Consider the following 117,209-nt stretch of genomic DNA (forward strand, 5'->3'; position numbering starts at 1 on the left):
TATGAAAATTCCACCACCGTTACCTTGTCAATATAAGAATGACAGATTTGTCCTCACATAAATTGCGTAAAACAATGTCAGTACATTGTGTCAAAATACCTGTTTATACCTGGTGTTAATATGCCTAATGTGTCCTGATCTTGTCCACATTCTGATTGTGCCCCATGTTTAGACAGGTGGCAATTAAAATACGGATTCTGATCTTGATCAGTTCTCTTAGACAGTAGTCAGGCACACGTGTCTGGATATCTTACAAGTGTAGACAGATCTGGACAGTAAAACCATTTAAAATCATTAACCCGCCCTCAAATCATTGATAAAGTGCATATTTTGCAGTTAAGGCACACTAAAACATGACATAATAGAACACAGAACATCAGTGTGAATAAATGTATTAAATATAGTCACCATTATTCATTCACAGCCAGTCTTGGTATACGCTTCACTTTTATTAAATGTTGTCATTTTCAGATGACTACTTACAGCAGATAATAAAATAATAAAAATAAACTACTTGAAATCAACATTATTTGAGGCTGTGCTTTTAAAGAACAAAAAAAAAAAAAAAATGCTTTTTTTTGTTTTACAAACCATTTGTGAATGTAGACCAAAGCAGGAGTAGCTTACAAAAAGAGTAAAACGTTGAGACATTGAGAAAAAAAAGAAAAAAGATAAAGTAACACAATTGTCAAAAAGCCTCCACTGGAACTAATGAAGGTTCTTCACATTGAAGCTTACAGTCAAGTTCTTTCATTCCTAATAATGAGAGCTCGCGGGTGCCAAGAAACGTTACTGGTACCACATTGTCTCCAAATTTTGAAAAAAGAGCTTTCAACCTAAAAGACCAAGTGTCACTACACCGCGTCTCTCTTTTAGATGGAATCAGTATCAAGTAATCAAACATATTTTTTGCTGAAAATACATTTCCAAATGGGTCAGGGAAATGCAGAGAAATAGGACTACTTTCAGAACAGCTCCACTCGGGAACACCTAGAGGAAATAAATCCTTTAACAAAAGCTCACAAGAAAGATGGTAAAATACACAGATTAAAGAGACTTATCAAAAAAGTGTAAGAAGTGAACAAGAAAAATCTTTACAAACTTTACACAAAGTCACAGAAGTACTGTCTAGCAAAAAGAAGAGAAACGAAACAATAGGAAAACGCTGGCTATTAAAAATACAGCGTTCTAACCAATGAGTTATATATAATACAAGACATCACTGATGTCAGACACTTTACACAAACCTCAGGGACAGACACTCCCCATTAGTTCATTTCTTGCAATTAAAATGTTTCCATGGTCAGGGCTACGTTCAGTACGGAAAAAAAAAAGCAGTGCAACATTCAATTAAACAGAAACGGTGCTGTTCTGAACGGCCAGCTCAAAAAAAAAAAACCAAGAGAGGTTGGGGATCAGCATGGCCGCTGCTCGTTAAATATGTCCCCCCATTGCTTCAAGCCACACCCGCCAAACGGAGCAAACGTACCTCAAAAGTCCATTCAAAGAACATTGGAATGTTTTTGGGGAAACGTGTCGTTCAGTACAAACCGTTACGCAACATAGCAAACTTCAATCGAACTGAACACACCACAGGTTTCAAATAAGCAATGATGTCATGCAGCAGTGTTGCTTTCTCTCCACTCGATCACCAAAGAAAGAAAAACAAAGGGTGAAAGTGCAACATAAGCCCCGTTTATACCTGCTTCTCAGATCACAATCAGTCCTTTGTCCGGATTTTTGATTTTAACCCTTATTTTACCAGGTAAGTTGACTGAACACATTCTCATTTACAGCAACGATCTGGGGAATAGTTACAGGGGAGAGGGGGGACAAATGAGCCTATTGGAAGCTGGGGGTGATTAGGTGGCCATGATGGTATGTGGGTCTGATTGGGAATTTAGCCAGGACACCAGGGTTGACACCCCTACTTTTACGATAAGTGGCATGGGATCTTCAGTGACCACAGACAGGACACCCGTTTAACGTCCCATCCGAAAGACTGCACCCTTCACAGGGCAATGTCCCCAATCACTGTCCTGGGGCGTTGGTATATTTTAGACCAGAGGAAAGAGTGCCCTCCAACACCACTTCCAGCAGCATCTGGTCTCCCAACCAGGACCAACACTGCTTAGCTTCAGAGGTAAGCCAGCAGTGGGATGCAGGGTGGTATGCTGTGATCTTGTCCACATTCTGATTGTGCCAACATTTTTTGGACAGCTGTAGATGATTAAAAGACAGATTGTGAACAGATCTTCCTGACCACCTCCGGAGAGAGTCAGGCACCCATTGTGTTTGGATATCTTAAAGTGTAGACAGATCTGGACAGTGAAAACGTTTAAATTATTATCCCATTTTAATACTATGTGTAGATGCATATCTGAAAATCTAGCCACAATCAGAATGTGGACAAGATCAGAATAAAGAATGTATGTTAGCGCCAGGTAAAAACGAGGCTTTAGTGTGCCTGCAACAGCGCCAGTCTGCCTGCATATCGATCGTCCCGTCGAAGACCGAGACCCTCAACATCGCCCCTTTCATGTCTTTGTTTCAAATGGCTTGGAAAGCAAAATACCCATCAATAATAGTACATTTATTGAAAAAATATATACATATTTTTCAAGTAAAAAAATACCACAGGAGATTTTTTAAATTCTAATACAAATAGGGGAAAAAACATTTTCTTTCCGTAGAAATCTTCGAGATCGGTCTCCAAAAAAGTGAATAAGGAGAATAAGTAGAAGAATCAGCATGAATTATAATGAGGTGGTAGCAGGTAGGGGGAAGGGAGGGGGTTCAGGAACTGTGGTACTTTGGATGTGTGGAGTGTTGGAGGTTATGCTGGATGGGGGACGAGGTTTTGCTGGATGGGGGATGAGGCAGGGCTGTATGTTGTGCCCCTTTACAATCAGGCCGCTGCCTTCCCTCCGTTTGCTGGTGTGGCCCAGCCGTGTTTGGTTGGTTGGTATAGGTCGTATTCACTAGGCCCGAAACGAGAAAAAAAAACAGACCAACAGGGATGGACTACCTGAACTTGTCCAATAAGAAAATCTAGTTTTATTTTTCTGTTGCAAAACGTTTTGCTGCGGTGTGCACTAATGAATACAACCATGTTATTTTTTTTAGGTTTGGTTCTGTGCGCTTTGACCTCTCTGAGAAGGGGTCATCATTATCATTTGTCCTCTTGCTGGAGGGTCGTCAATGTTCTGGAGGGTTCTGGTGGCTCCGCTTCTGTCCGGCACCTCTTGGCCGGCCTGTCATCGTAGTGACTGTTGCCACAATGGGGCTCCAGGGAGCCGTTCCTGTTGTGGCTGGGAGTGGCGGCCACTGCCTCGCAGCCACTGGACTCATTGTCCGAGGTGGTGGGAGGAGGGAGAGCGTCCAGAGACGGGTGGGGGGCAGGAGGGAGAGCCTCCAGAGAGGGGTGGGGGGCAGGAGGGAGAGCCTCCAGAGAGGGGTGGGGGGCAGGAGGGAGAGCCTCCAGAGAGGGGTGGGGGGCAGGAGGGAGAGCGTCCAGAGAGGGGTGGGGGGCAGGAGGGAGAACATCCAGAGACGGGTGGGGGGCAGGAGGGAGAACATCCAGAGAGGGGTGGGGGGCAGTGGGAGGAGGGAGAACATCCAGAGAGGGGTGGGGGGCAGGAGGGAGAACATCCAGAGACGGGTGGGGGGCAGTGGGATGAGGGAGAACATCCAGAGAGGGGTGGGGGGCAGTGGGAGGAGGCAGAACATCCAGAGAGGGGTGGGGGGCAGTGGGAGGAGGGAGAACATCCAGAGAGGGGTGGGGGGCAGTGGGAGGAGGGAGAACATCCAGAGAGGGGTGGGGGGCAGTGGAAGGAGGGAGAACATCCAGAGAGGGGTGGAGGGCAGTGGAAGGAGGGAGAACATCCAGAGAGGGGTGGGGGGCAGGGGAAGGAGGGAGAACATCCAGAGAGGGGTGGGGGGCAGGAGGGAGAACATCCAGAGAGGGGTGGGGGGCAGGAGGGAGAACATCCAGAGAGGGGTGGGGGGAGGTGAGCCCGTTGAACTGGACGGATTCTGCTTTGACTTCGTTCGCCACCGTGGATGACTGGGAAGCTTCTCCCGAGCCCAAGTTGTGACTCACTAAACCTGTTGGAGGAAAGATAAAGAGCTGTGACTCACTCAACCTGTTGGAGGAAAGATAAACCGAGTGAGCTGAGACGTCATGAATCATGTAAGGTACTGTCACTAGAGGCACACAAGGGTCTCCACTAGAATTCACATGAGAAATGTTCATTAGTCATTCTAACAGCACTTCATGTAGCTACTCGAATTGATGTTCCCTGAGTGTATTTCTCCCTTCCACAATCGCTCAGGGATTGTGTGTGTTCCCTTACCATTGTGGCTGCTACTGCCGTCCTCCCTCTCAGAGTGGCTGGTGCTGCTGTTGGAGGTGGTGGGAGGGGGCGAGGCCGCCCGGCTGGACGTGGCGCTCTCCGTCTCGTCCAGCAGCCGGTCCATGTAGTCCCTGAGACACACAGGGATAAGATAAATAACATTATTTTAAACAATTCAGTCAGCACTAACTACAGCCTGCCAGTTTAGCCCGTACACTAATCACAGCACATGTATACCCTGTTCACACTACTGAGCCATACTGGGCTGGTCTGGTTACGACCTCCAGGACCATGTGAAAAGAAAGACCGCATAGTACAGATCAGCTTGGCAAGATGGTGATAACAGGGTACTAGATTCACACCCCTGGAACATAGTGTCAACAGTAGCTATGGTTCCCAGAACAAAGGTGATCACACATACTGAGTGTGTATTGGTCACAGGGAATACACGTTCATGACAAGTTACATTTCATTTAAATAATATTTGTTATTCGTTTAAAAAAAGGGACAATCAGAGTTGCTACATCGTTTTTTGGGACTTGTAAATTAATGATATGTACACAATAATTTTTTAAAGAATATATAAGAATATAACCGATGTTCAACAGAACCCCAAATATAAGCTTGTTTTACTCCAGTGTTTGTAAACAATGTAACCAAACACCGTATGGCCTCAAAACATGGTTAAAACTATACATCTGGTATCATGGATGGTCAGTTTGCATGCATAGCTCGGTCTATGAATTTGAGAAGGGTTACATTTCTCCAGCCCCATCCCTCAGCTTTTTACCGAAACGGGGCGGGGACTACGCTTCATTTTGTCTACTGCTGATTGCCATTTTAAAATACATTTCAAAATCAGGTAAGCAAATATCTAGAATATATATATAATTTTTATATATATAAAAACATTTGTATAACATAACATATTTGTTGACGGAATTCAATATGCAAAACAATTAGCTTGGTCTTGTGAAAAGAGACTTACGTGACCCCAGGGTGAAGGCTGTATTTCCTTTTCCCCAGCCTGGTTTGCTGTGCAAAGAAATCATAACGCTCAGACTTCTTCCACATGTAATAAAAGGCCACACATTCTCCTACTGACCTAGTTCTCACCTGAAAAATGTAATATCAGCAGACAACGAGAGACATTATTACCATCGCCTTCTAGAGTTGAACTCAATTCAATTTGAACTCCCCAGTCAAGTCTACGAGGGATGAGACGAAATGCAATTTGTGAATTGAAAAATATTTTTTTTTTTTTGCTTTTCAATTCATGAACTGAATTTCAAATCCTCACGAGATTTGGAGGGTAAAATGGAACTGACCCCAACCCTGATCGCTTCAAAACACATGCTAAATCAACATAAATATTCAGAAAATAAAACATACTTTTTAAATCAGATACCATACTATTTAATACAATCTGATATATAATACAGTGTTTCCCCTAGGATTATTTTCAGCAGCGGTGGAAAGGTTAGTGTGGGAGGGACTTGGTAGTGGGCATGGGCAATGTCGTGGTCTTGTCGTTTTAAAGCTAATTTCCTGCAATTCTACACATTTTGCCATGGGCAGAGAGACATTTTCAAAAAATAAATAAATATATACAATGCATCCGTAAAGCATCCAGACCCTATAACTTCCACATTCTGTTACGTTACAGCCTTCGAAAATGGATTAATTAATTTAACTCATCAATCTACACACAATACCCCATAATGACAAAGCAAAAACAGGTTTAGAATTCTTTGCAAATTTTGATGAAAAAAATCCTGAAATGTCACATTTACATAAGTATTCAGACCCGTTACTCAGTACTTTGTTGAAGCATCTTTGGCAGCGATTACAGCCTCGAGTCTTCTTGGGTATGACGCTACAAGCCTGGCACTAGAGGTCAATGCCGATTAATTATGGCCGATTAATTATGGCCGATTAATTATGGCCGATTAATTATGGCCGATTAATTATGGCCGATTAATTATGGCCGATTAATTATGGCCGATTAATTATGGCTGATTTCAAGTTTTCATAAATCGGTAATCAGCCTTTTTGGATGCCGATTACATTGCAATTCACGAGGAGACAGCTAGCAACTTACCTTGACAACATTAAACTTCTTATAAAAAAAACAACCAATCTTCACATTATCACTAGTTAACTACACATGGTTGATGATGTTACTAGGTTAACTAGCTTGTCCTGCGTTGCATATAATCAATGCGGTGCCTGTTAATTTATCATCAAATCACAGCCTGATGGCGCATTCGCGAAAAAAGCACAATCGTTGCACAAATGTACCTAACCATGAACATCAATGCCTTTCTTAAAATCAATACACAAAAGTATATATTTTTAAACCTGCACGTTTAGTTAAAATAAATTCATGTTAGCAGGTAATATTAACTAGGGAAATTGTGTCACTTCTCTTGTGTTCAGTGCAAGCAGAGTCAGGGTAGCAGTTTGGGCCGCCTGGCTCGTTGCGAACTGTGTGAAGACCATTTCTTCCTAACAAAGATCCTAATTAATTTGCCAGAATTTTACATAATTATGACATAACATTGAAGGTTTTGCAAATGTAACAGCAATATTTAGACTTAGGGATGCCACCCGTTAGATAAAATACTGAACGGTTACGTATTTCACTGAAAGAATAAACGTTTTGTTTCTGGATTTGACCATATTAAATGACCAAAGGCTCGTATTTCTTTGTGTTTATTATAATTAAGTCTATGATTTGATATTTCATACAGCAGTCTGATTGAGTGGTGGTAGGCAGCAGCAGGCTCGTAAGCATCCATTCAAACAGCACTTTACTGCGTTTGCCAGCAACTCTTAGCAATGGTTGAAGCACAGCACTGTTTACGACTTCAAGCCTATCAACTCCCGAGATTAGTCTGGCAATACTAAAGTGCCTATAAGAACATCCAATAGTCAAAGGTATATGAAATACAAATGGCATAGAGTTGGTCGACACGTCATAATTCCTATAACTACAACCTAAAACTTGTTAATTGGGAATATTGAAGACTCATGTTAAAAGGAACCACCAGCTTTCATATGCTCTCATGTTCTGAGCAAGGAACTGAAACGTTAGCTTTTATACATGGCACATATTGCACTTTTACTTTTTTCTCCAACACTGTGTTTTTGCACTATTTATTTGTTTGTTTGTTTATAATATGTTCATTATTTTCCAATAAAATGTTGACATTCACTGCACTGTTGAATGGGATGGCCAATTTAGAGGACAAAACAAAACTTAGCTCACACATACACAAAATAAAACTAAATCCTATTAGGTGGTGCATGTATAAGAAGACAGCATATAGTCATTACAAGCAGTGTAGTTCAGCCAAAAATCAATATTGAGTGGAGTACAGCACAGAGTAGCAGCCGATCGTCAACCCAGTTAAGAAGTGGGACTAGATCATTTATTCCAGTATCGGCTGACATATTTTGTAAAACATTGGACTTCTATTGGAGGTATTGTATCGAATCTTTTCCATATGTATTACATTCCCAAAGGTAGGTACAGTCATCATGTTTTTGCATTATTTAAAACAAATTGAACATGTTTCATTATTTGAGACTAAATGTATTTATGTATTATATTAAGTTAAAATAAAAGTGTTCATTGTTCATGCAGTATTGTAATTGTCATTATTACAAATACATATATATATTTTTTTAAATTGACCGATTAATCGGTATCGGCTTTTTTTGGTCCTCAAAAAAAAAATAAAAAAAATAATTGGTATCGGCGTTGAAAAACCATAAAGATCGGTCGACCTCTACTTTTCACACCTGTACTTAGGGAGTTTCTCCCATTCTTCTCTGCAGATCCTCTCAAGCTCTGTCAGGTTGGATGGGGAGCGTCGCTGCACAGGTCTCTCCAGAGATGTTCGTTCAGGTTCAAGTCCGGGCTCTGGCTGGGCCACTCAAGGACATTCAGAGACTTGTACCCATAGCCACTCCTGTGTTGTCTTGGTTGTGTGCTTAGGGTTGTTGTCCTGTTGGAAGGTGAACCTTGCTCCAGTCTGAGGTCATGAGCGCTCTGGAGCAGGTTTTCATCAAGGATCTGTCTGTACTTTGCTCCATTCATCTTTCCCTCGAGCCTGACTAGTCTCCCAGTTCCTGCCACTGAAAAACATCCCCACAGCATGATGCTGCCACCACTATGCTTCACTGTAGGGATGGTGCAAGGTTTCCTCCAAACTTGACACTTGGCTTTCAAGCCTAGGAGTTCAATCTAGGTTTCATCAGACCAGAGAATCTTGTTTCTCATATTCAGAATCATGTAGGTGCCTTTTAGCAAACTCCAACCGGGCTGCTGTCATGTGCCTTTTACTGAGGAGTGTCTTCCGTCTGGCCACCTGATTGGTAGAGTGCTGCAGAGATGGTTGTCCTTCTGGAAGGTTCTCCCATCTCCACAGAGGAACTCTAGAGCTCTGTCAGAGTGACCATCGGGTTCTTGGTCACCTCCCTGACCAAGGCCCTTCTCCCCGATAGCTCAGTTTGGCAGGGCGGCCAGCTCTATGAAGAGTCTTGGTGGTTCCAAACTTCTTCCATTTACGAATGATGGAGGCCACTGTGTTCTTGGGGACCTTCAATGCTGCAGACATGTTTTGGTACCCTTCCCCAGATCGTTTCCTCGACCCAATCCTGTCTCAGAGCTCAATTTCTTCAACCTCATGGCTTGGTTTTTGCTCTGACATGCACTGTCAACTGTGGGACCTTATATAGACAGGTATGTGCCTTTCCAAATCATAGACTCCAATCAAGTTGTAGAAACATCTCAAGGATGATCAACGGAAACAGGAGGCACCTGAGCTCAATTACGCGTCTCATAGCAAAGGGTCTGAATACTTATGTAAATAAGGTGTTTCTGTTTTTTATTCATCATTATGGGGTAGTGTGTGTAGATTGATGCGGGAAAACATTGATTTAATTAGTTTTAGAATAAGGCTGTAACGTAACAAAATTGAGAAAAAGTCAAGGGGTCTGAATACTTTCCGAATGCACTGTTGGTTTTACATATATTTTGGAGTGGCGGCAATGATTTAGCTGCGGAGGCCTGCCGCTGCTAAATTAATATAGGGTAAGCACTGTATAAGATAGACATAGCTTACCTTGTTGGCTTGTATTGAATGAAAGTCTTTCCCATAACCTTTTAGTCCTTGCTCAAAATATCTACATTCGTCTTCTGTCCACACAGACAGCTCTTCTGTGACAGAGGGCAAAGGGTTATTAAGTTCCACGACCACTACTCCATTCAAATATAATACAACTATGACCGTATTACAGGTCCCAGACACCACCAACAACACAGACACAAGCCAGGACCCATATAAGTCAAGGACAGTTTTTATCATCAAAATACACAAAACATGACTGGTTAACTATTGAGAGAAAATATGCCAGATATGAGTGAAATCAAGAGCGAAAGTCAACACTAGTTCACTGCAGGTGTTACCTCTAGCTGCCTTCACATTAAACTTCAGTCTTCTTAAAGCTTCCTCTGTGTCAAATTCACACCTGACCAACTCATAAAGTGCCTGTGGAAAGACAACATTGAGATTGTGAAGAAGACGGTTACAGACAAAAGTGCATACTACAGTCTTTACGGTAATGGCTTGTGTTCAGTAGGTGGCATTTTGAAACAGTGAAATGTGGAGGTACTATACTACAGTCTTTACGGTAATGGCTTGTGTTCAGTAGGTGGCATTTTGAAACAGTGAAATGTGGAGGTACTATACTACAGTCTTTACGGTAATGGCTTGTGTTCAGTAGGTGGCATTTTGAAACAGTGAAATGTGGAGGTACTATACTACAGTCTTTATGGTAATGGCTTGTGTTCAGTAGGTGGCATTTTGAAACAGTGAAATGTGGAGGTACTATACTACAGTCTTTATGGTAATGGCTTGTGTTCAGTAGGTGGCATTTTGAAACAGTGAAATGTGGAGGTACTACTTGAGCATATGAAAACAAGTAATACCTAACTCTCAAAGTCATCCTGACTTCAGAGTCTGGAATGGCTCTTTGATCATGCGGCACAATGCGTCAACAATGAAGGGTGCTGTGCTTTTACTGGTTGACTCTCCTCTGTCTGTCTCGAACACCTACAGCCACACAGTGCCACCCTCTTCCATTACAATGGTTTTCAAATCCAAAACAATGTGTTCTCAACCCCAGAGGAAAAAAATAAACCTTTGAGAGAACCAATCAAACCCGTCGCACAATTTCTGAGCGAATATTGCATTAACAAACTGCCTCCAGGCTAACTGAACACAACTCTGGACGCCAGTCTGTTTGAACACTGATCTGCTCGACTGTGTTGGTCTTCATACCTGCTCATTGTCTTTGATATGGGATCCCTCAGGGATGGCATCCACTCCTTTCTCCTCTCCTGTTCGTTTTGACGCCTGAGATAAAAACTCCACAACCTTGCCCTCGGGAAGGAACTCGGGGTCCCATAAAAGCTGGTCATCGTTTTCATATACTGGAAGGAGAGAGGAAAAAGGAGCGAGAGGGGGGGAAAGCAGAGAGAGAAAGTCATTTTATTTCCTATTTACCTCTGTGATTGGAAGATATTTCACTTCAACTTAATTTAGTGCATCACAATTGCAAACAGAATGCCTTACCTTTCTCATAGTCTTTATATTTACAAAGGCCAGGCGGTGTTTCAGCCTGATACATGGACCCAACCATGATTTCCTGTCCAGATCAAACACACACTTTATTTAGTTTCACAAATAAATCAAAAGTGTGCTTCAAATGAATAGCATGTCTTTAAGGTTAGAACTACCCAGTTGCGACCCATCATTCAGGGCAGAGCCCCACCTGTTTAGCTAAAAATGAAATAATCCCTTGAGTTAATAAAGCCGCATACAAACATGGTATCTTGAGTAAAGCAGCACCAAAATGCAGGTGTTTCAGCCTAGCTCAGTGCTTTCTGTGGTGGAGGGGCAGCCAGCGAAAACACATAGTTTTGGCGTTGGCAATCTTCTCTAGTTGCACCGTGGTTGGCTCAATGTTCTGTCACCCATGGGGACACTACATTACTGCAGAATCAACAGGGAGAGCTAGGCAGTTCAAGACCCTTTGGGTGCTGCCATAGATTTACATTACATGCCCGTCCAAGGTGGCTCACCGTCATTGGCCACAGATAAAATGATATAAAGTCACGTAATATCTACCGTAGTTTTGATAGCTAGCAAGTTAAACAAGCAGTCATCCTCATGAATCACGTCGACAATCTACTGGCAAATCCTTAGTGAAATTATATACTGGGTTGTTATGGTTACACGTGGTCTGCGGTTGTGAGGCCAGTTGGATGTACTGCCAAATTCTCTAAAACGATGTTGGAGGCGGCTTATGGTAGAGAAAGGAACATTCAATTCTCTGGCAACAGCTCAGGTGGACATTCATGCAGTCAGCACGCCAATTGCACGCTCCTCCAAAACTTGAGACATCTGTAGCATTTTTTGTCTGTCACACAACTGCACATTTTAGAGCAGCATTTTACTGTCCCCAGCACAAGGTGCACCTGTGTAATGATCATTCTGTTTAATCAGCTTCTTGATATGCCACACCGTTCAGGTGGATGGATTATTTTGGCAAGAGAGAAAATATCACTAACAGGGATGTAAACAAATTTTTGCACAAAATTTGAGAGAAATAAGCTTTTTGTGCATATGGAACATTTCGGGGATATTTTATTTCAGCTCATGAAGCACGGGACCAATACTTTGCATTTATATTTTTGTTCATTATAGATAAAACAGCCCGGTGCTCATCGACCATAAACATAAAACGAGTCGGAAATAACAAATTCAACAATTAGTGGTTTGCAAGGAATCAGCAAGCTATTGTGCTTCCCTTGCCTGCTATTTGGTGGAGAGGGTGTGTGGTCCAAGTCTGGGTTGAAGGATTTAAAACATAGGTCTGAAACGATCTCTTGTCCAACCTTAAAAGAACAAACATTCACACCATGGGCCATAAACAGTGAGTCCAAAAATATGTCTTGTATACTTCTTCCAACAATGATGTAATATGCCAGGGAGATATGTATTCTGTAGCTAAGAAAGCAATACTAAGTGTATGTTGTGTAGTAACTGTTAGTAGACCAAGTGTTTCACCCTAAGAATTTGGTCCCGCACCCCCTCAGACCTTAGCTTACTGTTCTGACTTGGTGGTTGCACATGTAGCCTGTTTTGGAGAAATGTCATCATCGAATAGTGTAAGAGCTTTCATTGTCTGCTTATATGCCTCCGTTATTTATCCTACAGTTCTGACTTGGTGTACAGGGAGAACACTAAGAACGGCCCATGTTCTGAATTCCGTCGCTGTCCATTTCAAAAGGGCTGAATAAATAGGCATATCGACTATGTCCGGCTTCACTCGCTCATTAATGTCTTAATCAGTATCTTAGTTATCTTTTTAGGTGATGTTGGAATGATGCATTTCATTGTTTCTAAATTTGCTCGTGTGCTTTTCTCCACGAGGGGATACCATAATAATGCGACAGTCTCTTCACATTCATTTTCTTGTAATTATTTGTCTACAAAAAGTTTAGTAGACCCGTGTAATTCCAGTTGACAAGGGTTGTTTTGTTTGCGCAATACGCTGTCTGTGCGTTTGGTATTCTGTCTATTAAAGTGTATCCTCGTGATTGTATTTTCCTTATTTTTTAAAACAACATAGCCCTAATAAAATAGTTAATGGTAAGGCTATCCGCATCTTTCTTGTGCTCTTCCTCTGTGGTGTCTTAACAGAGTAAAGTTTAGGTCTCACCATCTTGCTGAATGTATCTGAACACCCATCTGAATCTCTGGTCGGTGTCCATTTTGAAAGTGCTGAACGATGGCCTACCTCGTCGCAGCTCGTTTGCTTGCACTTGCTTATAATTAGGAGCTACAGCACCAGTCAAACGTTAGGACACACCTACCTCATTCAAGGTTTTTTTTTTTTTTTTATTACATTGTAGAATAATAGTGAAGACATCAAAAACGAATAAAGTGCTAAATAAATATATTTGAGATTCTTCAAAAATTGAAATGCGTGAAACCTCATGAAGCAGGTTGAGAGAATGCTAAGCGTGTGTAAAGCTGTCATCAAGGCAAAGGGTGGCTACTTAAACAAATTATTCTAACACTTTTTTGCTTACCACATGATTCCATGTGTTATTTCAATGTAGAAAATTGTAAAAATAAAGAAAACACCTGGAGTGAGTAGGTGTCCCCTTTATTTTTGACTGGTACTGTAACTGTTTATTTATTTTTTATTTTATTTTTTATTTTACCTTTATTTAACCAGGTAGGCAAGTTGAGAACAAGTTATCATTTACAATTGCGACCTGGCCAAGATAAAGCAAAGCAGTTTGACAGACACAACGACACAGAGTTACACATGGAGTAAAACAAACATACAGTCAATAATACAGTATAAACAAGTCTATATACAATGTGAGCAAATGAGGTGAGAAGGGAGGTAAAGGCAAAAAAGGCCATGGTGGCAAGGTAAATACAATATAGCAAGTAAAACACTGGAATGGTAGTTTTGCAATGGAAGAATGTGCAAAGTAGAAATAAAAATAATGGGGTGCAAAGGAGCAAAATAAATTAATTAATTAAATACAGTTGGGAAAGAGGTAGTTGTTTGGGCTAAATTATAGGTGGGCTATGTACAGGTGCAGTAATCTGTGAACTGCTCTGACAGTTGGTGCTTAAAGCTAGTGAGGGAGATAAGTGTTTCCACTTTCAGAGATTTTTGTAGTTCGTTCCAGTCATTGGCAGCAGAGAACTGGAAAGAGAGGCGGCCAAAGAAAGAATTGGTTTTGGGGGTGACTAGAGAGATATACCTGCTGGAGCGTGTGCTACAGGTGGGAGATGCTATGGTGACCAGCGAGCTGAGATAAGGGGGGACTTTACCTAGCAGGGTCTTGTAGATGACATGGAGCCAGTGGGTTTGGCGACGAGTATGAAGCGAGGGCCAGCCAACGAGAGCGTACAGGTCGCAATGGTGGGTAGTATATGGGGCTTTGGTGACAAAACGGATTGCACTGTGATAGACTGCATCCAATTTGTTGAGTAGGGTATTGGAGGCTATTTTGTAAATAACATCGCCAAAGTCGAGGATTGGTAGGATGGTCAGTTTTACAAGGGTATGTTTGGCAGCATGAGTGAAGGATGCTTTGTTGCGAAATAGGAAGCCAATTCTAGATTTAACTTTGGATTGGAGATGTTTGATATAGGTCTGGAAGGAGAGTTTACAGTCTAACCAGACACCTAAGTATTTGTAGTTGTCCACATATTCTAAGTCAGAGCCGTCCAGAGTAGTGATGTTGGACAGGCGGGTAGGTGCAGGTAGCGATCGGTTGAAGAGCATGCATTTAGTTTTACTTGTATTTAAGAGCAATTGGAGGCCACGGAAGGAGAGTTGTATGGCATTGAAGCTTGCCTGGAGGGTTGTTAACACAGTGTCCAAAGAAGGGCCGGAAGTATACAGAATGGTGTCGTCTGCGTAGAGGTGGATCAGAGACTCACCAGCAGCAAGAGCGACCTCATTGATGTATACAGAGAAGAGAGTCGGTCCAAGAATTGAACCCTGTGGCACCCCCATAGAGACTGCCAGAGGTCCGGACAACAGACCCTCCGATTTGACACACTGAACTCTATCAGAGAAGTAGTTGGTGAACCAGGCGAGGCAATCATTTGAGAAACCAAGGCTGTCGAGTCTGCCGATGAGGATGTGGTGATTGACAGAGTCGAAAGCCTTGGCCAGATCAATGAATACGGCTGCACAGTAATGTTTCTTATCGATGGCGGTTAAGATATCGTTTAGGACCTTGAGCGTGGCTGAGGTGCACCCATGACCAGCTCTGAAACCAGATTGCATAGCAGAGAAGGTATGGTGAGATTCGAAATGGTCGGTAATCTGTTTGTTGACTTGGCTTTCGAAGACCTTAGAAAGGCATGGTAGGATAGATATAGGTCTGTAGCAGTTTGGGTCAAGAGTGTCCCCCCCTTTGAAGAGGGGGATGACCGCAGCTGCTTTCCAATCTTTGGGAATCTCAGACGACACGAAAGAGAGGTTGAACAGGCTAGTAATAGAGGTGGCAACAATTTCGGCAGATAATTTTAGAAAGAAAGGGTCCAGATTGTCTAGCCCAGCTGATTTGTAGGGGTCCAGATTTTGCAGCTCTTTCAGAACATCAGCTGAATGGATTTGGGAGAAGGAGAAATGGGGAAGGCTTGGGCGAGTTGCTGTTGGGGGTGCAGTGCTGTTGACAGGGGTAGGAGTAGCCAGGTGGAAAGCATGGCCAGCAGTAGAAAAATGCTTATTGAAATTTTCAATTATGGTGGATTTATCAGTGGTGACAGTGTTTCCTATCTTCAGTGCAGTGGGCAGCTGGGAGGAGGTGTTCTTATTCTCCATGGACTTTACAGTGTCCCAGAACTATTTTGAGTTAGTGTTGCAAGAAGCAAATTTCTGCTTGAAAAAGCTAGCCTTGGTTTTCTAACTGCCTGTGTATAATGGTTTCGCAAGAACAAACATTATGAATCTACTGAAAAATAAATGGAATGTTTGTGTATTGTTCAAAAGTCAAAACTCATGTCGACATTCATTATTATTATTGAAGGACAATGCGTTTTTTACCGTGTTACACAAATCCACAAGGAGTCAGCAGAAACCATATATCAATAAGCCATTCAGCCAAATCAGTTATATATATTTTTAAAAGCAGTAAATGAGGCTGAATGAACTGTTTCTCTGCCAGACAAGGCTCCGCTGATAGCCAGGTGTAGCGGTGGTAAGGATTCACTCCACAGTGAATTAACTGTTTCTCTGCCAGACAAGGCTCCGCTGATAGCCAGGTGTAGCGGTGGTAAGGATTCACTCCACAGTGCTGAAAAGAAAGCTCTACTGTTGGGACGGCTTTATGTAGGCCCTAACAGTTTTTGGGCAACGTTTGTCACCGTTATAGTGCAAATAATGTATTGTTTAGTGTTGTATCATGCAATGTTCCCTCTAATCTGCACAAGGGCACGCAGCAGCCCCGAGACTCCCACGCAGAAGCAACTTTGGTTTTAGAAGTGGGGGGGACATAACCTGGCGGTGGGTCTGGGAGTCCTCCCCCCCAGAATTGTTTTGGCCATCTAAAGCTAATTTTCTGCATTTCTACACAATCCAATATGCCATCTCTATTTAGAACAACAAAAAGTAAGTAAAAATGCCCACAGTCATAAAGCTAGGAAAGAGATGATTAAATATGTTTAAGTGATTGATAAGACTGAACTAGATCAATGATAATTCAATAATCAATATGGTGTCTCACCTTGAACCAATAGCCTAACAAATGAACTCTTAAAAAACACAGAATTAAAAAAAAAGAGACTTTTGATAGTTTTTATTAAGTCATCCTCGATATCAAATTTCAGCCAGGACGCCCAGCCAGCCCAAGCCGCCTGCACGCCCGAACCCCACCAGTCTAGAACATAACTTAACTCTCCCAACAAGCCCCCCCCCCCCCCCCTTTTTATTCCCAAGGGAAAGGCTTGGAAACAAAAGTACAAATAACATAAAAAAATAACACATACACCTCAAATATATATTAACAGACAAGCAGCAAATCCTCCATATAATTAATCTCATAGACCTAAAGGTACTGTAGAGCTCTTCTTACTTGCACACAATATAGCTGGGTTGCCCCATCCTGTCTCTAGGGGTCCACAGCCCTGTATCGCCCCAACCCAACACACCCCACTCAGCTTTAGTATCTTAGAGAAACATTCATTATTGGTTTCAGGTGTGTTAGGTTAAGTCCAGAGTAACAAGAGTACAGCAGACCCCCAGGGCCAGGCCTTAGCAAGCCCAGCGGCTAGGGTTTGACGTCGTAATGTTTTCAATACAGACTACTTTTGTCGAACTGTATTCCATATGCGGCATCCAGACATAGTTTTAAATTATTTTTTTAAATAGTAGGCCACTCTGGTAGACCTACATTATGATCAAATAACCACAGTAGCCTACTCTGCCACTGTTAAAAGCAGTTACAGCCTCAGTGTTCACAGTAAACGCGCACTGGAAGTTCAACAGGATTTTCACAACGTTCATGTTTGCCCTCAGAAGATCTGAAATTTGCTCAGTGCCCCCAAATAATTAGGTGGGAACATTGGTGTAGTGGCTTTGCTGGCATCTAAAAACAAAAAGTTGAGTTCGCCACATTGAGATTTACATGCTAAAATCGCCACTGGAACTACCATATCTAACGAATGATTAAACAATATATTTACCTTTTTCCAATCCTCAGAAGGGACATAATTTTCATCTTCTTCCGACTCTTCCTCTGCATCCTTATCTGAAATAACATTTGGCAGTTTGACTCTGTCTCACCGTTTCCACACATCAGTTCTCATTTTGAACCACTGGGTTAAAATGCATAAAGTGCATTCAGAAAGTATTCACACTCCTTGACTTTTCCCAAATTTTGTTGTCTTACAGCCTGAATTTTAAATGGATTAAATTGAAATTGTGTCACTGGCCTACACACAATACCCCATAATGTCAAAGTGGAATTATGTTTAGATGTTTTTTTTTCATACAAATTAATAACAAATGAAAAGCTGAAATGTCTGGAGCCAATAAGTATTCAAGCCCTTTGTTACGGCCATCTTAAATAGGTTCAGGAGTGGGGGAAAAAAAAAAAAAAAAAAAAAAAAAAAAATCGGCCTAACAATTCACATAAGTTGCATGGACTCACTGTGCCAAATAATAGTGTCTAACATAATTTTTTAATGACTACCTCATCCCTGTACCCGACACATTAAATCATCTCAAGGTCCCCCAGTCAAGCAGTGAATTTCAAACACAAATTGAACTACAAAGACCAGGGAGATGAGTAAAAAAAATAATAAAGCAGACATTGAATATCCCTTTGAGCACGGTGAAGTTATTGATTACACTTTGGATGGAGTATCAATACACCCAGTCAATACAAAGATAGACGTCCATCCTAACTCGGTTGCCGAAGAGGAAGGAAATCGCTCAGGGATTTCACCATGAGGCCAATAGTGACTTTAAAACATGTTACATAGTTTAATGGCTGTGATAGGAGAAAACTGAGGATGGATCAGCAACATTATAGTAACTCCACAATACTAACCTACATGACAGTGAAAAGGAATATTGTACAGAATAAAAATATTCCAAAACATACATCCTGTTTGCAATAAGGCACTACAGTAAAACTGCAAAAAATGTGGCACAAAAATGTAGTTTATGTCCTGAATACAAAGGGTCATGTTTGGGGAAAATCTAACATCACAGAGTACCATTCTCCATATTTTCAAGCATAGTGGTGGCTGCATCATGTTATAGGTATGCTTGTCATCAGCAAGGACTAGGGAGTTTTCTAGGATAAAAAGAAATGGAACAGAGCTAAGCACAGGCAAAATCCTAGAGGAGAACCTGTTTCAGTCTGCTTTCCAACAGACTCTGGTAGAAAAATACACCTTTCAGCAGGTCAATAACCTAAAAGTTGCTTACCAAGATGACATTGAATATTGTACAATCCAGGTGTGCAAAGCTCTTAGAGACACAAAAAAAACCTCTTAGCTGCAATCGCTGCCAAAGGTGATTCTAACATGTACAGAGTAAGGGGAGTGAATACTTATGGTACCAGTCAAAAGTTTGTACACACCTACTCATTCAAGGGTTTTTCTTTATTTGTACTATTTTCTACATTGTATTATAATAGTGAAGTCATCAAAACTATGAAATAACACATGGAATAATGTAGTAACCCCCCCAAAAAAGTTAAACAAATCCAAATATATTTTAGATTCTTCAAAAGTAGCCACCCTTTGCCTTGATGACAGCCTTGCTCACTCGACATTCTCTCAACCAGCTTCATGAGGTAATCACCTGGAATGCATTTTCAACAGTCTTGAAGGAGTTCCAACATCTGCTAAGCACATGTTGGCTGCTTTTCCTTCACTCTACGGTCCAACTCATCCCAAACTGTCTCAATTGGTTTGAGGTCAGGTGATTGTCGAGGCCAAGTCATTTGATGCAGCACTCCATCACTCTCTTTCTTGGTCAAATAGCTCTTATACAGCCCGAAGGTGTGTTTTGGGTCATTGTCCTGTTGAAAAACAAATGATAGTCCCACTAAGCCCAAACCAGACAGGAAGGCGTATTGTTGCAGAATGCTGTGGTAGCCATATGCTGGTTAAGTTTGCCTTGAATTTTAAATAAAATTCAGCAAAGTACCCCCACACCTCCTCCTCCATGCTTCACGGTGAGAACCACACATGCGGAGATAATCCGTTCACCTACTCTGCATCTCACAAAGACACGGCGGTAGAAACCAAAAATCGCAAATTTGGACTCAGACCAAATGACAGATTTCCACCGGTCTAATGTCAATTGCTCATGTGTCTTCGTCCCATCAACTATTTTCTTCTTATTGGTGTCATTTAGTAGTGGTTTCTTTGCAGCAATTCAACCATGAAGGCCTGATTCATGCGGTCTCTTCTGAACAATTGATGTTGAGATGTGCTTCACTTGAACTCTGAGGTGCAATCTGAGGTGGAGTTAATTGCTGATTTCTGAGGCTGGTAACTCTGGGTCTTCCTTTCCTGTGGCAGTCCTCATGAGAGACAGTTTCATCATAGTGCTTGATGGTTCTTGAGACTGCACTTGAAGATACTTTCAAAGTGCTTGACATTTTCCTTGTTGACTGACCTTCATGTCTTAAAGTAATGATGGACTGTCATTTATCTTTGCTTATTTTAGCTGTTCTTGCCATAATATGGACTTAGTCTTTTGCCAACTAGGGATATCTTCTGTATACCAACCCTACCTTGTGACAACACAACTGACAATGTCTCAAACACATTAAGGAAAGAAGTCCCACAAATGAACTTAAAAAGGCACACCTGTTAATTGAAATGCATTCCAGGTGACTACCTCATGAAGCTGGTTGAGAGAATGCCAAGTGTGTAAAGCTGTCATCAAGGCAAAGGGTGGCTACTTTGAAGAATCTAAAATAAAAAAAATATATATATATTTTGATTTGTATAACACTTTTTTGGTTACTACATGATTCCATATGTGTTATTTCATAGTTCTGATGTCTTCACTGGAGAAAATAGTAAAAAAATAAAGAAAAACCCTGGAATGAGTAGGTGTGTCCAAACTTTTAACTGGTACTTTATGTACTTCATTTTCAATACATTTACCAACATTTCTAGAAACATGTTTTCACTTTGTCATTATGGGGTATTGTGTGTAGATGGGTGAAAATATATTTAGTCCATTTTGAATTCAGGCTGTAACAACAAAATGTGGAATAATTCAAAGGGTATGAATACTTTTTGAAGGCTCTGTAGAACAAGATCTCACAAACTATCCAATATAAAAAGCGTGTCTCGGTGATGGAAGCAAAGGTGCATACTTTCGAAGTACTTGAGGGTCTGTGATCCGCGTATCAGCTCTGCCGTGCCGTGGGATTTGACGGAGCGCGTGCGACCCTCGCTGGACAACAGGTTCTCGTTCCCCATTCCTGACGAGATCTTCACCCTCTCGGTCTGAACACACACAAACCCCAAAGCATTACACACAATTTCCCCCCCCCAATGGTACATTCAAAGAAGCCCCTTTGCAAGGGTGTCCACCCACTCTGCCCAGAGTGGGAGAAAACACTTTCCCTTCCTTATGTTATAAACTATAAAAGGGGCACTAAAGAAGGCAGTGATGCCGAAACGTTGGTGATTTACCCAATAAATGACTGAGAGTTTATATATATATATATATATATATATATATATATATATATATATATATATATATATATATATATATATATGCGACAATTTTTATAGTTTATTCACCGTTAGTCAGCAACTCCACACAAAGTAATTTTCTGGGTGGGCGCCAGCTTGTTTTTTTATCCTTATGTTATAGAATACATTTTACCAAGACAAATATGATTCTAAATTATCTAAATCTCTAACAGTATATCCAAAAAGTCTGATTTCATAACCTAATAAACTCAGCAAAAAAAAGACCATGTCTTTCAAAGATAATTCATAAAACTCTAAACAACTTCACAGATGTTCATTGTAAAGGGTTTAAACACTGTTTCCCAAACTTGTTCACTGAACCATAAACAATTAATGAACATGCACCTGTGGAATGCTCATTAAGACACTAACAGCTTACAGACAGTAGGCAAATAAGGTCACAGTTATGAAAACTTAGGACACTAAAAAGAGGCCTTTCTACTGATTCTGAAAAACACAAATGGAAGATGCCCAGGGTCCCTGCTCATCTGCGTGAACATGCCTTAGGCATGCTGCAAGGAAACATTGAGGACTGCAGATGTGGCGAGGGCAATAAATTGCAATGTCCGTACTGTGAAACGCCTAAGACAGCGCTACAGGGAGAAAGGACGGACAGCTAATCGCCATGGCCAGCGTAGAGCCCGGATCTCAATCCCACTGAGCATGTCTGGGACCTGTTGGATCGGAAGGTGAGGGCTAGGGCCATTACCCCCAGAAATGTCCGGGAACTTGCAGGTGCCTTGGAGGAAGAGTGGGGTAACATCTCACAGCAAGAACTGGCAAATCTGGTGCAGTCCATGAGGAGGAGATTTACTGCAGTACTTAATGAGGCTGGTGGCCACACCAGATGCTGACTGTTACACATTATTCAATTTCTGTTAATCACGTCTGTGGAACGTCTTCAATTTATGTCTCAGTTGTTGAATCTTATGTTCATACAAATATTTGCTGAAAATAAACAGTTGACAGTGAGAGGTCGTTTCTTTTTTTGCTGAGTTTACATCCGATAATAAGCACCAAGCTCTGTTGACAGAGATACAGTGGGCCAAAAAAAGTATTTAGTCAGCCACCAATTGTGCAAGTTCTCCCACTTAAAAACATGAGAGGTCTGTATCATAGGTACATCATCATAGGTACACTTCAACTATGACAGACAAAATGAGAAGAAAAAAAATCCAGAAAATCACATTGTAGGATTTTTTATGAATTTATTTGCAAATTATGGTGGAAAATAAGTATTTGGTCACCTACAAACAAGCAATATTTCTGGCTCTCACAGACCTGTAAGTTCTTATTTAAGAGGCTCCTCTGTCCTCCACTCGTCCACTCCACCTGTATTAATGGCACCTGTTTGAACTTGTTATCAGTATAAAAGACACCTGTCCACAACCTCAAACAGTCACACTCCAAACTCCACATCATGCTTTGGGGCTGTTCTGGGTAAAGGAAAGAATGAATGGGGCCATGTATCATGAGATTTTGAGTGAAAACCTCCTTCCATCAGCAAGGGCATTGAAGATGAAACGTGGCTGGGTCTTTCAGCATGACAATGATCCCAAACGCACCGCCCGGGCAACGAAGGAGTGGCTTTGTAAGAGGTCCTCAAGGTCCTGGAGTGGCCTAGCCAGTCTCCAGATCTCAACCCCATAGAAAATCTTTGGAGGGAGTTGAAAGTCCATGTTGCCCAGCAACAGCCCCAAAACATCACTGCTCTAGAGGAGAGCTGCATGGAGGAATGGGCCAAAATACCAGCAACAGTGTGTGAAAACCTTGTGAAGACTTACAGAAAACATTTGACCTCTGTCATTGCCAACAAAGGGTATATAACAAAGTATTGAGATACATTTTTGTTATTGACCAAATACTTATTTTCCACCATAATTTGCACATAAATTCATTAAATATCCTACGATGTGATTTTCTTCCTCATTTTGTCTGTCATAGTTGAAGTGTACCTATGATGAAAATTACAGGCCTCTCATCTTTTTAAGTGGGAGAACTTGCACAATTGGTGGCTGACTAAATCCTTTTTTGCCCCACTGTATGCTTGTTTTTGTGATAAATTGTACACACAAAAAAATACCATTAATATGAAGTGTATACTAAAATATAAAAATACTAGGTCATGTCTCAAAATCGATATCTATCTTACCTCAAATGTTTTATATCCTCTGGATTTGAGAAGAAAGAGGAGTTCAACGGTGAGCCTGTCAGTTAGCCTTAATTGTAGCACAGCATCCAGCCTACCTGACAATGCTATTGTCCAGATTTTTGACCAAAAAAAAATTCTTGCCTCCATTGATTTAGTCACCCCAATTTTAGCCATCCTACAAGGCTAAAAACTTTTTTAGATTATGTGTATAACTAACATATTACCCATTGGTCAAAATATGTTTTTGATTGGACATCCTACCCTTTGAAACAACAAAATCAACATTCATTACTCATGTATGAAATAGAGGCATCAGCATCAACGCTGACTAGATGTATCTATCATCAGCAAATTTGTAACAACTATACATTTCTGACTGAATGTGTCAACCATGTTGGCTGTAAAATATGTAGTGATGCTTTATAACAATCAAATTAGAACAGTAAGGTGCAAACAAGCATTCCTTCTTTATGACTGTGTTGGTTGATATCCTGTTACTTCAGGAGATTCATGGCACCCACCTTATTCCTCTTCAGCTCGCCAATGTTTCTACTGCTTTCATCATTGTCCACATCCTCCTCTTCCTCCTCTTCCTCATCCTCCAACTCCTCTTCATCCTCAAAGTCTTCCTCCTCCTCTTCTTCATCCTCTCCATCTGCAGGTGAGCCGCCGCCACATCCGTACATACTCAACAACTCATGAATGGGCATCTCTCCCTCCTATGGCACAAATGGAACAACAAAAAAAATCCCTTTTGTTACACACTGAATTTAGTGGATTACCCTTAAAACAGACGAACATAAATCACTGGCAAAACGGATCAAATAGTCTATATATACAGTACCAGTCAAAAGTTTGGACACCTACTCATTCAAGGGTTTTTCATTATTTTTTACTATTTTCTACATTGTAGAATAACAGGGAAGACATCACAACTATGAAATAACACACATGGAATCATGTAGTAACCAAAAAATGTTTAAAAAAATCCAAATATATTTTATATTCTTCAAAGTAGCAACCCTTTGCCTCGACAGTTTTGCAGCTTCATGAGGTCGTCACCTGGAATGCATTTCAATTAACAGGTGTGCCTTATTAAGCGTTTGAGCCAATCAGCTGTGTTGTGACAAGGAAAGGTTGGTATACAGAAGATAGCCCTATTTGGTAAAAGACCAAGTCCATATTATGGCAAGAACAGCTCAAATAAGCAAAGAGAAATGACAGTCCATCATTACTTTAAGACATGAAGGTCCGTCAACAAGGAACATGTCAAGAACATTGAAAGTATCTTCAAGTGCAGTGGCAAAAACCATCAAGCACTATGATGAAACTGGCTCTCATGAGGACCACCACAGGAAAGGAAGACCCAGAGTTACCTCTGCTGCAGAGGATAAGTTCATCAGAGTTAACTGTCTCTCACGAGGACCGCCACAGGAAAGGAAGACCCAGAGTTACCTCTGCTGCAGAGGATAAGTTCCTTAGAGTTAACTGTCTCTCACGAGGACCGCCACAGGAAAGGAAGACCCAGAGTTACCTCTGCTGCAGAGGATAAGTTCCTTAGAGTTAACTTTCTCTCACGAGGACCGCCACAGGAAAGGAAGACCCAGAGTTACCTCTGCTGCAGAGGATAAGTTCATCAGAGTTAACTGTCTCTCACGAGGACCGCCACAGGAAAGGAAGACCCAGAGTTACCTCTGCTGCAGAGGATAAGTTCCTTAGAGTTAACGGTCTCTCACGAGGACCGCCACAGGAAAGGAAGACCCAGAGTTACCTCTGCTGCAGAGGATAAGTTCATCAGAGTTGCCAGCCTCAGAAATGAGCAAATAACTCCACCTCAGATTGCAGCCCAAATAAACACTTCACGGAGTTTAACTAACAGACACATCTCAACATTAACTGTTCGGATGAGACTGCGTGAATCAGGCCTTCATGGTTGAATTGTTGCAAAGAAACCACTACTAAAGGACACCAATAAGAAGAAGATACTTGCTTGGGCCAAGAAACACGTACAATGGACATTAAACCTGTGGAAATATGTCCTTTGGCCTGATGAGTCCAAATGTGAGATTTTTGGTTATACGCTGTCTTTGTGAGACGCAGAGTAGCAGGGATGAGGGCCCAAAAATTTGACTTTTTTTTGGTTGCACTGAAACATGCAAAAAAAAATCCCTGCTAGGGGGAAATGCAGGTTTTAAGTAATTAAACAACAAAGAATATGACATACATGATCAGTCTCTGTGTGTAAAATAAAAAGTGGTTAATGTGAACCTAACTCACAGCTAAAAAATGTTTAAAAAAGTAATCCAATGTTATTTGTTGCCTAAACTTTACTGCAAATGACACAAGTCCTGAGAAAAAAAACAATACAGTAATATTGCAGTTACCATGACAGCCTTTATAATAGAATGTTGATAATAGAATGCTTGTGACATCACACATCTAACTATTGCACGTTGGGAAAACAAATTCTTAAAGTAGAAATATAATGAAAAACAGGCATTCTATTTTTGCTCTATTATAGTGGCCACTAAAGTAGACGTCGATCAAGTGCACAAGGCTACATGTGTGCAAAAACGTTCAACGTGTAAAAAATGAAATAATCCCAACTCACTCACACGTGTTACTGTCAAGTTCAACGCAACTAAAGCAATATCTTTGGGCTACATTGCACATTATTACACTTTCTGCCTGTGGACATCTGTTCTACAATGTGCCAGTAGAGCACGATACCCTTTGTTGGCATAATTGATCTCTTTCAGGCAGAGAGTACATGGTAGCATCCATCTTAAACCAAGCCCAGCTCCAGCTACACTTCATCCCTGATTCCACTTGTTTAACAAGCAACACCTCCTCTTCACCTAATTCTCTCATTACAAAAATTAACCACATAGTGTAGAGGGAAACCATTAGTTCACAGATAGGAGTTAGTTCATTGGCTAGTTAACATTTCACACAGACTCCCAGGGTCCAGTAAGCAACTAACGCGTTATAACTTGAGGAACGGCAAGGAGTCGTATACCAGTGAATACTATAGCGAATTGGTTGGGTTACTAACATTAGAGCATCTGATGCTATAACGTTAGCTGTGTGTCTTTATTAGCCAGCTAATTTTCACACCATAAACTAAATGATATGATCAGTTAAGTTGGCCGACGTGAGCAAGACCTTTAAACAGGTCAACACACACAAGTCTGCGTGGCCTGACAGATAACCAGGACACCTGGCAGGTGTCTTCACTGACATTTTCAACATGTCCCTGATTGAGTCTGTAATACCAACATGTTTCAAGCAGACCACCATAGTCCCTGTGCCCAAGAACACAAAGGCAACCTGCCTAAATTACTACGTAGCACTCACGTCCGTAGCCATGAAGTGCTTTGAAAGGTTGGTAATGGTCAACACCATTATCCCAGAAACCCTAGACCCACTCCAATTTGCATACCGCCCAAACATATCCACAGATGATGCAATCTCTATTGCACTCCACACTGCCCTTTCCCACCTGGACAAAAGGAACACTTAGCACCCTCAAAGCTCATCACTAAGCTAAGGATCCTGGGACTAAACACCTCCCTCTGCAACTGGATCCTGCACTTCCTAACTGGCAGACCCCAGCCACCCCAGTCATAGACTGTTCTCTCTATTACTGCATGGCAAGCGGTACCGGAGTGCCAAGTCTAGGACAAAAAGGCTTCTCAACAGTTTTTACCCCCAAGCCATAAGACTCCTGAACAGGTAATCAAATGGCTACCCGGACTATTTGCTTTGTTTTTCTATAGGACCATGACCCAAAACACACCTCCAGGCTGTGTAAGGGCTATTTGACCAAGGTGAGTGATGAAGTGCTGCATCAGATGACCAGGCCTCCACAATTACCCGACCTCAACCCAATTGAGATGGTTTGGGATGAGTTGGACCGCAGAGTGAAGAAAAAGCAGCCAACAAGTGCTCAGCATATAGTTATGTGGGAACTCCTTCAAGACTGTTGGAAAAGCATTCCAAGCGACTATCTCATGAAGCTGGTTGAGAGAATGCAAAGAGTGTGCAAAACTGTCATCAAGGCAAAGGGTGTCTACTTTGAAGAATCAAAAATATTTTTGATTTGTTTAACACTTTTTGGGGTTACTACACGAGTCCACGTGTTGTTTCATAGTTGTGTGTCGTCACTATTATTCTACAATGTAAAACATTGCACAAATAAAGACACACCCTTGAATGAGTAGGTGTGTCCAAACTTTTGACTGGTACTGTATATAACTAACAGGTTACTGTCCACAGGGCAATATATTCATTAGAGCATGAATACTGTAGCAAAAAGGTTTGCAACATAAAACAAAAACAAGTGTTTCATCTTGGACACAATCAGGTAGTCTCTCCCCGTTTCAGTTAATCTTCTTCCAGTGCATGAATACAACCCAGGATAACTTTCAAACCACTAAATGAAATGATTTTGAGACGCACCCGGGCAAGGTCGTCGATCTCATTGCTAAAGTTGGTCTCTCCCTCGAGCCTCTCCTCCTCTTCCAGTGTGCGTTCGTCGTCAAAGTCGTGGACGAGCATATCTGCTGAAAGATCAAACTCATGGTCCTCTGCTGAACCTCCTGAGGAAAAACACACCAGGAAATTTTAAGAGGAGATAGTCAATGAAATAGTGCTTCATGGTTTATAACGAAAATATTATTATGGACAGTGGGATTTGTTCCAACCAATTTTACTTCATAAGTGTTAATGTTCTAATGAGGATTTTTTTTTTAAATAGCACATTCATTAGAAAACACACAATAATATTTACCTGGGCTCGTACTCCCAACGGAGGGCTAAAACAAAACTCAAGATTAGTCAGAACCACATACACAAGTACAACACACGTAGCTGTAACTTTGCTGTAACTTTTCGGTTCAGAGATACTTTCAGTAAATGATGCGGTTTTCTGGACGAGGCCAATGTCGTCTACAGACAAAAGGCTTGAACAAAAACATAAATAGGAACCACGATACAGTAAACGGATCATCCGTCTGCTAACGTTAGTAGGGTAGTGGATGGAAGGCAAAGTAAAAGCGCGCCTGAAACTTACTACTGGCTCCTCGTTGGCTAACGCCGACGTAAACATTTATATCAGTGACAGTAGTTTTTTTGGTGGTTGTAAACAAGGAGACCTCTGATGATCAGGCCAGCATTGAAACAAGTCAAATCAGACATTTCAAGTGAGCGATAATCAAAATGGATTGTTCTCTCACAATGTGGACACTTTGAATGATAGATAGCTATTTGCTAACCCACTGCCTCAGTTAACTAATCACATAATGACTTAGCTACATAGTGTCGCTTTCAGTACGCAGAATGCCACCAGGTCAACAACAACAGATGCAATAGCATTCGAGAATATGAACTTTGATCCTTTTCGAGTGAGTAACGTTAACGCTCGTAGTCAGCCAAGCTTTCCCAACAATAGCTACGTAGCTAACTTAGCATAGCCATCGCGCTAACTAGCCAGGCATCATCGCTAAAACTGAAGTTTGCAAAATAGAATTTATGGAAATGAGACAAGTTTAATATTTTAAAATGTATATCGCTTCTCCGTATTTTAGTACATATTTATCGCTTCTCATTTGGGGCCTGTGCACCCGACAGAATCAACTCTATAAACCTAAAAACATTCTTATTTTCCCGAATATTTATTGGACTTTGCGTCCTACCTCCGCCATGTTTGAAATCCTGTAGGGTCACACTGGGGGTCAGCGATTTCCCGGATAGACTTGTGCTGCAGGCCGTGCTATCTGTGCTATCTGGGATCCTTGGGACGTCCCTCCCCCATTGAAGTTGGAATTTAAAATGGTTAAGGTTAGTGTAAATGTAGGAGTTAGAGTTACTATCTTGATTTACAATCTTCTTCCCGAGAGAGTATAAGAAAAATAATGTAGCTACAAACGTTGGTGTAATTTAGCTATCACCAAAATTAGCAGACCATAACTTGATGTTATACTGATAGGGCTTCACATAGACTGTTACCTTTTTGGAGGAGAAATACAAGTTTATTGCTTTTGTTTTTATTGAAACTTGATTTAACTAAAACTGTGAAATAGTGGTAAAGGGGACCGTTTTTCACAGAAGTGTGGTTGTCATAATTTCAAGGGATTATAGTTCTACCTATGTTTCATATTGCTATGAAAATGTAATTGCCTACAATTACCTGCATCTAATTGAGGTAATAATTGAGGAGCAAACATGAGTAACTCAGAAAACAGACCAAATATTGTGAGATCCAAAAAATGATGTCAAGTCCTTTCTTGGAATTGTTGACATTGTGATGAGAAAATTGCCACAAATACCACTATGTTGCTATGTGGAAGGCCATTGCCTGAATCTGTTTTTACGATGGCCGGATATCTATATCTGTATCTATATCAAGATACCCTCATTAAGGAACACTTTACCAGAGCATGGCAATAAACTGTCTCTCACTATCAAAAAACAAAATCTCATCTGCAGATGATGATTACCAGATGGGAGGCACATCACCATCATAGTACGTATGACACATCTGAAAAGACTGTAGGAAAGCATGACTAGAGAGCCTATATAAAAAGGGAGACCACACAGGTGTCTTCAGAGAGACAGAAACGGTGTGTATTGAATCAACAATCTACAGCATCTTGATCCACGGAGCCACCATGAAGTCCCAGTTGTTCTCTCTGCTGCTGCTGTGTGTGCTGTGTGTAAGGGAGGTTCGATTGGAGGACGCTGCGACTGTGAGAGCTGTGCGGCTCTGTGGACGGGAGTTCCTGAGGGCCGTGGTGTACACCTGTGGAGGGTCAAGGTGGAGAAGGCTTCCAGTAGAGGACATAAATGGTCAGTATCACAGAATTATATAGAACTGCATGATATTCTATCTCTATGGTCGTACTCATTATTTGAAAATCAGTGGCATAGTAGTAGCATCTGTTACAAAATTAGAAATATAACTCAAGTCTTTTGCTATATGCCATAACGTAAACTTGAATGATAAATCATCATTCAACCTGCAGCTATGATGTGTGCTAAATGTTTGTGAAGTTTTATAATAGTTTGCCAGAGAATGAAGCAAGAACAGACACTGGTTGCCCATTGCAGTGTGTACATTAACAGTTTAGAATATTATGAAACATTAATAACAGTTGGTGTTCTGGTTGTCCAGGAAGGGTGGACCAGAATGGTCTGAAACCATGGGGGGCTGAGCCTGTGATGGACCAGAGACGACGAGACTTGAACGAAGCCCTGACCACCGTGTGCTGTCAACTGGGCTGTCGGAAGAGCGACCTTACAATCATGTGCTAGGGGCCAATGCGCAGGCATTGGCGACTTGGCGTTAATGTTTGTTGGAAAATAGTCCTTATTCAATATAGTTGTTTGGCTTCAATGGATGTCAGCTAAAGATATCATTACTTCCAAATACTTTCATTTACTTTTATCATGACTTTCAATGAAATTCCCCCATTGATCTTATCAGCAATAAAAACTGGACTTGTAACCATTATGATATCTCCTCAGATTTCTTTATTATGGTTGACCTGACTTTTATTAATTCAACAAGAGGCAATACATGTTGTACAATGGGCCATTTTAGCTAACCAAAGAGAATGGGTTACATTCAGCAAGTAGACATTTGACTGGACAACTGTACAAAATCAATAATCTATTCAGAAAGTTATGACAAGAAGAGCAAATTATTTCAACAAGTTATGACACTGAAAACCCATATGAGTCATCAGTTCAATAACACTTCCACTGAATGAGAATTCTCTGTATGAGAATTGAACAGACTTTGCCTCTCAGGATGAAACTTAGACTATTGTTTTTAGTCTTCAGTTTCTTAAAAATATAAAACATGCTCTACAAAATCTGAGAACAATATTCAAAATATGCTAGAAGACAAGACAGTGTGTGACGATGTGCCACAGTGATTGCAAAAGCTATTTGAGATTTAAATGATCAAGAAATGCTGTATTATACAGTATTTATTTGTACATTATTACACAGACAAGAACATATGTAACCAAAATTAATCATTTCCAGAAAGATATTCAGACTATGGTATGAACTTATTTCCTTTTTCCTGAGACTATATTGTTATTGCCTCTGATACTTCCTTGATTATGTACAGTCTGTTTGATAAAACCACAATGCTCTAGGCATGACCTTCATTTCAAGGTTTCCCAGCACTTCCACACAACCATTCTCCATGATGTGCAAATGAACATCATACACATGATAGACCATTTAGAATACCCACAGTCTATGGTACGAACACAGAAATAGAACATAGGTCATTTGGTACACTTTACTTGAAAGCTCGGTCATAGGGATTACATAAGACAGTCGTGACAATGACATTACAGTGGGTGTCACTTTATGGCAATCGACTTAACACTGTCACGACACAAGCCAGTTGGCTAGCTTTAAGCTTGCCCAATTAGCCGATCGAAACATTATTTGAGTCATCACAGTTGTCATAAACAGACACCAACAGTCGTGATTTTTAAAAAATCAAATCTATTATGTCATGCTTATAACACTGTTATGTAGCCCTTATGACAGACTACATAAGACTATATAGGACTTGATTACCTACAGTCCAAGACAGTGATCTGTGACCATGGGTGATGACTCACTCAAAGTAAACAGCGTAGACGTTGGCCACGGCGAAGAGAGAGCTGTTCTTGAAGGAGTGTGAGGAGAAGGTATCGTTGGAGGAGTCCCACAGGCAGCGGCTCCCGATGCGCATGTTCTGGTCACTGAGCTGTCCGATGCTGATCAGAACAATGATCTTATAACGGGGAACCATCAGATCCTTCACCCTGGCTTTGATCACCTACAGGACAAGGAAGAGTCACAGACTGAAAGGGAAAAGGGAACTCTAGCAGCTATTTAAATCTCAGCCGGACTATTTTTGGCAAGCGGGTGTTTTTTGTGGCATGACTGTGGCCATATACACTGTAAGGTGTATCAGAGAGCTGTTGATTAAGCTATTTCTATGTTAAGATCAACCATACATGACAATAAAAAAAACTCCATGGAAATTCAAGCCAAAAGATGCAAGACTGGTACCTGACAATTTGTTAAGACAACTTGTCATAATTGTTTTATTTTACCAGGCAAGTCAGTTAACAACAAATTCCTATTTACAATGACGGCCTAGGAACAGTGGGTTAACTGCCTTGTTCAGGGGCAGAACGACAGATTTTGACCTTGTCTGGGATTCGATCTAGCAACCTTTCGGTTACTGGCCCAACGCTCTATCCACTAGGCAACCTGCCGCCCCATGGTAGGGCAACGATTTTAGCTTTTGCTACGATATGACCATAGGAGTTGGCAAGATTGCAGATCTGGCTAGGGCAATGATATAGGGGTTGGTGAATGTAGAAGCAGTCTAGCATCTAGGCTACCAGTTACCCCAAATTGTACCGATACCACTCTTGTCTGAAATAATAACAAAATAAAAAACTCACTAATAATTTAATGAGTTCCTCTGCATAAGCAAAGGCATTATTTAATGACAATCAATATTACCTCGGATATGGTCTTTGTCATCTGCCGACAGAGCTCAGCTTCATACTTCTCTTCTTGCAGGTAACTGTCGAGCACATCCTTCAGGATGTCATTGACCGTGAGAACAGGGAAGCGTCTAAGTGGTGCTATTCAAAAGGGGGGGGCATAATGTTTCATACACTGTTACACTAATTCCATGTAGTTACTGAGTAATAACCACAATGGAATTAGTCAATTATAATCCAAGTAGCTTCCAGGCTTCCTCACCGAGTGATGAACGAGACATCAAATTATGGTAACGTAAGGCTATAGTAACCCAACTAACCACTCCTTCAAATGGGAATGTCATTATTAGCCTGATCCCAGGTCTGTTTGTGCTATCTTGCCAACTCCTATGGTCATTGTCATGCCGAACAGAGACAGATCTGGGACCAGGTTAGCACTGGTTAACATGTGGTGAAAATAAAGGCCTCACCCAATTGGAAGGTGTTCTCCATCTGTACTGCGGGTCGAGGGTTATCGTCATGGTGACCAGGCTCATCGATATAGGATACGGTGCTTATAGAACTGCAAGTCAAGATAGATACGTATTCAGATACAGTGGAAGAACGTCAAAAGGTCTGTGTTTGAGAAGTTGTCCTCAACCACTGATAGAGGGTCAGATAGTTTTCCCTCTCCCTAACGGTTGTATTAGGTTAGGATTGGGAGTAGGGCATCTACTGATCTGATCCTAGATCTGTGGCTAGGGCAACTTCTACCTCATGAATTTTAATGCAACTTTAATATCATGAGGAAAAATCTCCCATCAGAGAAAATAGAATAACTAATTGATCTGGATAAATAAAAGAAATAGAAAATTCTTCAATAGTTTGTGCTAAATGCTTAACTTCAAAAGAGTACTCACTCCTTGATCTTGCCCCCTGTTTCCTTGGCTCTGACATCATGGCTGCCAAGGGATGACACACTACCTCTCTTCTTCAGAAGACGAGCTGCCTTTTCTTTAGCTAAATCAGACATTACTCTGCCTGTTGTCTAGCTACTCATAAGGGGGAAGCTTTGTATTAGGCACCTAAGCACATTCAAGGCTAAAATTATTTGTGTATCATATAGTGTGGTTGATGGTAACTATGTCAACACAAACAGATAAATAATAACACATACAAGACATTTATCAGTTCCAACTAAGTAAACAGTATAGTAGCTATAGGCTTAAATTAGCCATTAGGAGAATTCAGTCTCCTGATAGAATGTGTGTAATGCAGAATGCACTGAACAGGGCAATATAGACCTACTGTTGTGCCGACTTGGAAAATGGTTTCTCCCAAAATGGGCAAACTTGTAAGACAGTAAGACAACTGATCAAGGAGTGTATTCATTATGACTTGCAAAGGAAACCGTTTAGTGTCATTCAGGGTGTGTTCGTAAATTCAATCTGGAGTGCCAGAAAGCACTCAGAGTGCTCTGGGCGTTCGTAAATTCAGAGTGTTTTCATATTGTCCGTTTGTAATTTAAGAGCGTTTCTCTCTCGGAGTGTTCAGAGCGCACACTGGACGCTTGATCCGAGCTACTTCCAGACACGAATGAAAGAACACTTAACTCTGACCATTTTACTTGCCCTAACAGAGCTGGTTAGGCTGTTTTCATGTTATCCAGAGCGCCGGTGACTGTAACTGTGCTGCTTGCAACAATGATTAGTTACGCGCTTTTTTTGCCGACGTTTAACACCGGCCATATTCAACAGGGGGTCGTAAATTCGTCAGCGCTCTGGCACACTCAGACGAGAGTGCTCTGAAATCGGAGTAGATAGCCAGAGTGATTTTACGAACAGTTATAAACCAAATGGAAGCAAGGAGAACAAACGAACCGAAACGGGGAGGGACCTACCCGAATTTGTCCAATATAAACTCTCGTTTTTGTTGCAAAACGTTTTCCGTTTTGGCGTAAACGGTTTTTGTTACAAAACGTTTTGAACATAATGTATTTTTTGCAACATAATCTGCGTTATGAATACACCCCAAGCGCAACAGTTCACCCTTTAGCCCAGCTACACAGACAGCAGCAGAATGTTGCAACCTGTGTATTCCAAAGTTCTACAAGCAGAAACATTGAAACATTTTTGTTCAGCTGAAAATAACAACACTCTTACCTATTCAGAATTCACGAGTCAAAGCAGAAACATTGTAGCGATCCAGCGCATTGTGTTGTCCTGACAACCGTCCGTTTTGGAGGAGGGGTTTCCTATCCTGCACCAACTGCATTCATCGGGTTTTTAAAAGGACTCTGTACCGTTTGGCGCGCGCAATACAACTGACAACAACAACAACAACGCAATGCACATTCAATAGACTATCCAAAAGAGTCGTGTATATTCATCTGCGCCTGTAACATTGGAACATGTACCAAATAATAATAAAGACATCCATTTTCATTTCCAATATTCTCCAATTCTTTATTACCAAGTAAAACAGGTATTACATTATATTAACTTTTTATATATTTACTCTTAAAATCTTTGGATGGGAAATGTACATGGTATGTTTGCATATTCAGTGTCCTATGCAGTGAATAAAATACTGACAGAAAAAACGTTTATTTGTGAATACTTTTTAAAGGGCCAGTAAGGCTCAAACAAATAAATTAAATATTGCAACCAGGACAAAAAAACTAAAAGTTGAAATACATTTACCATAGTTATTGATAATATCAAGGATTAAAAAGGCTCTTTTGTCATTGGTCGCGACTCATTTTGAATATACTGATTTGGAAATAAGTAACAATAACGTGAGGTAATTCTATTACCAATTGTCATAAAGTGAAAATAATACACTAACATTATTTCTCCTTGAGATGGGCAGGAGCAAAACAATTACAGTTACACAAATGTATTTGTTGTTGGTGTGCAAGTCGGGAGGAAACCTAGGAGGACGTTACTTGCAATAGTATCGTGGAAGTTTGATAATGTTGTTGTGGATTCATGCCAAAGGTCAAAGGTTTAAAGGTTAAATCTTCAGGTGAAAGGTCAAACACAATGACATGACTAGAAGTTACAGTAAAAACAATCACATAGTACACGTACTATAACAGACGTAGGTCTGAATGAACCTGGTTACATTAGACTGAACGCTACACTCACTACTGTTTTCTTTACCCAGTCTAGGTCAGAATAGCATTGGATTAGGAGGGGAGGGGGGACTCTTGTGTGCTGCTGGACATCCTAAATGTCTTGAAATAAATGAACTAGCATTGTAGAGTAAAAAAAGGTTTAAAAAAAACAAACAGTTGAGTAACGCAGATTGGGACAGTCAGTATATTACAAGAAATCCGCGTTAGAAATAAAACAAAACAAAACAGTGTTCTGTAATGTATTGTAAAGGCTATCACCAACCATATAACATATATCTGATTTGACAAACACAGAATCACCCATATATCCAAAGGGATATATGAAGAAGCTTCTTTCATATTTACACTTTTTTTTACAAATAGATTTTCAATATACTGCAATTAGAAAATGACAAAAACAACTATTAACTCCACATGGTGGAAAAACAAGAAACATAACATTAGGGGATTCCGTTGAATATTCATTGTTATTCTATTTTAGATAAATCATTCTTGAAGCACTTTTCCATCTTCTTTGATGTCCCCCAGTTATACTTCCCAGCGGGCAAAACTGGTTGAAATTACCTCATAAAGACCTACTTCTAACCAGTAATTGATGTAATTCTAGCATTTACATTTTAGTCATTTATCAGACCCTCTTATCCAGAGCGACTTTACAGGAGCAATTAGGGTTAAGTGCCTTGCTCAAGGGCACATCTGCAGATTTTCCACCTAGTTGACTTGGGATTCAAAACAGTGACCTTTCAGTTACTGGCCCAACACTCTTAACCGCTAAGCCACCTGCCACCCTAACCAGTTGTAATGATGTCATTTCAACCAGTTATTCTTGATTAGGACTCCTGGACACAACAACTCTAAGGGACAAACAGAATTCAGAAATAAATGTAATCTGGTCCAAGGCAACTCTGCTATTCAACCTGTAAGGTCATCTGCTTTGTTTTTGTCATCCACAAATCAGGAAAACAATATGAACCATTACATTACATTACATGAACCACTTGACCTCCCAGCAAAACACACAACCACCACATACATAATAACGCTGTCTGTACGTTAACTCCAAGTTGTGGGCCTCAACGTGCTGGTGCAGTACAAGCTGGTACCATATCAGTTGAATCAACCCAATAAATAAAAGAAAAACATCAAAATGTCATCCTAACCCTGCACGTGGAGTTCTGGTCATAATCAATTGTTATGTCATAATCAATTGTTCTTGTCATAATCAATTGTTCTTGTCATAATCAATTGTTCTTGTCATAATCAATTGAATTATCAATGAATGACAACAGTGTCTATCTATTCACATAAATCTGTCCAGTGCATCTTCCATCCATCACCCATTCACATAGAATTCTTCTCACAGATAAGGCTGGATTATTGTATGTGCTGCCAATGATAATTGACTTTGCTAAACTGGAGTAAATGTGTCGAATCCATTATCTTTCATTATGATTTCTAAACGTTTTATTGATTAGGATGCCCAATAGCCGACGCCAATGGTGACAGCTAGTCTTACTGGGGTCCGACACATAACGGAAACATTACAGACAAAAGATTTTACAATTGACCTCATCAACCCTCAAGGTGCACAAAACGAGAAGAAAAAAGGGTGACTACTTGCATAAACTCCAACAGTGCGACTACTGTATTTGAGTGTATTAAAACATAAAGCAATACCCTGGTGAACCCTGGTGGACGGTGCGTATTACATCACATCCTGTTGTTGCTGCTATGTCATCAGTTACCCCTCACTGCTCAAGCGTTAGGTTTCAGACGTTTCTCAGTTGGTAACTTGTATCGAATGAAGAATCCATAAAAAGTCTCTCATCATCCTCACAGTCAAAAGCCATCGTATGGTTGAAAGGGTTCCATTTTACAACAGTGGTGACTAGTTGTCCGCTAGATATTTCCCTGTAACGGAAACACAAGCAGAGTATTCAGTCAGGGGAATTCCAACTGTTTGCTATTGCCAAAGTGTTGTCGTCTTGCTTTGTTTTCATGGTCAGGCAACAACGTCACATTCAGGGTTAGAATCAATACAATTTCTGTTCAGTTTCAAACGGGGCCCAAGATCCCAGAACGTGTGACAATGACCATGGAAGTAGGCAAGACAGCACAAACCGATCTGGGTCCAGGCTAGTATTTTCATGCTTCCCTCACACACAGACACTGACCTGCTGCAAATCTCTTTTTGACCAGCGAGAGCCTGTAGCCAGTCCCCACCAGCTGGATGTCACAGCCTGACAGAGTGCTGCCCTCGCTGGTGAACTGCACCGCCAACTGGGACGGCTTACTGGGACCCTCTGTCAACTGGAACCTACCCAGTAGAGCCCCCACTCCTATAGGAGAGAGAATAATGATGATGTTGACGGTGATGAAGATTACGACAAAGTTGAGGCAGATGATAACAAAGATGATGAGGAGAAAAAGGAGGAAGCGGAGGAAGACAGGAGAGGAGGAAGAGGAGGAAGACAGGAGAGGAGGAGAAAGAGGAGGAGAAAGAGGAGGAGAAAGAGGAGGAAGACAGGAGAGGAGGAAGAGGAGGAAGACAGGACAGGAGAAGAGAAAGAGGGAGGAGAGGAGAAATAGGAGGAAGACAGGTAGAATAGGAGAAAGAGGAGGAAGGAGAGGAGAAAGAGGAGGAAGGAGAGGAGAGTAGGAAGATGAGAAAGAGGAAGAATGAGAGGAGGAAGTGTAGGAAGACAGGAGAGGAGAAAGAGGAGAAAGAGAAGGAGAAAGATGAGGAAGACAGGAGAGGAGAAGGAGGAAGATGAGGAGAAAGAGGAAGAATGAGAAGAGAAAGAGGGAGGAGAGGAGAAATAGGAGGAAGACAGGTAGAATAGGAGAAAGAGGAGGAAGGAGAGGAGAAAGAGGAGGAAGACAGGACAGGAGAAAGAGGAAGACATGAGAGGAGAAAGATGAGGAGAAAGAGGAAGAATGAGAAGAGAAAGAGGAGGAAGGAGAGGAGAAATAGGAGGACGACAGGTGGAGGAGGAAGGAGAGGAGAAAGAGGAGGAAGAAGTCACAGGAAAAGTGAAAGCGGAAGAGAAAGATCACCTACCTCCATTTTCAGACCTTTGGGAAAGGCTTGATATCTTCCATAGAATGTTCTGCTGTTCTGGGTTCCTTCCAGAGAAAATTAAATAAAGTTATAGTTGCCTTGATTATTTTAGTGACACTAACCTGGATAAATACACTGTAAATGTACAATTCTAAGATTAAATACATTTAAAAACAGTCAGCAATTCATTATCCTCACCAGGTGGCAGTGGGGATCATGGCTTGGAGTTTGGCCACGCCCCCGTCCACAGGGACCAGGAAGTGGATGTTGTGGAGGGGGGAGGGGGCTGCGGCCATGGCCTCCATGTTGTATTTGTAGTCTATTCTGAGGTCCGTGCTGGTGGTGTCGCCACGCCAACTCAGCGCCAGGTTCAGGGGAGTAGACTGGATCCCCTCAGCTGCTACCTAAGACACACACACACACACACACAAGCACACACACACACGTAAACACGCATAAGCATACACACACACATACGTAAGCACGCACTTCATTGCATTTGTTTAACAATTACATTCCATTGTGACTCTACAGTATACACTGTATGGAATTACATTCCATTGTGACTCTACAGTATACACTGTATGGAATTACATTCCATTGTGACTCTACAGTATACACTGTATGGAATTACATTCCATTGTGACTCTACAGTATACACTGTATGGAATTACATTCCATTGTGACTCTACAGTATACACTGTATGGAATTACATTCCATTGTGACTCTACAGTATACACTGTATGGAATTACATTCCATTGTGACTCTACAGTATACACTGTATGGAATTACATTCCATTGTGACTATACAGTATGCACTGTATGGAATTACATTCCATTGTGACTATACAGTATGCACTGTATGGAATTACATTCCATTGTGACTATACAGTATGCAATGTATGGAATTACATGTAATAATGTGTACTACGCAGACGGTCTCACCTGATATTTGATCATGTCCACATTGTAGTAGGTTGCTTGAGGCTTCTGGTCAGCCACTCTCCTCAGATGACTCATCAGGTTTGGCATATTTACCCAGAACTCCTTGGTGTCCACATTGGACATGGTGGTGTCACTAAAAACAAATACATGACATGGGCATTTTGGGTTTACTGATGGTGCAATATTACAATGACTGATTCAGGTACAGTGCCTTGCGAAAGTATTCGGCCCCGTTGAACTTTGCGACCTTTTGCCACATTTCAGGCTTCAAACATAAAGATATAAAACTGTATTTTTTTGTGAAGAATCAACAACAAGTGGGACACAATCATGAAGTGGAACGACATTTATTGGATATTTCAAACTTTTTTAACAAATCAAAAACTGAAAAATTGGGCGTGCAAAATTATTCAGCCCCCTTAAGTTAATACTTTGTAGCGCCACCTTTTGCTGCGATTACAGCTGTAAGTCGCTTGGGGTATGTCTATCAGTTTTGCACATCGAGAGACTGACACTTTTTCCCATTCCTCCTTGCAAAACAGCTCGAGCTCAGTGAGGTTGGATGGAGAGTATTTGTGAACGGTAGTTTTCAGTTCTTTCCACAGATTCTCGATTGGATTCAGGTCTGGACTTTGACTTGGCCATTCTAACACCTGAATATGTTTATTTTTGAACCATTCCATTGTAGATTTTGCTTTATGTTTTGGATCATTGTCTTGTTGGAAGACAAATCTCCGTCCCAGTCTCAGGTCTTTTGCAGACTCCATCAGGTGTTCTTCCAGAATGGTCCTGTATTTGGCTCCATCCATCTTCCCATCAATTTTAACCATCTTCCCTGTCCCTGCTGAAGAAAAGCAGGCCCAAACCATGATGCTGCCACCACCATGTTTGACAGTGGGGACGGTGTGTTCAGCTGTGTTGCTTTTACGCCAAACATAACATTTTGCATTGTTGCCAAAAAGTTCAATTTTGGTTTCATCTGACCAGAGCACCTTCTTCCACATGTTTGGTGTGTCTCCCAGGTGGCTTGTGGCAAACTTTAAACAACACTTTTTATGGATATCTTTAAGAAATGGCTTTCTTGCCACTCTTCCATAAAGGCCAGATTTGTGCAATATACGACTGATTGTTGTCCTATGGACAGAGTCTCCCACCTCAGCTGTAGATCTCTGCAGTTCATCCAGAGTGATCATGGGCCTCTTGGCTGCATCTCTGATCAGTCTTCTCCTTGTATGAGCTGAAAGTTTAGAGGGACGGCCAGGTCTTGGTAGATTTGCAGTGGTCTGATGCTCCTTCCATTTCAATATTATCGCTTGCACAGTGCTCCTTGGGATGTTTAAAGCTTGGGAAATCTTTTTGTATCCAAATCCGGCTTTAAACTTCTTCACAACAGTATCTCGGACCTGCCTGGTGTGTTCCTTGTTCTTCATGATGCTCTCTGCGCTTTTAACGGACCTCTGAGACTATCACAGTGCAGGTGCATTTATACGGAGACTTGATTACACACAGGTGGATTGTATTTATCATCATTAGTCATTTAGGTCAACATTGGATCATTCAGAGATCCTCACTGAACTTCTGGAGAGAGTTTGCTGCACTGAAAGTAAAGGGGCTGAATAATTTTGCACGCCCAATTTTTCAGTTTTTGATTTGTTAAAAAAGTTTGAAATATCCAATAAATGTCGTTCCACTTCATGATTGTGTCCCACTTGTTGTTGATTCTTCACAAAAAATACAGTTTTATATCTTTATGTTTGAAGCCTGAAATGTGGCAAAAGGTCGCAAAGTTCAAGGGGGCCGAATACTTTCGCAAGGCACTGTATATTATCACATTATCGTGTGAGTTTTCCAAGAATTTGTTTGGTGATCCTGGTAAGTGGTTTAACCAGGTTTCAAATCACAGGGATGTCTCTCCCTAACCAATGACAGGGGTGTCTCTCCCTAACCAATCACAGGGGTGTCTCTCCCTAACCAATCACAGGGGTGTCTCTCCCTAACAAATCACAGGGGTGTCTCTCCCTAACAAATCACAGGGGTGTCTCTCCCTAACCAATCTGCGTGTCAGGCTGAACAACACATTTTCCTGTGACTACATTCATGATAAAGGACAGGCCTTATTGCTTAAATGTAATCATTAAAACATGTTGCTATTGGTCCTGTGAATGTCTACTATGTTTAGGGGAATCCAGCAAGAGTCAATGTGTAGCTCCAATCCTGGCCACTATGGGACATCGTTTGGAACATGCCCCAAAAAATTTAAATATGAATTCCTTGCCCCAAAACACAATATTGAGTCAGTGTACTGTATAATAAGCCTTACCAGCACAGCAGGTGTGGATTGGGGAGGACCTGCTCTAGCCGACAGTAGTTACTGATGCTGAAGGTGAGCACAGGGGCAGACGGATGGCTGGCAAAGTGCCTGGTGATGCCTGCTGGGAAAGACAGCACCATCTCCCCAGTGATCTTCACCACACACCTGGATCATGGAGAACAGAGCCAGCTCAGTGCTCAGAAACGGGTCAGTCAAAAAGAGAAAAACTACAGTACCCAGAATCCATAGGGGTGCCACAAACAATCTACATTTCCCACAGAAATATCCACAGAACAATATATTGCCTAGGCGCATTGCATTTCCCTGTGGGGACAACAAAAGGAGACAATACAGTTGGAAATTGAAATGAAATAGGCATACAGTAGTTGCAATATGATATATATCAACAATATCATAGCCATCTTACTTGTTGCATTTATTCTGATGAGGGTCGCTTTGCCGGCTGAAACATCATGTTGTCATGAATTTGCATTCACATCAGTATTAACTTTGATATAAATTTGACATCAATGTTGTTATTCATATCAGTATCAATATTTCTACTTGTGTTAGCATTAGCCTATCTTTGAGAGGAATAGCCTAGCATTGATAGGAATGCTAGCCTTACTTGCTGGGGTCGGCTCCTTTGAAGTAGGCGTTGATGGTCTCAGTGAAGGCAGCCGCCACGGGCAGAGTGTCCTGGGCTCCCATGGTCAGTGGGCTGGGTCCTCTGGAGCATCCTGACACACACACACACACACACACACACACACACACACACAGTTGATCATCACATAAAAGGCACTATCTCAGTAGTAATATCCCTTCCTGTGTCTGTAACGGCCTACAGACATGTGGTCAGATGAGCAGACATGCGTAAGGGAGAGAGAAGGGAAGAGCATAGAAATGACAAGATAGAAGATTGGAGAGATCATAGATAGCGAGACCAGAGAAACATGGACAGCCAGGGTAGTACATTACGATAGCCTCCATGCACTGGTACTGGGTCATGTTCATTAGGTACCAAACGGACTGAAAGGGACTACCTCTGAACTTGTCCAATAAGAAATGCTAGTTTCCCGTTTCCGTTGCAGAACGTTTTTCCCCCGCATTGTGCTCTAATAAATACGACCCTGATACGACTCACCTTCAAAAGACAAATAAAACCGGCCATGGTTGGCTGTTTTTCCTCTGTTCATGTGGAGAGAGGTAGAGAACTTGGAGGGAGGGAGAGGGGGATGAGAGGCAGGCAGGAGCAGAGGAACAGAAGAAGAGGAGAGGAGAGGTGGATGAGTTATTGGAGGTATAACCCCATCACAAGACAGAGGGCAAGGCCAGAGGGAGCATGATGGATGGATAGAAAGAAAGCATGCAGTCTTGTGGAGTCTGATTGGAACATTGGAGGTGTAGATGACTGTATGTTTAGCAGAGTGAAGATGACGGGGCGGCAGGTTAGAGCGTTGGGCCAGTAACCGAAAGGTTGCTGGATCGAATCCCGAGCTGACATGGTAAAAATATGTTGTTCTGCCCCTGAACAAGGCAGTGAACCCACTGTTGGCCGTCATTGTAAATAAGGAATTTGTTCTTAACTGACTTACCTAGTTAAATAAAAACACTTTAAAATATGACGAGGGAGGTGTGTGTAATCATCATACTAACCAGTTTGTCCCATTACTGCTGCTCCTTAATTTCTCTTACTCTTATCTGTATTCTCGTAAGTAAGCATTTTAGTGTAAGGTCTACACTTATTGTATTCAGCATTTCACTGTACACCTGTTGTATTCGGCGCATGTGACTAATAAAATTTGATTTGATTTAATGGTGAAGAAACCTGTTTCACAAAAGTCAAATGTGAGCATTCTACCATTGAATATGTTAACACCAGAGACATACACAGGTGAAGGAGGTGTTATGGAGGAGGGTAGTACCTGTAGTGGATATGTTGAGCTCTCTCCCCAGGGTGGGGGTGGAGGCTGCGCTCAGCAAGGTGATGGAGGAGGAACTCTCGGCTCGGGCCAGGGGGGCGAAGGGAGGGGGGCTGCCGGAGACTGGGGGGCTGAAGGGCCGAGCCTGGGGGAGGGGGGAGGGGGGGGGTATCAGTAGCCTGTTGCTGTACCAAACATTTTCCCAACACAATGTAATGTTAGCAGAGCAGCCGCAGTTAGGTTTAGTAGTATCTCTAACTTTGTGGAAATCAGTTGAAGAAAAACTAATAAGAGTCACAAGTCTAACATTCTAATAGTATCTATCACAAGTCTAACATTCTAATAGTATCTATCACAAGTTTAAAATTCTAATAGTGTCTATCACAAGTCTAAAATTCTAATAGTATCTATCACAAGTCTAAAATTCTAATAGTGTCTATCACAAGTCTAACATTCTAATAGTGTCTATCACAAGTCTAATATTCTAATAGTGTCTATCACAAGTCTAACATTCTAATAGTGTCTATCACAAGTCTAACACATGTAAAAGAGTGCCATACCAGGTCTCCCATTGGTTTCCCAGGGGGCAGTTTGGGTCGAGAGGAGGGCCTTGTAGGAAGAGGGGGAGGGACTGGACTACCTCCTGACAGGGGCGTGGCAGGGCGAGGTGGAGAGGAGGGGCCTGTAAAAGGAAAAGGGAGGACCTGAGACCCCTATTGAGATTATGACCAGCCATGACCTCTCGATCCAATAGCAATTGTAATAGAGCGAATAACAAAAGTAATAGAGTGATGTCAACAAATTCCATTTTCACAATGATGGCATTACCCATTCTACTTGTATTGTATTTCTATGGTTTCCTAGAGTGGTAATCTACCCCTTGTATTTATATGTTTTCCTATGGTGGTAATCTACCCATTATATTTCTATGTTTTCCTACAGTGGTAATCTACCCATTGTATTTCTATGTACTCACCACTGCCTGGGCAGGGTCCGGGGGAAGACACCATGGGCCTGTAGGCGGGTGGGAGGAGGGGGGACGGCACGCCCCTGAAGCCCGGGGTCAGCACCAGGGGCCAGGACATAAAGTCAGGCTGCTCCTCCCTAAGGAACACCAGAGGGGAAGGGATGCCTGCCCGAAGGGAGCGCTCCGCAGGCAGGGGGGGAGGGATGGGACTGGTAGGGGCAGGGGAGTATTCCAGTGGGGCAGCAGGGGTATAGGGAGCATGGGAGTACTCCAGTATCTCATCATCATCCAAAAACAGACTAGGATTGATGGCGATGCACGGTGGGGAGTCTGGGGGCAAGAAGTCTGGAGGCAGGGGGGGAACGGGTTCATTTGGAGGGGGAATGGAGATGATGGAGATGGGCGAGTCGGGGGGAGAGGAAAAGGGCGGCGGGGAGGGGGGAGGCTCATCCGGAGGAGGGCCCGGGGAGAGGCAGGGGGAGTCTGGGGTGGAAGAGAGGGAGTTGGGCGAGTCAGGAGGAGGATAGGCAGGGGGCGGAGGCGGGGCCGGTTCTTCTGGTGGGGGTGGTCTCTCACTGTTGAAGCTGACCCATCGGGGCGAGGCCCTGCCCTCATTGATCCGGCAGGATTCCATGGGGCCGAACACATCTTCCAGGTCAGTTACGGGGGAACCTCTGTATGAGGCTGGGGATTGGACGTTCAGGTAGATGGGGGCGGGGCTTGAGACTATTCTCCCATTGTGTAAATCAACTGTCGGAAAATAAAAGTTCAGAGATCTTCCTGAGTTCACTTCTATCAATGCTGTCCAAAGAACAATGGCAAGTGTGCACGAGGCATGGGAATATGGAAGATGATTCATGCCAAAACAAATACAAATAAAACCATTGAAGTTTTGGCATGAATCTGCTTCCATATGGGAATTATGGTTACTAGCAAAATAATATTACCGGAAGAATCAGACGAAGAATAGCCTTGACTAGCTGCTTGGATGTTCTTGGGAGGAAGTGGAGGAGGAGCTACAAAGAGAGTGACACTGTTATATAATGTTGCCGGAGGAGATTGCTGTTGTTTTACGGGCTCCTAACCAAATGTGCTATTTTGTTGTTTTTTCACATTGATTGTAACTAATTTTGTACATAATGTTGCTGCTGCCGTCTCTTGTGACCGAAAAGAGCTTCTGGATATCAGAATAGCGATTACTCACTTCAAACTGGACAAATATGTTTTATTTAATGAGTCCGACGCGAAGGATTGCTATATATATATGTATATATATTGCTTTGTCAAGACAAGGCCCAAATCCCCGTCATCAGCATGAAGATGGTGATGTTGTACCCACAGCGTCTATTAAAACATTCCCCAACCAGAAACCGTGGATTGATGGCAGCATTCGCGCAAAACTGAAAGTGCGAACCACTGCTTTTAATCAGGGCAAGGTGACTGGAAACATGACCGAATACAAACAGTGTAGCTATTCCCTCTGCAAGGCAATCAAACAAGCTAAGTGTCAGTACAGAGACAAAGTGGAGTCGCAATTCAACGGCTCAGACACAAGAGGTATGTGGCAGGGTCTACAGTCAATCACAGACTACAAAAGGAAAACCAGCCCCGTCGCAGACCACGATGTCTTGCTCCCAGACAAACTAAACAACTTATTTTCTCGCTTTGAGGACATTACAGTGCCACTGACACAACCTGCTACCAAAACCTGCAGGCTCTCCTTCACTGCAGCCAATGTGAGTAAAACATTTAAATGTTTTAACCATCGCAAGGCTGCAGGCCCAGACGGCATCCCTAGCCACATCCTCAAGAGCATGCGCAGACGAGCTGGCTGGTGTGTTTACGGACATATTCAATCAATCTCTATCCCAGTCTGCTGTTCCCACATGCTTCAAGAGGCCCACCATTGTTCATGTTCCCAAGAAAGCTAAGGTAACTGAGCTAAATGACTACTGCCCTGTAGCACTCACTTCCGTCATCATGAAGTGCTTTGAGAGACTAGTCAAGAACCATATCACCTCCACCCTACCTGACACCCTAGACCCACTCCAATTTGCTTACCGCCCGAATAGGTCCACAGACGACGCAATCGCAATCACACTGCACACTGCTCTAACCCATCTGGACAAGAGGAATACCTATGTAAGAATGCTGCTCATCGATTACAGCTCAGCATTTAACACCATAGTACCCTCCAAATCGTCATTAAGCTCGAGACCCTGGGTCTCGACCCCGCCCTGTGCAACTGGGTCCTGGACTTCCTGACGGGTCGCCACCAGGTGGTGAGGGTAGGTAACAACATCTCCACCCCGCTGATCCTCAACACTGGGGCCCCACAAGGGTGCATTCTCAGCCCTCTCCTGTACTCCCTGTTCACCCAACTCAATCATCAAGTTTGCAGACGACACTACAGTGGTAGGCTTGATTACCAACAACGACGAGATGGCCTACAGGGAGGAGGTGAGGGCCCTCGGATTGTGGTGTCAGGAAAATAACCTCACACTCAATGTCAACAAAACAAAGGAGGTGATCGTGGACTTCAGGAAACAGCAGAGGGAGCAGCCCCCTATCCACATTGACGGGACAGTAGTGGAGAGGGTGGAAAGTTTTAAGTTCCTCGGCGTACACATCACGGACAAACTGAAATGGTCCACTCACACAGACAGCGTGGTGAAGAACCTCAGGAGGCTGAAGAAATTCGTCTCGTCACCAAAAACACTCACAAACTTTTACAGATGCACAATTGAGAGCATCCTGTCGGGCTGTATCACCGCCTGGTACGGCAACTGCTCCTCCCATAACCGTAAGGCTCTCCAGAGGGTAGTGAGGTATGCACAACGCATCACCGGGGGCAAACCTACACAACCCGATGTCACAGGAAGGCCATAAAGATCATCAAGGACAACAACCACCCGAGCCACTACCTGTTCACCCCGCTATCATCCAGAAGGCGAGGTCAGTACAGGTGCATCAAAGCTGTGACCGAGAAACTGAAAAACAGCTTCTATCTCAAGGCCATCAGACTGTTAAACAGCCACCACTAACATTGAGTGGTTGCTGCCAACATACTGACTCAACTCTAGCCACTTTAATAATGGAAAAATGTATGTAATAAATGTATCACTAGCCACTTTAAACAATGCCACTTTATATAATGTTTACATACCCTACATTACTCATCTCATATGTATATACTGAACTCTATACCATCTACTGCATCTTGCCATCTTGATGTAATTAAATGTATCACTAGCCACTTTAAACAATGCCACTTTATATAATTTTTTCATACCCTACATTACTCATCTCATATGTATATACTGTACTCTATACCATCTGCATGCATCTCATTCATATATCATTCATACATGCATCACTCATTCATATATTTTTATGTAAATATTCTTATTGATTCCTTTACACTTGTGTGTATAAGGTAGTTGTTGTGAAATTGTTAGGTTAGATTACTTGTAGATATTACTGCATGGTCGGAACTAGAAGCACAAGCATTTTGCTACACTCGCATTAACATCTGCTAACCATCTGTATGTGACAAATAACATTTGATTTGATTTGATTTGAAGAAAGACAGAGGAAAAGGGGGAGGAAGATGGGGAGGAAGATGGGGTGCCGACGAATAGGTAAACCACCAGGTCCCTATTATTATTATTATTGAGGATGTATGTAGCAGGAGGACTCGTCATTTCCGGTCACAACTTGCAGAATTGTTTCCGTGTTGCTGTGCGTTTTGTTGCCAACCTTACTTTGCTACCTGACAACTTTACGTTTTTTTAACTTTTTAATTACCGTTTATATTTTGTCATTTTTCCCCCACTCAACTTTTTTTCATTCAACTTTTTCACTCCGGATGCTTTATCTGGACGTGGTTCGTCAGGACCTCCAACAGCCGAAGCTAAGTAGTAACATTAACATGATGCCTTCTAATTGCAGTCGCTGTACTCATAATATACAGGAGAACGATTGCCTTACGGCGAGGATAGCTGTGCTTCAAGCCCAGCTTCAGACGCAATCGTTAGGCAAGGGTAATTTCAGTGTAGGAAAGGATGAAACAGCATCTGTGCCACCAGTAAGTACAGATAGTAACGTTAGTATAAATCCCCTCGCACGGTCCCCGCAGCCGGACAACTTTCTCATGGCTTCTGGAGGGAAATGCTGTAGGAATGCTCAACCAGTGTCGCTCATTCAGCCGACAGAAACTTTCAACCGGTTTTCCCCATTAAGCAGCGAGTCGGAGTCTGAGGTCGAGCCTTCTCTTGTCTCTACTCCTCCCGTTACGGGGTCTGAGATGCTGAAGCTTCCCACCATTAACTATGACAAATTGAAAACCCTAGTCATTGGCGACTCCATTACCCGCAGTATTAGACTTAAAAAGAATCATCCAGCGATCATACACTGTTTACCAGGGGGCAGGGCTAACGACGTTAAGGCTAATCTGAAGATGGTGCTGACTAAAGCTAAAACTGGTGAGTGTAGAGAGTATAGAGATATTTGCTATCCACGTCGGCACCAACAATGTTAGGATGAAACAGTCAGAGGTCACCAAGCGCAACATAGCTTCAGCATGTAAATCAGCTAGAAAGATGTGTCGGCATCGAGTAATTATCTCTGGCCCCCACCCAGTTAGGGGGAGTGATGAGCTCTACAGCAGAGTCTCACAACTCAATCGCTGGTTGAAAACTGTTTTCTGCCCCTCCCAAAATACAGAATTTGTAGATAATTGGCCCTCTTTCTGGGACTCACCCACAAACAGGACCAAGCCTGGTCTGCTGAGGAGTGACGGCCTCCATCCTAGCTGAAGGGGTGCTCTCATCTTATCTACCAACATAGACCAACATCTAACTCCTCTAGCTCCACAATGAAATTGGGTGCAGGCCAGGCAGCAGGCTGTTAGCCAGCCTGCCAGCATAGTGGAGTCTGCCACTAGCACAGTCAGTGTAGTCAGCTCAGCTATCACCATTGAGACCGTGTCTGTGCCTCGACCTAGGTCCCAAAAGATAGAATTTGTAGATAATTGGCCCTCTTTCTGGGACTCACCCACAAACAGGACCAAGCCTGACCTGCTGAGGAGTGACGGACTCCATCCTAGCTGGAGGGGTGCTCTCATTTTATCTACCAACATAGACAGGGCTCTAACTCCTCTAGCTCCACAATGAAATAGGGTGCAGGCCAGGCAGCAGGCTGTTTGTCAGCCTGCCAGCTTAGTGCCACTATCACAGTCAGTGTAGTCAGCTCAGCTATCCCCATTGAGACGTGTCTGTGCCTCGACCTAGGTTGGGCAAAACTAAACATGGCGGTGTTCGCCTTAGCAATCTCACTAGGATAAAGACCTCCTCCATTCCTGCCATTATTGAAAGAGATCGTGATACCTCACATCTCAAAATAGGGCTACTTAATGTTAGATCCCTCACTTCAAAGGCAGTTATAGTCAATGAACTAATCACTGATCATAATCTTGATGTGATTGGCCTGCCTGAAACATGGCTTAAACCTGATGAATATACTGTGTTAAATGAGGCCTCACCTCCTGGTTACACTAGTGGCCATATCCCCCGTGCATCCCGCAAACATTTGCGGGATGTTGCTAACATTTACGATAGCAAATTTCAATTTACAAAAAAAAGAAGAAGACGTTCTTGTCTTTTGAGCTTCTAGTCATGAAATCTATGCAGCCTACTCAATCACTCTTTATAGCTACTGTGTACAGGCCTCCTGGGCCTCTAGTGGCCATATCCCCCGTGCATCCCGCAAACATTTGCGGGATGTTGCTAACATTTACGATAGCAAATTTCAATTTACAAAAAAAAGAAGAAGACGTTCTTGTCTTTTGAGCTTCTAGTCATGAAATCTATGCAGCCTACTCAATCACTCTTTATAGCTACTGTGTACAGGCCTCCTGGGCCACTGAGTTCCCTGAATTGCTATCAGTCATAGCAGATAATATTCTAATTTTTGGTGATTTTAATATTCACATGGAAAAGTTCACAGACCCAATCCAAAAAGCTTTCGACTCAGTGGGTTTTGTCCAACATGTCTCTGGACCTACTCACTGTCACAGTCATACTCTGGACCTAGTTTTGTACCATGGAATAAATGTTGTGGACCTTAATGTTTTTCCTCATAATCCTATGAGGAACTATCGGACTATCTGACCACCATTTTATTACGTTTGCAATCGCAACAAATAATCTGCTCAGACCCCAACCAAGGAGCATCAAAAGTTGTTCTATAAATTCTCAGACAACACAAAGATTCCTTGATGCCCTTCCAGACCCTCTCTGCCTACCCAAGTACGTCAGAGGACAAAAATCAGTTAACCTGTTGAGTGTAGGGGGCAGTATTTTGATGTTTGGATGAAAAACGTACCCAAGTGAAACTGCCTATTTCTCAGGCTCAGAATCTAGAATATGCATATAATTGTCAGATTAGGATGGAAAACATTCTAAAGTTTTCAAAACCGTCAAAATATTGTCTGTGAGTATAACATAACTGATATTGCAGCCGAAAACCTAAGGAAAATCCAACAAGGAAGTGCCTAAAAGGAACTCATCTCCCTATTCCATTGCATGCCTTCCCTCCATTTAAAGGGATATCATCCAGATTCCTTTCTCTATGGCTTCCACATGGTGTGAACAGTCTTTAGACATAGTTTCAGGCTTTTATTCTGAAAAATGAGCGAGAACGATCACATTGTGTCAGTGGATGGCTGGGTGCCAGCAGAGTTTTGCATGTGCAACAGCTTGGAGCAGACATTTTCTCTCTCTCTCATATTGAAAAAGCTACGGTCCGATTGAAATATTATCGATTATTTATTGTAAATACAACCTGAGGGTTGATTATAAAAAACATTGACATTGACATGTTTCTACTAACTTTACGGATAGAATTTGGAATTTTCATCTGCCCCGTCGTGACCGCTCGAGCCTGTGGATTTCTGAACAAAACGCGCCAACCAAATGGAGGTATATTGGATATAAAAATAATCTTTATGGAACAAAAGGAACATTTATTGTGTAACTGGGAGTCTCGTGAGTGCAAACATCCGAAGATCATCAAAAGTAAGCGATTCATTTTATTGCTTTTCTGACTTTCGTGACCAATCTACTTTGCTGCTAGCTGTTTGTAATGTTGTCTGCTGAGAGAGATGTCCTAACATAAAACACTTGGATAGCTTTTGCTGTAAAGATTTTTTGAAATCTGAAATCTGACAAGCTAAGCTGTGTTTTGCTATATTGCACTTGTGATTTCATGAACATTAAATATTGTTAGTAATTTCATTTGAATTTGGCGCTCTGCAATTCAGCGGATGTTGACAAAAATTATCCCGCTAACAGGATGGGTGCGCCAAGAAGTTAACAACTTAACTGAGGAACTCAATTTAACCTTGCGCAATACCCTAGATGCAGTTGCACCCCTAAAAACTAAAAACATTTGTCATAAGAAACTAGCTCCCTGGTATACAGAAAATACCCAAGCTCTGAAGCAAGCTTCCAGAAAATTGGAACAGAAGTGACGCCACTCCAAACTGGAAGTTTTCCGACCAGCTTGGAAAGACAGTACCGTGCAGTATCGAAGAGCCCTCACTGCTGCTACACCAAACTGGAAGTCTTCCGACTAGCTTGGAAAGACAGTACCGTGCAGTATCGAAGAGCCCTCACTGCTGCTCGATCATCCTATTTTTACAAATTAATTGAGGAAAATAAGAACAATCCAAAATTTATTTTTGATACTGTCGCAAAGGTAACTAAAAAGCAGCATTCCCCAAGTGAGGATGGCTTTAAATTCATGAACTTCTTTGAAGAAAAGATAATGATCATTAGAAAGCAAATTACGGACTCCTCTTTAAATCTGCGTATTCCTCCAAAGCTCAGTTGTCTTGAGTCTGCACAATTCTGGCAGGACCTAGGATCAAGAGAGACACTCAAGTGTTTTAGTACTATATCTCTTGACACAATGATGAAAATAATCATGGCCTCTAAACCTTCAAGCTGCATACTGGACCCTATTCCAACTAAACTACTGAAAGAGCTGCTTCCTGTGCTTGGCCCTCCTATGTTGAACATAATAAACGGCTCTCTATCCGCCGGATGTGTACCAAACTCACTAAAAGTGGCAGTAATAAAGCCTCTCTTGAAAAAGCCAAACCTTGACCAAGAAAATATAAAAAAGTATCGGCCTATATCAAATCTTCTATTCCTCTCAAATTTTGGGGAAAAAGCTGTTGCGCAGCAACTCACTGCCTTCCTGAAGACAAACAATGTATACGAAATGCTTCAGTCTGGTTTTAGACCCCATCATTGCACTGAGACTGCACTTGTGAAGGTGGTAAATTACCTTTTAATGGCGTCAGACCGAGGCTCTGCATCTGTCCTCGTGCTCCTAGACCTTAGTGCTGCTTTTGATACCATCGATCACCACATTCTTTTGGAGAGATTGGAAACCCAAATTGGTCTACACGGACACGTTCTGGCCTGGTTTAGATCTTATCTGTCGGAAAGATATCAGTTTGTCTCTGTGAATGGTTTGTCCTCTGACAAATCAACTGTAAATTTCGGTGTTCCTCAAGGTTCCGTTTTAGGACCACTATTGTTTTCACTATATATTTTACCTCTTGGGGATGTCATTCGAAAACATAATGTTAACTTTCACTGCTATGCGGATGACACACAGCTGTACATTTCAATGAAACATGGTGAAGCCCCAAAATTACCCTTGCTAGAAGCCTGTGTTTCAGACATAAGGAAGTGGATGGCTGCAAACTTTCTACTTTTAAACTCGGACAAAACAGAGATGCTTGTTCTAGATCCCAAGACACTAAGAGATCTTCTGTTGAATCTGACAATTAATCTTGATGGTTGTACAGTCGTCTCAAATAAAACTGTGAAGTACCTCGGAGTTACTCTGTACCCTGATCTCTCTTTTGAAGAACATATCAAGACTGTTTCAAGGATAGCTTTTTTCCATCTACGTAACATTGCAAAAATCAGAAACTTTCTGTCCAAAAATGATGCAGAAAAAATAATCCATGAGTTTGTTACTTCTAGGTTAGACTACTGCAATGCTCTACTTTCCGGCTACCTGGATAAAGCACTAAATAAACTTCAGTTAGTGCTAAATACTGCTGCTAGAATCCTGACTAGAACCCCAAAATGTTATCATATTACTCCAGTGCTAGCCTCCCTACACTGGCTTCCTGTTAAGGCAAGGGCTGATTTCAAGGTTTTACTGCTAACCTACAAAGCATTACATGGGCTTGCTCCTACCTATCTCTCTGATTTGGTCCTGTCGCACATACCTACACGTATGCTACGGTCACAAGACGCAGGCCTCCTAATTGTCCCTAGAATTTCTAAGCAAACAGCTGGAGGCAGTGCTTTTTCCTATAGAGCTACATTTTTATGGAATGGTCTGCCTACCCATGTGAGAGACGCAGACTCGGTCTCAACCTTTAAGTCTTTACTGAAGACTCATCTCTTCAGTGGGTCATATGATTGAGTGTAGCCTGGCCCAGGAGTGTGAAGGTGAACGGAAAGGCTCTGGAGTAACGAACCACCCTTGCTGTCTCTGCCTGGCCGGTTCCCCTCTCTCCACTGGCATTCTCTGCCTCTAACCCTATTACAGGGGCTGAGTCACTGGCTTACTGGTGCTCTTTCATGCGTCCCTAGGAGGGGTGTGTCACTTGAGTGGGTTGAGTCAGTGACGTGATCTTCCTGTCTGGATTGGCACTCCCCCCTTGGGTTGTGCCGTGGCAGAGATCTTTGTGGGCTATACTCGGCCTTGTCTCAGGATGGTAAGTTGGTGCTTAAAGATATCCCTCTAGTGGTGTGGGGGCTGAGCTTTGGAAAAGTGGGTGGGGTTATATCCTTCCTGTTTGGCTCTGTCCAGGTGTATCATCGGATGGGACCACAGTGTCTCCTGACCCCTCCTGTCTCAGCCTCCAGTATTTTTGCTGCAGTAGTTTGTGTCGGGGGGCTATGGTCAGTTTGTTATATCTGGAGTACTTCTCCTGTCTTATCCGGTGTGCTGTGTGAATTTAAGTATGCTCTCTCTAATTCTCTCTTTCTCTCTTTCTTTCTTTCTCTCTCTCGGAGGACCTCAGCCCTAGGACCATGCCTCAGGACTACCTGGCATGATGACTCCTTTGCTGTCCCCAGTCCACCTGGCCATGCTGCTGCTCCAGTTTCAACAGTTCTGCCTGCGGCTATGGAACCCTGACCTGTTCACCGGACGTGCTACCTGTCCCAGACCTGCTGTTTTCAACTCTCTAGAGACAGCAGGAGCGGTAGAGATACTCTTAATGATCAGCTATGAAAAGCCAACTGACATTTACTCCTGAGGTGCTGACTTGCTGCACCCTCGACAACTACTGTGATTATTATTATTTGACCATGCTGGTCATTTATGAACATTTGAACATCTTGGCCATGTTCTGTTATAATCTCCACCCGGCACAGCCAGAAGAGGACTGGCCACCCCTCATAGCCTGGTTCCTCTTTAGATTTCTTCCTAGATTTTGGCCTTTCTAGGGAGTTTTTCCTAGCCACCGTGCTTCTACACCTGCATTACTTGCTGTTTGGGGTTTTAGGCTGGGTTTCTGTACAGCACTTTGAGATATCAGCTGATGTCAGAAGTGCTATATAAATACATTTGATTTGATTTTGATTTGATATTGGCCAACGTGCAATCCTTGGAAAACAAACCAGACAATCTACGATTAAGACTATCCAACCAACGGGACATTAAAAATATAAATATCTTATGTTTAACCGAGATGTGGCTGAAAAACGACATGGATAATATAGAGCTGGCTGGCTTCTCTGTGCATCGGCAGAACAGAGCAGCTACGTCTGGTAAGACGAGGGTGGGGTGTGTGTCTATTTGTCAATAACTGCTGGTGCGCGATGTCTAACATTAAAGAAGTCTTGACGTATTGCTTGGTAGAATACCTCATGATAAGCTGTAGATCATACGATCTACCTAGAGAGTTCTCGTATATATTATTCATAGCCATCTATTTACCACCACAATCCGATGCTGGAACAAAGACTGCACTCAACGAGCTGAATAAGGCCATAAGCAAACAAGAAAATGCTCATCCAGAAGTGGCGCTCCTAGTGGCCGGGGACTTCAATGCAGGAGAACTTTACTTAATTTCTACCAGCATGTCACATGTGCAACCAGAGGAAAAAAACTCTAGACCACCTTTACTCCACACACAGAGACACATACAAAGCTCTCCCTTGCGCTCCATTTGGCAAATTTGGCCATAACATAATTCTATCCTCCTGATTCCTGCTTACAAGCAAAAACTAAAGCAGGCAGTACCAGTGACTCGCTCAATACGGAAGTGATCAGATGACGCGGATGCTACGCTACAGGACTGTCTGGACTGTCACAGACAGGACTATCACAGACTGGACTATCACAGAATATGTTCCGGGATTTATCCAATGGCATTGAGGAGTATACCACCTCAGTCACCGGCTTCATCAATAAGTGCATCGACGACGACGTCCCCAAAGTGACTGTATGTACATTTCCCAACCAGAAGCCATGGATTACAGGCAACATCCGCACAGAGCTAAGGCTAGAACTGCCGCTTTCAAGGAGCGGAACACTATCCGGACGCTATTAAGAAATCCCGCTATGCCCTCAGACGAACCAGCAAACAGGCAAAGCATCAATACAGGACTAAGATTGAATCCTACTACATCGGCTCTGACGCTCGTCAGATGTAGCAAGGCTTAAAAAATATTACGGACTACAAAGGGAAACCCATCCGCGAGCTGCCCAGTGACGCGATCCTACCAGACGAGCTAAATGCCTTTTATAATTACTTCGAGGCAAGCAACACTGAAGCATGCATGAGAGCATCAGCTGTTCTGAATGACTGTGTGATCACGCTCTCCGTAGACGATGTGAGCAAGACCTTTAAACAGGTCAACATTCATAAAGCCGCGGGGCCTAACGGATTACCAAGATGCGTACTCAAAGCATGTGCGGACTAACTGGCAAGTGTCTTCACTGATATTTTCAACATCTCCCTGACCGAGTCTGTAATACCTACATATTCAAACAGACCACCATAGTCCCTGTACACAAGAAAGCGAAGGTAACCTGCCTAAATGATTACCGCCCCGTAGCACTCACGTCAGTAGCCATGAAGTGCTTTGAAAAGCTGGTCATGGCTCACATCAACACCATCATGCCAGAAACCCTAGACCCACTCCAATTCGTATACCGCCCCAACAGATCCACAGATGACGCAATCTAAATCGCACTTCACACTGCCCTTTCCCACTTGGACAAAAGGAACACCTATGTGAGAATGCTGTTCATTGACTACAGCTCAGCGTTCAATATCATAGTGCCCACATCACTAAGCTAAGGAACCTGGGACTAAACACCACCCTCTGCAACTGGATCCTGGCAACAACTCATCTATCACGCTGATCCTTAACACTGGGGCCCCTCAGGGGTGCGTGCCTAGTCACCTCCTGTACTCCCTATTCACCCACGACTCCAACACCATTATTAAGTTTGCTGACGACACAACAGTGCTAGGCCAGATCACCGACAACGATGAGACAGTCTATAGGGAGGAGGTCAGAGACCTGGCCGTGTGGTGCCAGGACAACAACCTTTCCCTCAATGTGAGCAAGACAAAGGTGCTGAACGTAGACTATAGGAAAAGGAGGGCCGTACAGGCCCCCATTAACATCGATGGGGCTTAAGAGGAGCTGGTCGAGCGTTTCAAGATCCTTGGTGTCCACATCACCAACAAACTATCATGGTCCAAACACACCAAGACAGTTGTGAAGAGGGCAAGACAACACCTTTTCCCCCTCAGGAGACTGAAAGATTTGGCATGGGTCCCCAGATCCTCAAACAATCTATAGCTGCACCATTAAGAGCATCCTGACCGGTTGCATCACCGCCTGGTATGGCAACTGCTCGGCATCTGACCGTTAGGCGCTACAGAGCGTAGTGCGTACGGCCCAGTATATCACTGGGGCCAAGCTTCCTGCCATCCAGGACCTATATACTAGGTAGTGTCAGAGGGAGGCCCAAAAAATTGTCAAAGACTCCAGCCACCCTAGTCATAGACTGTTCTCCCTGCTACCGCACGGCAAGCGGTACAGGGGTGCCAAGTCTAGGACCAAATGGCTCCTTAATTATCAGCTTCTACCCCCAAGCCATAAGACTGCTGAACAATTAATAAAATGGCCACCTGGACTATTTACATTGAACCCCCCCCTTTGTTTATACACTGCTGCTACTAACGGTTTATTACCTATGCATAGTCACTTTACAAATGAACCTCGACTAACCTGTAACCCCGCACATTGACTCGGTACCGTGTTACTTTTCGATTTTTTTTTGTTTATTTAGTAAATATTTTCTTAACTCTATTTCATTGTTGGTTAAGGGTTTGTAAGTGAGCATTTCACGGTAAAGTCTACACCTGTTGTATTCGGCGCATGTGACAAATACAATTCGATTTGATTTGACTTGGGTCAAACGACACTAGGTCAGTCTATAGACTTACTTAAAGCAGCAGTCAGCAGTTGAAACAATAACAACGCGTACTACACACCATTGTTTCAGTCGAAGGCTGGAGAAATGGAACCCCTCTCAAATTCAAAGACAGCTATGAATGCAAGGACTGGCCATCCATGATATCAGAAGTGCAGTTTTAAGCAATGTGTTGAGTCTATACAGTGTTTGTTCACATTTACTTTGTTTACAAACATTGGAGTAAAACAAGCTTATATTTTGGGGTTCTGATGTGGTTAGACAGTTGAACTACAGCTCATGATGCATTTCTAAGTTATATTCTTCAATAATCAATGGGTACATATCAATCATTTATAAGTCAAAAAGTTGATGTATAAACTGCTGATTGCCCCTTTAACACTTAGTAACACACTATTGACTATAACATTGGTCTCAAACTGGCGGCCTGTGGGCCATATGCGGACAACAAGCTGATTTAAATGAGGCCCACCGTTGTGTTAGCAAATGTCATATAATAGCACAATCATGACTGATATAAATGATATAGTGGGGGCTTACCTCCTGTGGGAAAGTTTCTGGTCAAAGGGGAGTCAGAGTCTGGTCTGGAGTCACACCATGCATCAGCCTCTATACAGACTACTATGATAGACAAAGGATATCAACATGGTTAATCACACCTCAGTGGGATATGATGCACAAACGTAATAAACAATTGACACACATTTAGATACCATTATGTAATAACACAAAGACACACATACAGTCAGAAAGACTATTCTTGTGAGAGTTACCATCATTTCTGTTACTATCGTATCTGTGTGTCTCATAGGTCGTCTCATGAGAAGGCCCGAAGAAAGCTGGGGATGCTCTGCGATTCTGGGATACTCTCTCACTGGAAGAGATGGTATGTAAATGTGATTTTAAAACTCTGATTTTCAAGATTTCAGCGATGTACTTGTATTTTGTTACTTAATTGAATTTAATAGCTTAATTGTTTTCCCAAACAAAACATTTATCAGACCCAACACAAATTATATCAATACAGTACATGGCAAATATGGTATCCTGTTTGCTGTGTCAGCGTTGGCACAGTTTTGAACTCTGACCTTTGTGTCTCGGGGGCAGGTCTTGGTGTAGGGGTGGAGCGTCTGGGTCTGGCGATCTCCTCACCTGGAAAGAGCAACCAGTGATATTAGATTATATACAGTATATCATCATATTATACTGTATCATATATTAATATATGTATTATAGAATAGCTCAAAAGTATAGTGGAGTTTTTGCATCTAAGTATAATGCCTTCAGAAAGTAATCACACCCCTTGACTTTTTCCACATTTTGTTGTGATACATAAATTATAATGGATTAAATTGAGATTGTTTTGTCACTGCACACAATACCCCATAATGTTTTTACAAATTTTTACAAATTCATTAAAAATGTAAATCTGAAATGTCTTGAGCCAATAAGTATTCAACCCCTTTGTTATGGCATCTTCAGGACAAAAAATGTGCTAAACAAGTAACATAATAAGTTGGATGGACTCACTCTGCGTGCAATAATAGTGCTTATCATGATTTTTTAAATGAATTTCAAAACAGATTAAACCACAAAGACCAGGGAAGTTTTCCAATGCCACGCAAAGAAGGTCACCTATCGGGTAAAAAAAAGAAGGAAAGAAACCGCTCAGGGATTTCACCATGAGGCCAATGGAGACTTTAACAGTTACATAGTTTAATGACTGTGATAGGAGAAAACTGATGAGGCTAAGCTATTCACTTTTTGTCCTGAATATGTTAGCGGAAAATTCAATACAACACATTACTGAGTACCAATGTTTACTCCAAGCTGCGTGCAAGCGCAGTAGCTCCCCATGTTACGCATGCTCCCGCTTCCCCTCTCTGGCGCTCGAGGGGGCCAGGCTGCCCTTCATTACGCACACCTGTCACAATCATTACGCGCATCTGTGCTCATTGGACTCACCTGGACTCCTTCACGTTGTTGATTGCCCCCTCTATATCTGTCTGTTCCTCAGTTTTGTTCCCCGTGTCAGCATTATTGTCGTAATGTTGTTTTGTTCCCCCTCCCTGTACTTGCTTACAGGGATGGCGCTCAGCACCATCCCCATCTACAGTGCAGAATGCGAGCGGGGACATTCTCAAATGAATCTGATTTGCACCTCAACCCGCGCCTCTCTGCATACCTCCACCATATCACGGCTACTCTTTCTGAACCTTGTCGGCCCACCCCTGACCAAATTCAACCCAGTCCCCTATGTGAGGTCATGGATTGATGTGTCGCAGACACCAGGAACAAAACAAGAAATAGGGAGGAGAAGATGCAAGAGGAAATGGCTGTGTTGTGGGAAGTTTTGGAAAACTAAGGTAGGAAGATATTTTTCTTTTACAAACTTGTTCTGTACTGTGAAGTTAATCTGAATATGTGCTTCATATTAACACATAAGGTAGGAGGCCAATACATTATAATATGTGTTCTGCTGTAACCTACATTGATACATTTTATTGGAAGTATATTCTGATATCAAATCAAATGATTGTGATATGTTTGTTCCACTGCTACATTGATGTCTTGAAAAGTATATGAAATTCGAGTCTTGGAAAGTTGAGGGTTCTGCAGTGACGCCTAAAAATGTTGCTGTACATTGTTGATGTCTTGCAAATGAGGCTGTAATAAATTCACACTTTAAGCCCCACAGCCATACTAGAGGACGTGGGCATAGTATATGCAAGGTCTATTTCATGATCATGTGATACGTCAATTGTTTGTCAATGATGTTAAAGGTAATTATGATGCAACCATGACAGTGATACGATATGGATTACAATTATCATCCTGAATATTAAGGGTATAAGCACTACGTTACACACATAGACACTCAACCATCTTACTCTTATACAGACATCGTACACACTCTCACTAAATCACATCCTCCAATATCATACACATCAACCTACTCAGATTTACGACACATAATATCTTGTCTCAATTTTCTAACATCTGTGGCATTGGCTCACAGGCAAACAGGCAAGGGAATAAAACAAATATTGTTTTCGCTGTAAAACATTTTACAAATCGGACACGATGGGTAGATTAGCAAGATGTTTATCTTTCATTTGCTGTATTGGACTTGTTAATGTGTGAAAGTTAAATATTTCTAAAAAATATTTTTGAATTTCCCGCACTGCCTTTTCAGCTGAATGTTGGAGGGGGGGTGCCGCTAACCATAAGAAGTTAAGAAGAACATAAATCATCAATAAGGTTCCAACCGGAGAATTCCTATATCTGAAGAAAAGCACTGGAACGAGAGCTAACGCTGTCGGGAACGCGCGTCACGAGCCTGAGACACTCTGCCAGACCACCGACTCATTCAGCTCCCATTCCCCCCTCCTTTATAGCAGAAGCCTGAAACAAGTTTCTAAAGACGGTTGACATCTAGTGGAAGCCGTAGGAAGTGCAACTTGACTCCATAGACACTGTGTATTCCGTAGGCCAAGCTTTGAAAAACTACAAACCTCAGATTTCCCACTTCCTGGTTGGATTTTTCTCAGGTTTTCGCCTGCCATATGAGTTCTGTTATACTCACAGACATCATTCAAATAGTTTTAGAAACGTCAGAGTGTTTTCTATCCAATACTAATAATAATATGCATATATTAGCATCTGGGACAGAGTAGGAGGCAGTTCACTCTGGGCACGCTATTCATCCAAAAGTGAAAATGCTGCCCCCTATCCCAAAAAGGTTAACAAATGTACAGAAAGATCAGTGCGAAGGCCAGAGGAATAACAGAGGAATAACTTTTTGAGGCTATTCAATCCTTTCAGTCTGGAAAAACCCCAGGGCTTGATGACATACCGGTAGAGGTATATCAAGCCTTTTTGATATACTATAAACTCTATTGTTAGATTGTTTTAACTACTCCTATTGAAATGGTAGTCTGTCAGGTACTCAGCAGGAAGGTCTGATTTCTCTATTACTATAACAAGACCCAGACGGAAAATATAAAGACCCAGTTCATCTAAAAAACTGGAGGCCCTTTACACTTCAATGTTGTGATGCAAAAATACTAGCGAAATGCATAGCACTCAGAATTAAAAGTGTTTTACCAGGTATTGTTCATCCTGATCAGACAGGTTTTTTACATTGGAGATAATATACGACAACTACTAGAAATAATAGAACATCATGAAACATCTAAGAAGCCAGGCCTGGTATTTATAGCGGATTTTGAAAAGGCATTTGATAAAGTAAGACTGGATTTTCTTTATAAATGCCTGGATTTTTTCAGTTTCGGTGATTCACTTATAAAATGGTTAAAAAATAACGTATAGCAACCCCAGGTGTAAAATAGTAAATAACGGCTACTTCTCAGAGAGCTTTGAATTGTCAAGAGGAGTTAAACAAGGGTGTCCGCTGTCACCATATCTATTCGTTATGGCCATTGAAATGCTAGCTATTAAAATCAGATCCAATAACAACATTAGAGGAATAGAAATACAAGGCGTAAAAACAAAGGTGGCCATGTATGCCGATGACTCAAGTTTTATATTAAGTCTGCAAGCTAGATCCCTGCAATGTCTCACTGAAGATCTAGATACGTTTTCTGGACTCTCTGAATAGGTGTACAATAATTATGCTACGTGTACAATATTACATATTGGATCTTTAAAAAATACAACATTTACATTACCCTGCAGTTTACCAATCAAATGGGCTGATGGTGAAGTAGACATACTTGGTATTCATATCACAAAATATATAAATAAGCTCTCCACAATGAATTTCAATAGAAAACTTGTAAAAATAGACAAGATCCTGCAACCATGGAGAGGTAAATACCTGTCTATTTATGGAAAAATTGACCTGATTAACTCCTTAGTCATATCTCAGTTTACTCACTTACTTATGGTTTTTCAAATCATATGAGCAAAAAATATTTTGCTTTATCTAGGATGCTAAACCAGACAAAATAAAGCGTGCCTATCTATATAATGAATAGGGTGGGTTGAGATGATTAAATATAAAAGCACTAAACTCTCTAAAAGCTTCACTTATTCAAAAGTTGAACCCTAAATGGTTCTCAAGTAGATTACTACGAAAGTGTCACGACTTCCACCGAAGTCGGCTCCTCTCCTTGTTCTGGCGGCGTTCGGCGATCGACGTCACCGGCTTTCTAGCCATCGCTGCTCCATTTCTCATATAACCATTTGTTTGGTCTTGTTCCATTACACACCTGGTTTTCATTCCAAAATTGCTGCATGTATTTAGTCCTCTGTTCCCCACCCTGTCTTTGTGTGTAATTGTTTATTGTTATGTGGATTTTTGTCAGGCGCAATACTTTTGCTATGCTCCGTGTTTTTGGCACGTTATTGTTATTATGTGCTGTCATTTTTGGACCGGAATTAAAGTGCGCCTGTTTATTACACTCTGCTCTCCTGCACCCGACTTCGCCTCCCGTATACACCCCTGACAGAAAAGCTCATTCATTGTTTAAAATGGCCTTTTGACTTTGTGCAGATTGCCATGTCTAATTTCCGATTAATTGAAAATGACACTTTTTTCAAAGTATCTCTCTTTTTCAAACAAGCATTGCAGAGCTGGCTACAATCTCAATTAATTCCCCCTGAAAAGATAGAACAAATATTACAACAAATATTATGGCTGAACTCAAATATGCTGGTTGATAAAATACCTGTATTTATGAAAATTGTATTTTGTTTTTAAATTATATTGTAAATTAGAATGGTAGAGTTATGTCCTTCATTGAGTTATCGTAATTGTACGGGAAGGTCTGCTCAATCCAAAAGTACAACCAATTGATTACAGCACTACCCCAAAAAATGGAGAAGGCAGCTTGCTGCGGGAGGAGGTAGGGAACTGGTCTGTCTGCCCAATGTAAAGGATCAAAACTATTTGAGGACCAGGATGTTGACAACTGTGCCATACAGATTGCAAAATAGTTGGGAAGAGATTTTTGATGTACCGATTCCATGGTACAGGGTGTATGAGTTGATATATAAGACAACGCAAGATTCAAGACTTCGTCCTTTTCAGCTAAAGTTATTATATACAATTCTTGCCACCAACAAAATGTTGAATATTTGGGGCATAAAATCATTGAAGCGCTGCAGATTTTGTTGTGAGGATACAGAATCAATAGAGCATTTATGGTTGAGGGACAGCTATTGGGGAACTGTGGGGGGGATCTTGGAGGGTTCAGGATCATGTTTTTTGGCCTGGTGATTTTTGGCCTTTTTGACCCTGGATGCTTCTGTGTGTCTCTCTGATGGGAGTCTATTGGATGACTGGTATGGTGTAGTTGTTGAGCAGCTTCACTGCAAGTACATTGTATGTTTCAGATATTCAATCAAAACATGTTTTTTTTTAAAGTAACCAATAGGCAGAAGGTAGCATAATTTGTCTGATTCTCTGTAATAATGGTATGAGAATAATAAATCATTATATTTTGTAAAGTGGTTTCTTGCATCAAACACAACAACATTTTCAGTCACCTCCTTGTCGGAAGGACAAGTGGATAAACAGGTTAATGTCAAGCCCTGCATGTTTTCTTTCCAAAAGCACACATTGGCTGCTACTGTAGGCTGAATGATAGAACAGCTATTTCCCCCATGCTAAAATGTTAAGGGATGCATTTTCTCCATTGTTTTTGATGGTAGGCCACTCTGGAAGGCCTGTATTATGATCAAATAGCCATAGTAGCCTACTTGACCAGTGTTAAAACTAACTTAAAGCGGGTACAGCCTCAGTGTTCACAGTAAACGCACGCCGGAAGTTGCATAACATTTTCACAATGTTCCTGAGTGGCTGAGTTACCGTTTTGACTTAAATCTGCTTGAAAATATATGTCAAGACTTGAAAATGGTTGTCTAGCAATGATCAACAACGAATTTAACAGAGCTGGAAGAATTTTGAAAATAATAAATGGGCAAATATTGTACAATCCAGGTGTGCAAAGCTGAATACTTATGCAAATTAGATATTTCTGTATTTAATTTTCAATAAATATGTTTTCACTTTGTCATTATGGGGTATTTAAACAGTACCGGCACTCATAATGAGCACCGGTACATATTTCAGTCCCAGTCAAGCACTGATGATACCACAGCTACAGATAGTATTGTTGTGATTAGGAGCAACCAACCAACACACCACTGACTGTACTAACCCAGAGCTAAGACCCATGCAACACACACATGCAGTCAGAAAGACTATTCTCCTGAGTGTTACCATCGTTTCTGTTACTATCGTATCTGTGTGTCTCATAGGTCGTCTCAGGAGGAGGCCCGAAGAAAGCTGGGGATGCTCTGCGATTCTGGGATACTCTCTCACTGCAAGAGATGGTAAAGTCAAGATATGTAAATATGATTTTACAACTCTGATAATCAAGATTTCAGCGATGTACTTATACTTTGTAATTTAATTGAATATAAAAGCTTTATTTCCCCCCCCCAAACAGAACATTTAGCAGACCCAACACAAATTATAGCAATACAGTACATAGAAAATATGCTAGCCTGTTAGCAATGTTAGCATTAGCAGAGTTTTGACCTTTGTGTCTCGGGGGCGGGGCTTGGTGTAGGGGTGGAGCGTCTGGGTCTGGCGATCTCCTCACCTGGAAAGAATAACCAGTGATATTAGATTGTATATCATAATGTACTATAATATATTATATATACTGGCAGCCACTGAATGTGCATCTTAACAACTCAAACTATTGAAACTACAGTATGGATCACAACCTCAAACAACTAACTTAACTGATGGTGTAGAACTATGACAAGATACTGTACTGTACATGTACGCAGTTTACACTGACAGACTGTAGAACAAATTACAAATAGCATTACACTACATCCACAAACAATGTACTTACAAGACAGGTGTCTCTTTATTGAGCCCTGCAACAAAAACAAAGTACTTTTCAGTATACCAGTAAAAAGGAATCGTAACCTAACATACAAAACATGAATGTAAACACTTCAACCAATAATTAAAGTATAGGTCCTGGATTAGTCTCACTGTACAATTGCTAATGTGAAAGAATAGAGTGAAACTGTAAGTATATATAGAAACTGGAAAAATACAATATTTTGTGAGGCCATCAGTAAATGTCATAGGCACTGAAATGAAATAGAGTGTTTGGGTCTATAAAGAATGAAATGAACAGCACTCCAAACAATAATATTCATAATTCATTTATTTCCATGCAAGTGCTTTGGGTGCAGACACTTTTAAAATGAGCCACCAGGTGGCGACTTACCGGGCTGCGTCTCTGAGACCAACAAAAAGGAAGAGAGAACAGACCTGGTCAGAGAGTGAGTGACAAATCAGGCAAATAGAACCGAAAATAATGTAACACCCCTCTACTTCAACACTGTGCAATAAAGCCTACATATAGTAATGCAGCAATACGACATAGCACCTGGCAGGTTACATTATCTCAGCTTGTCAAGACAACATAGCACCTGGTAGGTTACATTACCTCAGCTTGTCAAGACAGCTATGGGGGCCCATGCGCCTTTTAATCAGCCCTTTTAATTTATTTTTTACATTTAATTAAGCATTTTGACAGTAAATCTCCAAAAAGTAATTCATAAACCTTTTTAATTTCCATATGTACTAGGAAGCTAAGTATTTGTTTCTTGAGCTTCAAGAACGTGACTGATCGAAGTGCCTCAGGCTCTGAAAAACAAAGAATTGAACTGATTGTAAAGTAAAGAGATATCGGGGACTTTGAACAAATGCAGTGGGCAAGGCGATGATGGTGCCAGTACAGTGAATGGCTAGTACTCAGGGGTTTTAAAGCTCAGATCAGACCGAGAGCCTAATGCTTCTTAGGAAGTTCTTTAGGAGTTTTAGTTTAGAAAACAAACTGTCGGCAGATAGTTAAAAACAGCTTGATTGCCGTAGTAACATCAGGGAAACTGGGAGTGGTGATTCAAATACAGCAGTTCTGCAACATCTTTAATTGAGCCTCTCGTTCTCCTTAATTGCCGGCCTCAAGACGTTCCGGAAAGAGATTAACTGTATAGGAAGCTCTGGAGACAGGTCGTCTGTATACCAGACAGCCAATAAATTGGCAGATGCAAACAGATTATACTTAAGATCATTGATAAACAAAGTGGATGAATTTGAACTGCTTCTTCAATTAGTAAATGTAGACATTGGATGTGTCACTGAAACTTTGGACAACGAAAATATCTCAGATGAATCTCTTTTGATATATAACTATCAGCTGTTCAGAAATGACAGGTCCAGAGGGGATGAGAAGGGGCGTGACTATGCATGTGAATCACAGTATGCAGGCAAAGAGAATAACTGACCTAGACAAAGAGGAGTTTGAGTGTATGTGGCTTCAGCTCTGTCCTAAACGACTCCCCAGCTCAGTCTCAACTCTGTTAGTGGGAGTACTCTACCATCCACTATGGGCAAATGAGAAAACACTTCAGCAGAATACTGTGGATTATCTCATCAACACTGTCCATGTGATCAGGATTTCCTATCCCCAAATGGGGCTCATCCTGTGTGGAGACTTTAATCACCTGCCTATCAAGATGCTGACAAACTCCCATCCAGACATGAAACAAGTGGTCAAAGACAAGACCAGAGGGGACGCCATCCTAGATCTGATCATTACAAATATGACGAATCTCTATAACACCCCCACTGTACTTGCTCCTCTCAGATCCAGTGATCACAAATGTCTGCTGTTCTCCACAAACACAACATCAGGAGGGAGAAGCCAGGTGCAGCGGGAAAAAGGATGTCTGGTAACCCAGAACAGAAAGGAGGCATTGGCACGATGTATGTCCAGCACTGACTGTTCTGCCAAATATGAGGCCGAGAGCATTGATGCAAAGGTGGAGATGTTCAACTCCTGCATTCTAACTGCACTTGATGTATACATGCCAATAAGAAATAAGAAAACAGCAACACTGGACAAGCCCTGGATGACTGAACGAATAAAGACCGCCATCAGGAAAAGACAGATGATTTTCAACAGGTGGGGTAAAACGATGAAATGGAGAAAATACAGAAACACAGGTGCAAACGCTTATCAAAGAAGCAAAGACAAACGACTATAAAAACTGAAAACCAGGACCTAAAGAAGAGAAGCCCAAAGGAATGATGAGACTTCATTAACAAAGGACTGGGACGACAGAAAACATCAGGAGGGAGAATACAGGTGGAGGGAATTGAAGACAACAATGTTTTGAATGTATTTTTTGCTGAAGCATGGACAAGCAACACACCTCTTGCCATCTTCCCCATGCCCATGCCTACAAGGCAGGTTGAGCTGTGCAGCATTGGCCAGATAAAGCAAGCTCTGATCAGACTGAGCCCCCCGTAAAGTGTGTGGGCCTGAGGTCATTCCAGCCTGGGTACTGTTAGGTTCTTATTTTTCAGAGTAAATAACACACGGACACTAGAGATGCTTAACCAAGTTGAATTCTTCCCAAAGGGTCATTCTAGCTGTAATTCAAACAAAGACATGTTTCCACCACTACCAGTATATATACTCCACTTTAGACACACCTCCTTCTCTCCAATCCTTACATCTTATGGTTCCACAGGAAGAGGGTAACAGGATACTAAACCCTTATTACTCCCTTCAGGGGATCTGACCTGACCTCCTGACCTCAACCCCTCCTTCGTCTGCCTAATCCACAGATGTCCATCCGCTTCTCCTATAGCAATCCTGTGACTTCCTCCCGTCCACCCAACACACTCCAAAGCCATCTGTCTTTATACAGAGGACCATTAACTTCTGACGTAAAAATCTGTATCTTTCACTCCTTTATATACTATGCTTCTGCTCTATCATGTCTTTAATATCTCAATCTTCAAAGTTTACCCCGAATCCAACAGTACTAAAAGAGCATGCAGAAGATCTAGCCCCTGTCATCACACACATAGTTAACACCACCTAGTGGCAGGGGACTGTTCCTGCTGCCTGGAAGATTGCCAATGTGTGTCCCCATAGCTAAATTGTCAAGCCCATGTACAACGGATGACTGGAGGCCCATCTCTCTAACTTCATGCCTTGGAAAAATCCAGGAAACTTCATCAACAACAAAACAACTCATGCCAACAGTGCACAAATCAGTATGCCTACCTACCAAAGTCTAGAGGCCAGGCTCATACTGTAGCTACTAGAAGCCAGGCTCATACTGTAGCTACTATAGGCCAGGCTCATACTGTAGCTATTAGAGACCAGGATCATACTGTAGCTACTAGAGACCAGGCCCATACTGTAGCTACTAAAGCATAGGCTCATACTGTAGCTACTAGAGGCCAGCTCATGCTGTAGCTACTAGAGGCCAGGCTCATACTGTAGCTACTAGAGGCCAGGCTCATACTGTAGCTACTAGAGGCCAGGCTCATACTGTAGCTACTAGAGGCCAGCTCATGCTGTAGCTTCTATAGGCCATTCTCATACTGTAGCTACTAGAGGCCAGCTCATGCTGTAGCTTCTATAGGCCATTCTCATACTCTAGCTACTAGAGGCCAGCTCATGCTGTAGCTTCTATAGGCCATTCTCATACTCTAGCTACTAGAGGCCATGCTCATACTGTAGCTACTAGAGGCCATGCTCATACTCTAGCTACTAGAGGCCATTCTCATACTGTAGCTACTAGAGGCCATGCTCATACTCTAGCTACTAGAGGCCAGGCTCATACTGTAGCTACTAGAGGCCATTCTCATACTCTAGCTACCAGAGGCCATTCTCATACTCTAGCTACTAGAGGCCAGCTCATGCTGTAGCTACTAGAGGCCATTCTCATACTCTAGCTACTAGAGGCCATGCTCATACTCTAGCTACTAGAGGCCATGCTCATACTCTAGCTACTAGAGGCCATGCTCATACTCTAGCTACTAGAGTCCAGGCCCATACTGTAGCTTCTATTGGCCATTCTCATACTCTAGCTACTAGAGGCCAGCTCATACTCTAGCTACTAGAGGCCAGGCTCATACTGTAGCTACTAGAGGCCTCTACGTAGAGAAAGAGAGATGCCAGCACAGACATAGATACTTTTTTCTAAGAGAACGTAAGAGGAAAAGAGACAGAGAGAGAAGCAGCATGGAGGACTTCAGAAGACCAGGGGATTCTATCAAATTGGATTTCATTTAATTTAGCTTGATTGCAGACCATTTGTGTAGGCTATTAGCCAGACAAAATTGTGGCTAAATTTATCCTCAAGCCGACTACTTTTTTCCAAAATGTTTAGGCTATTTGATGTGTAATTTTTATAAAGAGTTTATAAATAGCAGCTAAATAGTAGCAAAATACTGTATATAGGTATAGATAGTAGGCTACACTGCATAATGAAACAACGTAAGCTAGTGTTTTGAAGGTGTGCTGACTATTATTTGGCATTAATAGACTGGTTTTACACACAACTTCCTATCCAAGCTGGGAGAGAGCATGAGGACGGCTCATGTCATGCAGGTTCAGGTAGGCTATACAGGACAATGGTATTATTATTTTAAAATCAATTGGTTTCTTATTAGTATTCTGTTGTATCGAACATTTATTTTATAATCTGCAATGTTTGAATTTCCAACTTGAATTACTGAACAAATAATGACATTATTGCTGCCAGACAGCAGCCTAAATGGCAGCCTTGTGACACCGTGTATAGCTTTGTGAAATGTTTGACTCAACATGAGAAAATTACAATCAATTAGGCCTAATAAACATTTATCCATTAGCTAAAGCAACGCTATAGGCTACATGCCCGGGCACCACAGAAAGCCTATAATCGATTCACATCAACCTGTTGCAATTTCAGCACCAAGAGCAGAGATCGGTAGTCTATACTTTTTGAGTGGCTGTCTGGCTGACGCATCCGTTTGTCTTTTTTTAAGAGGGGGGGGGGGGGTTCCGACCTTGCGGGGGGTCCAGAGAAGCTGCATTACGCCAGCGCCAATTAGCTTTGGTCAAACAGAATCAATAGGCTATGAACAGGTGTTATGTGGAGGATTGTGCATTTTATACCACGCAAGCTTTTGCAAGGGAGATTCAAGTTATCAACCAAAATAAAATGTGTTCAAGGCATGCAGTGTGAATGAGTTAGTACCATAAAGCATACATAACATGCAGAGGGAGGAATATCTAAACAACTCAAATAGAAGAGCCTATCCCAGCAGCCAAACTGGTTGTAATGACATCACTGACATCGTTATGGTTTGTAAAATGACATTTTGTAAACATCTTTTTAGCAATCAGAAAAATACATCTTCATCGGGTTGTAAATCGGGTTATACCTGAACAAATAACAACCAAAATACGATGTCTTTCTTTATGTCGTCGTGAAAACAATGACTGTTTAGTTCTAACCTGGTGACATGACAGAGAATCTGTTTATAACAACAACAAAAATGTGACGTCACATCACATGCAACATTTTGCCCGCTGGGGATTTTTTAGCTTCCGCAGGGGAAAGAGAATCCAAGTTAGAAAAGAATCCACAGCCAAGTGAATCCATGCCATGCCTTTTCTTTATACTGAAACAGATTAATACATTAAATAAATAAATAAAGACTGGCTTACCGGACTTCTCCTCTACAAGAATAACAGATGCAGGAGAGAAAGGGAAGATGGAGAGAGAAAGGGGAGATGGAGAGAGAAAGGGAAGATGGAAAGAGAAAGGGGAGATGGAGAGAGAAAGGGGAGATGGAGAGAGAAAGGGAAGATGGAGAGAGAAAGGGGAGATGGAGAGAGAAAGGGAAGATGGAGAGAGAAAGGGGAGATGGAGAGAGAAAGGGAAGATGGAAAGAGAAAGGGGAGATGGAGAGAGAAAGGGGAGATGGAGAGAGAAAGGGAAGATGGAGAGAGAAAGGGGAGATGGAGAGAGAAAGGGAAGATGGAGAGAGAAAGGGGAGATGGAGAGAGAAAGGGAAGATGGAAAGAGAAAGGGGAGATGGAGAGAGAAAGGGAAGATGGAGAGAGAAAGGGAAGATGGAGAGAGAAAGGGGAGATGGAGAGAGAAAGGGAAGATGGAAAGAGAAAGGGAAGATGGAGAGAGAAAGGGAAGATGGAGAGAGAGGGAGATGCAGAGAGAAAGGGAAGATGGAGAGAAAAAGGGAAGATGGAGAGAGAAAGGGAAGATGGAGAGAGAAAGGGAAGATGGAGAGAGAAAGGGAAGAGGGGGAGAGAAAGGGGAGATGGAGAGAGAAAGGGACGATAGAGAGAGAGGGAGATGCAGAGAGAAAGGGAAGATGGAGAGAGAGGGAGATGGAGAAAGAAAGGGACGATAGAGAGAGAGCGAGATGCAGAGAGAAAGGGAAGATGGAGAGAGACGGAGATGGAGAGAGAAAGGGAAGATGGAGAGAGACGGAGATGGAGAAAGAAAGGGAAGATGGAGAGAGAAAGGGAAGATGGAGGGAGAAAGGAAAGATGGAGAGAGAAAGGGAAGATGGAGAGAGACGGAGATGGAGAAAGAAAGGGAAGATGGAGAGAGAAAGGGAAGATGGAGGGAGAAAGGAAAGATGGAGAGAGAAAGGGAAGATGGAGGGAGAAAGGAAAGATGGAGAGAGAAAGGGAAGATGGAGAGAGAAAGGGAAGAGGGGGAGATGAAGAGGGGGAGGAAGTGAGAGGAGGAACAGATATTCAGATGTTTAGTACATTCCAGATCATATCACTGGATAGAATTAGCTGTAGCTGTCTCCAATTTCAACAAAACGATTCATATAATACTTCATATAACACCCGAGAGAGCTAGCTTTCTTGGAGTAGCAGTTACGGCTGTGGCCCTTGGTTACAATGACCCAAATTTAAGTTCAAGTTCAGTCAGGGACATTGCGCTTTATCCTACTTCACTGGGAACAGTTCTAGGGTCAGCATTCCCTCCCCTTAATCCAAGGCTTAACAATTAGTGGGAAAAATGCTAAACTGACCCAAAATCACAGTCTAGGGACAACTTCACCCTACTGCGGTTACATAGAGTTAGAACAGCAAGGACTCACCAAAGAGGGAGACAGAGCCAAACCTCCAACAGAAGCTTTCAGTTCATCCATGGAGGGGATGGCACACTTGGCAGTGTCGGAGGGCAACGGCTTGATCTTAATCTTGAACTTTCTGTTGTCGTCCTCATCCTCAGTGTCGCTGGAGGAGAAGTGCTGCTTGCCTTTGGGAGCTGGTGAACACTCGTTAAGTAAGAAGATCTTTTACATACAGATGTAGGATATTCATTTGAGCCAGTTTGCTACAGTAGGAAAATAATCCTGCAGCAACAGGAAATGTGAATTATTATGTGGATTATAATGAATGGACATTTGTTGTAGGGGTTTGTACATTTCTCGTTAGGACAAATCAAGTCTGACATTTTAAAGTGGAAATTACAAACTTTAGAAGCCTTTTTCAATCTTGAATACATTACAAGTTTGCATTTCCGGTGGAAATTTGTCCTTTGGTCTAGAGTCCAAATTTGAGATTTTTGGTTCCAACCGCTGTGTCATTGTGAGATGTGGTGTGGGTGAACGGATGATCTTCGCATGTGTATTTCCCACCGTAAAGCATGGAGGAGGAGGTGTTATGGTGTGGGGGTGCTTTGTTGTTGACACTGTCTGTGATTTATTTAGAATTCAAGGCACACTTAACCAGCATTGCTACCACATCATTCTGCAGCAATACACCAGCCCATCTGGATGGGCTTAGTGGGACTATCATTTGTTTTTCAACAGGACAATGACCCAACACACCTCCAGGCTGTGTAAGAGATAATTGACCAAGAAGGAGAGTGATGGAGCACTGCATCAGATGACCTGGCCTCCACACTCCCTCGACTTCAACCAAATTTAGATAATTTGGGATGAGTCGAACCGCATAGTGAAGTAAAAGCAGCCAACAAGTGCTCAGCATATGTGGGAACTCCTTCAAGACTGTTGGAAAAATATTCCAGGTGAAGATGGTTGAGAGAATGACAAGAGGGTGCAAAGCTGTCATCAAGGCAAAGGGTGGCTATTCGAAGAATCTCAAATATAAAATATATTTAGATTTGTTTGCACTTTGTTGGTTACTACATGATTCCATGTGTTATTTCATAGTTTTGATGTCTTCACTATTATCCTACAATGTAGAAAATAGAAAAAATAAAGAAAGGTATTCTAAAACTTTTGACCGGTAGTGTATCTCACTAGTGAAAACTGGAATATCTCACTGAATATTACCCTGCCTCTTACCTCGTCATGAGGCTCAATTGCTGATTTGATCCTAGGCCAGTGACTAGGGGTTACACAAACCTACATGTTCAATTGAAACCAATGGTATTAAAAACGTTCTAGGCAGGATGCAACAGAGATAGCGAGGGGAAACACTCTTATGTGACTCTAGACTGTTTTCACTCTTTCGGTCCTGCAGGTCAGGTTCACTCACATGTAGAGCATAAAGATAGAGAGGGTGTCTGAGTGATTGGGCCTTTTTAACATCCACTGGGCCAATATGAGATCCACTGGGCCAATATGTCGCTCAGCTAGCTAAACAGGTCAATAGCTTAGCAGTCAGTGTCCCAAGACTGTTGCCTGTGTAACAGCTTAGTTTCCACGTCTGTCTGCCCTGAGTTGGGCGTGAATCAGGGACCCTCTGCACACATTAACACTCATCACCAAAAGAAGCACAATAATGCCGACCAGGACAGCAGTATCTCTCTAGGTCTCAGGGCAGGACAACAGTATCTCTCTAGGTCTCAGGGCAGGACAACATTATCTCTCTAGGTCTCAGGGCAGGACAACAGTATCTCTCTAGGTCTCAGGGCAGGACAACAGTATCTCTCTAGGTCTCAGGGCAGGACAACAGTATCTCTCTAGGTCTCAGGGCAGGACAACAGTATCTCTCTAGGTCTCAGGGCAGGACAACATTATCTCTCTAGGTCTCAGGGCAGGACAACATTATCTCTCTAGGTCTCAGGGCAGGACAACAGTATCTCTCTAGGTCTCAGGGCAAGACAACAATATCTCTCTAGGTCTCAGGGCAGGACAACAGTACCTCTCTAGGTCTCAGGGCAGGACAGCAGTATCTCTCTAGGTCTCAGGGCAGGACAACATTATCTCTCTAGGTCTCAGGGCAGGACAACAGTATCTCTCTAGGTCTCAGGGCAAGACAACAATATCTCTCTAGGTCTCAGGGCAGGACAACAGTACCTCTCTAGGTCTCAGGGCAAGACAACAATATCTCTCTACGTCTCAGGGCAGGACAACAGTACCTCTCTAGGTCTCAGGGCAGGACAACAGTACCTCTCTAGGTCTCAGGGCAGGACAACAGTACCTCTCTAGGTCTCAGGGCAGGACAACAGTACCTCTCTAGGTCTCAGGGCAGGACAACAGTACCTCTCTAGGTCTCAGGGCAGGACAACAGTACCTCTCTAGGTCTCAGGGCAGGACAACAGTACCTCTCTAGGTCTCAGGGCAGGACAACAGTACCTCTCTAGGTCTCAGGGCAGGACAACAGTACCTCTCTAGGTCTCAGGGCAGGACAACAATATCTCTCTAGGTCTCAGGGCAGGACAACAGTACCTCTCTAGGTCTCAGGGCAGGACAACAGTACCTCTCTAGGTCTCAGGGCAGGACAACAGTACCTCTCTAGGTCTCAGGGCAGGACAACAGTACCTCTCTAGGTCTCAGGGCAGGACAACAGTACCTCTCTAGGTCTCAGGGCAGGACAACAGTACCTCTCTAGGTCTCAGGGCAGGACAACAGTACCTCTCTAGGTCTCAGGGCAGGACAACAGTACCTCTCTAGGTCTCAGGGCAGGACAACAGTACCTCTCTAGGTCTCAGGGCAGGACAACAGTACCTCTCTAGGTCTCAGGGCAGGACAACAGTACCTCTCTAGGTCTCAGGGCAGGACAACAGTACCTCTCTAGGTCTCAGGGCAGGACAACAGTACCTCTCTAGGTCTCAGGGCAGGACAACAGTACCTCTCTAGGTCTCAGGGCAGGACAACAGTACCTCTCTAGGTCTCAGGGCAGGACAACAGTACCTCTCTAGGTCTCAGGGCAGGACAACAGTACCTCTCTAGGTCTCAGGGCAGGACAACAGTATCTCTCTAGGTCTCAGGGCAGGACAACAGTACCTCTCTAGGTCTCAGGGCAGGACAACAGTATCTCTCTAGGTCTCAGGGCAGGACAACAGTATCTCTCTAGGTCTCAGGGCAGGACAACAGTATCTATCTAGGTCTCAGGGCAGGACAACAATATCTCTCTAGGTCTCAGGGCAGGACAACAGTACCTCTCTAGGTCTCAGGGCAGGACAACAGTATCTCTCTAGGTCTCAGGGCAGGACAACAGTATCTCTCTAGGTCTCAGGGCAGGACAACAGTATCTCTCTAGGTCTCAGGGCAGGACAACAGTATCTCTCTAGGTCTCAGGGCAGGACAACAGTACCTCTCTAGGTCTCAGGGCAGGACAACAGTACCTCTCTAGGTCTCAGGGCAGGACAACAGTACCTCTCTAGGTCTCAGGGCAGGACAACAGTACCTCTCTAGGTCTCAGACCAGGACAACAGTATCTCTCTAGGTCTCAGGGCAGGACAACAGTACCTCTCTAGGTCTCAGGGCAGGACAACAGTACCTCTCTAGGTCTCAGGGCAGGACAACATTATCTCTCTACGTCTCAGGGCAGGACAACAGTACCTCTCTAGGTCTCAGGGCAGGACAACAGTACCTCTCTAGGTCTCAGGGCAGGACAACAGTACCTCTCTAGGTCTCAGGGTAGGACAACAGTATCTCTCTAGGTCTCAGGGCAGGACAACAGTATCTCTCTAGGTCTCAGGGCAGGACAACAGTACCTCTCTAGGTCTCAGGGCAGGACAACATTATCTCTCTACGTCTCAGGGCAGGACAACAGTACCTCTCTAGGTCTCAGGGCAGGACAACAGTACCTCTCTAGGTCTCAGGGCAGGACAACAGTATCTCTCTAGGTCTCAGGGCAGGACAACAGTACCTCTCTAGGTCTCAGGGCAGGACGACAGTACCTCTCTAGGTCTCAGGGCAGGACAACAGTATCTCTCTAGGTCTCAGGGCAGGACAACAGTATCTCTCTAGGTCTCAGGGCAGGACAACAGTACCTCTCTAGGTCTCAGGGCAGGACGACAGTACCTCTCTAGGTCTCAGGGCAGGACGACAGTACCTCTCTAGGTCTCAGGGCAGGACAACAGTATCTCTCTAGGTCTCAGGGCAGGACAACAGTATCTCTCTAGGTCTCAGGGCAGGACAACAGTACCTCTCTAGGTCTCAGGGCAGGACAACAGTATCTCTCTAGGTCTCAGGGCAGGACAACAGTATCTCTCTAGGTCTCAGGGCAGGACAACAGTACCTCTCTAGGTCTCAGGGCAGGACAACAGTACCTCTCTAGGTCTCAGGGCAGGACAACAGTACCTCTCTAGGTCTCAGGGCAGGACAACAGTACCTCTCTAGGTCTCAGGGCAGGACAACAGTACCTCTCTAGGTCTCAGGGCAGGACAACAGTACCTCTCTAGGTCTCAGGGCAGGACAACAGTACCTCTCTAGGTCTCAGACCAGGACAGCAGTACCTCTCTAGGTCTCAGGGCAGGACAACAGTACCTCTCTAGGTCTCAGGGCAGGACAACAGTACCTCTCTAGGTCTCAGGGCAGGACAACAGTACCTCTCTAGGTCTCAGGGCAGGACAACAGTATCTCTCTAGGTCTCAGGGCAGGACAACAGTACCTCTCTAGGTCTCAGGGCAGGACAACATTATCTCTCTAGGTCTCAGGGCAGGACAACAGTACCTCTCTAGGTCTCAGGGCAGGACAACAGTATCTCTCTAGGTCTCAGGGCAGGACAACAGTATCTCTCTAGGTCTCAGGGCAGGACAACAGTATCTCTCTAGGTCTCAGGGCAGGACAACAGTATCTCTCTAGGTCTCAGGGCAGGACAACAGTATCTCTCTAGGTCTCAGGGCAGGACAACAGTATCTCTCTAGGTCTCAGGGCAGGACAACAGTATCTCTCTAGGTCTCAGGGCAGGACAACAGTATCTCTCTAGGTCTCAGGGCAGGACAACAGTACCTCTCTAGGTCTCAGGGCAGGACAACAGTATCTCTCTAGGTCTCAGGGCAGGACAACAGTATCTCTCTAGGTCTCAGGGCAGGACAACAGTATCTCTCTAGGTCTCAGGGCAGGACAACATTATCTCTCTAGGTCTCAGGGCAGGACAACAGTACCTCTCTAGGTCTCAGGGCAGGACAACAGTACCTCTCTAGGTCTCAGGGCAGGACAACAGTACCTCTCTAGGTCTCAGGGCAGGACAACAGTACCTCTCTAGGTCTCAGGGCAGGACAACAGTACCTCTCTAGGTCTCAGGGCAGGACAACAGTATCTCTCTAGGTCTCAGGGCAGGACAACAGTATCTCTCTAGGTCTCAGGGCAGGACAACAGTACCTCTCTAGGTCTCAGGGCAGGACAACAGTATCTCTCTAGGTCTCAGGGCAGGACAACAGTATCTCTCTAGGTCTCAGGGCAGGACAACAATATCTCTCTAGGTCTCAGGGCAGGACAACAGTATCTCTCTAGGTCTCAGGGCAGGACAACAATATCTCTCTAGGTCTCAGGGCAGGACAACAGTACCTCTCTAGGTCTCAGGGCAGGACAACAGTACCTCTCTAGGTCTCAGGGCAGGACAACAGTATCTCTCTAGGTCTCAGGGCAGGACAACAGTACCTCTCTAGGTCTCAGGGCAGGACAACAGTACCTCTCTAGGTCTCAGGGCAGGACAACAGTACCTCTCTAGGTCTCAGGGCAGGACAACAGTATCTCTCTAGGTCTCAGGGCAGGACAACAGTACCTCTCTAGGTCTCAGGGCAGGACAACAGTATCTCTCTAGGTCTCAGGGTAGGACAACAGTATCTCTCTAGGTCTCAGGGCAGGACAACAGTATCTCTCTAGGTCTCAGGGCAGGACAACAGTATCTCTCTAGGTCTCAGGGCAGGACAACAGTACCTCTCTAGGTCTCAGGGCAGGACAACATTATCTCTCTAGGTCTCAGGGCAGGACAACAGTACCTCTCTAGGTCTCAGGGCAGGACAACATTATCTCTCTAGGTCTCAGGGCAGGAAAACAGTACCTCTCTAGGTCTCAGGGTAGGAAAACAGTACCTCTCTAGGTCTCAGGGCAGGACAACATTATCTCTCTAGGTCTCAGGGCAGGACAACAATACCTCTCTAGGTCTCAGGGCAGGACAACATTATCTCTCTAGGTCTCAGGGCAGGACAACAGTACCTCTCTAGGTCTCAGACCAGGACAGCAGTACCTCTCTAGGTCTCAGGGCAGGACAACAGTACCTCTCTAGGTCTCAGGGCAGGACAACAGTACCTCTCTAGGTCTCAGGGCAGGACAACATTATCTCTCTAGGTCTCAGGGCAGGACAACAATACCTCTCTAGGTCTCAGGGCAGGACAACATTATCTCTCTAGGTCTCAGGGCAGGACAACAGTACCTCTCTAGGTCTCAGGGCAGGACAGCAGTACCTCTCTAGGTCTCAGGGCAGGACAACAGTACCTCTCTAGGTCTCAGGGCAGGACAGCAGTACCTCTCTAGGTCTCAGGGCAGGACAACAGTATCTCTCTAGGTCTCAGGGCAGGACAACAGTACCTCTCTAGGTCTCAGGGCAGGACAACAGTACCTCTCTAGGTCTCAGGGCAGGACAACAGTACCTCTCTAGGTCTCAGGGCAGGACAACATTATCTCTCTAGGTCTCAGGGCAGGACAACAGTATCTCTCTAGGTCTCAGGGCAGGACAACAGTACCTCTCTAGGTCTCAGGGTAGGACAACAGTATCTCTCTAGGTCTCAGGGCAGGACAACAGTATCTCTCTAGGTCTCAGGGCAGGACAACAGTACCTCTCTAGGTCTCAGGGCAGGACAACAGTATCTCTCTAGGTCTCAGGGTAGGACAACAGTATCTCTCTAGGTCTCAGGGCAGGACAACAGTACCTCTCTAGGTCTCAGGGCAGGACAACAGTATCTCTCTAGGTCTCAGGGCAGGACAACAGTACCTCTCTAGGTCTCAGGGTAGGACAACAGTATCTCTCTAGGTCTCAGGGCAGGACAACAGTACCTCTCTAGGTCTCAGGGCAGGACAACAGTATCTCTCTAGGTCTCAGGGCAGGACAACAGTACCTCTCTAGGTCTCAGGGCAGGACAACAGTACCTCTCTAGGTCTCAGGGCAGGACAACAGTATCTCTCTAGGTCTCAGGGCAGGACAACAGTACCTCTCTAGGTCTCAGGGCAGGACAACAGTACCTCTCTAGGTCTCAGGGCAGGACAACATTATCTCTCTAGGTCTCAGGGCAGGACAACAGTACCTCTCTAGGTCTCAGGGCAGGACAACAGTACCTCTCTAGGTCTCAGGGCAGGACAACAGTACCTCTCTAGGTCTCAGGGCAGGACAACAGTATCTCTCTAGGTCTCAGGGCAGGACAACAGTACCTCTCTAGGTCTCAGGGCAGGACAACAGTATCTCTCTAGGTCTCAGGGTAGGACAACAGTATCTCTCTAGGTCTCAGGGCAGGACAACAGTACCTCTCTAGGTCTCAGGGCAGGACAACAGTATCTCTCTAGGTCTCAGGGCAGGACAACAGTACCTCTCTAGGTCTCAGGGTAGGACAACAGTATCTCTCTAGGTCTCAGGGCAGGACAACAGTACCTCTCTAGGTCTCAGGGCAGGACAACAGTATCTCTCTAGGTCTCAGGGCAGGACAACAGTACCTCTCTAGGTCTCAGGGCAGGACAACAGTACCTCTCTAGGTCTCAGGGCAGGACAACAGTATCTCTCTAGGTCTCAGGGCAGGACAACATTATCTCTCTAGGTCTCAGGGCAGGACAACAGTACCTCTCTAGGTCTCAGGGCAGGACAACATTATCTCTCTAGGTCTCAGGGCAGGACAACAGTACCTCTCTAGGTCTCAGGGCAGGACAACAGTACCTCTCTAGGTCTCAGGGCAGGACAACAGTACCTCTCTAGGTCTCAGGGCAGGACAACAGTACCTCTCTAGGTCTCAGGGCAGGACAACAGTACCTCTCTAGGTCTCAGGGCAGGACAACAGTACCTCTCTAGGTCTCAGGGCAGGACAACAGTATCTCTCTAGGTCTCAGGGCAGGACAACAGTACCTCTCTAGGTCTCAGGGCAGGACAACAGTATCTCTCTAGGTCTCAGGGCAGGACAACATTATCTCTCTAGGTCTCAGGGCAGGACAACAGTACCTCTCTAGGTCTCAGGGCAGGACAACATTATCTCTCTAGGTCTCAGGGCAGGACAACAGTACCTCTCTAGGTCTCAGGGCAGGACAACAGTACCTCTCTAGGTCTCAGGGCAGGACAACATTATCTCTCTAGGTCTCAGGGCAGGACAACAGTACCTCTCTAGGTCTCAGGGCAGGACAACAGTACCTCTCTAGGTCTCAGGGCAGGACAACAGTACCTCTCTAGGTCTCAGGGCAGGACAACAGTACCTCTCTAGGTCTCAGGGCAGGACAACAGTACCTCTCTAGGTCTCAGGGCAGGACAACAGTACCTCTCTAGGTCTCAGGGCAGGACAACAGTACCTCTCTAGGTCTCAGGGCAGGACAACAGTACCTCTCTAGGTCTCAGGGCAGGACAACAGTACCTCTCTAGGTCTCAGGGCAGGACAACAGTACCTCTCTAGGTCTCAGGGCAGGACAACAGTATCTCTCTAGGTCTCAGGGCAGGACAACAGTACCTCTCTAGGTCTCAGGGCAGGACAACAGTACCTCTCTAGGTCTCAGGGCAGGACAACAGTACCTCTCTAGGTCTCAGGGCAGGACAACAGTACCTCTCTAGGTCTCAGGGCAGGACAACAGTACCTCTCTAGGTCTCAGGGCAGGACAACAGTACCTCTCTAGGTCTCAGGGCAGGACAACAGTATCTCTCTAGGTCTCAGGGCAGGACAACAGTATCTCTCTAGGTCTCAGGGCAGGACAACAGTACCTCTCTAGGTCTCAGGGCAGGACAACAGTACCTCTCTAGGTCTCAGGGCAGGACAACAGTACCTCTCTAGGTCTCAGGGCAGGACAACAGTACCTCTCTAGGTCTCAGGGCAGGACAACAGTACCTCTCTAGGTCTCAGGGCAGGACAACAGTACCTCTCTAGGTCTCAGGGCAGGACAACAGTATCTCTCTAGGTCTCAGGGCAGGACAACAGTACCTCTCTAGGTCTCAGGGCAGGACAACAGTACCTCTCTAGGTCTCAGGGCAGGACAACAGTACCTCTCTAGGTCTCAGGGCAGGACAACAGTACCTCTCTAGGTCTCAGGGCAGGACAACAGTACCTCTCTAGGTCTCAGGGCAGGACAACAGTACCTCTCTAGGTCTCAGGGCAGGACAACAGTACCTCTCTAGGTCTCAGGGCAGGACAACAGTACCTCTCTAGGTCTCAGGGCAGGACAACAGTATCTCTCTAGGTCTCAGGGCAGGACAACATTATCTCTCTAGGTCTCAGGGCAGGACAACAGTACCTCTCTAGGTCTCAGGGCAGGACAACAGTATCTCTCTAGGTCTCAGGGTAGGACAACAGTATCTCTCTAGGTCTCAGGGCAGGACAACAGTACCTCTCTAGGTCTCAGGGCAGGACAACAGTACCTCTCTAGGTATCAGGGCAGGACAACAGTACCTCTCTAGGTCTCAGGGCAGGACAACAGTACCTCTCTAGGTCTCAGGGCAGGACAACATTATCTCTCTAGGTCTCAGGGCAGGACAACAGTACCTCTCTAGGTCTCAGGGCAGGACAACAATATCTCTCTACGTCTCAGGGCAGGACAACAGTATCTCTCTAGGTCTCAGGGCAGGACAACATTATCTCTCTAGGTCTCAGGGCAGGACAACAGTACCTCTCTAGGTCTCAGGGCAGGACAACAATATCTCTCTAGGTCTCAGGGCAGGACAACATAACCTCTCTAGGTCTCAGGGCAGGACAACAATATCTCTCTAGGTCTCAGGGCAGGACAACAATATCTCTCTAGGTCTCAGGGTAGGAAAACAGTATCTCTCTAGGTCTCAGGGCAGGACAACAGTATCTCTCTAGGTCTCAGGGCAGGACAACAGTACCTCTCTAGGTCTCAGGGCAGGACAACAATATCTCTCTAGGTCTCAGGGCAGGACGACAGTACCTCTCTAGGTCTCAGGGCAGGACAACAATATCTCTCTAGGTCTCAGGGCAGGACAACAATATCTATCTAGGTCTCAGGGCAGGACAACAATATCTCTCTAGGTCTCAGGCTAGGAAAACAGTATCTCTCTAGGTCTCAGGGCAGGACAACAATATCTCTCTAGGTCTCAGGGCAGGACAACAGTATCTCTCTAGGTCTCAGGGCAGGACAACAATATCTCTCTAGGTCTCAGGGCAGGACAACAATATCTCTCTAGGTCTCAGGGCCAGACAACAGTATCTCTCTAGGTCTCAGGGCAGGACAACAATATCTCTCTAGGTCTCAGGGCAGGACAACAGTACCTCTCTAGGTCTCAGGGCAGGACAACAGTATCTCTCTAGGTCTCAGGGCAGGACAACAGTATCTCTCTAGGTCTCAGGGTAGGACAACAGTACCTCTCTAGGTCTCAGGGCAGGACAACAGTACCTCTCTAGGTCTCAGGGCAGGACAACAGTACCTCTCTAGGTCTCAGGGCAGGACAACAGTACCTCTCTAGGTCTCAGGGCAGGACAACAGTACCTCTCTAGGTCTCAGGGCAGGACAACAGTACCTCTCTAGGTCTCAGGGCAGGACAACAGTACCTCTCTAGGTCTCAGGGCAGGACAACAGTACCTCTCTAGGTCTCAGGGCAGGACAACAGTACCTCTCTAGGTCTCAGGGCAGGACAACAGTACCTCTCTAGGTCTCAGGGCAGGACAACAGTACCTCTCTAGGTATCAGGGCAGGACAACAGTACCTCTCTAGGTCTCAGGGCAGGACAACAGTACCTCTCTAGGTCTCAGGGCAGGACAACAGTACCTCTCTAGGTCTCAGGGCAGGACAACAGTACCTCTCTAGGTCTCAGGGCAGGACAGCAGTACCTCTCTAGGTCTCAGGGCAGGACAACAGTACCTCTCTAGGTCTCAGGGCAGGACAACAGTACCTCTCTAGGTCTCAGGGCAGGACAGCAGTACCTCTCTAGGTCTCAGGGCAGGACAACAGTACCTCTCTAGGTCTCAGGGCAGGACAACAGTACCTCTCTAGGTCTCAGGGCAGGACAACAGTACCTCTCTAGGTCTCAGGGCAGGACAACAGTACCTCTCTAGGTCTCAGGGCAGGACAACAGTACCTCTCTAGGTCTCAGGGCAGGACAACAGTACCTCTCTAGGTCTCAGGGCAGGACAACAGTACCTCTCTAGGTATCAGGGCAGGACAACAGTACCTCTCTAGGTCTCAGGGCAGGACAACAGTACCTCTCTAGGTCTCAGGGCAGGACAACAGTACCTCTCTAGGTCTCAGGGCAGGACAACAGTACCTCTCTAGGTCTCAGGGCAGGACAACAGTACCTCTCTAGGTCTCAGGGCAGGACAACAGTACCTCTCTAGGTCTCAGGGCAGGACAACAGTACCTCTCTAGGTCTCAGGGCAGGACAACAGTACCTCTCTAGGTCTCAGGGCAGGACAACAGTACCTCTCTAGGTCTCAGGGCAGGACAACAGTACCTCTCTAGGTCTCAGGGCAGGACAACAGTACCTCTCTAGGTCTCAGGGCAGGACAACAGTACCTCTCTAGGTCTCAGGGCAGGACAACAGTATCTCTCTAGGTCTCAGGGCAGGACAACAGTACCTCTCTAGGTCTCAGGGCAGGACAACAGTACCTCTCTAGGTCTCAGGGCAGGACAACAGTATCTATCTAGGTCTCAGGGCAGGACAACAGTATCTCTCTAGGTCTCAGGGTAGGACAACAGTACCTCTCTAGGTCTCAGGGCAGGACAACAGTACCTCTCTAGGTCTCAGGGCAGGACAACAGTACCTCTCTAGGTCTCAGGGCAGGACAACAGTACCTCTCTAGGTCTCAGGGCAGGACAACAGTACCTCTCTAGGTCTCAGGGCAGGACAACAGTACCTCTCTAGGTCTCAGGGCAGGACAACAGTACCTCTCTAGGTCTCAGGGCAGGACAACAGTACCTCTCTAGGTCTCAGGGCAGGACAACAGTACCTCTCTAGGTATCAGGGCAGGACAACAGTACCTCTCTAGGTCTCAGGGCAGGACAACAGTACCTCTCTAGGTCTCAGGGCAGGACAACAGTACCTCTCTAGGTCTCAGGGCAGGACAACAGTACCTCTCTAGGTCTCAGGGCAGGACAGCAGTACCTCTCTAGGTCTCAGGGCAGGACAACAGTACCTCTCTAGGTCTCAGGGCAGGACAACAGTACCTCTCTAGGTCTCAGGGCAGGACAACAGTACCTCTCTAGGTCTCAGGGCAGGACAACAGTACCTCTCTAGGTCTCAGGGCAGGACAACAGTACCTCTCTAGGTCTCAGGGCAGGACAACAGTACCTCTCTAGGTCTCAGGGCAGGACAACAGTACCTCTCTAGGTCTCAGGGCAGGACAACAGTACCTCTCTAGGTCTCAGGGCAGGACAACAGTATCTCTCTAGGTCTCAGGGCAGGACAACAGTACCTCTCTAGGTCTCAGGGCAGGACAACAGTATCTATCTAGGTCTCAGGGCAGGACAACAGTACCTCTCTAGGTCTCAGTGTAGGACAACAGTATCTCTCTAGGTCTCAAGGCAGGACAACAGTACCTCTCTAGGTCTCAGGGTAGGACAACAGTACCTCTCTAGGTCTCAGGGCAGGTGACGTCACTTGCACTATGCCCGCTACTAGCTCACTGCTAATTAGCTAGCCATTCCACATGGACTACATCTGATCATCTAAAAGGATATTCTCTCTCTCCTCTCCGGGTCTGAGACTGAAGCCATCAGCGTCCACATCTGGAGCGGCCTGTAACAGGAAGTAAATATTTAGGTGGTAAAATGACTGTTTGTGACATCGTGTAACAACAAATACATTCACTTCTCTCATGCTTGTGGGTAAAAAAATGCACACATAAAAACTGCAGTCCTGTGTTTTTATAGCTGGAGAGGTTTGAAGATGCTTGTTTGTTAAGACTCACACAAACTTAATGTACGATTCTGAAGAGAGACATCACGTTTTGATTCCAAATTCAATGTTACACGAGGATGATTGATTGCCATAATCAAGAAAGTTGTAGGGAGCAGAAGTGGAAGTGACGTCTGGTTGTGGGAAGTAAAGTTTAGAATGTGGTTTGTGGTTAGAATGTACAATGTGGTTTGTGGTTAGAATGTAGAATGTGGTTTGGGGTTAGAATGTAGAATGTGGTTTGGGGTTAGAATGTAGAATGTGGTTTGTGGTTAGAATGTAGAATGTGGTTTGTGGTTAGAATGTAGAATGTGGTTTGGGGTTAGAATGTAGAATGTGGTTTGTGGTTAGAATGTAGAATGTGGTTTGGGGTTAGAATGTAGAATGTGGTTTGTGGTTAGAATGTACAATGTGGTTTGTGGTTAGAATGTAGAATGTGGTTTGGGGTTAGAATGTAGAATGTGGTTTGGGGTTAGAATGTAGAATGTGGTTTGTGGTTAGAATGTAGAATGTGGTTTGTGTTTAGAATGTAGAATGTGGTTTGTGGTTAGAATGTAGAATGTGGTTCGTGTTTAGAATGTAGAATGTGGTTTGTGGTTAGAATGTAGAATGTGGTTTGTGGTTAGAATGTAGAATGTGGTTTGTGGTTAGAATGTAGAATGTGGTTTGTGGTTAGAATGTAGAATGTGGTTTGTGGTTAGAATGTAGAATGTGGTTTGGGGTTAGAATGTAGAATGTGGTTTGTGGTTAGAATGTAGAATGTGGTTTGTGGTTAGAATGTAGAATGTGGTTTGTGGTTAGAATGTAGAAGGTGGTTTGTGGTTAGAATGTAGAATGTGGTTTGTGGTTAGAATGTAGAATGTGGTTTGGGGTTAGAATGTAGAATGTGGTTTGTGGTTAGAATGTAGAATGTGGTTAGAATGTGGTTTGTTTCCCCATTGTGGTTGAAACATCTTCATAAGCAAAGTATTGCATCAGCGGATCTGAAATTGTAATATATTTTCGTAATTTGTTCACGTCATTAGTTACGCCATTACTTATTAGTCACTAGTCATTAGTTAGTTGTCACTGGTCACTAGTCATTAGTCACTATTCATTAATTATTGGTCAATAGACAGTCACTATTCATTAGTTATTAGTCACTAGACATGAGTCACTATTCATTAGTTATTAGTCACTAAACATTAGTCACTATTCATTAGATATTAGTCACTATTCATTAGTTATTAGTCACTAAACATTAGTCACTATTCATTCGTTATTAGTCACTATTCATTAGTTATTAGTCACTATTCATTAGTTATTAGTCACTATTCATTAGTTATTAGTCACTAAACATTAGTCACTAGTTACGTCATGACTTTGAGTTTTGACAACCAGGGCGGCACTTCCTCTTTTATCCCTATAGCTGTTTATTCCCTAACCCATTGTATTACTACTAATTACTGACACTATAGACGGATCACTTACTGCACTGTGCTGTATATATCTACTTACATATCGGTCCAAATCAATCTCCCCATAATAGCCATTTGGAGCCCCGTTGGTCTTTTTCTGTGATAATGGAACGTGTCAGTGAGAAACTCTCATACCATCAAGCATTTTATACAGTTGAAGTAGGAAGTTTACATACACTTAGGTTGGAGTCATTAAAACTCGTTTTTCAACCACTCTACAAATTTATTGTAAACAAACAAACAAACAGTTTTGGCAAGTCGGTTAGGACATCTACTTTGTGCATGACACAAGTCATTTTTCCAACAATTGTTTACAGACAGAGTGAATTATAAGTGAAATAATCTATCACAATTCCAGGGGGTCAGAAGTTTACATACACTAAGTTGCCTGCGCCTTTAAATAGCTTGGAAAATTTCAGAAAATTATGTAATGGCTTTAGAAGCTTCTGATAGGCTAATTGACATAATTTGAGTATCTAGTATCTATATCCACAGTATCTATATCCACAGTCAAATGAGTCCTATATCGACATAACCTGAAAGGCCGCTCAACAAGGAAGAAGCCACTGCTCCGAAACCACCATAAAAAGCCAGACTATGGTTTGCAACTGCACATGGGGACAAAGATCGTACTTTTTGGAGAAATGTCCTCTGGTCTGATGAATCAAAAACAGAACTGTTTGGCCATAATGACCATCATTATGTTTGGAGGAAAAAGGGGGAGGCTTGCAAGCCGAAGAACACCATCCCAACCGTGAAGAACAGGGGTGGCAGCATCATGTTGTGGGGGTGCTTTTCTGCAGGAGGGACTGGTGCACTTCACAAAATAGATGGCAACATGAGGCAGGAAAATTATGTGGATATATTGAAGCAACATCTCAAGACATTAGTCAGGAAGTTAAAGCTTGGTCGTAAATGGGTCTTCCAAATGGACAACGACCCCAAGCATACTTCCAAAGTTGTGGCAAAATGGCTTAAGTACCACAAAGTCAAGGTATTGGAGTGGCCATCATAAAGCCCTGACATCAATCCCATAGAAAATGTGTGGGCAGAACCGAAAAAGCTTGTGCGAGCAAGGAGGCCTACAAACCTGACTCAGTTACACCAGCTCTGTCAGGAGGAATGGGACAAAATTCACCTAACTTATTGTGGGAAGTTTGTGGAAGGCTACCCAAAACATTTGAACCAAGTTAGACAATTTAAAGGCAATGCTACCAAAAACTAATTGAGTGCATGTAAACTTCCGACCCACTGGGAATGTGATGAAAGAAATAAAAGCTGAAAAAAAATCCTTCTCTCTACTATTATTTTGACATTTCACATTCTTAAAATAAAGTGGTGATCTTAACTGACCTAAGACAGGGACTTTTTACTAGTATTAAATGTCAGGAATTGTGGAAAAACTGAGTTTAAATGTACTTGGTTGAGGTGTGTGTAAACTTCCGACTTCAACAGCATATCCACAGCTTGAATCAACAACAAAAACAGCACTATTGACGAATGGGAAACATTCAACTACAGTGAAGTAAACAAACAAAGAAGGGGATAAGAGCATCAATGACATCACATGGATTATTTACCCCATCGTCTACCTTTCTCCTACTTACTCCATCTTTGTCAGGGGAGCCCCTGTATAGAGAGACGAGAAAGGAAAGAGAGAAGAGAGGGGGAGAGAGAGAAGAGGGGAGATAATATGAGAGGGGAGAGAGAGAAGAGAGGGGGAGAGAGAGACGAGAGAGGAAAGATCACAATCATCAGACTACGTAGAAAATATGGGCGATAAGCTCAAAAATATGTTTTGAATGACAGCTCAAATAGTTATCGAATAAAAATAAATTAACTTAATTTAGATGTCCTCTCTATTGATGTATTACATAGAGCAACATACCAACTGCAGGTCTACGGACTTACAACCAAAGTGTCAACAAAGTAAATCCTGCTGTAGCTGCTGAAATCTGCAATGTTAAACTGTCTGCTGGGGATCACTCACGTTAAACTGTCTGCTGGAGATCACTCACGTTAAACTGTCTGCTGGAGATCACTCACGTTAAACTGTCTGCTGGAGATCACTCACGTTAAACTGTCTGCTGGAGATCACTCACGTTAAAATGTCTGCTGGAGATCACTCACGGTAAACTGTCTGCTGGAGATCACTCACGTTAAACTGTCTGCTGGAGATCACTCACGTTAAACTGTCTGCTGGAGATCACTCACGTTAAACTGTCTGCTGGAGATCACTCACGTTAAACTGTCTGCTGGAGATCACTCACGTTAAACTGTCTGCTGGAGATCACTCACGTTAAACTGTCTGCTGGAGATCACTCACGTTAAACTGTCTGCTGGAGATCACTCACGTTAAACTGTCTACTGGAGATCACTCACGTTAAAATGTCTGCTGGAGATCACTCACGGTAAACTGTCTGCTGGAGATCACTCACGTTAAACTGTCTGCTGGAGATCACTCACGTTAAACTGTCTGCTGGAGATCACTCGCGTTAAACTGTCTGCTGGAGATCACTTACATTAAACTGTCTACTGGAGATCACTCACGTTAAACTGTCTACTGGAGATCACTTACATTAAACTGTCTACTGGAGATCACTCACGTTAAACTGTCTACTGGAGATCACTCACGTTAAACTGTCTACTGGAGATCACTCACGTTAAACTGTCTACTGGAGATCACTCACGTTAAACTGTCTACAGGAGATCACTCACGTTAAACTGTCTACTGGAGATCACTCACGTTAAACTGTCTACAGGAGATCACTCACGTTAAACTGTCTACTGGAGATCACTCACGTTAAACTGTCTACAGGAGATCACTCACGTTAAACTGTCTACTGGAGATCACTCACGTTAAACTGTCTACAGGAGATCACTCACGTGGAGTCTGTGTCCTTCTCTTTCTTTCGTAACCCAAAGGCCTTCCGGGTGCGTTTCTTCAGTCCTAAAAGAGAAGGAATGAAGGGTGGCAGGAGAGAAAGTGAGTTGGAGAGAGTAGGCTAATTAAGTGCTGTAAAACATTAGTTCAATTTGAGTTGATTTAACTAATGTTTTACAGTGGAGGGGGTGGGGGGTAAATTTGAGGCAGAATTATGCATTTTAGGGGACCAAAAGAACTGGGACAAATTCACTTTTACACTGAGTATTACCAAACATTAAGAACACCTTCCTAATATTGAGTTGCATAAATGTATTATGTCATTTTGGAGTCACTTTTATTGTTAATAACAATAGAATATGTTTTTAAACACTTCTACATTAATGTGGATGCTACCATGATTACGGATAATCCTGAATGAAACGTGAATAATAATGATTGAGACACACAAATATCATACCCCCAGACATTCTAACCTCTCATCATTAAAATAACAGGGGGATTCTATATTCTATTCTTAATTACAATAACAGGGGATTCTATATTCTATTCTTAATTACAATAACAGGGGATTCTATATTCTATTCTTAATGACAATAACAGGGGATTCTATATTCTATTCTTAATGACAATAACAGGGGATTCTATATTCTATTCTTAATGACAATAACAGGGGATTCTATATTCTATTCTTAATTACAATAACAGGGGATTCTATATTCTATTCTTAATAACAATAACAGGGGATTCTATATTCTATTCTTAATTACAATAACAGGGGATTCTATATTCTATTCTTAATTACAATAACAGGGGATTCTATATTCTATTCTTAATTACAATAACAGTGACTCCATAAGGACATAATACATTATTTACCATTAGCAATCAGACACAAGCTTGATATAGTCATTGTGTGCTATAAATATGGGACCAAATTCACTGTAAGTGAATTTGTTCCAATACTTTTGGTCCCCTAAAATTGAGGGGGACTATGTAGAATAATTCTGTCATTTCTAAGCAGTTGATGAAAATACCCTCAAATTAAAGCTGACAGTCTGCACTTTAACATCATAGTCATAGTTTCATTCCCAATCCAAAGTGCTGGAGTACAGAACCAAAACAACAATAAAATGTGTCACTGATACAATACTTTTGGAGCTCATTCTATAAGTGAATTTGTCCAAATACTTATGACTTATTTAAATGTGGGGACTAGATACATAAAGTGTTTTCATTTGTAAACGGTAAAACAGATATGTATGAAAATACCCTCAAATGAAAGGTTACATTCTGGATTGTCGCCTCATATGAAACATTTGATTTCAAATCCAAAATGGTGGAGTATAGAGCCGTTATTTACAATTTTAGCATCACTGTCCAAATACATTCGGAAGGGAGTGTTGTACAACAAACCATGTCAGACGTAATCATTACAAAGTTGCATAAAATTAATTACTAAGGAGGAAGATTAATTGCAGTCAATACAGGATTTTATTTTTTATTTCACATTTATTTAACCAGGTAGGCCTTGACCTGGCCAAGATAAAGCAAAGCAGTGAGACACAAACAACAACACAGATTGGCATATGGAATAAACAAAAGTACAGTTAATAACACAATAGAAAAGTCTATATACAGTGTGTTCAAATGAGGTAGGATAAGAGAGGTAAGGCAATAAATAGGCCGTAGTGGCGAAGTAATTACAATTTAGCAATTAAACACTGGAGTGATAGATGTGCAGAAAATTAATGTGCAAGTAGAGATACTGGGGTGCAAAGGAGCAAAAAAATAACAATAATATCAAATCAAATCAAATCAAATCAAATCAAATTTTATTTGTCACATACACATGGTTAGCAGATGTTAATGCGAGTGTAGCGAAATGCTTGTGCTTCTAGTTCCGACAATGCAGTAATAACAAGTAATCTAACTAACAATTCCAAAACTACTGTCTTGTACACAGTGTAAGGGGATAAAGAATATGTACATAAGGATATATGAATGAGTGATGGTACAGAGCAGCATAGGCAAGATACAGTAGATGGTATCGGGTACAGTATGTACAATGAGATGAGTATGTAAACAAAGTGGCATAGTATAGTATAAAGTGGCTAGTGATACATGTATTACATAAGGATACCGTCGATGATAGAGTACAGTATATACGTATGCGTATGAGATGAATAATGTAGGGTAAGTAACATTTATATAAGGTAGCATTGTTTAAAGTGGCTAGTGATATATTTACATCATTTCCCATCAATTCCCATTATTAAAGTGGCTGGAGTTGAGTCAGTGTCAGTGTGTTGGCAGCAGCCACTCAGTGTTAGTGGTGGCTGTTTAACAGTCTGATGGCCTTGAGATAGAAGCTGTTTTTCAGTCTCTCGGTCCCAGCTTTGATGCACCTGTACTGACCTCGCCTTCTGGATGATAGCGGGGTGAACAGGCAGTGGCTCGGGTGGTTGATGTCCTTGATGATCTTTATGGCCTTCCTGTGACATCGGGTGGTGTAGGTGTCCTGGAGGGCAGGTAGTTTGCCCCCGGTGATGCGTTGTGCAGACCTCACTACCCTCTGGAGAGCCTTACGGTTGAGGGCGGTGCAGTTGCCATACCAGGCGGTGATACAGCCCGCCAGGATGCTCTCGATTGTGCATCTGTAGAAGTTTGTGAGTGCTTTTGGTGACAAGCCGAATTTCTTCAGCCTCCTGAGGTTGAAGAGGCGCTGCTGCGCCTTCTTCACGATGCTGTCTGTGTGAGTGGACCAATTCAGTTTGTCTGTGATGTGTATGCCGAGGAACTTAAAACTTGCTACCCTCTCCACTACTGTTCCATCGATGTGGATAGGGGGGTGTTCCCTCTGCTGTTTCCTGAAGTCCACAATCATCTCCTTAGTTTTGTTGACGTTGAGTGTGAGGTTGTTTTCCTGACACCACACTCCGAGGGCCCTCACCTCCTCCCTGTAGGCCGTCTCATCGTTGTTGGTAATCAAGCCTACCACTGTTGTGTCGTCCGCAAACTTGATGATTGAGTTGGAGGCGTGCGTGGCCACGCAGTCGTGGGTGAACAGGGAGTACAGGAGAGGGCTCAGAACGCAACCTTGTGGGGCCCCAGTGTTGAGGATCAGCGGGGAGGAGATGTTGTTGCCTACCCTCACCACCTGGGGGCGGCCCGTCAGGAAGTCCAGTACCCAGTTGCACAGGGCGGGGTCGAGACCCAGGGTCTCGAGCTTGATGACGAGCTTGGAGGGTACTATGGTGTTGAATGCCGAGCTGTAGTCGATGAACAGCATTCTCACATAGGTATTCCTCTTGTCCAGATGGGTTAGGGCAGTGTGCAGTGTGGTTGAGATTGCATCGTCTGTGGACCTATTTGGGCGGTAAGCAAATTGGAGTGGGTCTAGGGTGTCAGGTAGGGTGGAGGTGATATGGTCCTTGACTAGTCTCTCAAAGCACTTCATGATGACGGATGTGAGTGCTACGGGGCGGTAGTCATTTAGCTCAGTTACCTTAGCTTTCTTGGGAACAGGAACAATGGTGGCCCTCTTGAAGCATGTGGGAACAGCATAGTTGGATGGGCTATTTACAGATGGGATATGTACAAGTGCAGTGATCTGTGAGCTGCTCTGGCAGCTGATGTTTAAAGTTAGTGAGGGAGATATGAGTCTCCAGCTTCAGTGATTTTTGCAATTCGATCCAGTCATTGGCAGCAGAGAACTGGAAGGAAAGGCGGCCAAAGGGGGAATTGGCTTTGGGGGTGACCACCATATACCTGCTGGAGCGCGTACTACGGGTAGGTGCTGCTATGGTGACCAGTGAACTGAGATATGGCGGGGCTTTACCTAGCAAACTTATAGATGACCTGGAGCCAGTGGGTTTGGTGACGAATATGAAGCGAGGGCCAGCCAACGAGAGCATACATACAGGTCGCAGTGGTGGGTAGTATATGGGGCTTTGGTGACAAAACGGATGGCACTGTGATAGACTGCATCCAATTTGCTGAGTAGAGTGTTGGAGGCTATTTTGTAAATGACATCGCCGAAGTCGAGGATCGGTAGGATGGTCAGATTTACGAGGGTATGTTTGGCAGCATGAGTGAAGGATGCTTTGTTGCGAAATAGGAAGCTGATTCTAGGAAGCCGAAATAGGAAGCCAATTTTAATTTTGGATTGGAGATGCTTAATAATGTGAGTCTGGAAGGAGAGTTTACAGTCTAACCAGACACCTTGTTATTTGTAATTGTCCACATATTCAAAGTCAGAACCGTCCAGAGTAGTGATGTTAGACAGCCGGACAGGTACAGGCAGCGATCGGTTGAAGGGCATGCATTTAGTTTTAATTGCATTTAAGAGCAGTTGGAGGCCACGGAACGAGAGTTGTATGGCATTGAAGCTTGTCTGGAGGTTAGTTAACACAGTGTCCAAAGAAGGGCCAGAAGTATACAGAATGGTGTTGTCTGCGTAGAGGTGGATCAGAGAAATCAGCAGCAGCAAGAGCAACATCATTGATGTATATAGAGAAAAGAGTCGGCCCAAGAATTGAACCCTGTGGCACCCCCATAGAGACTGCCAGAGGTCCGAACAACAGGCCCTCTGATTTGACACACTGAACTCTGTCTGAGAAGTAGTTGGTGAACCAGGAGAGGCAGTCATTTGAGAGAAACCAAGGCTGTTGAGTCTGCCAATAAGAATGTGGTGATTGACAGAGTCGAAAGCCTTGGCCAGGTCGATGAATACGGCTGCACAGTATTGTCTTTTATCGATGGCGGTTATGATATCGTTTAGGACCTTGAGCGTGGCTGCGGTGTACCCATGACCAGCTCGGAAACCAGATTGCATAGCGGAGAAGGTACAGTGGGATTCGAAATGGTCAGTGATCTGTTTGTTAACTTGGCTTTCGAAGACCTTAGAAAGGCAGGGTATGATAGATATAGGTCTGTAACAGTTTGGATCTAGAGTGTCTCCCCCTTTGAAGAGGGGGATGACCATGGCAGCTTTCCAATCTTTGGGAATCTCAGACGATACGAGAGGTTGAACAGGCTAGTAATAGGGGTTGCAACCATTTTGGCGGACAATTTTAGAAAGAGAGGGTCCCGATTGTCTAGCCCTGCTGATTGGTTGGAGTCCAGATTTTGCAGCTCTTTCAGATTATCAGCTGTCTGGATTTGGGTGAAGGGAAAAATGGGGGAGACTTGGGCAAGTTGCTGTGGGGGGAGCAGAGCTGTTGACCGGGGTAGGGATAGCCAGGTGGAAAGCATGGCCAGTCGTAGAAAAATGCTTATTGAAATTCTCAATTATGGTGGATTTATCGGTGGTGACAGTGTTTCCTAGCCTCAGAGCAGTGGGCAGCTGGGAGGTGGTGCTCTTATTCTCCATGGACTTTACAGTGTCCCAGAACTTTATGAAGTTTGTGTTACAGGATGCAAATTTTTGTTTGAAAAAGCTAGCCTTTGCTTTCCTAACTGCCTGTGTATATTGGTTACTAACCTCCCTGAAAAGTTGCATAACGCGGGGGCTATTCAACGCTAATGCAGAACACCACAGGATGTTTTGTGCTGGTCAAGGGCAGTCAGGTCTGGAGTGAACCAAAGGCTCACATCTGTTCCTGGTTCTACATTTTTTGAATGGGGCATGCTTATTTAAGATGGTGAGGAAAGCACTTTTAAAGAATAACCAGGCATCCTCTACTGACGGAATGAGGTCAATGTCCTTCCAGGTCGATTAGAAAGGCCTGCTCGCTGAAGTGTTTTAGGGAGCGTTTGACAGTGATGAGGGGTGGTCGTTTGACCACAGACCCATTACGGATGCAGGCAATGAGGCAGTGATCGCTGAGATCCTGGTTGAAGACAGCAGAGGTGTATTTAGAGGGCAGGTTGGTCAGGATGATGTATATGAGGGTGCGGGACACAGGAACACAATCACCACATTTGTACAACCAAAGACAAAATGGAAAGGCCAGTAGTGATCAATGGAAACACCCCATAGAGGCAGTGCTGTGGGGGAATCTAGCTGTTCTGTGCCAAAACTGAGGCCAAGCCCCCTCCAGGGTTGGCAGTTGGCATCATACAGTGTTGTAATCAAAGTGACTGGAAAAACCAACACCCTGAAACAGTTTAATGTGTAGACACAGCCACAGCCCAGAGCTCAGGGCATATGTCCCTCAGAGGGCACCCATATTGGGTACAATCCTGTTTGAGGTGTCTTTGGAGCAGAGGTAGACAAAACTAGTACTGGGGACCCATAGGGTGGGCTGGGGACCCATAGGTTGGGCTGGGGACCCATAGGGTGGGCTGGGGACCTATAGGGTGTGCTGGGGACCCATAGGTTGGGCTGGGGACCCATAGGTTGGGCTGGGGACCTATGGGGTGGGCTGGGGACTCATAGGGTGGGCTGGGGACCCATTGGGCGTGTGTGGGTGTGCAGTCTGTTATTCCAGCCCAGTAATACTGTGAAAGAGACCTTTCACTGTGGTCACTCTCCAGGATATTTTTCTCTTGCCTCCAGTGTCCATGCTCTACCCCATTACAGTGGATGTGAGACTATTTATGGCATGCATGCCCAATGCAGACATGTGATGGGATTAGTATTGGCCTCGTGGGCATGTTCAATGCACTTGTACATGTGGCCTGTCATTTCTATACTAAAACAGGATTAGCAAATCCTCCCACATTGTTTACATTCGGTTGAGATGTTTTCTCCATTTGAAATGACACTATTAGAAATAGGAAAATCACTAATACGTCTGGGATAACTTGTGTGTGTGGGAATCATTTGCTAATAACTTGAAAGAAAACAACAAGATGATACTGGATCAGTGTGAGGGTTTTTACCTTTTCATTAGACAATTAATGACACTAACCATGTTGAAGGATACCAGATTTCCTTCTACAGATACACTACAGTACTTTACATGCCATCATGAAATGTATTAGTACAAGCCCTACCGTAGCAGACTAAACTCCACTTTCATCATAACCTTCCTTCACCATGGAGTGGAGTTTGGTTCGTTAGCCCTACCCCTTGTAATGAAGGTAGGCCTTATTAAGGATGACACGCCCAGGAGACAGATAGCATTAGCAAATATCACTATCATGAGGCTGTGCAGAAAGGAGTTTATGGTTATTGTCACGCCCTGGTCTTAGTATTTTGTGTTTTCTTTATTATTTTGGTCAGGCCAGGGTGTGACATGGGTTTATTATGTGGTGTGTTTTGTCTTGGGGTTTTGTTAGGTATTGGGAATGTGGCTTAGTGGGGTTTTCTAGCATAGTCTATGGCTGTCTGGAGTGGTTCTCAATCAGAGGCAGGTGTTTATCATTGTCTCTGATTGTGAACCATATTTAGGCAGCCATATTCTTTGAGTGTTTCGTGGGTGATTGTTCCTGTCTCTGTGTTAGTTTGCACCAGTTTAGGCTGTTTCGGTTTTCACGTTATGTTTATTGTTTTTGTATTGATCGTGTTTCATCTTCATTAAAGATCTATCTAAATAACCATGCTGCATTTTGGTCCGACTCTCCTTCACCGAAAGAAAACCGGAACAGTTATTTTGATTTCATTTCTAAAATACATGTTGCTTGAAAGTTTTGAAGTGGCCCCGTGTGGCTCAGTTGGTAGAGCGCGGTACGTGCAACGCCAGGGTTGTGGGTTCGATTCCCGACCAGTATGAAAGGTAAAAAAGCACTCTGAATTAGAGCGTCTGCTAAATGACAAAAATGTCAATGTATCATTCTGCTGTAATTAATATGCATTTCAACATGTCAACGCTAGCATTTGTATTATAGCTTTACTAGATATAAACAAACCACTAGCTAGATCTTGTACTGTGAGGTTCATAATGCATTCCTAGCACAAGCTGGAGGTTCATTTAAAACGACAGTATGTTTCTTCATTGAAACTAAGTGGGCAATACACCTGGGTAAAATATAATTGCCTTTTGGAGGAAACAGTAGAAGAGCTAGGAGAGACAGATTGGTGAGGGAGGAGAAAGGTTAATAGCAGGGTAATTACTGCTGCAAGCTAACTTTTCATGTAAACAATGTGACCGTCAAACACTGGATTCGTATGGCAGTTCGTTTAGTTATATGGTTGGTTGTTGTGATAAAAATGTATCTATCTAGCTGGTGAACAAGGTAAGCTGATATTTCTCCACCTTCACATCATGCTAGCTCTGTGGTTATTTGATGTGCTAGCCAAATGTAGCAACACAACCAGAGCAAATGGATAATAAACAGGAAATAAACGTTGTCTGATGATTTTGTTTTGTGGCTCTGGTAGCAACAAGGCAATGTGTGTATGTAACTTGTTTGTTACGTTTCTTTGGTTGGATCAAGAAATAGGAACTTGTCATGTTTTGTGCTAGCTAGCCAACTAACTAGCTATGTAGTAATAATGGTGCGCTGCAGCCCCAGATGTTTACCGGGGAACCTCTTGGGGTGAATTTTATCTCAATAGCCTCCCATGGCTTCCTCTCTTTGTCTCTTTTCCTTCATTTGCACTGATGTGAAACAGCTGGACAGTGACAAATGCAGAGGGAGCTTATTGGGGATGAACCTACTTTAGACTATTGAGATGCACCCAGTTTTTCACTTTCCCTCTCCAATCCACTCTTTAATGGACGACTTACCCCAGTCTACTAGGGGTAGTATCTCACAGCCATGAGCCCTCCCTCTGTCTACTAGGGGTAGTATCTCACAGCCATGAGCCCTCCCTCTGTCTACTAGGGGTAGTATCTCACAGCCATATGAGCCCTCCCTCTGTCTACTAGGGGTAGTATCTCACAGCCATGAGCCCTCCCTCTGTCTACTAGGGGTAGTATCTCACAGCCATATGAGCCCTCCCTCTGTCTACTAGGGGTAGTATCTCACAGCCATGAGCCCTCCCTCTGTCTACTAGGGGTAGTATCTCACAGCCATGAGCCCTCTCTCTGTCTACTAGGGGTAGTATCTCACAGCCATATGAGCCTTCCCTCTGTCTACTAGGGGTAGTATCTCACAGCCATATGAGCCCTCCCTCTGTCTACTAGGGGTAGTATCTCACAGCCATGAGCCCTCCCTCTGTCTACTAGGGGTAGTATCTCACAGCCATCTCTATTTCTGTCCATTGTGCCTAAGACCTGCACCTTGCACATGGGCACTGACGCTTACGCTACCATAGCTCTCATTGATGAATGGCGAGAAAGCCTGAAATCTAAATTGTATTAGAGCCTAGGAGCTGCCAGCTTGACATGCAAGTCTACAAATGGTTCAGTCGTCACTGACATGTCATGTTATCGATGGTATGCTTCACAAATAATCTTTGTCAATGAAGCCTTTTACACTCCTTGGCCATTCATTCAGCAGGCCTAAGCAACCTGCACGTAAGCCATGTTAGACCATGTATGTGTTTTGTTAGCAATGCCTACCATGTTGACATTATATCTGATCTGAAAGTGATGTATTAGTTGATGGTGAATGACTGCAACTCTATTGTTCAATATCTATGATTTATTATCATTACCATGATGGTTTGGGTTATAGAAATTTAACAAATGGAGAATAGACCAACCAATGTCACAATGAAAACACTAATTAAAATGGTTTAGGGGCTTCCCAAGTGGTGCAGTGGTCTAAGGCACTTGCTAGCTGTGCTAGCTGTGCCACTAGAGATCCTGGTTCGAGTCCAGGCTCTGTCGCAGCCGGCCGCGACCGAGAAACCCATGGGGCAGTGCACAATTGACCCAGCGTCGTCCGGGTAAGGGGAGGGTTTGGCCAGCAGGGATGTCCTTGTCCCATCACGCTCTGGTGACTCCTGTGGTGGGCCGGGCGCAGTGCATGCTGACACGGTCGCCAGTTGTACGTTGTTTTTTAACCCGAAAGCCAGCCATTGGTGTGGCTGGGTTAAGAGGGCATTGTGTCAAGAAGCAGTGCGGCTCTCCCGAGTTCGTACTGGAGTTGCAGCGATGAGACACGACTGTAACTACCAATTCAATACCATGAATTTCGGGAGAATAAATGAATAAATAAAAATGGTTTGATAATGTCCTCTTGATATGATGGGTAGGATCATCGGTGAATGGGTAACTGATACACACATTCTGAAATACACTAGAGCTCACAGAATGCATTATTTCAGCCAACACATTAGAATAGAACAGAAAACACTAGAGCTCACAGAATGCATTATTTCAGCCAACACAGTAGAATAGAACAGAATACACTAGAGCTCACAGAATGCATTATTTCAGCCAACACAGTAGAATAGAACAGAATACACTAGAGCTCACAGAATGCATTATTTCAGCCAACACAGTAGAATAGAACAGAATACACTAGAGCTCACAGAATGCATTATTTCAGCCAACACATTAGACTAGAACAGAATACATTAGAGCTCACAGAATTCCAGAACATTTAGTATTGAGACACAACAATGGGCATAACCTTGAGACACGACTATTGAGTACACACACAACCATCACCAGACACACAACACACACACAAAAGATACCCTGCCAAGACGGACAGCTGTGAAGTGAACATCTATCCTCCCCTTACAAATACCCCCCCCCCCCACCCCCCCACACACACACACACATGATTACCACCCCACATGCTAGCCTAAGCAACAAAACACACAGATGTGCCAGATAGCTTATTACAAAGCACTAGCACCCAACATACCGCCTTGATACCCACAAAACCGTATTACCAAGCACTAGCACCCAACATACTGCCTTTCAGAAGGACATAAGAGGGTAGGAGAAGAGAGGGAGGATGTAGAGGATAAAAAGGAGGATAGGAGGAGGGGATGGGGTGAGGGTACAAATAATTACCTTGTATCATAGCTGCAGATGTTCATTCCTCTGTCCCCCGCCACGGATGGAGGGAGACCGGCGACAGATGGATAGCGAGACAGACGGACGGATGTAGAAATCCGAGATATTCCAAGTGGCTAAAGGATGCCGGGATTGGGCATTGCTAATTCCCGAACGGCTCCCCAGTGAAGCAGACTGTCGTTTCTCCCTACGGGGGGTGGGGGAGGTATCCAAGCAGGCTGACAGGCAGGGGGAAGTGGAAGAGACAGAAACCCAGGGAAGGTGCAGTTAATCGGGTGAAGGGCCCTGCGCGTTAGGCTCCGGTCGCCCCAACAGCACAGACACACGGCATCAGAAGTGGATGCTGAGGAGGAAAGGCAAAGGAGAAAAAAACTGAGAGCGAGAGAGAGGCAGACTTGCTTTGGCAATGTAAACATATGTTTTCCATGCCAATACAGCCCGTTGAATAGAGAGAGAGAGGGAGAGAGAGAGAGAGCGCGCAAGGGAGGAGGGAGTCGGAAGCTTGCTGATGTCACACCTGAGCAGAGCCAATCCCGGCACTCCAGTAATCATCTGCTTTGTCCTATCGCTTCTGTACCCTGATGCCTTAGCCTTACCAAATAATGTACAGTATGAAGGTAGGCTAAAACTGCTTCTCCAATAGAAATCCCCGATCACACTTCTAGGCGATGTCATGGCGACTTTGGCTTGCTAAGCTCATGCTTATAAATACGTCATCGGGTCTAACAGTCGTCTGGCGCCGACCTGCGCATGTGCAGAAAGGCACTCCTTCGATATTAAATTGAAAACCTTGTCAGTTTGTCACTTTCACGAGGTTGGAGTAATAACGTGTTCCACAACATAAGATATTGGTTCGAATCTAGGTCGTGCATCTAGATTTCAAGAAAATGAACAACTAAGGAATAATTGTTCTCCCATTGACTTGTCAAAACCTGGCCTGGTTCGTTTCGCACGGGATCCCGGAAGTTTCGTGAAGTTGCGCATCTGGGTTTAGAAACTCTGTGCACACAGATTGGTCCGTTAGCAGACACACTGTACTATACACACAATTATAAACTGGGTGGTTCGAGCCCTGAATGCTGATTGGCTGACAGCCGTGGTATATCAGACCAGGGGTATGACAAACCATTTATTTTTACGTCTCTAATTACGTTTATAATAGCAATTAGGCACCTCAGGGGTTTGCGATATATGGCCAATATACTGTGGTATAATGGCCATAAACGACACCTCCTCGGACCTTATTGCTTAATTATAAACTGGGTGGTTCGAGCCCTAAATGCTGATTGGCTGATAGCCATGGTATATCAGACCGTATACCACGGGTATGACAAAACATAATTGCGTTGGTAACCAGTTTACCAACCAGTTTACCAGTTTACCAAGGGCGGGGCACATCGTCCGGATTTGGCCAGTGTAGGCCGCTGTTGTAAATAAGAATTTGTTATTTTATTTAACCAGGCAAGTCAGTTAAGAACACATTTTTATTTACAATGACGGCCTACTGGGGGACAGCAGGTTAACTGCCTTGTTCAGGGGCAAAATGACAAATTTTTACCTTGTCAGCTCGGGGATTCGAGCTGACAAGGTATATATATATACAGTGGGGCAAAAAAGCATTTAGTCAGCCACCAATTGTGCAAGTTCTCCCACTTAAAAAGATGAGAGAGGCCTGTAATTTTCATCATAGGTACACTTCAACTATGACAGACAAAATGAGGAAAAAAAATACAGAAAATCACATTGTAGGATTTTTTATGAATTCAAGTGCAAATTATGGTGGAAAATAAGTATTTGGTCAATAACAAAAGTTTATCTCAATACTTTGTTATATATCCTTTGTTGGCAATGACAGAGGTCAAACTTTTTCTGTAAGTCTTCACAAGGTTTTCACACACTGTTGCTGGTATTTTGGCCCATTCCTCCATGCAGATCTCCTCTAGAGCAGTGATGTTTTGGGGCTGTTGCTGGGCAACACGGACTTTCAACTCCCTCCAAAGATTTTCTATGGGGTTGAGATCTGGAGACTGGCTAGGCCACTCCAGGACCTTGAAATGCTTCTTACGAAGCCACTCCTTCGTTGCCCGGGCAGTGTATTTGGGATCATTGTCATGCTGAAAGACCCAGCCACGTTTCATCTTCCATGCCCTTGCTGATGGAAGGAGGTTTTCACTCAAAATCTCACGATACATGGCCCCATTCATTCTTTCCTTTACACGGATCAGTCGTCCTGGTCCCTTTGCAGAAAAACAGCCCCAAAGAATGATGTTACTAAACAAGACCCTCCCTACTAACCAAGAGCCCCGCCCTACTAACCAAGAGCCCCGCCCTACTAACCAAGAACCCCGCCCTACTAACCAAGACCCTCCCTACTAGCCAAGAGCCCCGCCCTACTAACCAAGAGCCCCGCCCTACTAACCAAGAGCCCCGCCCCACTAACCAAGAGCCCCGCCCTACTAACCAAGAGCCCCGCCCTACTAACCAAGACCTGCCCTACTAACCAAGACCTGCCCTACTAACCAAGACCTGCCCTACTAACCAAGAGCCCCGCCCTATTAACCAAGACCTGCCCTACTAACCAAGACCCTCCCTACCAACCAAGACCCGCCCTATTAACCAAGATCTTCCCTATTAACCAAGACCCGCCCTACTAACCAAGACCTGCCCTACTAACCAAGACCTGCCCTATTAACCAAGAGCCCCGCCCTACTAACCAAGACCCGCCCTACTAACCAAGACCCGCCCTACTAACCAAGACCTGCCCTACTAACCAAGAACTGCCCTACTAACCAAGACCCACCCTACTAACCAAGACCTGCCCTACTAACCAAGACCCACCCTACTAACCAAGACCTGCCCTACTAACCAAGACCTGCCCTATTAACCAAGACCTGCCCTACTAACCAAGACCTGCCCTACTAACCAAGACCTGCCCTATTAACCAAGACCTGTCCTACTAACCAAGAGCCCCGCCCTATTAACCAAGACCCACCCTACTAACCAAGACCTGCCCTACTAACCAAGACCTGCCCTACTAACCAAGAGCCCCGCCCTATTAACCAAGACCCGCCCTATTAACCAAGACCCTCCCTACCAACCAAGACCCTCCCTACCAGCCAAGACCTGCCCTATTAAGCAAGATCCTCCCTATTAACCAAGACCCGCCCTACTAACCAAGACCCGCCCTACTAACCAAAACCTGCCCTACTAACCAAGAACTGCCCTACTAACCAAGACCCACCCTACTAACCAAGACCTGCCCTACTAACCAAGACCTGCCCTACTAACCAATAACTGCCCTACTAACCTAGACCTGCCCTATTAACCAAGACCCTCCCTACCAACCAAGACCTGCCCTATTAACCAAGATCCTCCCTATTAACCAAGACCTGCCCTATTAACCAAGACCTGCCCTACTAACCAAGACCCACCTTACTAATCTTCAGTTGACTGGGTCCTAGCAGACAACTACTATATGACAGGTGCGGAGTGGGGAGTGGGGGGACCCTTATTGTTCTGCGGTGTTAAGGAGACAGATGGAGGAGGTCATCTGGGGGGTTGGGTATCTGGAGTAGAGAGGTCATAGGTCAAGGGGTATTCAATGACTGACAAACAGAACAGTTTTCCTTCTAACTGGTCCACCTTGCATTTTAATCTTTCTTTCTCCCTCTGCCAGTCACTTCCTCACTGACCCTCTTTCTTTCTCCCTCTGCCTCATTGCATGATTCCTTCTCGCATCTACGCGCTCTCCTCGCGCTCTCCTCCTCTTACCTTTTCCCTTCACTTGTGAACTTCACTTGTGAACACAACAGCTGTCTATGACCAGGCGAATAAACCTTTCCAAGCCAAACCCCACCATAACCAAGCCATAACCAAACCATAACCAAGCCATAACCAAGCCATAACCAAACCATAACCAAGCCATAACCAAGCCATAACCAAGCCATAACCAAACCATAACCAAGCCATAACCAAGCCATAACCAAATCATAACCAAGCCATAACCAAACCATAACCAAGCCATAACCAAGCCATAACCAAGCCATAACCAAGCCATAACCAAACCATAACCAAGCCATAACCAAACCATAACCAAGCCATAACCAAGCCATAACCAAGCCATAACCAAATCATAACCAAATCATAACCAAATCATAACCAAGCCATAACCAAACCATAACCAAGCCATAACCAAGCCATAACCAAATCATAACCAAACCATAACCAAGCCATAACCAAATCATAACCAAGCCATAACCAAATCATAACCAAGCCATAACCAAGCCATAACCAAGCCATAACCAAGCCAGAACCAAATCATAACCAAGCCATAACCAAATCATAACCAAGCCATAACCAAGCCATAACCAAGCCATAACCAAACCATAACCAAGCCATAACCAAGCCATAACCAAGCCATAACCAAGCCATAACCAAATCATAACCAAGCCATAACCAAGCCATAACCAAGCCATAACCAAACCATAACCAAGCCATAACCAAATCATAACCAAATCATAACCAAACCATAACCAAGCCATAACCAAACCATAACCAAGCCATAACCAAGCCATAACCAAATCATAACCAAGCCATAACCAAGCCATAACCAAGCCATAACCAAATCATAACCAAGCCATAACCAAGCCATAACCAAGCCATAACCAAGCCATAACCAAACCATAACCAAGCCATAACCAAGCCATAACCAAATCATAACCAAGCCATAACCAAGCCATAACCAAGCCATAACCAAATCATAACCAAGCCATAACCAAGCCATAACCAAACCATAACCAAATCATAACCAAGCCATAACCAAGCCATAACCAAGCCATAACCAAGCCATAACCAAATCATAACCAAGCCATAACCAAATCATAACCAAGCCATAACCAAGCCATAACCAAGCCATAACCAAGCCATAACCAAGCCATAACCAAATCATAACCAAGCCATAACCAAATCATAACCAAGCCATAACCAAATCATAACCAAGCCATAACCAAGCCATAACCAAACCATAACCAAATCATAACCAAGCCATAACCAAGCCATAACCAAATCATAACCAAATCATAACCAAGCCATAACCAAGCCATAACCAAGCCATAACCAAGCCATAACCAAGCCATAACCAAGCCATAACCAAATCATAACCAAGCCATAACCAAACCATAACCAAATCATAACCAAGCCATAACCAAGCCATAACCAAGCCATAACCAAGCCATAACCAAATCATAACCAAGCCATAACCAAACCATAACCAAATCATAACCAAGCCATAACCAAGCCATAACCAAACCATAACCAAGCCAAACCCCACCATAACCAAGCCATAACCAAGCCAAACCCCACCATAACCAAGCCATAACCAAGCCAAACCCCACCATAACCAAATCATAACCAAGCCAAACCCCACCATAACCAAGCCATAACCAAGCCATAACCAAACCATAACCAAGCCATAACCAAGCCATAACCAAATCATAACCAAGCCAAACCCCACCATAACCAAGCCATAACCAAGCCATAACCAAGCCATAACCAAGCCATAACCAAATCATAACCAAGCCAAACCCCACCATAACCAAATCCTAACCAAGCCATCACCAAACCAAACCCCACCATCTGTCGTTCTGCCCCTGAACAAGGCAGTTAACCCACTGTTCCTAGGCCGTCATTGTAAATAAGAATTTGTTCTTAACTGACTCGCCTAGTTAAATAAAGGTAAAATAAAAACATACAAATTATAATAACCGCTAACTACTACACACAGTCTACATCGTTTTCACCATATTAGCTAATGTCATAATCAACATAGCTACTAGTTAGCAAACCCCACTACAATCATGCAGTAAAGTGTACAGCAAGGTGTTTAACAGTTACACCGATGGGCCCTGGTGGCAATAAATGAATTCCTTGACTTGGAAGAGTTCCAGGTTTGGATAGCCTTAGCCAGCTAGCTAACATAGCATCCCTCTCTGTTTGAGCTGGGTGTTTGAGTAGGCTAAACTAGCTTGCTGCATTCGCATAATTACTGTGTAAATCTATGGAAGGGGATGAGAACCAGGAGCCTCCTAGGTTTTGTATTGAAGTCAATGTACTCAGAGGAGGACAGAAACTATCTGTCCTCTGGCTACACCACGGTTCTACCCCAGGCGTGCTGTTGTGACTACTGTAGATATTCATTGCAATTTTATTTGTATTTTAATCAATTATTTGGTGAAGTGAGTAAATGTCGTTTTTTAATGTTTCACTATTTTAACTTTTATGAAATTCACTTCACTGAGGAAATGCACTCCCTTTCCTCTGAGGTGGAGCCTCCACTTGTTTAGATGTATGCCATAGGAGGACCCCATCCGCGGACCTTCCTCCTCACCCCACCTCCCGCGCAGTAGACTCTATCCCACCCCTCAGCGGGATGACCCCATGAGGAACCCTAGGGGAGAAACTGCTGGGATGGGACTGGACATTTCTCATTTCTCTCTCTCTCACTATCACCAAGATGGTATTCATTAGGCATCAAATTGAAGAAAATGACCTGAAGCAGGAAGAGACTACCTGGACCTGTCCAATATGAACAGATTGTTTTCACTTTCCATTAAGAAACATTTTAAAACAGTGTGCCTTAATAAATAATATAACCCAGCACTCACCTCTCAACCACCGGCAGGTCAGGTCATAAACAATGATATAGCTGAGCCTCTCAGTAACATGTTAAAGGGATTATTCAATTTGCCGTACGACATCACAGACTGGCAACGAGCCACTGGTTCTGCTCTGTTAATAACCACCTGGTTACATAAGGAAGACCAGGCTATAATCTCAGGCTATCCTTGGGTCACCAGCCTGGGCTCATAGACTCAAATTAGTATGATATATTACTTTTGGTATGGTTACATAAGACAGAAGGTTACTTAAGGCAAAAAGGAAAGTTGGGTCGTTGGTCGGGGTGGATGGGGAGCTGTATAACGGGTTTTAACGTCTAGTAGCCCAAAGGTTGTGCGTTCGAATCTCCTAAAGGCCAACTTTAACGTTTCAGTTAATTACCAACTACTTAGTACTTTTTAACTACTTAGCATGTTAACTAACACATCCCCTAACCTTAACCCCTAGCTAATGTTAGCCACCTAGTTAATGTTAGCGTTAGCCACCTAGCCACCTAGCTGACATTAGCCACAACAAATTGGAATTTGTAACGTATCACACGTTTAGCAAATTCGTAACATCTTACAAAATGGATGATGGACATCCACAAATGAATACATACCATACAAAACATAACATATCATACTAATTGGAGTGTCCCGGATTTAAGTTTACTATGTTACGTCTATCCATGAGTCCAAGTTGGGGTCATAGGTCGTATCTGCTAGGATTAGCAGGCTATACGAGTCCTAGAGCAACAAATAAAATAAAATAAAATTGTATTTGTCACACACATGGTTAGCAGATGTTAATGCGAGTGTAGCGAAATGCTTGTGCTTCTAGTTCTGACAATGCAGTAATAACCAATGAGTAATCTAACCTAACAATTTCACAACAGCTACCTTATACACACGTGTAAAGGGATGAAGAATATGTACATAAAGATATATGAACGAGTGATGGTACAGAACGGCATAGGCAAGATACAGTAGATGGTATAGAGTACAGTATATACATATGAGATGAGTAATGTAGGGTATGTAAACATATAAAATGGCATTGTTTACCTTTTAGGAGTGGGAACATTTCCAGCAGGGCCAGACAGCCAGGGAAGACCAGTCTACGGAGCTCAGGTGAATTTTGCAGTAGATTCAGTGAATGACACAATGATCTTGAGTTGATGGCTAGACCTACAGTAGCTACAAGACAGCAGCTTTAGCTTAAAGTGTCAGTCTGGGATCTGGGAATAATGGTCATTTCAATGATGGCTCGACCTACAGTAGCTACAAGACAGCAGCTTTAGCTTAAAGTGTCAGTCTGGGATCTGGGAATAATGGTCATTTCAATGATGGCTCGACCTACAGTAGCTACAAGACAGCAGCTTTAGCTTAAAGTGTCAGTCTGGGATCTGGGAATAATGGTCATTTCAATGATGGCTCGACCTACAGTAGCTACAAGACAGCAGCTTTAGCTTAAAGTGTCAGTCTGGGATCTGGGAATAATGGTCATTTCAATGATGGAACCATTTCTTATATTCTTTAATAATATAATGTATCAATGTACACCAAGGTAATTATTTGTCATGCCTCATTTTAGGACGATCAGATGGTGACAGGGTTCTCAGCAGGGTCAGGCAGCCAGGGAAGACCAGTCTGTGATGGAGGTGAGGTCAGACAGCCAGGGAAGACCAGTCTGTGGCAGAGCTGAGGTCAGACAGCCAGGGAAGACCAGTCTGTGGCAGAGCTGAGGTCAGACAGCCAGGGAAGACCAGTCTGTGATGGAGGTGAGGTGGATTTTTGCAGATACAATACTTTATTCTCTCTATACAGCAAACACGACAAGACAGATGCTATTTTAAGGCAGTCTGACAAACCTCCAAAGTTGATTTCCAAACTGCATCAAGGGTTGATAGAGGCTTTTCCCCGATGACACAAAACATGAAAACAAAAATGTGAGGAAGACCTGGGAAACGCTATTGATGATGATGAATGGATACAGATGTGTTAGAATGCCCAGCCAGGTTCGTATAATCTCAGTCATAAATTACTGTAGTTTAAGACCACCCATAGAACGTACTATATGCCAGTGAAACTGAATATAATTCACTCAGAAATGGTATTATTCTGCTGGAGGTGTAAAACACAAAAGGGGACATATTTGCATTATGTTGTGGTCTTGTTGTGACTCCAGATACTCAACTAGTTTAAAGAAGGCCAGTTTCATTACTTCTTTAAATCAGAACAACAGTTTTCAGCTGTGCTAACATACATTGCAAAAGGGTTTCATAATGATCAATTAGCCTTTTAAAATGATAAACTTGGATTAGCTAACACAACGTGCCATTGGAACACAGGAGTGACGGTTGCTGATAATGGGCCTCTGTACGCCGATGTAGATTTTCCATTAGAAATCTGCCGTTTCCAGCTACAATAGTCATTTACAACATGACCAATATCTACACTGTATTTCTGATCAATTAGATGTTATTTTAACTGACAAAAAATTAGCTTTTCTTTCAAAAACAAGGACATTTCTAAGTGACCCCAAACTTTTGAACGGTAGTGTATATACAGCGTCAATAGATTTGTTTTAAGATTAAGGGTATACTGTGCAACTTTCATAAGGTTTGGACGCCTTATATGGAATACTGTACGATAAAAGGAGTCTGTATTGAAAACAAGCCCACGTCAGGGGAGATACCTATTTGGCAAACCGTAGCTGCTGGGCTTGCTAAGGCCCCACCCTGGGGTCTGCTGTACTGTTGTTACTCTGGCCTTAACCTAACACGCCTGAAACCAATAATGAATGTTTCTCTAAGATACTAAAGCTGAGTGGGGTGTGTTGGGTTGGGGCGATACAGGGCTGTGGACCCCTAGAGACAGGATGGGGCAACCCAGCTATATTGTGTGCAAGTAAGAAGAGCTCTACAGTACCTTTAGGTCTATTATATGAACTATATGTAGGGTTTACTGTGTCTGTGTGTTCATGTGTAGGTAGGTGTATGTGTGTTTTCATTCAACTTTTGTTTTCCAAAAAAAAAAAGACGGAAGTTGTATTGGGGAGAGAGTTTAATTATTGACTAGACTTGTGGGGTTTGGGCGTGCAGGCGGCTCGGGCCGGCTGGGCGGTCTGGCTGAAATTTGATATAGAGGATGACTTAAAGACAATCAAAAGTTAAGTCTGTATTTTATTTGTAAGAGTTGTTCATGTGTTAGGCTATTGGTTCAAGGTGAGACACCATATTGATTATTGAATTATCATGGATCTAGTTCAGTCTTATCAATCACTTAAACATATTTAATCATCTCTTTCCTAGCTTTATGACTGTGGGCATTTTTACTTACTTTCTGTTGTTCTAAATAGAGATGGCTATAAGGGCCATGGGTCATAGGTCATATTAGATTGTGTAGAAATGCAGGAAATGTGCTTTAGATGCCCCCCAAAAATGGGAGGACCCTCAGACCCCCTGCCAAGTTATTTATTTATTTATTTATTTATTTATTATTTCACCTTTATTTAACCAGGTAGGCTAGTTGAGAACAAGTTCTAATTTGCAACTGCGACCTGGCCAAGATAAAGCATAGCAGTGTGAACAGACAACACAGAGTTACACATGGAGTAAACAATTAACAAGTCAATAACACAGTTGAAAAAAAAGAGAGTCTATATACATTGTGTGCAAAAGGCATGAGGAGGTAGGCAAATAATTACAATTTTGCAGATTAACACTGGAGTGATAAATGATCAGATGGTCATGTACAGGTAGAGATATTGGTGTGCAAAAGAGCAGAAAAGTAAATAAATAAAAACAGTATGGGGATGAGGTAGGTAAAATTGGGTAAGCTATTTACCTTGGGTGGGCTATTTACCTTATGTCTCCCTCTGCAAATAGCACTGCTGGGTGATTTGAAAAGTCATAGTCAATCGATCAATAATCTAATAATACTCTTAGCAAATCTTTGTCCATTTTTTAAATATTTTTCACAAAATGTAGAATCTATGAGAATAGAAAGGTTCAGAACTTTTCTGAAACATCACAGCACCGTTTTTTAGTTTAGCGGCGTGAATGACATTTTTCTTCGTTGGGTCCATTTCATGACATTTTCTCCATTGACCACAAGGTGGCACTAAATATCTGACTATTTCCTCAAGATCAAAGTAGTTTGTGTCATCTGCAGTGAGACCTGTATCAAAGTGTTACAGCAGTATTAAAGGCTGACTGTAATTATTAAACAACTTGGTGGGCAGTAACATTACACATTTGACATTATAAAAGGCGTTCCACTTTGGCCTCCTAGAAACAAAAAAGCTCAAAATATTTCCCCATGTCTACTTCATTGGACTATAATTACATTCATTCAATGCAAATATCTGTTTTGGGTGACTTGAGGCCATATTGAAGTAATATTTGGAACATCCCAAAAATAATAATTTTTGTGTAATACATATTAGGATAGGGAACAGGGGCCAGTGATCCAGACTCCCAAAGAAGCTGACAGACATGGGCTTGGTCCCACTGCATCAGAGCAGGAAAAATAAGCTTGTGATTACTGTGAAAAACCACTAAAAATACTGAGAGATAGAGAGCGAGAGAAAGAAAGCTGCCAGTCATCTAATGAGACTGCTGTGGCAGAGTGGAGAGACAGGGCATGGCATCTCCAGTGGCATTCAGAACTGCACATAGGCTTGCCAGGTATGCCAGTCTGCACACCCAGCAACTGACTCACATTAATATGTGCACAAACACACACACACACATATACATTTGTGCACGTGTGCGCACACACACACACACACACACACACACACACACACACACACACACACACACACACACACACACACACATACACACACACACACACACACACTTAAACACACAACGCACATACACACACACACACACACACACACACACACACACACACACACACACACACACACACACACACACACACACACACACGACAGAATGAATACTCACACAGCTATCTGACTCCATCTGTTTGGGTTTAGAGTGAACCAGTCACAGCAAACCATCTAATCTGCATCCCTCATCGACTCCAGGAAGCAGCGGGCAGCCAGGGCCACGTTTAGAGCCTGTGCTGGATATGGACGTTGGTAGAGATGGTGGAGGGGGAAGTACCAGAATGAGAAAACCCCAACTAATCTTATATTAAATTAAATAAAAAACAGCCATTTTGAATCAGATGAAATTCTAATACATAGAGACATAACATAAGCCTTATACAGCCCCACAGTGGAGGTGTCATAATACCCATAAAACCTAGCGGTCAAACAGGGAAATGGTTCCAATCATTTTTTTCACCATTCATTTTTTCCATAGGGGATTTTAGAAACACTTCAAATAAGGGCTGTGTTTCGTGTAGGCTCACCCTGGCGTGACGTGGGGGGAAAAAGTCACCTTGTCCTAGAGAGATTAACATGATTATCCAAACGTCACGCCAGGGTGAGCCTACACCAAACACAGCCCTTATTTGAAGTGTTTCTAAAAATCCCCTATGGAAAAATTAATGGTGGAAAAACAATTGAACCGTTTCCCTGTTTGACCGCTAGGTTTTATGGGTATTATGACACATACTGTGGTACTCTATTACAAGGCATTATAAAGGCTTATAACATGTTGTGAATCTTTTGTATGACCAGAAAACAATGAAGTAACTCCTTAATATTCAATCATTTACTGTGAAAATACACCAGTGAACATGTGGAAGACAATATCTCATCATAATATTTTACATACCATATTTGTTTTGGAGCATGTCATGTCGATGGCATCAGAAGTTTATACTAAAGCTGAAACTCTGGTTGAACAGTGAGAAAGTTTACTGTTACCTAGTGAAGTCGCCTCCATAGGCGACAAGCCCTCATACACAATGTCTTTGGAAAGTGTTCAGACTTTTCCCACATTTTGTTAAGTTACAGCCTTCTTCTAAAATGGATTAAATAAATACAAATCCTCAGCAATCTACACACAATACCACATAATGACATCACAATACCACATAATGACATCACAATACCCCATAATGACAAACAAAAACAGGCTTTTAGACATTTTTGAAAATGTATTAAGAATTAGAAACAGAAATACCTGATTTACATAAGCATTCAGACCCTATGCTATGAGACTCGAAATTGAGCTCAGGTGCATCCTGTTTCCATTGATCATTCTTGAGATGTTTCTACAACTTCATTGGAGTCCACCTGTGGTAAATTCAATTGATTGGACATTATTTAGAAAGGCACACACCTGTTTATATAAGGTCCGGCAGTTGACAGTGCATGTCAGAGCAAAAACCAAGCCATGAGGTTGAAGGAATTGTCAGTAGAGCTCCGAGACAAGATTGTGTCTAGGCACAGATCTGGGGCAGGGTACCAAAAAATGTCTGCAGCATTGAAGGTCCCCAAGAACACAGTGGCCTCCATCATTCTTAAATGGAAGACGTTTGGAACCACCAAGACTCTTCCTTGAGCTGGCCACCCGGCCAAACTGAGCAATTGGGGGAGAAGGGTTTTGGTCAGGGAGGTGACCAAGAACCCGGTATTAACTTTAACAGAGCTCTAGAGTTCCTCTGTGGACATGGGAGAACCTTCCAGAAGGACAACCATCTTTGCAGCACTCCACCAGTCAAGCCTTTATGGTAGAGTGGCCAAACGGAAGCCACTCCTCAATAAAAGGCACATGACAGCCCGCTTGGAGTTTGTCAGACCATGAGAAACAAGATTCTCTGGTCTGATGAAACCAAGACTGAAAATACTTTGACCTGAATGCCAAGAGTCAAGTCTGGAGGAAACCTGGCACCATCCCTACAGTGAGGCATGGTGGTGGCAGCATAATGCTGTGGGGATGTTTTTCAGTGGCAGGGACCGGGAGACTAGTCAGGATCGAGGGAAAGATGAACGGAGCAAAGTACAGAGAGTTCCTTGATGGAAAACTGCTCCAGAGAACTCAGGACCTCAGACTGGGGCAAAGGATCCCCTTCCAAAATGGCAACGACCATAAGCACACAGCCAAGAGAATGGCGGAGTGGCTTCGGGACAAGTCTCTGAATGTCCTTGAGTGGCCCAGCCAGAGCCCGGACTTGAACCCGATCGAACATCTCTGGAGAGACCTGAAAATAGCTGTGCAGCAAAGCTCCCCATCCAACCTGACAGTGCTTGAGAGGATTTGCAGAGAAGAATGGGAGAAACTCCCCAAATACAGGTGTGCCAAGCTTGTAGTGCCATAACCAAGATGATTTGATGCTGTAATCGCTCCCAAAGGTGCTTCAACACAGTACCGAGTAAAGGGTCTGAATACTTATGTAGATGTGAAATTTCATTTTTTTAAAAACTTTTAATAAATTAGCAAAACTGTCTAAAAACCTGTGGTGGTATTGTGTGTAGTTTGATGAGAGAAAAAAAATAATGAATATATTTTAGAATAAGGCTGTAAACGTAACAAAATGTGGAATAAGTCAAGGGGTCTGAATACTTTTCGAAGACACACGCAATGTATATGTCCTGCACACACTCTCTCTTTTTTTCTAATGTGAAACAAGGCCAAGCATTCATCTGCTAGTGATAGCCAAAAACGTCATAGTGTCATAAAAAATTATACGATTTACAGGTCTGGCTAGCTGCAAAGCCAAGGCAATATTTCATAACATATTTCAAATAAATTGAGTAGGCAGAAATCCCAATTCCAAGTAAAATTTTACCATGAATGCACGATAGGGACTTTGTGCTATAAAAACAATACTTTCATTTAAATTTACTGAGTATACATTTGTCAGCAAACTCTGTGTTCTCTGAATCTGCCCATAGTTTATAAGGACAAAGAACAGGCCTTCAGCCTCATATGTCACAAATCATCTCCATTTTCCGTGTGTGTACGTGTGTGTTTGTGTGTCAAATCAAATCAAATCTTATTGGTCACAGACACATGGTTAGCAGATGTTGTTGCGAGTGTAGCAAAATGCTTGAGCTTCTAGTTCCCGGCAGTGCAGCAATATCTAACAAGTCATCTAACAATCTACCTAATACACACAAATCTAAGTAAAGGGATGGAATAAGAATATGTACATATAAATACATGGATGAACAATGACCGAGCGGCTTAGGCGAGATGCAATAGATGGCATAAAATACAGCATATACATACATATGAGATGAGTAATGCAAGGTATGTGAACATCATTATTAAAGTGGCATTAATAAAATGACTAGTGATCCATTTGTTAGAGTGGCCAATGATATCAGGTCTGTATGTTGGCAGCAGCCTCTCTGTGTTTAACAGTCTGATGGCCTTGAGATAGAAGCTGTTTTTCAGTCTCTCAGTCGCAGTTTTGATGCACCTGTACTGACCTCGCCTTCTGGATGGTAGCGGGGTGAACAGGCAGTGGCTCGGGTGGTTGTTGTCCTTGATGACCTTTTAGTTGTATGTGTAGGTGTTTGTGTGTTTCCTGTACGTGTGTATGTGTGTGTGTACTGTATGTGTGTGTTTGTG

At 43.3% G+C, this 117,209-nt stretch overlaps 3 protein-coding genes across 11 annotated transcripts; all 3 read right to left on the reverse strand.

Moving 5' to 3' along the window:
• Positions 1–428: 428 nt before the first annotated feature.
• LOC110508227 (mesoderm induction early response protein 1) lies at positions 429–29,168 on the reverse strand. 5 transcript variants are annotated; one of them, XM_036966879.1, is made up of 13 exons: positions 29,054–29,168; positions 28,150–28,174; positions 27,819–27,958; positions 23,879–24,076; positions 20,818–20,950; positions 17,654–17,718; positions 11,000–11,072; positions 10,706–10,857; positions 9,832–9,913; positions 9,488–9,582; positions 5,344–5,471; positions 4,356–4,486; positions 429–4,107 (listed from the first exon to the last, which is right to left on the reverse strand). In XM_036966879.1, the coding sequence occupies exons 1-13, from the start codon at positions 29,060–29,062 to the stop codon at positions 3,173–3,175; spliced, it is 2,166 nt and encodes a 721-aa protein (XP_036822774.1). In that variant the 5' UTR covers positions 29,063–29,168; the 3' UTR covers positions 429–3,172. The 5 variants fall into 5 exon arrangements, with proteins under 5 accessions (XP_036822774.1, XP_036822776.1, XP_036822773.1 ...); XM_036966881.1 differs by lacking the exon at positions 29,054–29,168 and adding an exon at positions 28,432–29,047 and having other exon boundaries at positions 5,344–5,390; positions 9,488–9,579; XM_036966878.1 differs by lacking the exon at positions 29,054–29,168 and adding an exon at positions 28,432–29,047 and having other exon boundaries at positions 9,488–9,579.
• A 2,709-nt stretch (positions 29,169–31,877) lies between these two features.
• Positions 31,878–35,166, reverse strand: dynlt5 (dynein light chain Tctex-type 5). Its single transcript, XM_021589972.2, has 5 exons — positions 35,029–35,166; positions 33,787–33,918; positions 33,358–33,449; positions 32,904–33,028; positions 31,878–32,205 (listed from the first exon to the last, which is right to left on the reverse strand). Exons 2-5 carry the CDS (start codon positions 33,897–33,899, stop codon positions 32,002–32,004), a joined length of 534 nt encoding a protein of 177 aa, XP_021445647.1. The 5' UTR covers positions 33,900–33,918; positions 35,029–35,166; the 3' UTR covers positions 31,878–32,001.
• Positions 35,167–35,307: 141 nt separating this feature from the next.
• On the reverse strand, positions 35,308–103,075 carry LOC110509030 (SH3-containing GRB2-like protein 3-interacting protein 1). 5 transcript variants are annotated; one of them, XM_036966871.1, is made up of 27 exons: positions 102,561–103,075; positions 102,041–102,386; positions 91,238–91,301; positions 89,959–89,980; positions 88,392–88,448; positions 86,678–86,735; positions 73,763–73,935; positions 72,348–72,359; positions 67,053–67,064; positions 66,666–66,690; positions 66,341–66,404; positions 66,020–66,120; positions 59,859–59,922; positions 59,544–59,644; positions 59,311–59,391; positions 46,164–46,232; positions 45,226–45,966; positions 44,810–44,931; positions 44,253–44,394; positions 42,953–43,064; positions 42,752–42,787; positions 42,334–42,489; positions 40,014–40,146; positions 39,265–39,470; positions 39,067–39,131; positions 38,180–38,344; positions 35,308–37,916 (listed from the first exon to the last, which is right to left on the reverse strand). In XM_036966871.1, the coding sequence occupies exons 2-27, from the start codon at positions 102,048–102,050 to the stop codon at positions 37,894–37,896; spliced, it is 2,814 nt and encodes a 937-aa protein (XP_036822766.1). In that variant the 5' UTR covers positions 102,051–102,386; positions 102,561–103,075; the 3' UTR covers positions 35,308–37,893. The 5 variants fall into 5 exon arrangements, with proteins under 5 accessions (XP_036822766.1, XP_036822767.1, XP_036822770.1 ...); XM_036966872.1 differs by lacking the exons at positions 88,392–88,448; positions 102,561–103,075 and having other exon boundaries at positions 89,932–89,980; positions 102,041–102,541; XM_036966875.1 differs by lacking the exons at positions 88,392–88,448; positions 102,561–103,075 and having other exon boundaries at positions 102,041–102,540.
• Positions 103,076–117,209: the final 14,134 nt, after the last annotated feature.

Source organism: Oncorhynchus mykiss, chromosome 28, assembly GCF_013265735.2.
Source record: "Oncorhynchus mykiss isolate Arlee chromosome 28, USDA_OmykA_1.1, whole genome shotgun sequence".
NCBI lineage: Eukaryota > Metazoa > Chordata > Actinopteri > Salmoniformes > Salmonidae > Oncorhynchus > Oncorhynchus mykiss.

Bases quoted from the DNA above. Each gene is read 5' to 3' on its own strand.
- LOC110508227 (XM_036966876.1), bottom strand. From the start codon at position 28,467: ATGTTTACGTCGGCGTTAGCCAACGAGGAGCCAGTA. The intron at 20,951-23,878 runs GTGGGTGCCATG...GTGTGTGTTCAG, and splicing joins GCGAGCTGAAGAGGAATAAG to ACCGAGAGGGTGAAGATCTC. The intron at 9,583-9,831 runs GTAACACCTGCA...CCTCTGTCACAG, and splicing joins TAATGTGAAGGCAGCTAGAG to AAGAGCTGTCTGTGTGGACA.
- dynlt5 (XM_021589972.2), bottom strand. From the start codon at position 33,899: ATGTCTGATTTAGCTAAAGAAAAGGCAGCTCGTCTTCTGAAGAAGAGA. The intron at 33,029-33,357 runs GTGAGGCCTTTA...CCTTTTGAATAG, and splicing joins GGAGAACACCTTCCAATTGG to CACCACTTAGACGCTTCCCT. The intron at 32,206-32,903 runs GTAATATTGATT...CTTGTCCTGTAG, and splicing joins TGACAAAGACCATATCCGAG to GTGATCAAAGCCAGGGTGAA.
- LOC110509030 (XM_036966871.1), bottom strand. The intron at 44,932-45,225 runs GTGAGTACATAG...TTCCTTTTACAG, and splicing joins CGGACCCTGCCCAGGCAGTG to GCCCCTCCTCTCCACCTCGC. The intron at 38,345-39,066 runs GTAGGTGATCTT...TCTCTCCTATAG, and splicing joins CCAAAGGTCTGAAAATGGAG to GAGTGGGGGCTCTACTGGGT.